We start from the raw sequence: 129,941 nt of genomic DNA, 5'->3' as shown, positions 1-129,941 counted from the left end.
TGAGTGTATCGATGCATGGTATGTGCATTGATGCATGAAATGCATTCGATGTTCAATTTATTACATGGTGCATCGATGCATGGATTGGCGCATCGGTGCATCACTTTGAAAAATTTATTTTAGGCTTGATTTTGGTTCAAAATACTTTGTGAAAATTGTTTTAAAAATATATTAAGTATAAAACACAATTTTACACATTTAGTAAGGTTTGAAATTGATCTTGAAAGACTTGGAGTAATAATTTGATATTCGAGTAATTAAATCGAATATACTTAGAAAATCATTTGTAAAATCTTAAAATTCATTTAAACTTAATTTGTTATATCGAAACATCAAAATGTTTTCAATAGTTTTTATTTAAATTATAGTTTATTGCCTATATTTTTTTTGGAATTTATGTTTTAGCTATACTTTTGCCTCACTAGGTTTTACTTAACGCGTGATGATTTTCATGTGTGGGTTCGAATATAACAGAGGACGTGATGTGAGGAGCTTGTCAGCATCTTGTGGAAATCAAATCTACCGACAATATCAGTAAGACATTCTAACTGTTAGGCTCGATGAAGCTCGATCGATCAACCGAAATATGCCAAGAGGGGGATGAATTGGCTTTTTGAAGTTTAGGGAGTAAGGAGTATAAAGAAAGGAAATTTTGCACAATGATTTATAGTAGGTCAACTCCCTGAATGAAGTTTACATCCACTACCTAAGCTTCTCACTTAGGATTTTCCAGCAAATCCACTAATTTGTTCTTTCTTTTTCAAGGATAAAGAGATAACCTTTACAAACTCCCTATCTTTTCAAAGGCTTAGCTAGAACCAAAACTCATTTACAAAGGAAAAGAATTGTAAACGAGAAAACCTCTAAAAATGAATGTGTTTACAAATTAAAGCTCACAAAAACACAAATATTTACAAGAGAAATAGAAATAAAGAATGAAAAACTTTTATCTTGTGTTTGATTGATTGGATATGTGTTGTTCAACCTTCTTCGAGTGTCTTGAACTTTTTTTTATATACTGGAATGAGTTACTAGCCGTTTTGGAAGGTTTGGAGCCCGTTGGAAGACTTTCTGCACACAAAGTTTCGAAACTCTAGGAAGGTTTCGAAACTCTTTGAAAGAGCCATTGGAAAAATATAACCTTTGGAGCCAATGTATCGAAACTTTAGTGAAAGTTTCGAAACTCTTGAAAAGTATCAAAACTTTTTGGACTACTGAATTGGAAAGTTTCGAAACTTTTGTAAAAGTTTCGAAACTTATGGTCAAAGCTTGTTTAAAAAGATAGTTTTGACATTTTGAGAAATACAAGACTTTGAAAAACATTCTAAAGTATTTAAAAGATATTTTTAATAAAATTTGAACTTAAAAGACTCATTTTAAAGTTTTTTATAAAGTTTAGAAACATTGAACACATATCTTTCAAATTTAGTTGGACTTTAAATTATTTTTGAAAACTTTGAATAAATTTAATTCAGTCCAACAAATATTTTGTTCTTATTTGTTATATCAAAATATAAGTTCTAGACTAACTTTGACTTATTAGTAGCATGCACATTATATTCGTTGGGTTACTTTATCAGATTTATATTAAAAATGGTATGAAATAGCAATTTAGAACCATTTTATATCAAAATATAAGTTCTAGACTAACTTTGACTTATTAGTAGCATGCACATTATATTCGTTGGGTTACTTTATCAGATTTATATTAAAAATGGTATGAAATAACAATTTAGAACCATTTTAATGTTTGGTTAATTTGAGTTATAATTGTATTTATAAATGGATATTTTGACTGGTTTTAAATAGTTTTTAAATTAAGTAGTATTTAGGCAGTGATATATATAATTATGAACAATTATGAATTGCCTGCTTACTGATTGAAATTGTACTTCTTTTCAGTGATTAAATTTATTTTACGATTTCATACAAATAAGATTAAAGTTCTTAAATTGAAAAAAAGAAAGTTTAAAAAAGAAACGAAATTTTAAGTCTTTATGCTCAATAAATGTTTGTCAAGTTGATGTGACATATGTGACTCGTATATCGAGACATATATGGGCCATTGGTGTTACAATCTCAGTGGTTAAATGAATTGTTATTATTTCTAGAGATCACAAATTCGAGCACCAGCGATTATAGCAGGTGATCGAACATTCATTGTCAAACGGTTACTCGATTATTCATTATATTTCAAGCTCGTCATTATTTGTTATAGAATCAATGACCGTCTAAGCTGAACGTTAACATGTTGATTGAGACATGATAAATATTTAAGCTGAACGTTAACATGTTGATTGAGATTATTATAGATCATGTTTTATCATATATCAGTCAATAGATTAACGTCCATCTCATATTGCCGTCAATTTTTGACAAAAATGATGAGTTTGGAACATATGAATAGTCATATGACCATTTTGTGACTTTCAATAGTCGATGGACTTAACAAAGTAACACCTTACAGTTAGAGGATCATTTTATAACTTTTAATAATTGAAAGACTCATCAAAGTAGCATCATATAGTGAAGGGGCAGTTGTTTACTTTACCCTTTTCTTAAAAAATAAAGATTCATTTAATTTTATGTGGAGGGAACTTAATGCTTCCTAAGCTTGGAAATATATATATATATATATACCATTAGAATCGTTAATAAATAATTAGGGTATGTTTATTTGCTGTAAAATGAATTACGAAATTGGTTTTCCCTGAAATCCCGTGTTTGTTCATGTAATTAGTTTTCCGGAAAATGTTTTCTAGCGTTTGGTTGGAGGAAAACTAGTTGGTCAACGTAATTCATTTTCCTGGTCAATATAATTTCCTTTGTGTTTTCTGGAAAATGACTTACGGTCTGATTTTCCGTAATTCATTTTCTGAACTTTTCACTTCAAAGAATAAATACACAAAATAATTTTATTTTATGAATTTAATATTAATAAAATATTTTAATATCATTTTCATCAAAATATTAATTATTAAAATATTTATTAATATTTATTAATATTTATAATAATATAATATTATATTTTTAATATTATAATAAAATAATCAATTATATTATAATAATATAATATAATATATTTTTATTTTAATAAATATATAATAAATTTTTTATATATTTAATAATGAATAATATTATTTATATATTTAATATTAATATAATAATCTAATAATATTTTAATAAAGATATTTAAAATATACTAATTAATATTTTTAAAATATAATATAACACTATTACTTTAATAAATAATTATTATAATTTATAATATTTTTATTTCACTAAAATATACCAATATTAATATTTTTATTAATAAAATTATAAAAATAATATTTAATAATAAATAAATTATTTTAATATTTTAAAATAATAATATTAAAGTTTTATAATAAATAATATTATTTATTGTATTTAATATTTGTAATAAATAATTTTTAAAAAACTCATCAACTAGTGAAAAAAATGTAATTCATTTTTCAGAATTCAAATTCCAGTAATTCATTTTCCAGTAATTCAAATTCCAATAATTCAAATTCCAGTAATTCATTTTCCAGAAAACCAATTACAACCAAACAAACAAACTCTTACTATATATATATATATATATATATATATATATATATATATATATATATATATATATATATGGGAAAATCATGGGTTTATTGTGGTTTATAATCAATAGTTGTTGCTTGTTGTCAAAGTATTTATTTATAAAAATAAAATTGATGTATTTTTTAATTTATTATATATGAAGAAGATATTTGAAAGAGATTAATAAATAGTTTGTTTAAAAGAAGTGGTGGAGTAAATAAATTAAATTGTGGTGTTTAAATTTTTAAAAATATATTGTCAATATTATTTTTTGTGGAAATAATTTTTTGTTACGATTGCGTGGAAAGATTTTAATAATTTGGAAATGCAAAGACAACCACAGAAAGCATGGTATTTTTTTGGGATAAAATATACAAATGGTCCCTCTATTAAGAATAATATTTTGTTGAGTTCTCCAACTGTTAAACGTTATGGAATGATCCATTGACTATAAGACATTATTTTCTTGAGTCTACCGACTATTAAAAGCTACAAAATGGTCACTCGACTATTCATATGTTTCAGGTTCGTCATTCTCTTTAAAAAAATTAATGGTGATTTGAGATGAACGTTAACTTGCAGAATGCGTTTTGATAAAATCTTGTTCCAAAATCTCTAACTACTATCATATCTCATTCAATTGTTAACGTCCAGCTCAGACTACTATCGATTTTTTTTAAAGAAAAAGGATAATTTTGGAACATATAAATAGTCGGTGACTATTTTATAACTTTAATAGTTAAGGGACTCAACAAAATAGCACATTGTAATCGAAAAATTATTTTGTAACTTTAATAGTCGATGGACACAACAAAACAACATCCTATAATTAGGGACTATTTATGTAGTTGATCCTATTTTATTTTTGAGAAATAGAAGCCTGAAAATTTGTCGAAGATATTTCTTCCCAAGATGGTGGTGGTGGGATCTCCATGACCATGATTGGTGCAGCTTCACTTAACGCTGTTAAGTCATTTGATTAAAATCCAATTGTTTGCTTCTGGCTTTGAAACTGGACAACTGATTTTTTTTTTTTTTTGTAAACAATGGCTGCAACTTTGTTTCAAAAGCCTTCACCTTTTCTTTTCAGAGGAACCCAGTTTCCAGTTTCCATCTCTAAGGAGACTCCAATACACTCCTGGTCTTGTATACATCTAAATTACCATGTTAGAAGCAAAGCAAGTAACCAAAAGAAGAGACTTTTACAAGTCAAAGCTACAGTAGGAGTTGAGATGAATGAATTGGATGGGAAGCATTTGGAGAAGAAGAAGCTGAGGATATTGGTTGCTGGGGGTGGTATTGGAGGATTGGTTTTTGCTTTGGCTGCAAAAAAGAAAGGTTTTGATGTAGTGGTGTTTGAGAAGGATTTGAGTGCTATAAGAGGTGAAGGGCAATATAGGGGTCCAATTCAGATACAAAGCAATGCTTTGGCCGCTTTAGAGGCTATTGATATGGAAGTTGCAGAGAAAGTTATGGAAGCAGGCTGCATCACTGGAGATAGAATTAATGGATTGGTTGATGGTGTTTCTGGTTCTTGGTTAGTTGCATACTCTTCTTTCCTTCAATATGTTTCACTCATTTTCTGCAAAATCTTGAATTGAATCTTATGTTTCCTTGAATATATGGTTTAAACAGGTACATCAAGTTCGATACATTCACCCCTGCAGCTGAAAGGGGGCTTCCAGTTACAAGAGTTATTAGTAGGATGACTTTGCAACAAATCCTGGCTCATGCAGTTGGGGAAGGCATGATTTTTAATGAGAGCAACGTTGTCGATTTCAAGGATGATGGAGACAAGGTAATTGTTGAAGATTATTTCCTTAACAGTTGTGCTAACTAAAGGAAAACCTTAGATGGTTCTTTTTCCTTTATGTCTCTTCAGGTCACCGTGGTACTCGAAAATGGAGAGCGCTATGATGGTGATCTTCTAGTTGGAGCTGATGGAATATGGTCCAAGGTACCATTTTATTTAGTTTATTGTATGAGCATGACATAGTCTTTTTGTGTGTTAAGACACTGGCAAATTGATTATCAAAGTTTTCCAGTAATCTGTTCCTTGAAATGTTGTAGTATTATAGTTTGTTAATGTACCTTTTCCAGGTGAGGAAGAACTTATTTGGACCAACAGACGCGGTATATTCTGGATACACTTGCTATACTGGTATTGCAGATTTTGTGCCTGCCGATATTGAATCTGTTGGGTATGTTCCTTTTCTTGTTTAAGCCTTGTGATATGTTAGAATGTATTTGGCCATTGGCGCTTCGGTACTTGTAGTTGCTAATGCCGAAACTTCTGTTGTGAAGGTACCGTGTATTTTTGGGACACAAGCAGTACTTTGTTTCCTCAGATGTTGGTGCTGGAAAGATGCAGTGGTATGCATTTCACAATGAACCAGCTGGTGGTGTGGATAGCCAGGGTAGATAACTTCAAATGCTTTTTTTTTTGGCTTACATTTCAAATGTATACATCTTTACGATGCTCGTATTTGAATGCGCCCAATGTAATATAGGATTCGAGTGTTAGTTTCAAAAGTTGGTATAGTATATTCTAATTTTATCTTCTTCTTTTCCCCCTTTTTTTGCAGGTAAAAAGGAGAGGCTACTTAACATATTCGGGGGTTGGTGTGATAATGTGATAGATTTATTACATGCTACCGATGAAGATGCGATTCTTCGACGGGACATATACGACCGCATACCCTCACTAACTTGGGGAAGGGGGCGTGTAACCTTGCTCGGGGATTCTATCCATGCAATGCAGCCAAATCTGGGTCAAGGGGGATGCATGGCCATCGAGGTATGGTTTTAAGCATTGCCATAGATGATAGATTAGATGATGTTCCAAGTTCTAGACCCGGATAAACTTGAATATGTAACGAGAAGGATGCAAGTTATGCACTTTTTTACTGGATCGTCTTTGCAGGACGGTTACCAATTAGCATTGGAACTTGATAATGCATGGAAGCAGAGTGTTAAGTCAGGAGCTCCTATTGATGTTGTTTCTTCTTTAAGGAGGTTGAATAACATTTAGCATATTCAAGATTCACACATCAAAATCTAGATTTTCATTGAAATATCCTATGCAGAATGCTTATTATGCAATCTAAAATTAGTTGTCAATGATCCGATACGTCTAATTAAGGAGCTTTACCTCCTTCCTATGATTAAGGAGCTTTACCCAAGCTCCATTAATCACGAAGGGGTTTTTTAACGAGGCCTTCAATTCTTATAAAAAAAAAAATCCGATGCGTCTAATTTTCATGCAGAAAGCTTGTTATGAACATCTCTTAAACCAAATTGCATTAGATGTCACTGATCCGATACGTCTAATTTTCTGCAATCTAAAATTAATTCTCCAATGTGAATCATTTATTTCGCAGCTACGAGAGAGCTAGAATACTGAGAGTTGCAATTATCCATGGAATGGCAAGAACGGCAGCAATCATGGCTTCAACATACAAGGCTTATCTAGGTGTAGGGCTGGGTCCCTTATCGGTAAGAATCCGTTTCGTGCAAGTGAAAACGATTTAAAAGTCAACAAACCAATGCATAATCAACATTCTTTACAGTTTTTAACAAAATATCGGATACCACATCCTGGAAGAGTTGGTGGCAGATTTTTTATCAACTTAGCAATGCCCTTAATGCTCAGTTGGGTTCTAGGTGGTAACAGGTTGGACCTCGAAAATGCATGTTTTGTTCTGCATCGATCTTTTCTTTCTTCCTTTAAATTTGACCCGACTAGTTTGCAGCTCGAAACTCGAAGGGAGGTCCTTAAGTTGCAGACTGTCGGACAAGGTATGCTGCATTCATCCTACTGATTCTGCATAAAAGGGCTATGGAAATCGATTGAAACATCTCTTTCAATAATTTCTTCAGGCAAGTGATCAATTGAAGACATGGTTTTGAAGACAATGATGCATTGGAACAAACTATTGATGGAGAGTGCGTATGATAAATCGTATATTCTGTGAATTTCATCATGCTATCTGACAATTCTTTTCAACACTACAAGCCTCTAATATCTCTTCTTGTTTGTTCTGCAGGTGGTTCCTGATTTCAGTTGGAAATGAAGTAGTTGCATCACAACCTATTTGTTTAAGTAGGGAAGAGAACATACCTTTCGTGGTAGGGTACGTATCGGTTCATACAATACGACATTGTCATTCATTTCACTTTTATAGTTGGAATTCCAGGTGAAAGCTAATTAGTTGCGGATTAAGCGGTCCCGTTGGTCAGTGCTATACTTTGTCCCATGGTAATTTATCTGTTTGTTGATTCTTAACGGTCATTGCAGGAGTGAAAAGAACGAGAATTTTCCAGGGAAGTCAGTGGTGATACATTCACCCCAGGTGATCTTCCACCGTTTTTCATGTCACCAATCTGTTCTAACACAGTTTCCTCACTTCCGCTACAATAATGTTGATTTCATTCACTTGTTTTTATTTCGGTAAATTACCCAGGTATCGAGAACTCATGCTCAAATCATCTATAAAGATGGTGCATTCTTCGTAATTGATTTGCAGAGTGAACATGGGACTTATATCGAGTAAGTCTTGAACAGCAATGAACGTCTTTATGTAGTGTAAAATTTCCTGGAATTTTCACTAAAACTAAACGACATGTGCAGCCATGAAGAGAGAAGATCGAGGGTACCTTCAAACGTTCCTACTCGACTCTGTCCCTCCGATGTTATCGAGTTTGGTTCTGATAAGAAGGTAATAAACAACATATATAGCTATGAACTAACCTACAACATGAACCAAGTCTAACATCATTAGCGAAATTGCAGGCGGCTTTCCGGGTAAAGGTGATGAGATCGCCTCCAAAGATAGAGGAGAACAAAGAGGATGAACTTGTTCAGGCAGTCTGAAAATTTTATGAAGCTGTCATTTCTATCAAGTTATAGCATTGTACAGCAGTAAGACGAATGCAGAATATATTATACAACAAAATGTGATTCATATATGATCCCTGCAAATTCATAGGGATCAGGATTCCATAGGAAATGACATCGTTTTCAAAGAATGCTGGCTTATAAAACATGAATATGTAAAAGAACCAAGTTTTAACCAGGCTTAAAGAAAAATAAGTGCATACACTATACCTTAAATTAACTTTTGATGTCTAAATAATATTTCTTTAAAAATAGGTGCTTAACGTTTTCTCCGTTATACTTTTAGGTGTTTACTGTTATATTTTTTATTTTTTAATAATAAAAATAATATTTTTTAGAAGAAAATTTTCAAAAAAAAATCAAACACTACACGTCATCCCTCTCCCTCCCATACCCCCACCTCCGACGACAAAGGGTCACCATTGGTTGAGTTTTGTTCGAAGCAGGGTGAGAAACTGAATGGTGGTTATCGTGCAACATAAGGTCAGCTGTAATTGTTGGAACTGTAGGAAAACAATGAAGGAAAAGTTAGAAATCTAAAGACCCTTCGTGGCGCTTTTCAAGATGATCGACGTAATTTCACAGTGGGTGGGGATTAAGTTTTGATCTTGGCGGCAAGACAGTTTTGATGGTGTCAATGGTGATGGTGTCAATGGTGATGGTCACGGGCCGACGGTGATCAATCAATGATAGAATAAATAAATTTTGGGTTTTTTTTAATTATAATATTAATTTTTTAAAGATATATTTTTAAAAATTTTATATGAGTGATATGTGTTAGATAACGGTCAAATTTAACGAATGTTACAGTTCAAACACCTAAAAATATAACGTTGGAAACGTTAGACACCTATTTTTAACGAAAATTCTTTAGATACAAAAAATTAATTTGAAGTATAATTTAAACACTTTTACCAATAGAGATACATTTTGGCAATTTATTTTTATAAACTAAAATAAGAATAGCATGAAACCTATAATAGAAGAAAGGGAAGATTAGAATGCATGTTGTGCTTTCTGATTTACTTTAATAATCACGGATGAGGAGAAGATAAATAAATTATTCATCTCGCTTTAATATTATATATATTCATAGCAAGTTATATTATTTACAACTATTTTACTTTTACCGAATAATTGAATAAAAAATAAATTATAGTATTGATTTTATAAATTTTAAATACAATTTTATTTCGAAATAATCTAAAGTGATTATAAGATATTATATATTAAATGTGTGAATGCAAAAGGTGAGAAAATGGAAGATGTGTGAGGATAATATTGGCTGTTTGAATAAATAAATTGATAGGATGGCCCTGGGAAAGCAAAGACCCCATTTTAAAGCAACATATATTTATGTATGATTTCCACGAGAGCTTTCCATAAAGAATGGACCAACAAAATATTTCCTTGGTGTCAGATGCCTTTTTTTAGTACTTTTAGTAGTAAAAGAACGTAGTTGCTTAAAACGGATTTCTAAACGTGTCGTTTACAAAGGAAATTAGAAAACTGAAGAGATTTACGAAAGAATGATTCAGGGTTTATCATATCGGGTTTTATTGGAGCACATTAGCTGCAGCATTTGTTTTGCTTAGATGATGAATATGTTTGTATCTCCCTAAATCTCTCCCGCATCTCTGGACTTCTGTACTATCCATGAGTAATATTAATTTATGGTCTCTTCTACACCACAGGTACTGGTCTCTTCTACTCCGAACCACCCCGGAAGAACAACTCCATAAGAAAGACCTTAGTTATCTAACATCTTTTGAGAAGTCGCCACTTCTTGACATGATCTCTGACAGTCCTACGTGATATACCAAAGTTAAATCTATTGTCAGTTGGACATACCACTAAACCTTTCAACCTACAAGTAGCTATAATGACCCTACACTTGGCACCAAACTAAAGGTCGATATAAAGCCTCTCGATGAAGATCGAGCTGAGGGATTGAACCCTTTATCTCTTCATGGTGACATAAGATTTTGATTCCGACCAATGATCACCTACTCACCGACTACGAATCTCCGTCCAAACCAAAAGGATGAACAACCTATAGCCATTGTGATCCTTTTGTTCCCATCAACAATTGATACGGTGAGCTTAGAATACCACATATCAAAAAGGAACTAGTCAAAATATAATCCTAAAGAAAAAAAATATCATGCCTCAATCTCATTTTAAAATCCTTTGTGACACACTTGGTTATTTTGGTCGGTACCTATATAATTGAGATACAAAACTTGCATTTCTCTATGAAGATCCCTCAAAGAACAAGATTGGAAGTGTGACACATTATTCTCTTCAAGCGCTAGAGATGGTAGTTGAAGATACCTATGCTCCCTTATTATAAATTTTTTCTAATATCGATAAAAAAAGTTGATATGACTCCATCATGGTGTGGACATTAAACTTGGGGTTGAGAGACTATATGCCTTGAAGAGTTTGCTGGTATATGGAGGCATCTCAACGTTTTTTACAGAAAATTACAAAGGCATATCGATGTTATTTTTATGTAATTGATGCATCTTGTCTGGTTGGTTAATAAAGAGATTAGAAAGATCTTTTCGACCAAGTTTTAGTAGAGATTGTGCGACGCTCCTAGCCAAAGAGAAGACATCTCGACACTATGACAGCATAATAGAGGCATCTCAACGCTATGACAACATAGTGAAGGATATACCACACCCAAAATTATAGCAATAGATACATTTTAGAAGAGTTCTAGAACTTAAACGGAGAACAAATGACTCTTTTTTTGTGTGTGTATTAAAATGTTTCAATATTTCATAGCATACTAACATGAAGTGTTGATAAATCGGGCAAAGTAAACGAAAGAACACAAGAATTTTAACGAGGTTCGACAATGTGCTTACCTCCTCGGTGCCTAGGCGGCGCTAGAAAATTTTATTCAATTCTCATAGATTTAGGTTACATCTCTATTTATAATAGAAAACCCTGGTACATAATTACAAAATTAACCCTATACCGTACCGCGGGGCACAACCCCCGCACCCCCAACCCACATAATCATAACCCCCTCTACGAGACTTTCTTTGTAAGGACAGTTGATGTTCGCTTCACTCACTCCGCTCCATCCCCTGTCCTCTTTGCCAGTATATTTATGAGCCATACCTTACAAATCTCCACCCTTGGCGAATATCCTGCCCCTTAGGAAACATTCAATGTGGGTTAGGTTACCTTAGTTCTTTAACAACTTGAAACATTCAACAAGTCCAAGCAATGCTTGAACTTGTCTGTCATAACTGGCTTGGTGAACATATCAGCGGCATTCTCATCAATGTGTACCTTCTGAAACAAAATCTCTTCAGATGCAACCAACTCTCTGATCTTGTGAAAACGTACATCAATGTGCTTAGTTCTAGCACGATATACCTGATTCTTAGCTAAGTGAATAGCACTTTGATTGTCGCAAAGCAGCTGAACTCCACCTTGCTGAATACCCAACTCCTTCACTAAACCAATGAGCCATAAAGCTTCTTTTGCAGCTTCAGCCGCTGCCATGTACTCAGCTTCAGTTGTAGATAGTGCCACTACAGATTGAACAGTAGACTTCCAACAAATAGGTCCTCCACCAAGAGTAAAAACATACCCTGTCGTAGATCTTCTATTATCCAAGTCACCTGCATAGTCTGAATCCACATATCCTACAACCAAATGATTATCTCGTTGACTACCAAAAACAATTCCATGTCCCACAGTACCTTTTAAGTATCGAAAGATCCACTTGACTGCTTCCCAATGTTGCTTACCAGGTTTAGACATGTACTTACAAACTTGACTAACAGTATGAGCTAAATCAGGACGAGTACATACCATTGCATACATCAAGCAGCCAATAGCATTAGAATACGGAACCTTTTCTATATCTTCAGCTTCCTTATCTGTCTTAGGGCACTGTTCTGATGAGAACTTAAAGTGGTTCGCCAATGGAGTGCTAACTGGTTTTGCGCTGCTCATCGCAAACCTTTCTAGCATTTTTTCAACATAACCCCGTTGAGATAGCCACAGTCTCCTTGAGTCTCTGTCCCTGCAAATTTCCATTCCAAGAATTTTCTTTGCAGCACCTAAATCTTTCATATCAAATTCCTGACTCAATAAAGTTTTCAAACCGATAACATCATCCATGTTCTTCGCAGCAATCAACATATCATCAACATACAGTAATAGAAAAAAATAAAAGAACCATCGTCAAGGCTCTTAACATAGACACAACAATCATACTCACATCGGTTGTAGCCAATCTTGATCATATAGGAGTCAAACTGTTTATACCACTGTCTCGGAGACTGTTTCAACCCGTACAAAGATTTCTTCAATCTGCAAACTAAATGCTCGTTTCCAGGTTAAGTGAAACCTTCAGGTTGTCGCATGTAGATCTGCTCCTCTAAATCACCATGCAAAAAAGCAGTTTTAACATCCATCTGCTCTAAATGCAAATCCCAACTGGCCACCAATGCAAGTACTGCTCGGATTGAAGTGTGCCTGACCACATGAGAAATTTTTTTTATCATAATCAACTCCTTTTTGCTGTGAAAAACCCTTTGCTACCAAACGAGCCTTGAACTTGAACTTCTCCCCCTCTTTTTCTGTTACTGCTGGTTTCTTCTTATACACCCATTTGCAACCAATCGGCTTTTTACCCTCAAGAAGGCGAACCAACTCCCATGTACGATTGTGATTCAAAGACTCCATCTCCTCAACCATGGTTGCCATCCACTTGTCGTTTTCCTGATTAGTAACAGCATCATGAAAATTAACCGGATCATCACTGCTAACAATAAGTGCAAAAGAGACCAAGTCTTCAAAACCCAATCTACTCGGAGGCTTTATATTCGTCCGTCTCACCCTATCTCTGGCGAGACTATAATCCTGCAAATCGTCCGTAGTGGAACCACCAGAAGTCGGTTGAGAAGTTTCTGGTTTCTCAACTGGAAACTGCTCGAAATCCACCAATGTCGTGTCTTTCTTCTGTTGCAACATGGATTGTTCATCAAAAACAACATCTCTACTGATCACAATTTTCTTCGCAACTGGATCCCAGAACTTGAATCCTTTAACACCTTTTTTGTAACCCAGAAAAATGCACTCCTTCGATTTTGCATCAAGTTTGGATCTCTCATCAGCAGGTACATGCACATAAGCAGGACAACCAAAAATCCGTAAGTTATCAAAACTAACATCATGACCAGTCCATACCTCTTCTGCAACTTTCCCAGCCAATGATGCCCTTGGCGATCTGTTGATAAGATAACACGCCATGTTAACAGCCTCGGCCCAGAAGTGTTTGGGAAGCCCCGCATTCAACCGCAAACATCTGGCTCTTTCATTCAACGACCTGTTCATCCATTCTGCAACACCATTCTGTTGTGGTGTCTTGCGCACTGTAAAATGTCTCTTAATCTCGTGCTCCTTACAGAAGTGTAAGAACTGTGAATCTGTGTACTCCGTACCATTGTCAGACCGCAAACACTTGATTTTTCGTCCTGTTTGGTTTTCTACCTCAGCTTTCCACAGCTTGAACTTCTAAAAAACTTCAGATTTCTATTTCAAAAAATACACCCAAACTTTCCGTGAAAAATCATCAGTAAAAGTAACATAATACCTAGATCCACCCAAAGACGATATCGTGGAAGACCCCCATACATCAGAATGCACATAATCAAGAATCCCTTGAGTTGTGTGCCTCGCAGTCTTGAAATGGACTTTAGTCTGTTTACCAAGAACACAATACTTGCAAAAATCGAGCTTACAGCTTTTGACACCATGCAACAGATTTCTTTTGTGTAATTCTGTCATACCACGTTCACTAAGATGAGCAAGACGCAGATGCCACAGTTTTGTAGTATCATCACAGGACTCAACAGAATGAACTCCACTTGCAACGGTACTCCCTAACAATCTATAAATATTTCCTGCAATCATCTTTCCTTTCATCACAGTCAAAGCACCTTTAACAATCCGAATGGTTTCCCTATCCTCATCAGCCTTAGGGATAAAACCATTCTTGTGTAAAGTGCCCAAAGAAATCAAATTCTTCTTCAAATCTGGGATATGTCGAACACCACTCAACGTCCGAACAGAGCCATCATACATCTTAATTCTGACATCACCAATACCAACAATATTGCAACATCGATCATCACCCAAATAAATAGAATCAGAATTAACCGACCTGTATGTCGAAAACCATTCCCTATTTGGCGTGATGTGATAAGAACATCCAGAATCAAGAATCCACGCATCCGTCAATTGAGTCGTTGAAATAGAAAGCATATCACCCTCACTGCAATCAGAATTATCATCCTCGACCACGTTCACAGACTTGGATGAAACATCACGCTTCTCATTAGTCTGCTCTTTCAACTTCGGACAGTCTCGCTTCATATATCCCGCCTCCTTGCACTTGTAACAGTGAATTATCTTATTATCCCTAGATTTGGATCTGAAATTCCGCTTGCCAGACCCTGCCTTCTCTGGCTTCTGTCCACGGTCTCGATTACCCTTAACATATAAGCTATCGGCTTGAGAGTTTTCCCCTGCATTCTGCTTCTTCTGGTTGTGAGCCAACAAGGCTGCAGTAATCTCCTCAATGTTGATAGTATCTTTCCCATATGTTGAACCTCTCTTGATTCTCTATGTTGTTACGGTGACATCATATTAATGATGTTCTACGGTAGCAAAATATGTCGTTTCTTGGTTGGAAAATTTGGCAGGTTCATCCATCATCTACCCGATGATGACAGTGTTACTTTGGAATAAACAAAGAGACAATGCTTGACAGTGACATGTCAATGCATTTTGGACACTCATGAGAAGAGTGATCCATGTTGGGAAGGTTCTCTTAATCCAACCTTATTGTCGACTTTGCTATTGCAACCATAGTCAGTCTGTTTGGGAGGGCCGAGATTACACGTGCAAGTTATGCAGTTTGATCTACAGCTACTTAACCAAGAAAATTAAGTACATTTGGGGAGATTTTTAGGAGAGGGTGAGAGGTGTTTATGGGTAATTAATTTTGCTCCTAAAGGCGCATCTCCACTATTTTTTTCCTGGCAGGAGCTTCTCCACATTCACCACACCAATTATTGATGGTAACATTTAGGTTGTTGTGATCATAGACAATTCACCCTTTCTTATTTGAGCAGAAAGTCATTATTGGTGGCTCGTAATAATATAGCAGACGAATCTAATCGTATGGTATTAGAGGAATATATGTTGTAAGCATTTGTTACAGGTGGAGTGTAGAGTGTTGCGTATTGAAGACGTTTGGTTGTTAGTCGGCTAGCAGGTTGTTATAGAGATATTGACAAGTTGTTAGGATTAACTGCTTGTATGCAAGCATTATAAAAAGTATACTCACATTGTATTATTGAGATGAACAATTGAATAATAAAAAATTATCTCTTTTTTAGTATTCAATCATTGTATCTATCGTTGGTGGTCTTGGGGTCTCTTCTTAGGCTTTCGTTGCTTAAAGCTATTTGTTTCTGCGTTGTAGCTTTTCATGGAGTTTCCTACTAATAGTTCCAAAATCTTATCTCATAAGAAAATCAATGTCATGCTTGATGAGATGAACTTTCTTCTTTGAAAGCAGCAGATGTTACTTACTATTCGCAGTCATCGGTTAGAACGCCTTCTCACCGGTGTGGTTGTGACGCCACCTGCAACTGTTGTCAATGATGATGGTGTTGTTCAGATTAATGAAGCCTATGAGGATTTTGTTGCGTAAGATAGTGCCCTTGCTTCTTGGTTTCTTTCAACGATTATTGTTCATCTTTTTTCTCAGTTCGTCGGTGCTGAAACTGCGTCTGTCGTACGAAGTGTTGTCTTACAATCCTTTTCTACTCGGTCCACGACTGTTGTGATAAGAATTCACTACAAATTACAATCATTGAATAAAGGTGGTGACAGCATGATGGTTTACCTCACTCGTGTTATAGAAGTGTGCGATGTTTTTGCATCATGTGGCAATCATGTTCCTCATGTTGAGCGTATTGCCAGTATTTTAAAAGGTCTTCCTCGTGAATATCAGCCGTTCATTGTTGTTATCACTACCATGAAGGAGATTGTGTTTCTCGATGACATCTATACAATGTTGCTTGATGCTGAGACTCAACTTGTTTTTTTATGAACAAAGTGAGGTACCGTCAATGAGTGCTCATATGGTTCAAGGTGAGGTTCGTGGTACCTCATCTTCCAACAATCGCTCCACTTTGCGATCTACCATTTCTCCTACTCATGGATCTCGCAATGGTGGCAGAGGTCGTGGCAGTTCGCATATTCAGTGTCAGATGTGTGGAAAAATAAGACACCTTGTCGATCGATGCTGGCACAGATATGATGAGGATTTTTGTTGTGTTACTTCTGGAAATCACTCTCAGTATAGCAATGAATCTTCTGGATCTGGCTATGAGTGTTGTGGTAAACGACATTCAGGCTCATCTGGATAATCTCAAGCACATGCTTCAACTACTTCTGACAGTGTTGATCGTTAGGTGGTAGACTCCGGTACCACTCGTCATGTTACTTCTGGAGCATCAAATGTTTTGGATAAGTCAGAGTTTTATGGTCCAGGTAAATTGGTTGTTGGAAATGGTATGCCTCTTGATGTTAATATGGTTGGTACATCCTTTGTTTATTCTTCTTCTCGTGTATTTTTATTGAATGATTTTCTACATGTACCATAAATAACCAAGAACTTGCTTTCGGTTTTTAAGCTTGCTAGGGATAATGATGTGTTCCTTGAATTTTATGCCAATCATTGTTGTGTTCAAGATGAGAAGACTGGAGTGTTTTACTTCATGGTGAAGAGAGTGGAGGTCTCTATTCGTTTGCGATGGATAATAATTCATATGTTGAAGTTCATGTTGCATCCGTGGAGGGTTCTTTAGATGAGTTGTAGCACATACGTCTTAGTCATCTTATTGCTCATACTTTAGCTAGTTTGTCTAGTGCACTTGGTGTTAAGTTTCAATTTAATGTAAATAAAGAATGTACTGCTTGTTACATGGGCAAGAGCCATAAGTTTCATTTTCTTGAATCAAATACAACTTTTTCTTCTCCATTTGAACTTATTTACACTGATTTATGGGAACCTCCACCTGTGGCTTCCAATATCTTTCGGTATTATGTGTCCTTTGTAGATGCATTTACAAGACATACATGGATTTATCTCCTAAAAAGTAAGGATGAAGTTGTTATAGCATTTGATTTATTTCGAAGGCTTATAGTTAATCAATTTGGCCAATCCATTAAAGTTGTTCAGAGTGATTGGAGAGGAGAATTTCGTAGTTTGTCTCTTGTTTTGGAAAATCTAGGTATTATTAACCGGTTGAGTTGTCCACATACATCGGAACAAAATGGTGTTGTTGAACGAAAACACCGTTATATTGTGGAATTAGCTCTTGTGTTATTAGTTTAAGCAGCCATGCCCATTAAGTATTTGTCCTATGTTGTTGTGTCTACTGTTTACTTAATCAACCAACTTCCCACTAAGGTTCTTCAAGGGTTGTCTCCTTTTCAGAAGCTTATGGGAAAAAAATAGGACTCTACCATGATGCGCGTCTTTGGGTGCCAATGTTGTCAACACTTGAGACCTTTTCAAAGTCATAAGTTAGCATTTCGGTCTCGACCCTATGTGTATCTCGATGTTAGTCCACAACACAAGGGTTTTCAGTTCTTGGGTCCAGATGGTCGTGTTTACATCTCATGACATGTTGTTTTTAATGAATGTATGTTTCCTTTTTTAGGCACAGCAGATGTTGATACTTGTAATTCTAGGGTGGTTGCGTCTTTGGTGTCACAGCCCTTGCCTCTTGTTGCTAATCCAACACAATTCTTTTTTTAGTCACATTCTGTACCACTTAATGATTCTATTTCTCATGGTATTGATAATGTTGTTGCGGTGTCTTTTCCCTCAGATTCTCCGCATATTGTTGCGTCTTGTGCACCAGATGTCGAGACTGTACCTCATTTTGTTACCCCAGATAGTGGTCTTGATGATTTAGCTGGTGACTCTATTCTCCCGGATGATATGGATACAACAAGTGATATAATTGTGGTTATTCTTGATGTTGTAATTGGGCCTCCTCAATGGGTTCATCCCATGATGACACGAAGTCGGTGTTGGGTATTTAAACCAAAAGTGTACTCAGGTGCTCTAGAAAATGAGGTTCCCATTTCGATTCAGGAAGCTTTTCAGTCGGTTTACTAGAAAAAGGTTGTTTAAGACGAGTATGATGCCTTGATAAAAAAAATAACAAATGGTCTCTGGTTCAACTCCCTGAGGAACGCACGCCGATAAGGTGTAAATGACTTTTTAAAATAAAGCGCAATCTAGATAGAACAATGTAATATTACAAAGCACAGTTAGTTGCCAAGGGTTTTTCTCAAATCCCTGGTTTTGACTTTTTAAAATAAAGCGCAATCATGTTATACGTTTTTTAACTTTTAACACTATCATTGCGATTGTTGTCTTCAATGGCTGGGTCCTCATGCATGTTGACAAAAATAATGCCTTTCTCCATGGGGACTTAATCGAGGATGTCTATATTCATTTCTTGTTGAATTATTTAAATCCATGAGTAGAATCTTTCGGTTCTGAAAGCCTATAAACTTGTGTCTCCCCAACACACGTCGTTAAAGATGGAGGCGGAAGTGGGTTTGGATTGGGATCAGCCTCCACAACTGGTTTGCTTATGCAAAAGCAACACTGAATTCTATGTTTGCCTTCACTTTTCACTTTGAAGATTCGGGGAAAATACAACAAGCAACTACAACTAATAAGCAGCCCAGCACAGAAGAACCAATGATGACCACCGACTTTTTTATCTCTAGCTACTTTTGTTGCCGAGACTCAGACGAAGCTCCTCTTCTCTCAATGGAGTTAAAAGCTTCACCGGTGATGAACCATTGTTACTCCAAGGCCCCTATGGACGTCTGATTACTGACCAAATTTTAACCCTGATAAATGTTGGACCGATTGTATTGGAAGAGAGTGAAGGGGAAAAGAGGGAAGACGAGAAAAATAGAAGGAAGATGAGAGGGAAATCATTTTTTGTTTTGATTTGGGAAGATGATAAGATTATAGGGAAGATGTAATACCCCAAATTTTGTCTAGTGACTAAAATTTAAGTTTTGAAAGTTTAGTGGCTAAAGTATAAACTTTAAAAAGTTTAGGGACTAAAATTATAATTTTTAAAAGTTATATATTATAGCCCGTAAATGAACATTTTTTCTTAAAACGAATATTTTTGTGGGAATCAAATTTTTGGTACGGGGTTTGTGTTAAAAGCTATAAAGCGATAAAGTTCGATATTGAAATCGGATAATCGGATCGAATCGGAATTTTACAAAAATTTGAAGGGTGATTTTTTAGATTTGACCGAACAATGGGATTTTAGTGATTAAAATGCAATTTTCAAAAATTGCATTGCCAAAGTGAAAATTCAAAGCCAAGTTTATTCATATTTGACCAAGGAATAATTAAATGTAAGATAATACAATGACATTTGGTAATTTTCAAGATTCATTAATGGTATTTTTGTAATTTCTTATTAATTGAATTTTAAATTAAATTAATTAGATAAATGACATGTGTTTTATTTTTTAAATACTATAATAATCAAGATGAAGGCCTAATTTTTCAGCTTGTTCTTCACCTTGGCCGAAACTCCCTTGCAAAAATAGGTAAGAGTTTTATTTTTATTTTTCAAGTTACATGATTAGTTTTTGGATTAAGGGAGATTAATCTTCATAAAATTCTCTATCAAATGATATAAATATTTCATGGTGAAGATGATTGTGTGATGAGATTTAATGATTAGGTTTAAGGAGGGTTTAGTGATCTTGAAGAATTGATGAAGGATTTTTATGTTTTTGATGTTAGTGATTATTTTTAAAGCATGTATGATGGTTAAAATTAATTGTACATGCGTATATAAGGTTTGGTCATATCAGGGTTTATGGAGAATCATGGGATTTTGATTTAATTTGATGCTGTGATGATTGGAAATGCATGAATTTCATCATAGGAGGTTGAATTCATGCTTGAAATTGAACTAAAAGTCCCCTAGGTGACATGAAGCATTCGGCCATAGGGAAGAAATTGGGGGGAAAATGTTGAAAATTTTCCTATGGATTAGAAATGATATTAGAACTATTATATGTGATTTGGAGCTTTGAAAGTGAAAAAGGGCTAGTTTACAAGTTCTTGGAATTATGGGATATTACTGTAAGAATGTAATATTTGAAGGGTTCAATGTCGATTTTTGATATTTGTAATGTTGGAAATTAAGTTGGAAAGTTGTTCGGGACCAAATTGCAAATTAGGTAAAAATTAGAAGTGGAATTCGAAAGGTCCCAAAACCTTGGGGACTTGTTTGCATGTTATTAAATGTAGAGGTATTGTTTGGGGTAAATTATTGAATGCCGGAAAAAAATTTAGTATGCTGAATTTTGAATTAAATATTGAGTTGGGGTTGAATTACAAATTTATAAAGTTGGGTGGTTGAAAATCAAAAGTTTAGGAAAGTTTGGGTTGAAATTATATTGTTTTGAATGTTGAAGTATTGATTTGGGTATTTTATTAAAGTGGTGGAATTTTAGTAATTAATGTGCAATGATTATAATGGTGAAGGACTGTTATGAATTAAATGAAAGGTTGAGGTGAATTCTAAAAAAAATCATAATTTGTGGCTTATTTGTGTGAATTAGCAAAAGATGAAGGGTTAAGTATGAAAATAAATATTCATGGATTTGGATGAGTATTTTTTGAAGTTGGAAATTATATGGAAATATGATCTAATTTGATATCGATTTAATCTTGATTTTTACTTTAAAGATTTTCAAATGTTAAAATCAGCTTATGTTAGTACGATACCAATACGTAATTTGAACATTTTGTGATATTATTTGTTATTGACAGACTACGATAAACCTAGCAATCCGAACGATAAAAAAGTACAACACAAAGCTCGTGATTAGGATTATTGTATACAAGTTCTATGGTGAGGCAAATGTGAGTGCAGTTTATTTATTTAATTATTTTGATCGAGGACGACTTGCGATAAGTCAACCTCACCTTGTATATTTTAAAGATATGAATTATGTTTTGATTATGGAATTATATTCGTAATATTTTAATAAGTTTTATAAATGATTTTGGGTATGAATCGCTCATGTCATGTTTTACGAATGTGATTTAAATATATTTCTGATTCTAATATAATTTTTATTAAATGATTACGAAATGAACTAAAAACCCACTGTATGTTATATTGAGAGTCAAAGGTACAATTGACATGCCATGAGGTGGAGCGATTATATTTCGATTTTGATATACTGTGGTGTATCGGAGTGTACACTAGTATATATATTTCGATGTGATTGCACTTTGTGTGCATATAGTGATTTCCGATGTGATAACACTATGTGTGCTTATCTGTTCCGGTTCTGATGATAGCACTGAGATATGTATTGCGTACACTTGTCTGATTCACATACCTTATATTTCTTAAATATACTTTGGGCTATAAAAATGAAATATGAAAGTTCTGAAAAATATATGACTATAAAGGAATGTTTATTGATTATTATGTCTGATATGATTTTGTAAAAATCATAAGATGATTTTTTTAAGTTTCTAATAAAGAAACAACTTGAGATATCTGGTTTGAACATTCTGAAAGTTCTGTATGTTTTAACTTAAATGATTTTGTATATTTCGATATTTTATTTATTTATTCACACCTTTAGTGTTACTGTCTCACTAAGTTATTCTTAGCGTATGATGATTTTCATGAGTAGGGTTTAATTGAGATACAATCATTTTGTGAGGAGCCTCCCCAACATCATGTGCAGATTATCTATAATACCAGTATTAATAAGACATCATTGATGTTTCTTTTGACTAGTAGTGACATGTATAATTATGTTATTAGTCTGCTTTATCAGTTATGACTAAATGTTCTGTAATAGTAAATTAGAACTGTTTAATTTGACTAGTTCAATTTATAGGTATTTGATATGCATAAAATATATACATTTATAATAGAGAAAATAACCTCAGTGACCAAAAATGTCTTATAATATACGATTTTAACCAACTTTTTTTTGGATTTACCAAAATGACCAACTAAATCGCAATGCGATCGATAATTCGCAACGCGATCTCCGGTATCGCAAATCAGTTTCCAGATTCGCAACGCGATTCTGACTATCGCATTGCGATTTTCCAAATTCGTGTTGCGATTTTCCTAATCTTCAATGCGAATACGTAAATCGCAATGCGAATACGTAAATCGCAACGCGAATCTGACTATCGCAATGAGATTCTGACTATCGCAATACTGAATTTCAAATTCGCAACTCGATTTCTGAATTCGCAACAGGTTTTAGTTTCGCAACACAAATGTTTTGGGTATATAACTACGCAGCAGCAGCAACTCATAACCTAAATCCCTAAATCGGAACTCATTCCATCTTCATCTATCACTCTCTCCGGTGACATCCGTTCCTATATCCAACGACATCCTTCTCCATCCGGTAACAGGTTTTAGTTTCGCAGCTCGTTTGTTTAGTAAATTAATTTACAATAATGAAATCATCTAATGTTGATCATGTTTGGATAGATTTGTGTTTTGGAGGGTCATGAGAGAATGTTCATGATGTTTTACAATATATGCCTTTACTCATGAATCTTCAACTAAAACTGTCATTAAAAAAGTTAACTTATGAAACTCTAATGTTACGTGTTGCAAATAAATTGAATTTAGAGCCCCTAAGTAGATTTAGGCTATCTTATCAGAGAAATGGTAAAGTTTATTTGTTAACCGACAGTGAAGATGTTGAACGATTCATTGCTTACATTAGTGTTTCAAGTGATGATGTTACATTGTATGTTGTTGAACCTAGAAGTAGTGAAGTTGGGTTAGTAGCGGGTAGTAATCAACTAAGTTTTTCAACCCCAGTTTATGGTGCTCAAAATTTAATGGTTCCACCACAATTTCATCACCAAGCAAATATTGTTTCACCACATTTTCAATACCAAACACAATCTCAAAACCCACAACCTTTCCCTAATCCAAATCCCAATCAACTTTCAGCATCAAATTCCGGTTTTCGTATTGACCAGTTAGACGATGATGAGCCAACAGAAAAAATTGTGAGTACTAGTCAGTATTCGAAATTTGATCTTGGTCAATACCCGGACTTTGATCTTGGTCAATACTCGGATTTTGATAATTTTTCAGAAGAAGAAACAGACCCTGCGTGATGATTTTGATATTGGTCAATACCCGGATTTTGATGATGAAACAACCGTTGCCGAGGAAGATGTTGTTGATGATAATGAGGAGGAAGTTACGACTGTAAATGAACATGTTGAACATCCATTATGTAATTCATATAACCCTGAAGAAGAAAAAGAAGAAGAAGAAATCCCCAAAGAAAAGTCCCCAAAGAAAATGCCACGGGAGTATAACTGGAATATGCCAGAATTACTTCAGATACCGGAAGAAGAGTTGGTAAAGATAACAGTTGATTGTTACACAAAAATTATTCGTATCAAGAAAGATGATTGTTTTGATACAAAGGAAGACTTGAAGATAGCTTTGTATACAAAATGTGTGGAAGATGGCTATCAACTAAAAGTTAACAAATCAAGCAAAGATCGTTTCGAAACAAGGTGTATAATTGACAAAAATTGTACGTGGCGTATGATTGCAAAGAGGATAAAAGATTGCGAAATGTTTCAAGTTAGGACTTTTATTGATAAGCATACATGTTCAAGAACCCAAGTTTTTCCTCACCATAGACAGGCAAACAAAAAGGTGTTGGGTCGTTTTCTGGCTGAGTTAATGTTTTGAATGGCAGGGTATATCGGGGACATGAAATTATGACTGACATGAATGCTCGGTTCAAGATTAGTATCTCATATTCTCAAGCTTGGAGAGCCAAATGTTATGCCTTGGAATTGTTGAGGGGGTCGCCAGAAGCATCGTTTGCCCAACTGCCGGCTTATTGTCACAATTTAAAGTTGAAAAATCCTGGGTCAGTAACTCATATCAAAACAGATAGAGATGGACGCTTTGAGTTGCTGTTTATCGCCATTGGTGCTATGGTTAGTAAATCAATATAATTTTGTTTACTCATTTTTGTTAGTTACATGCATTTCACATTTAAATGATTATAGTTCTTGTGTATATGATTTTGTATATTCGTTCATTTATTACTTGCATGTGCCCAGTTATTATAGTTGACGGAGCACATTTAAAAGGTCGATACCTTGGAGTAAACTTATTAGCAGTAGCCATGGATGCTAACAATGGGATACTGCCAATAGCTTACGGGATTGGCAAATCTGAAACCTCTGATTCATGGACATGGTTTATGGGGCATCTTAGGGATTGCATAAGTCCTATTAGCAATCTGACAATCATATCCGATAGGGCAAACTCAATTGACAATGCTGTTAGAAGGTGTTTCCTAGATGCTTTTCATGGACTTTGTGGTGTTCATTTGTATAGAAATCTAAAATCAAGGTATGCTGGTATAAAAAATCACAAATGGACATACTGGAAGGCTGTAAAAGCTTATCGGGAAGTGGATTTTAATAAGCATATAAACTGTTTAAGACGTGTTTTGCCTCAGTATGCTCAAACACTAGAAGATGTCGGGTTTGAAAGATGGTCAAGAGTACATCAACTTGGAGCAAGATATAGTTTCATGACGTCTAATAGTGCAGAATCAATCAACGCTCTAAGTCGTCATTCCCGGAAATTACCCATTACTATGTTAATGGAGTTTTTTCGAGCCCCTATTCAACAGTGGTACTATAAGAAAAGAAACATGCAGGTATTATTTCTTTAAATTCGTAACTTATCATATATTTTACTAAGTATTATTTATTTAAATTTACAGGAACATTGGAACATCATGTTACACCATGGACTGAAAAAAAGATAACGAAACATGTTGTGAAGTCAACGTCATGGAGAGTTGAACCATGTTCAAACATTTTGTTTGAAGTACTGGATAATAACTTAAATGGGCTTGTCGATCTAAATGCAAAGACGTGTAGTTGTATGAAATGGAAAACATCTGGTTATCCGTGTTGCCATGTTATAAAAGTTGCTCTTCATCTAAACCAAGATGATTCAAGCGCATACGCTATGGATTGCTACACTACGGAAGAATATCGACAGACTTATGTCGAGATTATCTACCCTATTCCACATCCTTCTGAGTGGGACATACCAGATGACTTACAAACAGTTTTGCCACCAGCCATGGACAGAAGGCTACCTGGCCGACCAAAAAGTCACGATCGTATACCGTCTAAGGGTGAAGAGAACAAGAGATCGACATGTAGTCGGTGGAAGGAAAGTGGTCATACAAGGTTGACATGTGGATCACCAGTGTCATCACAATCATCTTTTCCTCTACCAAAATATGGATCCTCATCAAAATCCCAATCACAACCGGCTTCACCTTTTGGGACTGTTAACTTAGGTGATTTTTAAATGCAAACGTTATATTATGTGTATATTATGTGTGAACTTTTAACATTTTCAGTTAGGCATGTATTAGTAACTTGAGTTTGAACATTGCTATGATATGTTCAGTTGTTATCACTTATTAGACATTCATTTGACTATCGTAACACGGAAATCGCAACGCGAATATGACTATCGCAACACGGAAATGACTATCGTAACGCGGAATTGACTATCGCAACGCGGAAATGACTATCGCAACGAGAGAATCGCAATGCGAAATAAAAATCGCAACGAGAGAATCGCAATGCGAAAATGAAAATCGCAACGCGAATTTAGTTTCGCGTTGCGATTTTCATTTTCGCATTGCGATTCTCTCGTTGCGATTTTCATTTCGCATTGTGATTCTCTCGTTGTGATAGTCATTTCCGCGTTGCGATTGTCTGTTTTGCATTCAACATAATGCAGATTGAAATCAACAAATCAACTATTACATTTCAATCAATTAAACAAGCACAAATAATAATTATGTACACATCAATTAAACAAATCAACATTTACAAATCATCTTTTACAAATCAATTAAACAATCAAAAAATAATAATAAGAATTATTTCCTCATCAATTATTGAATCAACTTTTGCACCCATACATCCATTTCACGCAACTCACTTCAGGATTAACCTGCAGAAACCAAACATTGAATCAACAACACTTTCTACACATCTAAAACCTACAGACAGCAAATTATTGAATTCTAGCTACTTAACCAAACATTTTCAAACCAAAAAGAGTATATATGTTTAACAACACTTGCATTTGACTTACAAATTGTTTATGGACACTTTCATAATGCGGATGCAGGTAGGCAGCGTCTCGCATATATCGTTCTAGCCATAAAATACCGAAACCACAAGCCTACTGCACCTTTATCTCTATCGGTGGGAGGTAGAAACTGTGTACTTCCTGTCGTCAAACGCTCCAAGCACATGCATACGAGAGGACCACAATCCCCTCTGGCTTCCTTCGTTTGTTGTGGCGCACTCTCGTCTCTGATAACTGTAACATTGAACTTCTTTGGCTTCTTGTTTCCAGAATTAGTCCAATAATTAATTGCATCCAAGAATTTAGCCAAATGAGAGCTCCTTTGTAACACCCTTAACTCATATCCGACCCGAATACAAGTCTGAGGTGTCACATTGACTTTTCAAAACCTTGACTCTTATAGAAAATCCCGAGAATTTTTAAAACTTTCATTAAAACGAAATACTTTAATTTACATAAGACCATAAAATACAAAATCGATCAGAGTATTCGTAATTAACACTTATTACATGCCAACTTTCTATACATAACCAAGTACATACTTTGTCAATTACTTCTGAACTGATCTCTTAGTAGTATTGTTGTACGTGCTACTTCTATTTCCATTTTTCCTGATTCTTGGTACCTACGTGTAAATCACTTACACGCTAAGTCATAGACTTAGTGAGGCAATAAATGAATATGCAACAATAAACTTATGAATGTTCATACTTACAATTGGATCATGACATTTCAATATGCAAGTACCTATCGCACGATAACATATAATGCACATACGAAACTTACATTCTTGTATCACTTTCACTGTAAATCGGTATTTCAATTGCATAGCCCATGTATCTTATTGAGATTAGAGGTATGTGAGTGCATTGAGGTTGTGCACTAATGCTGTCACCACAGCTCGTATCTATTCCCTCATGGGGCACCGAACCTTAGTTCAATATTCGTCCCGTAGGACTCTTACATCCCGAAGGACTACGTCCCGAAGGACTATTATACCCTCGACTCTTGGCATGCAAATTACACCTATAATTCTCATATCATATACTATGGGCATTATTCTTATATTTCATATATTCATGTACTCATGTCATTTCTCTTGTGATTATGTACTCATGTCATTTCTCTTGTGATTATGTACTCATGTCATTTCTCTTGTGATCATGTAGCTCATGTCATTTCTCTTGTGATCATGTAGCTCATGTCACTTCATATCATGTTCTCATATCACAGGTCATATCACATATCATATCACATATCATATCACATGAACATATATATATCTTATGCATGTATCACAATAATTATCATGTATGCATGTTCACAACTACTGTATTATAAAAATCAACATAGGGATTAGACTTCTCACAAGTCTTATTCCATTATAATATACATATAGTATGCACTTACCTTAGCTTAGCTTTGATTCTATTCTAATCCTTTGATCGTTCCGGAATAAGCTTACTTTTAGTATCTACATAATCGCACATGGATCTATATCAGTATTATAACTAATATACTCTAATGATTCACTCATTAGACTAAGAGAAAAGTCAATTTCATCTTTTAATGAAGGTATGCATCGATGCACTAATGATGCATCGGTGCATAAAAGGTATTCGATGTAGTATTATTGTTGGGATGCATCGATGCACTCCTTATGCATCGATGCACTGATTGCATTCGATGTTTCACTATTAATGGGATGCATCGATGCACGAATTGCATTCGATGTCTTTATTTTAAAAGAGTGCATCGATGCACTACCAATGCATCGGTGCACATTCAAACAATTTCTGGGTTTTAACCTTGATACATCGATGCACTATGAATGTGCATCAGTGCACTCTGCCCAAAACCTCTTTTTGAACCCGAAAATCCATTCATTTTGGATTAAATCCTTCATGTTTAGTCCCCTTTTTCATTCTTAACTCTAGTACACATCCTTAAACCAATTTATACTCATTTATTTCATCTTAAACCTTCAAATCATAACCTTCATATGTAATTCAAGAATTACATTAATAAATCAACATGTTTGAATTCTGTTTTTAACACTTCGTATATCTTAACTAGATTGATGACAAGTCAAATATAACTTTCAATTCTAGTTATGAACTCTATTCCAAGATTTCATTTAAGAACTTCAAATCTTAAATCTCTCCTAACTCAATCATCTTTTGATTATTAAGATAACTTAAGTTTTCCTTAAGCTTAGTTATCATCTAATAATCAAAACCTAATATTAAATTTAACAAGAAACTCAATAATAAGAAATCTTACCTTTGCTTTGGTTCACACATACAAGGAAGAAAGAAGAAGAAGATAACTCTGGAAGGCTTTGGTGTTCTCTTCTTTTCATCCCACTTGTACTCATATATATCCTTATCCCTTCTTTAATTAATTTTCCTTGCAAATGACTCTTTTACCCTTCCATTCCTTCTTCCTTTCAATTCAATCCTACACAATCATTTACATATAAACCTTTATACTATTCATTCATTCTATTTTAATCACCAAAATCTGAAACTTTCCAATTTAGTCACTAACCCGGTATTGAGGATGTTACATCCATCCCTTAATAATATCTCTCAAATCAGACAATGATATGTAATTTATCATGCTGTCATATACTATTGTCTTTAGGGATGGAAGCTGAAGCTCGACGAGAAGCCAATGAGTACGTTTCAAAACAGGGATAAACACCTGCATCGAAATGTAATAATTCAAATTACGCACTTATTTATGAACACCTTTAAAATATTTAAACAAATAAATACTAACCTTATCGACCTCCCACCATGCAGGATAAAGTTTAGCTTGTCCATTAGCCAACACATATGATTCCTGTCGTTGATTCTTCAAGTGAACTACGTGAAAAGATGTCGGCATAATTGTATATCGCATTTTTTTATATTTTTATTCAATTTCCTTACAATTAGAAGACGTGTCACCCATGCATCAATATGCTGTTTTACAAAAAAAGACATATATTAGTGAATTACATAAATTTTAAAAAAAATTAATCAAACTGAAATATAAGAAGAAATATAAGACTTACCCCCCATCGAAATAGCCATTGTCTTCAACCCCTAATAATACACCCCACCAAGACCGTTCAATCAACAAATGCATATCATCGTTGAGTTTATATATGTCAGCGTAACACCCTTGGCTCTGCTCATGTATATAAAAATCAACTGCGGTCTTAGCCCAAAGGGTATTATCCAAAATTGTTTTCGGTAGTTGTTTCCTCTCCACTTCATCTGCCGGAATGGTACTGGCCGGTAACTTATACGAAAGCCAACAGTCATCCATCATGTCCGGCACGTGAGGGGGCTTCTCAATAATTCGATATATTACGCCGTGTGAATCGGGCTCTAGAATGTTGGGAGGGACCTCTTCAACGATGACAGTGGCCTCTTGAAAGGTGGGAGGGGACTCTTGAGGGATGATAGGGGCCTCTTGAATGATAGGGGAGGCCTCTTGAACGATGATAGATGAGTCGGGTTTTTTCTTACGGATTCTTCGCACTATTGGGGTGAACGGAGACGTAATGGCACGTGCACGCCGTCTGATGCGTGAACTCCGTCTTGCAAGAAAAAACTGACGTAGAGCATCCACCTTAGCGGGCCGCTAAAAATAAATTAATACATAAATCAATAAATAAACAGACATAATATTAAACAGTGAAAACAAAGACAAATATATTTCAAACTTGCACGGTATTCACCCAAGTCATTATTATATCATTGTTCACAAAATGCATTAGATAACATTCCAGAAGTAAGCACTTATATAAACATTTAAAAGGACAACATATAGGTTTAGTGCAGGTTCAATGAAAACATAAAGAGTAGTAGATTATTCTTGAAACTTAAATTTTCAACACTGTGAAGTTAGTATTTGTCTTTTGGTTGAAGTAATGCAATTCATTCAAGTTTCAATTTGCAGAAGAATAATAGAATCTGAAACTTAAAATCGCAACGCGAAAATGACTATCGCAACGCGAAAATGACTATCGCAATGCGAAAATGACTATCGCAATGCGAAAATGACTATCGCAATGCGAATTTGACTATCGCATCGAGAGAATCGCAATGCGATTTTCATTTCGCATTGCGATTCTTTCGTTGCGATAGTCAAATTCGCATTGCGATAGTCATTTTCGCATTGCGATAGTCATTTTCACGTTGTAATTTTGTTGTTACGATTTTCATTTCGCATTGCGATTCTCTCGTTGCGATAGTCATTTTCACATTGCGATAGTAAACTATTCTTCTTTTGCAAATTGAAACTTGAATGGATTGCATTACTTCAACCAAAAGACAACAAAAAACAAATACTAACTTCACAGGGTTAAAGAATAAACAGTTAAACAGTATTGGCAGTAACCGAATGAATTTACTAAGCAATCTAAGTGAAATTACGAGTAAATTTATCATCAAGTTAAATATGAAAAATATTAAACTTATCTCGTTGCGTAGAGTATGAACCTCGTTCTACAACGATGCTACAATCTCACGTAGAGCTGCTACCTCACCACGTAAAGTAGACACCTCAACACGCCATGCACCATTGTCATCGCGTAAAGTACCGACCTCCTCACGCAAGGCATTGACCTCATTACGTAACTCCCCTAACTCATCCCGTGGAGGTGGAGAACAGGGAGATAAACATCATGGCATCTTTGTCGGTCGCCTATAATGAGGTGATGGTGGAGAAGAGGCTCGATGATATGACAGAATAGGTGATGACTCTCGTTCTGGAGGTGTATATTCGGGTCGATCAGGTGATGGCTCTGGGTGAGGTGATGGCTCTCAAAGTGGTGGTTGCTCATCATCTGTGCCATAAAAAAACGCTTACTAGCTTGCCACCAATCAGTGGCAAGCTCAACTTCCGTGGGTGTCAGCCTCTGTAATGGAGTGTTGGCCTCCTAACAATATAAAAGCTCAAACAAAGTTAAACGTGTACTAGTAATAACTTGTTTATAAACATATGGTAGTATTTGTGTTAACTTACATTATTTATTGTAGTATACGGTAGTAAATCTTCCCATTACTGTAAGGACCGTTTCCTCTTCCAGGAAATATCCCTAGGAATATCATTAGAAGTTTTTAATGCATATGTCTGCATGGCGGGAAAGGCCTCAAATATCCAAATCTACAAACAATATAATAATAAACATTAATAATTATTAAATAATAATTAATTATAATTTTAGAAACATTATATAAAAATTCTTACCTAAAAGGCCCAAATAAAGCCTGACAAAGTGTATTTGGAACCATCGCCACGCAAACTTTTCCGATCATCAAAGGCAGACGACAACTTATTCCATGTAGCTCTTCATAGATACGAACCCCACGGAAACAGGTTCCATGCATTTAGGTCCTCTACCAATTTAATTAGATCATTAGGAATAGTTTGTCGGGCCTCTCTGCCTAAAAATCCGGCTTGCAAAAGTATTAGAAGGCATACTCGGACAACATCGACGTCATCCATCCGAGTAAAATCATCTTTCTTATTCAATAATCTCGTCAAGTCTTCCATGTGTAAATTCGACTTCTCCGTTGACAGCTCAAGAAAAACCCGGGAAAACCATGATAGGCGGGTAATATGTCTAGTGTACCGATCTACATCATCGTGTCCGAAGCGTAGACCGGTGATTAAGCAAAACTCCTCCCGCCCAAAACACGTATACGCCGGTGGAAAATCAAACCATATCTCTTCATCACGACGTTGTATAGTCTCTGGTAGATCGCTAGTCATGGTTTGAAGAAACAGATGGGTCAACATAGCATCTCCACCCGGATGTTGTACTTTCAACCATGGCCCGAAGCAAGTATCCTCAAATATTTTTCTTTGTGCAGGTGAAAGCTTCGCCGCAATTGTTTTTGCCAGGCTTACTTTATTTCTTAAGGTCAATTGAGCCAAATAAAAGTTCTGCAAAAACAATAAACATACCAATTTAGATATACCAAAAACTACATTGTGAAGATATAACAAGAACAATAAACATAAAGAGTAGTAGTTTATTCTTCAAACTTAAACTTGCAACACTGTAAATTTAGTATTTGTTTTTGTTTTTTGGTTGAAGTAATGCAATTCATTCAAGTTTCAATTTGCAGAAGAAGAATAGTTTCTGAAACTTTAAATCGCAACACGAAAATAAAAATCGCAACACGAAAATGACTATCGCAACGCGAATTTGACTATCACAACGCAAGAATCGCAACGCTAAATGAAAATCGCAACGACAGAATCGCATTGCGATAGTCATTCTCGGTTTCAGATAGTAAAATTGAAAGAAACTTGAATGGATTGCATTACTTCAACCAAAAGACAAAACAAAAACAACTACTAACTTCACAAGGTTAAAGACTAAACAGTTTAGCAGTATTGGCAGCAATTGAATGAATATAATAAGCAATCTAAGTGAAATGGTTAATCTATTATTGAAAACACCAGTAAACTTATCATCAATTTCAATATGAAAAACCTAATAATAATGCAAAATTTTCAAAATAAAAATAATTAAAAAAACTAACCATCGGTGGTTGATTTAGTTGATTTTCCATTTTTGACCGTGAATGATTTCGCCGGAGATGGAGACTGATATCGTCGGAGATGGGGACTGATTTCGTCGGAGATGGGGACGGATGTCGCCTTAGAGAGTGAGAGATGGAGATGAGACTGAGTTGTGATTTAGGGTTTTAGGTTATGAGTTGCGATTACGGGATATACTGTGGACGGTTCAGTGTTCCGATATATTAATATATTCGTGTTTGGAGTTTGAAAAAAAAATGCGCGTTGGATACGAATGGCGCTATGTAAATCGCATTGCGATAGTCAGATTCGCGTTGCGATTTACGTATTTACATTGCGATTTACGTATTCGCATTACGATTTACGTATTCGCATTGTGATTTACGTATTCGCATTGCGATTTACGTATTCGCATTGCGATTTACGTATTCGCATTGCGAATTAGGAAAATCGCAATGCGATAGTCAGAATCGCGTTGCGAATCTGAAAACTGATTTGCAATACCGGAGATCGCGTTGCGAATTATTGATCGCATTGCGATTTAGTTGGTCATTTTGGCAAATCCAAAAAAAATTGATTAAAATCGTATATTATAAGGTATTTTTGGTCACTAAAATTATTTTCTCTTTATAATATTGTGATTTTAAAAGGTACGAAAGCCCAAAGTAAATATAAATAGTTTTAAAGTTTCAAATAGACATGTTTTTACGTTTTTAATAGAAACAAAATTTTAAACAATTCTGAATAATGAATATTTGTCAGGTTAAGGTGATATTTATGGCTCGTATTCTTAGATGTTTACGGATTGTGAGTGTTACAGAAAAAAATAAAGAAAAAATAAAAATATTTTCTTAATATTATACTCATGCCAAGTGGCATTTAACAGTTATAATTAACGGTTTGTCCCGTTCAAATCCAAACTAAATTACGGAATAAAATGTTATGTATCAAACTGAAAAAAAAAAGCATACGTTGACCAATTTTTTTACATTTAAGCCTATTAAAATTGTATCAAGTATTTTTACATCGTACATTTCGACAAAATGCTTGATTTATTGTGATTGCCTATAAAACAAAGGCAGTCCACCGGTTTCTCAATCATCCCCGCTCGACCCTGAACCTCCGAACTCTTTGCTCTGATTCTTCATTCAATGGCGGCCATGTTTTCGTCTTCAGAAATGTCCAAAACAGCATCTTCATTATTATCCGCCTATGCCTCCTTTGCAGGCTCCATAATGCTGGTCCGATCCATGGCCAATGAACTCATTCCCCACCCACTCCGATCCTACCTTCTCAAAACATGCCGCTACTTCTTCTCCCCTCTCTCCTCCGCCCTCACCCTCGCTATCGACGAGCGATGTGGGATGGCCAAGAACCAAGTTTTCGAAGGAGCCAAACTGTATCTCAGCACCAGGATCAGCCCCAAGACGGAGCGGCTCAAAGTCAGCAAAACCAGGAAACAAAACCATATCACCATCGCCATCGACAAGGGGGAAACAGTGGTCGATCGTTTCGAAGATGTTCGACTGACGTGGAGGTTCGCTTGCGCAGAAGGCGAGAAGCCTCCCCATGGGGAGAAAAGATACTTCGAGCTCATCTTCAACAAGAAACACAAAGACAAAGTTTTGAACTTTTACTTGCCTTACGTTTTGCTCAAAGCCGAGGAGATCAAAAACAAAGACAAGGCGATAAAGCTTTATAGCCGTCAATGTCCATTCAGTGAAGATGAGAATGAAAGAAGGGGATCTTGGGGTTCAATAATCCTCGAACATCCAGCTACTTTTGATACACTGGCTATGGACCCAGATCTGAAAAAGATAATCATTGATGATTTGGAGATGTTTTTGAAGAGGAAAGGGTATTATAAGAAATTGGGTAAGGCTTGGAAAAGAGGCTACTTGCTGTATGGTCCGCCTGGAACTGGGAAATCCAGTTTGGTTGCCGCCATGGCTAATTATCTCAGGTTTGATATATATGATTTGGGGCTCACCAGTGTACACTCTGATGCTGAGCTGAGGAGGACACTGCTGTCCACCAGTAATCAGTCTATACTCTTGATTGAAGACATTGATTGCAGCTCTGAGGTTCTTAAACGACAAACCAGAACCAAAACCAAACAGCATGATGCTAAATCTGGAGTAAGATCTTCTTTTTCGCTGCACTTTAGGCAATTTTAGTTGGAATTTCCTTCTAAAACAACATTAACTAAAGGGTAAACTACATGTTTAGTATCCAACTATCACTTATGTTTCTTTTTGGTTACCAAACTATTTTATTTTAAAATCACATCTAATGTTTAGTTTTGATTTTATATCCTACCATAAAAAATTTAACAGTGATATTGATGTGTCATCACAAAGTAATGTCATATCATCCTTGAAAACAAAATTAAAAAGATTGGTAAACTACACAATTAGTACCTAAATTATTATTTTTATTCTATTTTGGTACCTAAACTTTAAATATTTTTCAAATCATACCTAACATTTTGTTTAGATTTAATTTTGATATCCCTCATTAAAAACTTAACGATGATGTTGACGTATCACCATAAGGTAATATCATGTCATCATTGAAAAAAAATAAAAGAAATGTCATGTTAGCATTTTTGTTAATTTTTTAACGAATGGGTATCAAATTAAAACTTGAACTAAACGTTAGATATATTTTGAAAAAAAATAAAGTTTGTGTACCAAAACGGAATAAAAGTAATAGTTTATGTACTAAACGTATAGTTTACTCTAAAAATGTCAAGTCAACACTTCTATTAATATTTTAACCGTCGGTGACCAAAATAAAACGAAAAATATAATTTTATGTATGATTTTTGGAAAAAAAGAGTTTAGTGAACAAAACGGAATAACAGTGATAGTTGAGGTGCTAACCGTAGAGTTTACCCTAAATTAAAAGAGATTGTTTTTGTGGACTAAACTGATGTCTCCTTGATGCTACATACAGCAGTTGACACTATCTGGTATACTAAACTGCATCGATGGACTGTGGTCAAGCTGTGGGGATGAGAGAATCATCGTGTTTACGACCAATTACAAAGACCGAATAGACCCAGCACTGTTGCGGCCGGGTCGGATGGACTTGCACATCAACATGTCCTATTGCACCACTGCTGGATTCAGGGTTTTGGCTTCCAATTATCTGGGAATCGGCACCAAAAACAACCCTTTCTTTGGAGAAATTGATGACTTGCTCAAAACCACAGAGGCCACACCAGCAGAGGTAGCTGAGGAATTGATGAGGACTAATGATGCTGATGCTGCTCTTCAAGGCCTTGTTCACTTCCTCAAACGCAAGAGAGATGAATCCAAGAATGGAGAAACTGATTCTTCCTCCATCACAAGATTGAATGAAATAGTATCGAGAGTTAAGAGATTGAAAACGGATGGTGATCAAAACAAAACTTTGATGCTGAGCAGAAAAAGAATGGTGAATGGAAGAATCGGGTTGAGAAGAATGTAAACGCTTCCTTTTTCTCTATTGTCAAATAACTGATAGAATTAAAATAGCAAAAATGAGCTCAATACGAATCACTGAATTAGAAAAGATTTTGGGTTAAAGGGAGTGTTGTTCTCGTTAAAGATTCTGAGTTCGAGTAGTTACGTGTTTGTAGTATGTGTGCGCGTTGTCAATGATTAAGAACGATTTTATTGAATAATTGTAACATTAAAATTGTTTTCACGTGAGAATGATTTGTTCTTTTCTCAATCCGGTCTTTCTCCCTTCTGTATTCTTGGTACATGTGATTATCATCGTCACATGGTGATCATTGAGTGAGTTTCCCCTGTGGTACGAGGGTGGTGGAGTCATAGAGGTATCTTTTCTCCATATGTATTATTCCATGGCTAATAGATTTCAAATTAAGGCCTTCTGATATCTTCTCTTTAAAAGGCTCTTGTAATGACTTCTTCATTATTGGTCTTGCTAAGGTAAGTAAACTCGATGATCATTTTTCTGATGTGCCACTGATGAACAAATCGAGACATCTCTTTATGGGATTTTCCCTAGAGTCATCCCTACAAAATCTTCTTAACAGTGGGGGAGTCATAGAGGTATCTCACATTTGTATGAACAGAGACATCTTCCTATGAGCAGGGATAATAAATCATCTTTATGTTTTAGCTAGCAGAGGGATATATAACAATTCATTCTGTTTGATTTGAGCGAAAAGTCCTAACTAATTCATCCTATCTAATTTGGAGGGAGAGCCACAAAAACCATTACTCTCATGCTCCATGAGCATAGACCATCACATAGAAGTCTTATCACGTTGTACGGGCATAGGTATCTAGCACCAATTTAGTGATGAGGGATCTTGGGACATCTCAAGCTGTCCAGACAAAGATATTCAAGTGAAGGGATCTATGATACTATGATCGGGAGTTTTTTTTTTTTCCTAGAGGGATTATGCAATGCACCATATTTGGTTTGGGTGGAGCTACAAGAATAATGATTCGATTATATTCATTACCGGAGGAATATTTGACGTCGTCATCAGTGGTTCATCTTAACTCTAGCAGTTTACCTTATTTGATTTGGGTGGAGAGTTAAAAAGTTAACATTGTTCTCGGGGCATTGGTTTAAGCATCATGGTTGATTCTCAGGTCGGGAAAAATGATCCATGTTCAGCGCATCAACAGTTGATGTAGAACATATAGATTAATGGTTTATAGTAATTCTCTGGATGATAGACGAAGGAAGTTGGTCAAATTATATAATTTATCCCTTCTGATTTAGACAGAGGAGGGTCAATGGCTGATTTTTCTTTTTCGAGTAGAGAGCTTCTCAAGAGACAAGTGAGTGTCTGTCTTATGCTATTTAACTGTTTTTGTGTCTTCAAAAGTGAGGGTAGAGAAACAAAGCTGAGTTTATACCGAGCAGAAAAAGAAGATTTACTCGTCATAGCTGTTAAGCTCATTAATTTCTCTTCTACTCAAAGAATTAAGCAATCATCAAACAAGTTAAAGAGACAAATGCAAAGCATTAGCCTAACAGGTATAATTAACAAGAAGAAAAAGCGATAATCCATAAACGATATAGTGCTGAAATTCATAAACAATTCAGTGCTAAACAAAGAGTGTAAAACCAAAACTCGATAGAGGCAAAACCAGGTATGGGTTTGTACGTTTGTTATGTTTTGATGGAAAGGCCTTGCATTTCATATTCAAATCCAATTCATTGGTCAAAGAAAGATGATGGAAAGCAAATGCCAATGCCAAATAAAGAAACCAAGCTGTCCCATTTCTTATTTTCTTACAAACATGAACATGAAAAACATTAGAAAAAAATTGTTTTTTTTATTGGCATGCCTTGTCATGCCCCTCCCATTATCCGTCTCCCCACCATTTTCAAAGGGAGCTAAAAATACCCATAGAAAGAAAAAAATTAGTTTTCTCTTATATTATCCTCCCACCCGTTTTGCAGAGGTATATTCTTTCTCTAGTTTTAGTTTTAGTGTTCCTCATTTTAAATCTTTGAATGCTTTGGGTGGCCATACCAAGATATTGTACCATTTGCAGGCATTTTGAGGAACTATAGATATATACCAGTGCTTGAATTCGCCTGCCCTTTACTGTTTTCTCACCCGTCAGGAACCCAAAGCCCCTGATCATGTCTGACATTCCACCTCAAAATCATGGTAGGGCATGCATCATGGTACAATGTTGATGTTTTGATTTTGTGTTTAGATGTTTCATTTGCATGAATTCTTGGAGCATGGTTGTAATGGGATATTCTTGTTTACATACATGATGGAATCTAAAATTTAGTCTTAATATATGGGGAACATCTGATGATTTTCAGTTTTTACACTATATTTAATGTTAGTAATGATTTGTTCTAAAGAAACCGATGTCTCAGAGGAAGGGAAAAGAGGGTCATTCAAGAAAACAGCCTCTAATAGGTTCAGGAATTCAAGGAAAAGGAGGAGCAGTAAAGTACTATCTGTTGAAATTGATGATGATTGGGATCCGGAGGAGTTACAGTCTGTTGAAGCCTTTCGTAAGGCACTTATAGCGGAGGACCTGCTGCCTGAAAGACACGATGATTATCACAGGATGCTCAGGTAAGTTTCATCCATGGTGTTGTAGTATATGCATTTTTCAATATGCCTACTTGGCCAAATTTATTGAAATGAACAACTTGCTAAGGCAAGCAGCAAACCACAAAGGAGGTATATTGTCTGATAATGCAGGTTTTTGAAGGTCAGAAGATTTGACCTTGAGAAAACGAAGCAAATGTGGTCCGATATGCTTAATTGGAGGAAAGAATTTGGTACCGACACGATTTTAGAGGTATTGTGATTCTGCAATTTGTTTATGTATCCTCAAAATGACTCTCTGCCTGAGTTCCATTCTGTTTTCTGCTATTTGTTTAAGGACTTTGATTTCAATGAGAGAGAGGACGTCTTGAAATATTATCCCCAAGGGTACCATGGAGCTGATATGGATGGACGACCGGTGTATATAGAGAGAACAGGACTAGTAGATGCAACCAATCTCCTGCAAATCACCACCATGGATCGTTATCTCAAATACCATGTGAGGGAGTTTGAGAAGACCTTCCAATTTAAATTTCCAGCATGCACTATTGCTTCCAAGATGCACATTGACCAAAGCACAACCATCTTGGACGTTAATGGAGTGGTAAGGAGAACAATAGCACTATGTCTATGATACAAGAATTTGATCAAAGTTTCTCATAAATCACTTATGAGAATGTCCTCTGGTTTAATGGCACAGGGTCTTAAAAGCTTCACAAAATCTGCTAGGGACCTCATCACTCTTCTTCAGAAGGTTGATGGCGACAATTATCCTGAGGTACCAATTTTCTTCATAGCTAAGTTTTTGTTTTGGTTGTGACTTTTAACATTAGATTATGGGTTTGACGTTTGCTAAATTTTGCACTTCTTGCAGACGTTGAACCGGATGTTCATCATCAATGCTGGTTCTGGATTTAGAATGTTGTGGAACATTCACTTCCTCTCACTGAATTTGCTAGTATGATCAATAGAATCTAATAGGTATAATCTTTTGTGTACCAGGTTCTTGGTAACAAGTTTCAGAGCAAGTTGCTCAAAATAATTGATGCTAAGTAAGTCCAATCCTAGCTTAGAATGTAGAACAAAAGTGTTATCCACTGTTCTGAACAATTTCCTGATATTTATTTTCCTTTCGTTGATCCCTATCAGCCAGTTGCCGGACTTTTTGGGAGGTACTTGCACTTGTGCCGATCAGGGAGGCTGCATGCTTTCTGATAAGGGCCCGTGGAAGGACCCAGAGATTTTGAAGGTTGACCACAACCATATTTTTTATTCTCAGTTGCAGTCATAGTGATTCTATTGTATAGTTTGTTTGCCATAGTCTAACTGATACTTTGACTTGCAGATGATTCAAAATGGTCAACATAAATCAGGGAAGAAATCACAGGCTCAAACCAGTGAAGAGAAAACAACTGTAGAGGAAGAGCCTGCAGTCCCAAAGGTTTAACTTTCTCATAAGCTAGCACCTGCCACTTGCTCTTTTCCAACTATATGTCTATCTGTCCCTGAATTATTAAGAGCTTGCGTGTTTATAGTCTATTCTGAGTAGCTGAGGCTGTTCCAGTCCCCGATGCAGGAGAGAAACAACCTCCAGAGCTACCAGCTCCTGTTAATGACAATGTAAGTTTAGCAGCCTTGTTACAGGCTTTAAGTTAGCATCTAGTTGTACCGACATAGATCGAGAAGTTGATCCAACTCGTAAAATATGTAGAACCCTTAGAGGATGCATTGTGCAATACCAACAAAGTACTTGAGTTTGTAGATTATCTTGAGCATCGAATTTATTTGCTTCCACCTTTTCTTACTTCTCATGAATAGATCTCACTGGTCCAAACGATCAAAACTGAGGAAGTTATCCCGGTGGTTGATAAACCTGTTGATTTGCCTTTGCAGAATGAAAATACTACTATCGTACCTAGAGGTACATCCCTACTTTTGGACTGTTACATCTAAAAGTCACACACACACACAAAAACATAATGTAGCTTCATGAGGATGTTTTCTCTGAATGTTTCTCAATGTAGTTCAGTATCAGGGACAACATACTTCATGTAAGCACATACTTGGATCAGATACTTACGGTACTGATGTTTCTGAACTAAATTATAATAGGTAATGAGATGGCTATTGTTCCGAGGATAAATTCTAGGCAAGAAGCTTGCAGGGTTCCTGATGGACTTAGCTCTCATATTTTCACCGGCGTTATGACGTTTGTTATGGGCATCGGTGCTATGATAAAAGTGACGCGCAACATGCCCAGGAAACCCACCTATGGCAACAGCTACTAGAGTCAAGTTAACAGTGTAGACACAGTGGCTAGGACCCAGCAGCCTTCACCCGAGTTAGCCCAACAAGCAGCCCTCTCCGCTGAAGAACTGATGTCAGTCATGAAACGTATGCAGGAGTTGGAAGAGAGATTAAGTGTTATTAACATGAATCCTTCAGCAATGCCCCCTGATAAGGAGGAACTGTTGAACACTGCACTAACCCGAGCCGATGCCTTGGAGCAAGAACTTATGGCAACCAAGAAGGTAAGGCATTGCAAAATCTTCTATGGAACATGTAGAAGGAAGATGCAGCATTGTACTTAAAGTGATCACCAATGCCCATGTTTTTCCTTTCCAGGCTCTAGAAGACTCATTTGCTCAACAACAGGAGCACGCAGCGTACCTCGACAAAAAGAAGAAAAAGAAGAAGAGACCTTGGTAAGCTATTAAAACTATAGTATTCCCTATTAGTCCATTTTTTTGTTTTTCTTCTTTGTTTTGCTTATGAACAGTATGATTGCCATGAAGTAGAAATTGATATGCTGGTATCCCAGTTCTGGTAATCAATGATAAGCTGGATGCTGGCAAGATTGCTCGGGAACGCGGTGGCCGGGGACTCGTTTCTATAAGGCCGCCCTCAAACGCACTCTAGTCTTCATTCATTCCACACACAACATGAATGTGTAAAGTTTTGACCACATTCACATGGAAATGCACATTTCAAGAATGTAATTTTCATTTCTTTTGTATTTCCCTTGTTTAAATACAGGGCATACAAAGGGAAGAAATTAAAGTCCCCTGGATGAATGCAGGTGATATGTAATGAGTGGTAAACTTCACTTCTTTTCTCCTTGGTTCTTAGCCTCTGTTATAATTGTATTGTAATCATAATCAGCCATTTCTTCTGCAACTTCAAAGGTGAAAGCCTTTTGAGCCTGAAACTACCATCCACTTTTTCATGCTTACAATTTACTTTTTTTTGGTAATTGATTTAGGCTTTAATCCTGGTTACCTCAAAGCCATTGTAAAACTTAGCAATGAAGCAAGGATTATGGCCACCTTAACTTTGTCAACCACTTTGATGTCATATCATATAGAGAAAATAACCTACAAAAAATGCTTTATAATATACGATTTTAACCAACTTTTTTTGGATTTGCCAAAATGACCAACTAAATCGTAATGCGATCGATAATTCGCAACGCGATCTCCGGTATCGCAAATCAGTTTCCAGATTCGCAACGCGATTCTGACTATCGCATTGCGATTTTCCAAATTCGCGTTGCGATTTTCTGACTATCGCATTGCGAAATGCGAATATATAAATCGCAATGCGAGTATGACTATCGCAACGCGATTCTGACTATCGCAACTCGATTCTGACTGTCGTAACGCGATGCTGACTATCGCAATGCGATGCTGACTATCGCAAAGTGATTTTCAAAGCGCCATTATTATCGCAACGCGTATTTTTTTTCAAATTCCAAACACGAATATTAATATATCGGAACACTAAACCGTCCACAGTATATCCCGTAATCGCAACTCATAACCTAAAACCCTAAATCACAACTTAATCCCATCTCTCACTCTCTAAGGCGACATCCATCCCCATCTTCGAAGAAATCAGTCCCCATCTCCGGCGAAATCCGTCTATCTCCATCTCTCAGAGCCACCCTCACAATCATTCACAGTCAGAAATGGAAAATCAACCAAATCAACCACCAAGGGTTAGTTTTTTTAATTATTTTTATTTTGAAATTTTTGCATTATTATTAGGTTTTTCATATTGAAATTGATGATAAGTTTACTGGTAATTTCAATAATAGATTAACTATTTCATTTAGATTGCTTATTAAATTCATTCGATTGCTTCCAATACTGCTAAACTGTTTAGTCTTTAAACCCTGTGAATTTAGTATTTGTCTTTGTTTTGTCTTTTGGTTGAAGTAATGCAATCCATTCAAGTTTCAATTTTAGTATTTGAAACCGAGAATCGCAACGCGAAATGAAAATCGCAATGACAGAATCACAATGCGATTTTAGTTTCGTATTGCGATAGTCATTTTCATGTTGCGATTTTCATTTTCGTGTTGCGATTTTAAGTTTCAGAAACTATTCTTCTTCTTCAAATTGAAACTTGAATGAATTGCATTACTTCAACAAAAAAAACAAAGACAAATACTAAATTCACAGTGTTGCAAATTTAAGTTTGAAGAATAAACTACTACTCTTTATGTTTATTGTTCTTGGTATATCTTCACAGTGTAGTTTTTGGTATATCTAACTTGGTATGTTTATTTTTTTTGTAGAACTTTTATTCGGCTCAATTGAACTTAAGAAATAAATTAAGCCTGGCCAAAACAATTGCATCGAAGCTTTCACCTGCACAAAGAAAAATATTTGAGGATACTTGTTTCGAGCCATGGCTGAAAGTACAACATCCGGGTGGAGATGCTATGTTGACCCATCTGTTTCTTCAAACCATGACTAGCGATCTACCAGAGACTATACAACGTCGTAATGAAGAGATATGGTTTGATTTTCCACCGACGTATAAATGTTTTGGGCGGGAGGAGTTTTGCTTAATCAATGGTCTATGCTTCGGACACGATGATGTAGATCGGTACACTAGACATATTACCCGCCTATCATGGTTATCACGGGTTTTCCTGAGCTGTCAATGGAGAAACCGAATTTACACGTGGAAGACTTGACGAGATTATTGAATAAGAAAGATGGTTTTACTCGGATGGATGACGTCGATGTTGTCTATGCCTTCTAATACTTTTGCATGCCGGCTTTTTAGGCAGAGAGGCCAGACAACCTATTCCTAATGATCTAATTAAATTGGTAGAGGACCTAAATGCATGGAACCTGTTTCTGTGGGGTTCGTATCTATGGAAAGCTACATGGAATAAGTTGTCGTCTGCCTTTGATGATCGAAAAAGTTTACGTGGCGATGGTTCCAAATACACTTTGTCAGGCTTTATTTGGGCCTATAAGGTAAGAATTTTTATATAATGTTTCTAAAATTATAATTAATTATTATTTAACAATTACTAATGTTTGTTATTATATTGTTTGTAGATTTGGATATTTGAGGCCTTTCCCGCCATGCAGACATATGCATTAAAAACTTCTAATGATATTCCTACGGCTATTTCCTGGAATAGGAAACAGACCTTGCAGCAATGGGAAGATTTACTACCTTATACGACATTAAATAATGTAAGTTAACACAAATACTACCATATGTTTATAAACAAGTTATTACTAGCACACATTTAACTTTGTTTGAGCTTTTATATTGTTAGGAGTCCAACACTCCATTACAGAGGCTGACACCCACGGAAGCTGAGCTTGCCACTGATTGGTGGCAAGCTAGTAAGCGTTTTTTTGATGGCACGGATGATGAGCAGCCTCCACTTCGAGAGCCATCACCTCACCCAGAGCCATCACCTGATCGACCCGACTATACACCTCCACAATGAGAGCCATCACCTATTCTGTCACATCATCGAGCCTCTTCTCCACCATCACCTCATGATAGGCGACCGACAAAGATGCCACGACGTTTATCTCCCTGTTCTCCACCTTCACGGGATGAGTTAGGGGAGTTACGTGATGAGGTCAATGCCTTGTGTGAGGAGGTCGGTACTTTACGCGATGACAATGGTGCATGGCGTGTTGAGGTGTCTACTTTACGTGGTGAGGTAGACGCTCTACGTGAGATGGTAGCATCGTTGCAGAATGAGGTTCATACTCTACGCAATGAGGTAAGTTTAATATTTTTCATATTTAACTTGATGATAAATTTACTCGTAATTTCACTTAGATTAACCATTTCACTTAGATTGTTTAGTAAATTCATTCGGTTGCTGCCAATACTGCTAAATTGTTTATTCTTTAACCCTGTGAAGATAGTATTTGTTTTTGGTTTTCTTTTGGTTGAAGTAATGCAATCCATTCAAGTTTCAATTTACAGAAGAAGAATAGTTTACTTTCATAACGCGAAAATGACTATCGCAACGCGAAAATGACTATCGCAACGCGAATTTGACTATCGCAACGAAAGAATCGCAATGCGAAATGAAAATCCCATTGCGATTCTCTCGTTGCGATAGTCATTTTCGCGTTGCGATAGTCATTTTGGCGTTGCGATAGTCATTCGAGTTGCGATTTTAAGTTTTAGATTCTATTCTTCTTCTGCAAATTGAAACTTGAATGAATTGCATTACTTCAACCAAAAGACAAAGACAAATACTAACTTCACAGTGATGAAAATTTAAGTTTCAAGAATAAACTACTACTCTTTATGTTGTCATTGAACCTGCACTAAACCTATATATTGTCCTTTTAAATGTTTATATAAGTGATTACTTCTGGAATGTTATCTGATGCATTTTGTAAACAATGATAGAATAATGACTTGGGTGAATACCGTGCAAGTTTGAAATATATTTGTCTTTGTTTTCACTGTTTAATATCATGTATGTTTATTTATTGATTTATGTATTAATTTATTTTTAGCGGCCCGCTAAGGTGGATGCTCTACGTCGGGTTTTTCTTGCAAGACGGAGTTCACGCATCAGACGGCGTGCACGTGCCATTAAGTCTCCGTTCACCCCAATAGTGCGAAGAATCCGTAAGAAAAAGCCCGACTCACCTGTCATCGTTCAAGAGGCCTTCCATATCGTTCAAGAGGCTCGTATCATCCCTCAAGAGTCCCCTCCCACCGTTCAAGAGAACACTGTCATCGTTGAAGAGGCCAATGTCATCGTTGAAGAGGTCCCTCCCAACATTCTAGAGCCCGATTCACACGGCATAATATATCGAATTATTGAGAAACCCCCTCACGTGCCGGACATGATGGATGACTGTTGGCTTTCGTATAAGTTACCGGCCAGTACCATTCAGGCAGATGAAGTGGAGAGGAAACAACTACCGGAAACAATTCTGGATAATACCCTTTGGGCTAAGACCGCAGTTGATTTTTATCTACATGAGCGGAGCCAAGGGTGTTACGCTGACATATACAAGCTCAACGATGATATGCATTTGTTGATTGAACGGTCTTGGTGGGGTGTGTTATTAGGGGTTGAAGACAATGGCTATTTCGATGGGGGGGTAAGTCTTATATTTCTTCTTATATTTCATTTTGATTAATTTTTTTTTTAAATTTATGTAATTCACTAATATATGTCTTTTTTTGTAAAACAAAATATTGATGCATGGGTGTCACGTCTTCTAATAGTAAGGGCTTTGAAGAAAAATAAAAATAAAAAAATACGCGATATACAATTATGCCGACGTCTTTTCACGTAGTTCACTTGAAGAATCAACGACAGGAATCATATGTGTTGGCTAATGGACAAGCTAAAATTTATCCTGCATGGTGGGAGGTCGATAAGTTTAGTATTTATTTTTTTTAAATATTTTAAAGGTGTTCATAAATAAGTGCGCAATTTGAATTATTACTTATGATTATAGGTGTTTATCCCTGTTTTGGAACGTACTCATTGGCTTCTTGTCGAGCTTCAGCTACCATCCCTGAATATAATAGTATATGACAGCATGATAAATTACATATCATTGTCTGATTTGAGAGATATTATTAAGGGATGGAGCTCTCATTTGGCTAAATTCTTGGATGCGATTAATTATTGGACTTATTCTGGAAACAGGAAGCCAAAGAAGTTCAATGTTACAGTTATCAGAGACGAGACCGCGCCACAACAAATGTCGGAAGCCAGAGGGGATTGTGGTCCTCTCGTATGCATGTGCTTGGAGCGTTTGACGACAGAAAGTACACAGTTTCTACCTGCATCCGCGTTATGAAAGCGTTCATAAACAATTTGTAAGTCAAATGCAAGTGTTGTTAAGTACCTAGAATTCAATAATAATTTGCTGTTTGTTGGTTTTATATGTGTAGAAAGTGTTATTTGAGCAAATGTTTGGTTTCTGTAGGTTAATCCTGAAGTGAGCTGTGTGAAATTGATGTATAGGTGCATAAACAACTGTATGGGGTACACTTTTTTGATTGTTTAATTGATTCTTAAAAGTCTGATTTGTTTAATTGATGAGGAAAATAAGAATTATTACCATTTTTTGCTTGTTTAATTGATTTATAAAAACTTATTTGTAAAAGTTGATTTGTTTAATATTTATGTGTAAATAATTCTTATTTGTGCTTGTTTAATTGATTGAAATGTAAAAGTGATTTGTTGATTTCAATCTGCATCATATTGAAGGCAAAAGACCTGTTGGAGGTACACTTTCGCAACGCTAAACTCAAAATCGCAATACAAAAGACAAAATCGCAACGCGAAAGTCAATTCGCGTTGCGATAGTCTAATACGCTTTGCGATTTTCTCATTGCGATAGTCAAATACCCGTTGCGATAATCAAATTCGCGTTGCGATTTTCTCGTTGCGATAGTCAAATAGCCGTTGCGATAGTCAAATTCGCGTTGCGATAGACAAATTCACGTTCCGATTTTTGCATTGCGATAGTCATATTCGTGTTGAGATAGTCAAATTCGCGTTGCGATTGTTGAGTTGCGATAATCAAATTCGCATTGTGATATTCAAATGAATGTGTAATAAGTGATAATAACTGAACATATCATAGCAATGTTCAAACTAAAGTTACTAATACATGCCTAACTGAAAATGTTAAAAGTTTACACATAAAATACACATAATAATCAAATTCGCGTTGCGATATTCAAATGAATGTGTAATAACTTATAACAACTGAACAGATCATAGCAATGTTCAAACTCAAGTTACTAATACATGCCTAACTGAAAATGTTAAAAGTTTACACATAATACAACGTTTGCATTTAAAAATCACCTAAGTTAATAGTCCCAAAAGGTAAAGCCGGTTGTGATTAGGATTTTGATTTCGATTTTGATTGCCTTTTTCTTGACACCATATGAGCTTTGGATTTTGATGAGGATCCATATTTTGGCAGAGGAAAAGATGATTATGATGGCACTGGTGATCCACATGTCAACCTTGTATGACCATTTTCCTTGCACCGACTACATGTCGATCTCTTCTTCTCTTCACCCTTAGATGGTATACGATCGTGACTTTTTGGTCGGCCAGGTAGCCTTCTGTCCATGGCTGGTGGCAAAACTGTTTGTAAGTCATCTGGTATGTCCCACTCAGAAGGATGTGGAATAGGGTAGATAATCTCGGCATAAGTCTGTCGATATACTTCTGTAGTGTAGCAATCTATAGCGTATGCGCTTGAATCATCTTGGTTTAGATGAAGAGAAACTTTTATAACATGCCCACACGGATAACCAGATGTTTGCCATTTCATACAACTACACGTCTTTGCATTTAGATCGACAAGCCAATTTAAGTTATTATCCAGTACTTCAAACAAAGTGTTTGAACATGGTTCAACTCTCCATGACGTTGACTTCACAACACGTTTCATTATCTTTTTTTCAGTCCATGGTGTAACACGATGTTCCAATGTTCCTGTAAATTTAAATAAATAATACTTAGTAAAATATATGATAAGTTACGAATTTAAAGAAATAATACATGCATGGTTTCTTTTCTTGTAGTACCACTGTTGAATAGAGGCTCGAAAAAACTCCATTAACATAGTAATGGGTAATTTTCGGGAATGACGACTTAGAGCGTTGATTGATTCTGCACTATTAGACGTCATGAAACCATATCTTGCTCCAAGTTGATGTACTCTTAACCATCTTTCAAACCCGACATCTTCTAGTGTTTGAGCACACTGAGGAAAAACATGTCTTAAACAATTTATATGCTTATTAAAATCCACTTCCCGATAAGCTTTTACAACCTTCCAGTATGTCCATTTGTGATTTTTTATACCAGCAGACCTTGATTTTACAACCTCGATTTTTTTATATAAATGAACACCACAAAGTCCATGAAAAACATCTGGGAAACAACTTCTAACAGCGTTGTCAATTGAGTTTGCCCTATCAGATATGAATGTCAGATTGCTAATAGGACCTATGCAATCCTTAAGATGCCCCATAAACCATGTCCATGAATCAGAGGTTTCAGATTTGCCAACCCCGTAAGCTATTGGCAGTATCCCATTGTTAGCATCCATAGCTACTGCTAATAAGTTTACTCCAAGGTATCGACCTTTTAAATGTGCTCCGTCAACTATAATAACTGGGCGCATGCAAGTAATAAACGAAGGAATCTACAAAATCATATACACAAGAAATATAATCATTTAAATGTGAAATGCATGTAACTAACAAAAATGAGTCAACAAAATTATATTGATTTACTAACCACAGCACCAATGGCGATGAACAACAACTCAAAGCGTCTATCTCTATCTGTTTTGATATGAGTTACCGACCCAGGATTTTTCAGCTTTAAATTGTGACAATAAGCCGGCAGTTGGGCAAACGATGCTTCTGGCGACCCCCTCAACAATTCCAAGGCATAACATTTGGCTCTCCAAGCTTGAGAATATGAGATACTAATCTTGAACCGAGCATTCATGTCAGTCATAATTTCATGTCCCCGATATACCCTGCCATTCAAAAACATTAACTCAGCCAGAAAACGACCCAACACCTTTTTGTTTACCTGTCTATGGTGAGGAAAAACTTGGGTTCTTGAACATGTATGTTTATCAATAAAAGTCCTAACTTGAAACATTTTGCAATCTTTTATCCTCTTTGCAATCATACGCCACAGTTTTTGTCAATCATACACCTTGTTTCGAAACGATCTTTGCTTGATTTGTTAACTTTTAGTTGATAGCCATCTTCCACACATTTCGTATACAAAGCTATCTTAAAGTCTTCCTTTTTATCAAAACAAACATCTTTCTTGATACGAATAATTTTTGTGTAATAATCAACTGCTATTTTTACCAAATCTTCTTCCGGTATCTGAAGTAATTCTGGCATATTCTAGTTATACTCCCGTGGCATTTTCTTCGGGGACTTTTCTTCGGGGATTTCTTCTTCTTCTTTTTCTTCTTCAGGGTTATATGAATTACAGAATGGATGTTCAACATGTTCATTCACAGTCGTAGCTTCATCCTCATTATCATCAACAACATCTTCCTCGGCAGCGGCTGTTTCATCATCAAAATTCGGGTATTGATCAATATCAAAATCATTACACGCAGAGTCTGTTTCTTCTTCTGAAACATCATCAAAATCCGAGTATTGACCAAGATCAAAGTCCGGGTATTGACCAAGATCAAATTTCGAATACCGACTAGTACTCACAATTTTTTCTGTTGGCTCATCATCGTCTAACTGGTTAATACGAAAACCGAAATTTGGTGCTGAAAGTTGATTGGGATTTGGATTAGGGAAAGGTTGTGGGTTTTGAGATTGTGTTCGGTATTAGAAATGTGGTGAAACAAAATTTTCTTGGTGATGAAATTGTGGTGGAACCATTAAAATTTTGAGCACCATAAACTGGGGTTGAAAAACTTAGTTGATTACTACCCGCTACTGACCCAACTTCACTACTTCTAGGTTCAACAACATATAATGTAACATCATCTTGCGAAACACTAATGTAAGCAATGAATCGTTCAACATCTTTGTAACACCCCAACCCGTATCCGACCCGGATACGAATCCGAGGTGTCACATTGACTTTTAAAAACATGTACTTGTATAAAATAGTGAGTAATTTAAAACTTTTATAACATATAAATAACTAAATTACATAAAAGACATTTTCATTATTACAAAACCAATCAGAGCATGTATCTTTCACTTATTATTTACATATAACTATTCGAAATATTTATAAAACGATTCATAGCTTAAACAATAGATTCTTCTGAAAACATTCCAACTAGAACTTTATATACTAAAACACCTATTATTCATATCTTTTCTGATCTGACCTTTAGTAAGAAGAACTGACCTGTCTTGCTCCACATTGCTCTTTACTCTTCTCGAAACCTACGTGTAAATCACTTACACGCTAAGTCAAAGACTTAGTGAGGTATAAAAACATATAAGGTAAACGGTAACTAATAATCATACCTAAACAATTACTACTATCATTTCATACCACTCATACTTTTTCATGTAACAAATATATGCATACATATATGTCGTTATCATTCATATCTCTTATCTCATGTTCCTATGATCTCTTATGTCCATATCATATAACATATACCATAACCAATTGCACATATACATATCATGTCGTGTACACTATATATATATACTATCATAAAACACGTACACCCAAGAAATTATATTATCATCTTCATTTCTTTCTTATTTTATCACTATCATTGATTCCTTTCATCATATGGTCTTATAAGTTACCATTTGTACAATCAATATCACCCATGAAATTCCACAAGGAAACAAACATATTATCATATCATTTTATTAATATTATTTATTTAATCGCCCATGATACTCATGTGAGAACTAAAGATATGCGAGTACATAGAGGTTATGCACTAATGCTGTCACCACAACTCATATAATTGCACCGAAGTGCCACATATAATTACACTGGAGTGCCGCGTAGAATTACACCGTAGTGCCATATAATAATTACACCGGAGTGCCGCGTAGAATTGCACCGTAGTGCCATATAATAATGTCCATAAGGACCACATATCATTCCTTAAGAATCATATATACATATACTAGGGATCAAGTATGTGTCTCACCAGACTTCACACATGTTTCAAAGAATACATATATGTCCCGAAGGACCACATATCATTCCTTAAGAATCATATACATATGCCAAGGATCAAGTATGTGTCTCACCAGACTTCACACATGTTCCAAAGAATACATATATGTCCCGAAGGACCACATAGACCCTCGACTCTTGGTATGCCAACTATACCCCTAGCTCTCATGACACATAACATGGGCATTATCTTTTATATCCTTTTACATATTCATGTAACCATATCATATGTTCATATAAGCTCATGGTTTCCTTCACATATACATGTAATCAAGTAGTTCATATCCATTCTCATATGAGTTCATATACATATAAACATAGAATTCACTTTCACATATCACATATACTTTCTTTTTCATATAACTCATGTCTTGTGATCATGTAAACACGTATCACATAAAATAACATGTCAAACATATCACACAACTGATAATATTCTCATATATTCATGTAGTTCAGTATCACATATCATATGAATCATATAAATCATGTCACATATACTCATGCATACATAAAATTCACAAATCAAATAACATTTTAAGAGTTACTTATTACCATAGTAACTCCGTCACTGGCTCATTACAAGCCAATGCTTATTCGATAACATAAGTACAATGAAATTGCACTCACCTGGCCTCACTAGTCCATTCCAATCTCTTATCTTCCCTTTTTATCGATATTACTTGTCAATGATTCCGGAACTCGTTTAGGCTCTGAATCTACATAATTATACATTTTAAGACAATTATTAGATACCTACACCTTGTAATTTGATACTAGCAACTTAAACGAACTTATTAAACCAATATTTACAATTTTCCTTTAGGGGAATCGATTCCCTCCTGTGGGGTATCGGTTCCCCTTGACATTCTGGAATTATGTCGTTTGAGAGGGTATCGGTACCCCTTTGAATGGGTACCGATTCCCCCTAACCCAGAAATCATTTTTCAGCACGAAAATTACTTCATTTCCTCTCAAACACTCCATATATCATCCCCTTTTTCATTCTTAACTCTAGTACACATACTTAAACCAATCTATATTCATTTATTTCATCTTAAACCTCAAAATCCTATCTTCCATATGTAATTCAATAATTACATCAATTCTGTAATATGTTTCAAATCCAATTCTATTACTCCAAATCTCTTAACTTAACTATTGACAAGTCAAATTCAACTTAAAATTCAACTTATCAACTTTATTTCAAGATTTCATTCAAAAACTCAAAATCTTTAATCTCTCCTAATTCCACCATCCTTTGTTTTTAAGATGATTTAAGCTTTTCTTAAGCTTAGTTATCATCTAATAATCAAAACCCAACCTTAAATCAACAATTCATTTATAAACAAAGAAACTTACCTTTGGCTCTTGGCTTCCACGTGAAGAAGAAGAAGAAAGGAGAAGAGAACTCTGGAGAATTCTCTCCCTTTCCACGTGTATATAATTCCATTTTTAATTCCTTAAATGATCAAATGACTATTTTACCCTTTATTTCCTTTAATAATTACTAAATAACCTTCATCATATATATCCAATAATCATTGAACTATTTCATTCTTCTACTTTAGTCATCAAATTCTGAAACTTTACAAATTGGTCACTAACCCATAATTTGGGATGTTACAAATCTCCTTTCCTTTTAAAAAAAATTCGTCCTCGAATTTTCACTGCACATCCTGAGAAGGACATATCTTCTAACGTTCTCATGATGCTTTCTGAACTTAATCTTTTGTATCATCTTTAATAACTTGGTTCTTATCTTTCCAATTATTCGACTACCTTTTTACTTTATATCTCCTATCATGTCACTTATCAGATAGAAAATAACATTAATTATTATTACTCAAACTCATAAATCAATCAAATTCCTTGTAAATCTTCAATTGTCTTTCAAGAATCACCAAACTTTTATTTCATCCTTACTTGACTGACTCCAAAACTTCCTTAATACATATAAATCTTTATTCATTTCTCTGACTACATTCACTTGACCAAGAAACATAACCTTAAATCTTCATCATAACTGATTAAACATACACTTTGCATAACTAAACAATTTCTCATATTACCTGACATACCTTTCTTACTTCTGGTTAAACTTATAACATATATCTCAACATAATCTTTATCACATCTAATTCTTTAAACTTCATCCTTTTATTTTCTTCATAACTCAAAATCTTCTTATACACCAATCATATCTTTCTTTCATGTTCACATACTCTTTTCCTATCACTTAAACTCATCTCTGATTACCAATCTTTATTATATCTTTATAACTTTACTAATCACTTCACTTATATAGAACCTCATTCTTATCGTATCTTGCTTGTATTTTCTTCCATCAAAATTTTCTTTAAAACACATAAATATTTATCTCCTTGCGTATATCATATCTATATGATCAAAATACACAACCACATCCAGATTCGTATCTCATTTGATTAACTTACTTTATGTTTCCTTCAAATCTGATAATTCTAACATCCATGCCACTATAGCTAATTAATAACAACTTTTCAATCTAGGGCGTAAGCCCTGATCAAATTAATCATACACATCATTTCAATTAAAATCAACCAGTGTAATTCACTTATTGAACCCATACTCTCATTCATATACAGTATTATTATGCCTTGTCTCCTTTATTACCTTTCATTTCAATGATTAAAATACATAACTATATCTCAATCCACACTATACATAATTAGCTTACCCTGAAATCATCTTCAAATCCTTTAACTTTAATACACTACTATCTTATAACTCTGTTAGTCAACATCGATTCTTCTAATCTAAAACATAAACCTTCATCGAACCATTCATATACATTCTTTGCAGTCAGAATTATTTCAACAATAGTTTACTCAACTAATCAAATAAACATTCAATCTCATACACCATGTCACTTTCATTATTCAAGCTTAACATTCTATCTTCCTTTATTTATAAAACTGATCATTGATGTACCCATACTTAAACTCTTCTTATCAATCCTTAGTTTTACTCAAACATTCGAATCCTCACTTCCTTCACTCTATCACTTTACTATAATCACAGTATACAACTGTATCCAGATTCACTTCATATTTGGTTATCATAACCTACCATATCTTGAAATCTTGTAATTTCAATACATTCCGTCCCATAATCTTGTTAGCCCATGCTAACTCTTTCCATCTTAAATACAAAAACAGTATCTACCTCACTTGATACATTTAAAATACTTCTTATCCTTCACATTATTTAATTTCTAGCAAAACACTTAATCCATTCCTTGATCTTTATCCATTTATCCTTTTATAATCCGCATTGTCTTATACATAACTAAACCATATCATGTTCTTCATACTCACATGCTCTTTTATATCACATATATTTATCCTTAACTATCACTCCTTATCACATTTTCATTACTTTGATAGTCAACTTTACTCGCACAAAACCTTATTCTTTACCATTCTTATACTTATGTTTTCTCCACTTGTTTAAAAAAAATCACCAGATTTCAATACTCATATAATCCATTTAAAATACTTTTTCTGCTTCGATTTACATAACTTCTAAAAGAGCTTTTAACCCAATTCACAAGGGTTGTCTTTAACCCTAACTTATCCTCAATTAACTCTTTGTTTAATCTTTCAAGATCAAACCTACAGTTGGAGTCTGTTGAACTCTCATCTGATTTGATTCTCTGACGGAGAATACAACTAATTCATGTCTGGTTTAAAGTTGAACCAGAATCTCTACCTTTCTTTGATGGCACTAAAATTCTATGAAGCACTAATTCTCTTAATCATCTGATATTTTATTTCTCCAAACTTTTCGTTCTGAGCTTTTTCTCTTTAAATCTTTAACACAATTAACCATTTCTTGAAACGATAACAAATTCAAAACCAGTAACACTCTTTTAATTTAAGGCACAAGTCCTAACAACAAATCACATGTATCATTTTCAGTAGGAATTACTCAGCAGCAATTCTGTTTAGCTTAATAAACTTATAATCATACTTATACAAGGTGTAATTCCCTTGTTTCAAGCTCGTGTATTCCAGTTTCATCTGTCTTATAAACTGGTCAGCAATGCACTTATTCTTGAACTCTTATACAATTCTAATCACATCATTTAATCTTTTAACGTTCTTATGGTGACAATTGTCCACCATACTCTAACTTACCAAAGTAGTAACAAAACTACTCAATTCAACATCTCCACTTTGAAGAAATGAAAACCTTCTATCATATCATTCAACCAAAGGTCTATAACAATAGAACCTTCCTCAAATCCACCCTTGAACTTGGGTGCTCGCAACTTTATCAACTAATTTGATGCATTCATTCTATGAGTTAAAGAAGTATAAATTAAAAACACATCATAACATTCTTCAACATGAAGAATAATTTTCCAAATTTTATACATGCATTTCCTGAGGTGTTCGCTCTTCTCACTGCCTAGCCAGGGCAGGTGAATGCTATTACCTTCACGTTTATTACCTTTCACTTCTTTCGAAGCTCTTATTATCATACTTCTATTATCACATAATAATCTATTTTTTTTAGCAAGACAGCATACTCCTTACACTATCATATCAGAATTTTTCACTTTGAGTTGGCATGTACACTTTTTAAAACACTTCTGACTTCGATTTAAGCCTAGAATCGGCTAAACCGTAGCTCTGATACCATTAAATGTAACACCCCAACCCGTATCCGACCCAGATACGAATCTGAGGTGTCACATTGACTTTTAAAAACATGTACTTGTATAAAATAGTGAGTAATTTAAAACTTTTATAACATATAAATAACTAATTTACATAAAAGACATTTTCATTATTACAAAACCAATCAGAGCATGTATCTTTCACTTATTATTTACATATAACTATTCGAAATATTTATAAAACGGTTCATAGCTTAAACAATAGATTCTTTTGAAAACATGCCAACTAGAACTTTATATACTAAAACACCTATTATTCACATCTTTTCTGATCTGACCTTTAGTAAGAAGAACTGACCTGTCTTGCTCCACATTGCTCTTTACTCTTCTCGAAACCTACGTGTAAATCACTTACACGCTAAGTCAAAGACTTAGTGAGGCATAAAAATATATAAGGTAAACGGTAACTAATAATCATACCTAAACAATTACTACTATCATTTCATACCACTCATACTTTTTCATGTAACAAATATATGCATACATATATGTCGTTATCATTCATATCTCTTATCTCATGTTCCTATGATCTCTTATGTCCATATCATATAACATATACCATAACCAATTGCACATATACATATCATGTCGTGTACACTATATATATATACTATCATAAAACACGTATACCCAAGAAATTATATTATCATCTTCATTTCTTTCTTATTTTATCACTATCATTGATTCCTTTCATCATATGGTCTTATAAGTTACCATTTGTACAATCAATATCACCCATGAAATTCCAGAAGGAAACAAACATATTATCATATCATTTTATTAATATTATTTATTTAATTGCCCATGATACTCATGTGAGAACTAAAGATATGCGAGTACATAGAGGTTGTGCACTAATGCTGTCACCACAGCTCATATAATTGCACCGAAGTGCCACATATAATTGCACCGGAGTACCGCGTAGAATTGCACCGTAGTGCCATATAATAATTGCACCGGAGTGCCGCGTAGAATTGTACCGTAGTGCCATATAATAATGTCCATAAGGACCACATATCATTCCTTAAGAATCATATACATATACTAGGGATCAAGTATGTGTCTCACCAGACTTCACACATGTTCCAAAGAATACATATATGTCCCGAAGAACCATATATCATTCCTTAAGAATCATATACATATGCCAAGGATCAAGTATGTGTCTCACCATACTTCACACATGTTCCAAAGAATACATATATGTCCCGAAGGACCACATAGACCCTCGACTATTGGCATGCCAACTATACCCCTAGCTCTCATGACACATAACATGGGCATTATCTTTTATATCCTTTTACATATTCATGTAACCATATCATATATTCATATAAGCTCATGGTTTCCTTCACATATACATGTAATCAAGTAGTTCATATCCATTCTCATATGAGTTCATATTCATATAAACATAGGATTCACTTTCACATATCACATATACTTTCTCTTTCATATAACTCATGTCTTGTGATCATGTAAACACGTATCACATAAAATAACATGTCAAACATATCACACAACTGATATAATATTCTCATATATTCATGTAGTTCAATATCAAATATCATATGAATCATATAAATCATGTCACATATACTCATGCATACATAAAATTCACAAATCAAATAACATTTTAAGAGTTACTTATTACCATAGTAACTCCGTCACTGGCTCATTACAAGCCAATGCTTATTCGATAACATAAGTACAATGAAATTGTACTCACCTGGCCTCACTAGTCCATTCCAATATCATATCTTCCTTTTTTATCGATACTACTTGTCAATGATTCCGGAACTCGTTTAGGCTCTGAATCTACATAATTATACATTTTAAGACAATTATTAGATACCTACACCTTGTAATTTGATACTAGAAACTTAAACGAACTTATTAAACCAATATTTACAATTTTCCTTTAGGGGGAATCGGTTCCCTCCTGTGGGGGTATCGATTCCCCCTTGACATTCTGGAATTCTATCGTTTGAGAGGGTATCGGTACCCCTTTGAATGGGTATCGATTCCCCCTAACCCAGAAATCATTTTTCAGCACGAAAATTACTTCATTTCCTCTCAAACACTCCATATATCATCCCCTTTTTCATTCTTAACTCTAGTACACATACTTAAACCAATCTATATTCATTTATTTCATCTTAAACCTCAAAATCCTATCTTCCATATGTAATTCAATAAATACATCAATTCTGCAATATGTTTCAAATCCAATTCTATTACTCCAAATCTCTTAATTTAACTATTGACAAGTCAAATTCAACTTAAAATTCAACTTATCAACTTTATTTCAAGATTTCATTCAAAAACTCAAAATCTTTAATCTCTCCTAATTCCACCATCCTTTGTTTTTAAGATGATTTAAACTTTCCTTAAGCTTAGTTATCATCTAATAATCAAAACCCAACCTTAAAATCAACAATTCATTTATAAACAAAGAAACTTACCTTTGGCTCTTGGCTTCCACGTAAAGAAGAAGAAGAAAGGAGAAGAGAACTCTGGAGAATTCTCTCCCTTTCCACGTGTATATAATTCCATTTTTAATTCCTTAAATGATCAAATGACCATTTTACCCTTTATTTCCTTTAATAATTACTAAATAACCTTCATCATATATATCCAATAATCATTGAACTATTTCATTCTTCTACTTTAGTCATCAAATTCTGAAACTTTACAAATTGGTCACTAACCCATAATTTGGGATGTTACAATCTTCATTGTCGGTTAACAAATAAACTTTACATTTTCTCTGATAAGATAGCCTAAATCCACTTAAGGGCTCTAAATTCAATTTATTTGCAACACGTAACATTAGAGTTTCATAAGTTAACTTTTTTAATGACAGTTTTAGTTGAAAATTCATGGATAAAGGTATATATTGTAAAACACCATGAACATTCTCCCATGACCCTCCAAAACACAAATCTATCCAAACATGATCAACATTAGATGATTTCATTATTGTAAATTAATTTACTAAACAAACGAGCTGCGAAACTAAAACCTGATGCCGGATGGGGAAGGATGTCGTTGGATATAGGAACGGATGTTGCCGAAGAGAGTGATAGATGGAGATGGAATGAGTTGCGATTTAGGGATTTAGGTTATGAGTTGCTTCTGCTGTGTAGTTATATACCCAAAACATTTGTGTTGAGAAACTAAAACCTGTTGCGAATTTGAAATTCAGTGTTGCGACAGTCAGAATCGCGTTGCGATAGTCATAATCGCATTGCGATTTACATATTCGCATTGCGATTTACATACTCGCATTGCGATTTACATATTCGCATTGCGATAGTCGGAAAATCGCAACGCGAATTTGGAAAATCGCAACGCGAATTTGGAAAATCGCAATGCGATAGTCAGAATCGCGTTGCGAATCTGGAAACTGATTTGCGATACCGGAGATCGCGTTGCGAATTATCGATCGCATTGCGATTTAGTTGGTCATTTTGGCAAATCCAAAAAAGTTGGTTAAAATCGTATATTATAAGGCATTTTTGGTCACTGAGGTTATTTTCTCTATAATATATTATAATGTTTGCATAGTGTATGTCACATAAATATTTTATATTCAAAGCACTTAACTTTTTCTATTTGAAAAAACAAATATATATAGTCGGTTGACCAAATTGCATATCTTTGTTTCCTTATAATTCTTTAGGTTATGGGTGGTGACGAATCTAGAAATATTTTTAGTGGTAGATACATATATGTTAACATAACAAAATTTCTTTAAATAGGATAGCACAAATAGAATTTTAGGGTGGATACTATTGATAAAATAGGTAGCTAATAGAAGAAAATTTGGATTTCATGAGAGACATGTGTCCACCTCTCAGTCTTTAATGAATCTGCCAATGATCATGGATTACAGACTTACTAGGAGCACTTTCTTTCCTTTTTCTTAAAGCTCCCCCTTCCTCTAGGTATGATTAGGATTAAATTTAAAATTTATTAAGAAAAAAAACTCTTTACTAAAAGAACTTCATCAAGTGAACCCATCAAATAGCCTTAATGATAAAAAAATATATATTGTTCTTCTTAGAGATCTTAAATTCGAACAAATATATCTGTAAAATATGTATATGTTATTACTAAACTAGAAAAATTAAATAAATATTTTTTATAATCATCTCAAACTATTAAAAAATTTCTCGTTAAAAACCAAACGTTTTCAACAAGCATTTTCATGTTGATCAACGTCCCATTTCTATAATACCAATCCGTAATGTTCTATTATTGTCCGCCGACAGAATCAAAAAGAAATTAGGTTGGTCCAAAACCAGCCAACCATGCTCGACCTTGTTAAAACAAACATATTGGCTTCAGATTCTATGTTTGGCATTAACTACGATTGATAATTTTTTTTATAAATTTCATACAAATATAAGATATTATTTATTAAAAAACGATCAATCATTTAATAATAAATACTCATATTTATATACACGTGATATTTAAACTAAAATTTTATAAACATAATAAATCTATCAACTATTAAAATCATTTGGTTGATGTGATTACGATGGTAAATTTTGTTTCATTTAAACAAAGGGTAATTGGGGAACAATGAATCATAAGAAACTACGCACCTTCAACTCGCCCGAAAGCAAAATCAACGAATTTTTTGAATTTATAAATACTAAAGTGGTCATTGGGAAAGGCTAGTTTAGGGAATCTCTAAATATAAAATTTGTTAAGTGAACCTTTAACCATCACCTGCTCCTGCTTAAGAAAAGCCACATGCTTTATATTAATTAGACATAATGCAATAGAATAATTTTAACGTTTGATAATAGTGTTAAATTTATTTGTATTATTTTTTTGAAATGTTTATGCACTAAACGTTTATTTTTGAGTCAAAAATAATCTATTATAGATGAAAATCGTCAGTCAACTGACGATCAACGTTGGGGGCTGACGAAGTGTGCACGCGTAAAGTGAAAAGTTGAAGTGAACGTTCAGGTTATCGAGATCGTTGATGTGGCATTGTCATGTCATTTTTTAAAAATTATTATTTATATTTTTATGTTATTAATTCGCACCATTAGATTCTTTTTTTGGGAACAATGAAAATAATTAAATACATGAAAGTGAACTCAAACCTAGGTGGAAAGGGTATTTATAGGAGGAGAGGGATGGGTAGCTAGACATTATTAAAGGGGGTTAGATGATAATTTAATGGAAGGTGTGAATCATGATTTGTGTCTTTCGTCATGTTTCAAATTCCTTACGAAGGTGCGGATTATAATGTGCGCTTTTTTTAATGTGGGACTAGTTCAGATAGAACTTAGGAAGGTAAATTTCATGATTCACTTCTTTTGTTTATGTCTGCAAGGTGCGTATCTTAACATATTTTATTATCATTTTGTTAAAAATGATGCTATGTAAATAATATTTAAAAAAATGATGTCTAATTGGTAATTATTGATGGTTTGGTTTGGTTTATTTTATTTTTTTTGTTTAAAAACGCCCGAGGAATCCCACCATCAACCTCTTTCCTTTATCATCTTCTTTTCCCTCCAACTTTCCCAAGTAGCTCTCTATCTCTAGATATTCTTCATATATACAGAAAGATCCCAGATTTTCTTAGCCAAATCGATCTTTTGATGCATATTAAGATCTTGAAGCTCGAGACTCATGTCTCCGATACTCAGTGAAATCCTCCTTTCGGGTTTTATGATAAACTCTACTCTCAGGCGCCGGACCCATTTTGTTCAATCTTTCTCCGTTGTTTTCCTTTACTGGTTCTACATATTTTCACAAATAATCAGTTACTTCCTTAACCATTTTTCATAAATAATCATTTTTTACCTTTTTGTTTTGTTATAATTGTTATTGATATGACTGCGTCAAGAACTGGATCATCAACCTCCCTGAGAAGCCCAGGCTCCGACGAGGATTTTCAGCAGATTTTAAACGAAAGGAAGCGCAAAAGAATGGTGCCCAACAGGGAAGCCGCTCACCCGTCTCGGATGCGTAAACAAAAGCACCTAGATGATCTGATGGGCCAAGTTTCTCAGCTCACAACTGAAAACCACCAGATCCTTACGAGCATCAACATAGCCGGTGAACTTTACTTGAACATCGAGGCTGAGAACTCTGTTCTTAGAGCTCAAATGGCTGAGCTCAGTGGTAGGCTTCAATCTCTCAATGAAATCGTCGGTTTCATAAACTCAGGCGACGGGGTTTTCGGATATGATCACCATCATCATCAGGTTGATGATGACACCTTCATGAATGTTAATCAATGGAATTGTTTCTCTGTCAATCATCAGCCCATTATTGCAGCTGCTGATATGATCATGTACTGATTTAATTCTGTGTTGTTAGTCCTTGTTTTATGGTTGTTGTCGTTGTTTTTTTTTTCTCGTTTGTTTTAAAAGATGTTATTGTACTCTAACTAATCTTTAATAAAAGGATCCATGGATGAAGATTTGTGATAACCAAGGGCGAAACCATAGCTAGGTTATACGATATTCTTATTAGTTTATACAATTATTCTATCATTAAATAAAAAATAAAAAATCCTAATGCTATAACGTTTTGATTAAATAATCACTTTTGTTCTTTTTTTTAAAGTATTTTGACTATTAATTTTATTTTAAGGTAAAAAATCCTCCATGAATAAAAATCGTTAGTCAACGTATCCTTAACGCTCCAAAATAAGAATTTTTTTTTGCTTTTGTCCTAAAATGAGGCGTTTAGAGCCAAAACACTCTAAAAAAAATTTTGATCAAAGTAATTATTTAATCAAATATTAGAAGAATTTTATCCTAAATAAAACGTTAGAAAGTAAAATATTTCAAAATTAAAATAATTACTTAATTAAGCGTTAGGAGTATTTTTGTATATTATACCAAATTAAAATAATAAAACATGACATACAACTAATATAATATAGAGTAAAATTTAAAAAAAATGTTCAAATGTCTCTGTCTATCTCTTTAACTCATCTTTGATCCATAGGTTTGGTTTCATTAACCTGTCATCCATGTATTTAAGTTATAATTTTTTAATACATTAATTTTTTTGATCTTTTAAAAAATAACAAATTGATGACGTGTACTGTTCTGTCTATCGTGCATTGATAGACACTTTTTATAATTTAATGATTTTTTATGATCATGATTTCTCAATTAAAAATGAGTTCCCTCTCTTCACGAAAGGCAGCAAATTCCATTTTCCTCTCTTCGTGAAACCAGTTCAAGTGGGTAAAGATTTCACAGACAATCCCATTTCATCACCAATCAAAACACATCAAAAAAGCCAAAAGGGGGGGGGGGGGGGCTATAACGTCCAAAGCTTGAAGTTATAGCTGAATTGAACTTTCAACTAGAGATTGGTCTAAGACCAACATAGTTTTGATTCTCAAAACCTTTAACTGAAGGAACTGTACAAGAAGTATTTACAATGGTGGAAGCCATAACATTAAATCCTCACGACCTCTGATGTCAAAAAGAATAAATTTTAACAAAATAAAAATACAAATCAGGTAAAAACAAAACACGATAAATTGATAATTAATAAACTAAGAACGCAAAGAAGATGAAAAAATTGAACATTGAATTACCCTTTTTATCTATTTCTTAAAAGTTAATAGTTTCATGAGCAAGACAGGCATTATTGTGGTTTTATCCTTGCTGAAGATTAACTTGCTTATATATTTGTGGTAATTAACCACACAAGACAAACATACAGGAGAAGACAGTAAACAGAGGCTAGTTATTTTCTGGGGAAAATCATGGTGAGAAGCTGGCTATTCTGCAGGAAATTTGCGAAGAAACGATAGAATTTATTCCGAGAGTTGGTGGTGTTTTTCTTGCTGTAGAAAATGATGACCATCTAGAATAACAACTTCCAGTTTGGGAACAAGGCTCCTCAACTCACTTCCCTGTACGTATTGTCTTGTGCCATTGATTTCGAAACCGACATCATTCTCACCCACCATAAATTTCACAGGAACACTGATTTTTTATCCTTGCCAGGGTGCAGTGAGCTCCCAGTTCCTGTTTTACCAATTTGAACATTAGCTCTGCCATGAAGAACCAACAAACACACACACACCAAGTCATCCCTTTCCGACAAATGGTCGTAAGCATAATATCACTCCATAGCACGGTAGTAATGAAAAGCTCCGACGAAGCCGGATTCCCGAAACTTGTCTGCAAAAACCTGCAGTTCATCTTCGGTCATCCATGGTGGTAACCGCGATGGTATCTCCAGATAATCGATAATCTCCATTCCAGGAGGAGCTATCAGATTATCAGTCTTGAGTAATCAGCCAGAACTTCTTCATAAAGACCTAATGAACATCCTTGTTTTTTACTGTATTATACAGAATTTACCTGGAATTGGGAAATGTAAAATCCATTTCCAAATGTTGTAATCAAGAATTCAGTAAGTTTGGCATCCGGGTTTCTTCCATAGTATGGAAGATATGTTAATCAATCCTTTGATTCTCTTAGGCCTAAACAGGGATAAGTGCCACCCGATAACAGCTCCCCAGTCATGTCCCACAACAGAAGCCTTGCCGTAAGTAACAACTCAAAACTGTTAACATACTCTATTTGCTTTTAACACAATACAAATTGGCAACAGACAAGTACGGGTGTAAACGTATAGGTGGTCAACGAACTGTTCTTATAACGATTGTTTATAAAGTTAAATAAGTATGAACAAAATTTTTGTTCAAAAATAAACAAAAACTTTATTTGTTCAAGTTCTGTTCATTTATACCCTATACAAATAAGCATGTTCAAGGGAAGTGGGAATACCTGTTGTTCCCCAAAATGGTAAAGCAGGCCAATGATGTCCCCAACAAGGTACATATTAGTGTAGGAGCTTGGGCTAGGTGGGGAACCCGAATCTCCATAGCCTCTCAGACCAGGAGCAACTACATGGTAGCCATGGTTAGCCAAGAAAGTGATCTGGTGGCGCCATGAATACCATATTTCAGGGAACCCATGAAGCAATAGAACCAGCGGGCCTATCCCTTGCTCTGCTATCTGCAGCCATATCCCATTTGTTTTGATTCTTTTGTGACTCACCTCATTCATGGTCACTCGCCTTTCGTTCAGTCTCTAGGATAAGACACAACGGCTTGGTGAGAAAGGTGGGTGAGCTTCAACTTTGACTGGGAAAAGTTAAAAATCACAAGCTTTTGAATTAGACCAAAGAGCAACAATTAGTTTATAGTATTCCTGAAATTAAATAAAGAAAAGGACCAACGGGAAGTTCATGTTTGTTTGTTGCTTGCAGGGCAAGAACGTCGAGCAGTCAACCCTAATGCCATCATCCAACGTAGCCATTGCTTTCTTGATACATTGCATCAAGTCCCGGCTCTCGAAAATACCCAAATATATATATATATATATATAAATTCATTTGAAAAGATAAATAGTAAAAAACAATAGACATAATATTAAAATTAGTCCCCCACGTGTACTAAAATGGCCATTTTGGCCTCTTTTTTTTTTAATTTTTTGGATATCAGCGTTTCATTTTGGGACAAAAAGACTATATATGGATAAAAATCGTTAGTTAACAAATGATCAATACTTCAAAATAGGAGTTTTTACCATATAATGAAACATTGAGGGTCAAAACACTCTATAAATAAAGAATAATGACCAAAGTAACTATTTTATCAGTCGCTATTTTTACCCTAAAATAAAATTTTGGAATCAAAATGCTCTAAAAATAATATAGACCAAAATTACCATTCTAATAAAATTTTAGGGCTAATTTTAATATTATAACAAAGCATTATTCAACAAGATATAGGAACAACAAAGACGGTCATTAGATTATTAAAGCAAAAATCTCACCAGTTAATGGTAGGATGGTAGACAAGTACAGTTTCGTTAATTTCGTATCGCACCTGTTCCAATTGGGAGAGGGATAAATATAAGTTTAGTGGGTAGTGGACGAGTGTGGATGAAAAAAGTCATATCCGCCATGGATAATGGGTAGGTGATAGGTTTAAGACCTTACTTGCTCCGCATCCGTCTACCCCTCATCTTCTCGACCACTAATTACCCATCATATAAATTTTAGATCATTATGAATTTAAGTATAATTTTAAAGATTATTCCATAAATCTTAAGATTTTATAGGACATGACTTGTAATTTAACTAAATGTTAGGTTATAAACTCAATTAATCTTTGGTTTATTTTATTATGCTTCTTAATATATATATATATATATATATTTTTATATTTTGTTGCTTATGTAATATGTGCGGTTGCTGCTAGGCGGGTATTGGCGAGTACAGACATGTAGGAGATGGATGGTAGATATCTAGTTGGTTAGTGGGTATGATGATGGATTTGAGAATGTACATGTATAGGCAGATATGAATTTAACAATTTTATTCGTTGTGAGTAGTAAGTAGATGATGAATATGAAAATATTAAATATGTATGGAGATTAGAAAAGAGGTATTCACACCTACCTACCCGTGATTGAAGGTTGGATACATACAATTACTTTTTAAAGTGTGAATTTTAATGGCTATATTTTCCGTTTTCCCTCTTTTCTTCTTCGACCATTATTATAGATTCGATAATCTTCTCAAAAATTATAGATTTATGTTTAGAATGGATTTTTGTTATTATTTTTGTTGAAACTCAATATATGATTAGGGATGGCAAACGGGCGGGTCGGGTGCGAATATCCCCTCCTCCATCCCCATACCCACCTATTATTTTTCAATCCACCACCCGCCCACCACCCATGATGGGTACAAATTTTCAAATCCACACCCGCCTACGCGGGTACATTTTCAAATCCATCCCCACACCCACTACCCACTAGCGACATACCCATCTAGACCCGCCTGACAACAAACTAATGAGATGTTGGAGTTGGTTCCCAGACAGTTCGTGATGGGGTAGCAGCGCATTCTTCAATTTGTCAGAGGAGTGGCTCTACGAATGTTATGGAGACAGATTGTAGGGAGCATGTAGTCGCAGAGCTGGATTGTTGTGTTGCTTTCGATGTTAATGCTCATAGTGCGCCTAATATGGGTTTTGAGGGGCTAAAGAACATGGAAACTGCTGCTTTTGATGTTAATGCTTATAGTACGGCTAATTTGTGTTTGGATGGACAACATGGGCTAAAGAACATGGAAAGTGACGTGGTTAGTGGGATTATGGGTTTAATCAAAGAGCCGAATATTTCCCTAATTAAATACCAGATTAAAGACTAAATATCCTTAATATTTAGTTAAATTATATGTTATATATTATATAATATTAAAATTTATAAATTAGTCTATAAAATTACACCTAAATTCATAATGGTCCAAAATTTAATAGATATTTAGCTGGGCGGGCGGATGTGGGGCAGGCGGATGCGGGGCGGGTAATGTCTCAAACCCATTACCCACCCACCACCCACGACGGGTACCACTTTATAAATCTACACTCGCCCACTACCCGTTAAAATTATACCCATCCCCGCTCCAATTAAAGCGGATGCGGTGCGAAATCCACGAAACTGTACCAGTTTACCATCCCTATATATATGATGAATAATCATCGTTATTCACTAATACTAAAATTAAAATTATTCTAATTTATATACGTGTAAAGTATATAAATGATATCTAACTATAGGTCGTTATTTTATTGAGTCTCTCAACTATTAAAAGTTACAAAATAATCATCTAACAAAGATTTTTTTTATATCTTAACATTGCAAATGATAAAGAAAATTTGATTTCCATTCATTAAAAAATAAAAGATTAATAAAAAGAATAAATTTTAACTCTTTACAATAAATTATATTTAAGTAAATTTTAAATTCTAAAATAATATACATATTTTATCGGGTAACTAAAATTTACACTTTAAAACACATTTATTGTCGAATAGTTATCTTATTATAAGTCTAGGAGGATAATATCAACTTTTTCCCACCGGATTCTATACGTTATCATATGCTTCTCATGTTCGATGATTGATGGCTTCTCTCAACCTAGGGAATTGGTTGAATTGGATTGGAAATTTGCCGTAATTTGAAGTTTTTCCGGGGCTTCAATGAAGAAGGGAAGGTGAGAAGATTTAAGCTGGATTGAGGAAGAAGAAAAGTTTATGTAGAATTTATGTTTCTCTTGAAAGGTTGAAAAGTGTCAAATCAATTCTCTTCACGTAACTAAAAATGTTACCGGTCGAATGATCGTTATATTAATTTAATGATTATATTTAAAACTTTTGAAATTTTAGTAATAAAAATATTATTTACCGATCATCGTTATAACTTATTTAACTCAAGGTGCAGCCCTTAACAATAGGCGGTTACCCCATGATCACTGTTGGGTGCGTGTAATTTATGGACATACAAGACAAAAATGACAAATAACGATAACACCATTAACGATGAGCACTATTAATTTAATTTATAAAAAAATTATGTTATTATAAATTAATTAAAATTTTAAAAATATAAACTCCGAAAAAAAAATTATCCAGACCCGAAATGCCGCAAAGCTCAGGAGTCACCACAACGCCGGTACTTCCCTCCAATGAAACCCTAGAGTCTCGGAGTTTCTGGAAGGCCGGGAATTATGTCTTTGGCCCCTCTTCCAAACCTGCTCTGCTTCAAGGTTCTCCTTTCTTTTCTCTTTTCGCTAAATTTTTATGCATCGAATGATTTTTCGTTTATTTATCGGATTGAACTTTTCTTTTTCTTTTTCTTCTTCTTTTGATTCCAAGGCTCATTGGAGCACGCTCGTGTACATCCCAAGTTTCTTCATTCAAATGCGACGTCGCATAAGTGGGCTTTTGGAGGTAACTGGAATTCCCACTAGCTGAGTCCTGGAATTTACCTCTTTGTTTATGTTTGTATTAGTAGGATTATAGCCTTTCCCTTCTAAATTTGCAGCAATTGCCGAGATAATGGACAATGCTGTTGATGAAGTAAGCATTAATCTGAATCATTTGCGTATTGATCCTTAATCACAGTTTTGAATCAGTTTTTAACTGACATTTCTACCTGCATGTATAGATCCAACATGGTGCAACTTTTATTAAGGTTGATAAAATTGATGTAATGAAGGATAATTCTCCTGGTCCAGCTTTACTTTTTTTAGGTATGATAATATTACTTCGGCCTGCTTATTTCAATCCTAGAATGACGGTGTTTTATGATGTAAAATCTTTAACTTCTTGCTTGTATTGCAGATGATGGTGGAGGAATGGATCCTGCCTTGATACGGAAATGTATGAGCTTGGGTTATTCTTCTAAGAAATCAAATACAACGATTGGACAATGTAATTCTTATTACTTAACTTGTTTTATCTGTTCATCCCTTGACTCAGTTATTCCGTTTCCCTTTTTTCTATGCTCATTACTTTGGTTACTTTTCTGAAATGATGCTTAATAGAAAGACCTGCATTTTTTCTGCTATATTACTCCTAATATTCATGATATTTATGTTGATTTTGGCATGTGTATGTTTGTGCAGATGGCAATGGATTCAAGACAAGCACCATGCGACTAGGTGCTGATGTTATTGTTTTCAGTCGATCAAATAGGGGAAGGTATTTCATTCTTCGCAGTGATACACATTGGTTTTCATTCTTCTATAAATATGATTTATTCACATTCTCTTAAGGAGATCTGACTTTCATTTTATTTGCCATGTACTAGAAGTTGTCAAGCTCTAATTGGTGCTTCTTAAATGCATGGAATTTGAAGATGTTATTTCTTTCTGTCGAAACGATTTTTCCCTCAAAGGTTAAAAGGTGAGATTTTAAAAAACCACATTAATTTTTAATTTACCTTTTTTAATTGATTTTTAATTTAAAAAACAAATGCGATTTAAAAAACCTCTCGTTTCGAAAAATTTGAAATTTTCTTTTCGTTAAAACATATTGTTCAAAGAGTCGCCACCAATCTTTGATTAGGGTGTGATTGGGCACCCAAAGATGTTTGTTATTTTAAATAAAAATTAATTTTAATTAAAACAACAAATTAAGGTCTGCGTTACCAAAATCCGAATTCGGGAGTCGGTTACGTGTAGGGAAGGATTAGCACCCCCACGACGCCCTAAATTGGTACCTAGTCGATTAATTAATGTCCTTGCATTGAACTTTACAAATTCGAACTTAATTTGATTTTTGATCCCATAAAACAAAAATGTAAATTTAAAAACATTCAAAAGCACTCAAATAAATTAAATTAAAATTACCGAGCCGTTTTAGAAAGATAAAGAATGTTCGATTATTTACAAATATCGAGACCAGATCTTAAAAGTAATAACAACCTTTTCTCGATAAATTTAAATAAACGAACATTTCATTTTCTTTCGTTCCCAAATTTTAGGTGACAAATCAATTTTTTGTTTCACTTTCGGGATACACTTTTAATTTAAAATCATTAAAAGCGGACCTCAAATCAATTATGACTGCCCACTTAAAACAATTTTAAATTAAAAGTATATTACCCTTAATCCAATTATGTAATATTGTCGAGTTATGCTCATGAGGGTATCATACATTATGCAAAGATGATGTCATGCAAAGATCAATTAAATAAAAGGATATATTACATCTAAATCCATGCTTATGAACCATGTAATTACATATGCACACATATCACCATCATTCAAACCTAGGATAAACATACACCCTAAACGAATCCTAACTAATCATACATACATACACATAAGAAACTTAAACATGGACTAAAATGAAACATGTAAAAATTTTAAAGTCTAATATCTAAACAACGGAAATCAAACACATCAACATTTAGGATGAAAATTAAATGAATATAAAATAAATAGACAGAATTAGAAACATGTAAACTTCGACCTAGGGACTGAAACAAAACATGGAAAAGTTAAAAGTGAAATGTCTAAACAATAAATATTTAAATACATTCATATTAAAGACTAATATTAAATTCGGATAAAACACAGAGACAAAATTAGAAACACGAACACAATGATTTAAGGATTAAAATGCATGAAACTGAAAGTTCAAATGACCCAAGTGTTGAATAACCCACACGAATCGGCCATTCCCAAAGTGCTGCCGTTTTGAAGATCTAATATATGCGTAATATTTTGAGCAACTTAAACCCTAGTCTCATTTATGTTAAACCAGTCCCCAGCGCCGTTCTTCACTCTCAGACTCCTCTATCCCTTTCTCTCAACCTTATTCATCCCTAACCCTAGACAACACAAAGCTGTCGTGGCCTCCATCCTCTAACGACTCTAAACTCCTTAGTTTTGAGTCTCTCACAACAAAAAACAGGACCTAAGGGTTACACTACCCCTTTAACTGTCACGGCCGAACCACACAACCACCGTGGTTCGCCCTCAAAAGCTCCAATGAGGAAAGAAAACAACGCACAAGGTACGACACTTGACCCTGAACCAAACCTAAACTCAGCTTTCTTCTATCTTCACTATTTTTCTCTTTTTTTTTGTCTGAGAAACAAGACCAACGTCTACAAACCACCGCTAGAAATGATGATCTTTACTCAAAGCCTACCTCGTCTCCTCTCAAGGGCAAGGTAAACTACTTGGTTTTCTTTCTCTAGTGATTTACTTACTCGTATTCATACCATAAACACATATAAAGCACTGAAAAATGAAACGGAAGAAAAAAAATATATATACCTTAATGAGTGCTATGATTTTCTTTCAAACCAAAGGAAAAATGAAATCTGGAAAATTTCTTTGTATTGATCTTAAAAGATTCTCTTACACTTGTTGCTTTCAGTTTTCTCTCTAATCCGAATACGAGAAATCTCCCTCTGTTTTTTTGTTCTTTCTCTGTCACTTCCTCTCCTCTGTGTAATTTTTTTTGATGTCCCCCCTCACTTTTGTTCTCTTTCGTTTACAACCCAAAACGGAAAAAAAAAAGTTTCCAAATGATGACCAAATGCTTTTTGAAACTGGTCCTTTCTTTTGGCTAAAAAACGGCAGTAATATGAAGAAGGAATTCCTTCATTTTTTCTCTGATTCTCTGATTACCCCTTGTTGTCTCTCTTTGTATTCTTTTACAATGTGGAATTGTTGATGATCAATAGGGTTTTCGGCTGGTAGTCCCTAATTGCTGCTTTCTTAGCTTCTGGTGTCAAAAATATCCTCTGACTCTCTCTCGGTTCAATCCTCTTTTTTCCGTTGTGTCCTCTCTGCTTTAGTTGATAAATTCCAGCGGTTAATTACCCCTAAAAAAACTGACTCTTTATAGTTTTTAATTGCCCAAGTTTCATGCTCCTCCACTACCAATAATTGATCCATCCTTTGTTAACTCCCTTCTCACATTTATTAACTTCCTATAACCATTTTACTTTCCAAGTTTCAAGTGGACTAGAGTTCACTCTGCTGAGGACCATTGGACTTGAATTGGGCCTCAACCTAGTTGGGCTTTCTTTAAGTCTGTCATCACTTCGAGTCTTCTCTGACTTAGCCCCGGACAAATCGAGTATCTACAACTGCCCCTCTTTGCTCATGGTCGTGTAACGAGAATAGAGCAAAGACCAAAAGATGATCGAATTTGTCCGGTCATGAGAACTTCAAAAGATTAATCCGCTTCTCTATTACTTCAGGATAAACAAGACTTGAAATATCTTCGAATGACGGGTCTGCTCCCTATCCCTTCAGGGAGTATAAGACTCGACCAATCTTCAGCAAATGTGTCTGCTCCCTATTCATTCATGGATTATAGAACTCGAACAATCTTCATAAAACGGGTCCGCTCTCTATTCCTTCAGAGAGTATAGAACTCGAACAATCTTAATAAAACGGGTCCGCTCTCTATTTCTTCAGAGAGTATAGAACTCGAACAATCTTCATAAAACGGGTCCGCTCCCTATTCCATCAGAGAGTATAAAACTCGAACAATCTTCATAAAACGGGTCCGCTCTCTATTCCTTCAGAGAGTATAGAACTCGAACAATCTTTATAAAACGGGTCCGCTCCCTATTCCATCAGAGAGTATATAACTCGAACAATCTTCATAAAAACGGGTCCGCTCTCTATTCCTTCAGAGAGTATAGAACTCGAATAATCTTAATAAAACGGGTCCGCTCTCTATTCCTTCAGAGAGTATAGAACTCGAACAATCTTCATAAAAACGGGTCCGCTCTATATTCCTTCAGAGAGTATAGAACTCGAACAATCTTAATAAAACGGGTCCGCTCTCTATTCCTTCAGAGAGTATAGAACTCGAACAATCTTCATAAAACGGGTATGCTCCCTATTCCATCAGAGAGTATAAAACTCGAACAATCTTCATAAAAACGGGTCCGCTCTCTATTCATTCAGAGAGTATAGAACTCGAACAATCTTAATAAAACGGGTCCGCTCTCTATTCCTTCAGAGAGTATATAACTCGAACAATCTTCATAAAACGGGTTCGCTCCTTATTCATTCAGGGAGTATAGAACTCGAACAATCTTCATCAAACGTATTTGCTTCACTATTCTTTCATGAAGGCTTATAGATGATTTGCTTCACTACTCTTTCGTGAAGGCTTAAGTTTGACTTGTTTCGAAGGCCAAACCTAAAAATCAAACATTACCAAACATTAATGTATGTTTTGGCTCAGTTTTCGTATAAACATCATTCTTTTCAAAATCTCCAAACCAGTTATGTTCATCTCTATGCTTCAATATCTTCAGCTATCCCTGGAAAACCTGTAACTGCTTAAGTCATCATGCAATTATGAATGTTATGATCCTAATCATGCCTAAAATGTATGCAATTATGCGATTCAGTGTGTTTTCTTCTTCGAAGGAACTCTATCTCCTTTTGATCTCAATAGAACTCGGTTTCATCTTGGGTACAGAACATTTGACCAATTCACCCCAGTTAACAATCTCAATTCCGTATCTCTCGGCTTAACAGAACCTTGACTCTTTCATTTCTTGAAACCCGCCAGTATCCATGACCAACTTCTTGACCAATGACAATCTCTTTGGGTCTTCTTATCATGGCTGAGATTTCTTATGAATTCCAAGATTTTAGTTTCCCGTAGCCACACAAGCTTACATGTTTAAACCATTGTCAACTTCAGAATACCTGCATTTTCCAAAACCTTTTGCACAATAATACAAAATGATCTCATGTACTTCAAGTTAAGTTATATGTTTTAACCTTTCAAAATAAGATGCTTGCAAAAGGAAAATTAACAAGAAAATACATCTCTTTATTTATATAATGCAAAGAATTTTTAGGTAATTTCATGGCAAACTTTTAACTGGAAAGAGTAAAAGAACAAAAGAGTAGGCGTCTTCTAATATCAATAATGCAAATGCTTTTGAACTGGCACGCCGTTAGAATGTCTCGAGTATAGCTTCTGTCCAAAAGATCTCCAAAATTGTGATGCTTAAGAGTATGAAGCTACTTCTAAACTCCCAAATCTCTATCATTGGATGCCCTAAACTAGTATTGAATCTCATGTGCATTCAATTTCTCTTGGTTATTTCAATCGAGACTCATTAATCTTTAGTCTCATCCCTGATCACCAACTGTCATTGTTACTATCCATATCAGGAGCTCTTTCCACTTCCAAAATTGATTCAGAACCTTCACCATGCACGAATTCTGAATTCCAAACTCAACTCAAGTCGCCCTTTGTGGGTTTTCAACTTGAGACCTTCCAAGACGTCCTTTTCGAGTTTTCATCTTGAACCCTCCTTTTATTTCTCTTTTTTTTTCATTTTTCTCTTTCATTTTTTCTTCCATTTTCCATTTTTTCTTCTTTTTTTCTTTTCGTTTTTTCCATCATTTTTCTTTTTTCTCATTTTTCTTTTATTCTTTTTCTTCTTCTCATTTTTATTATTATTTTTTTCATTTTTTTCATTTTTTTCATTTTTTCATTTTATCTTTTATTTCTTCTTCAAGCGAAATATCTCTTAACAGCGTCGAAATTCACTGGATATGGTAATTCTGATCCGACCATTTCAGTTAGGACTAGAGCTCCCCCAGAAAAAGCCTTCTTGACAACATAAGGTCCTTCCCAATTGGGCATCCATTTTCCTCTGAAATCCTTCTGAATAGGCAAAATCCTTTTAAGCACCAAATCTCCCTCATGGAATTCTCGAAGGCGAACTTTCTTACCATGTGCTCGTATCATACGTTTTTGGTACATTTGACCATGACAAATAGCTTTCAATCTCTTTTCTTCAATCAGATTCAATTGGTCATATCTAGCCTGTACCCATTCTGCCTCATTGAGCTTTACCTCTGACAAAATCCGAAGTGAAGGAATTTCCACCTCAATAGGTAAGACAGCTTCCATCCCATAAACCAAAGAAAATGGAGTTGCCCCAGTTGAAGTCCGTACTGAAGTTCGATAAGCAAACAGAGCAAAGGGCAACTTCTCATGCCAATCCTTATAGGTCTCAGTCATCTTCTCTATGAGCCTTTTGATGTTTTTATGAGCAGCCTCTACTGCCCCATTCATCTTTGGGCGATAAGTGGTGGAATTATGATGCTTTATTTTGAACTGTTTACAGACCGAGTCCATCATCTTATTGTTTAAATTCAACGCATTATATAATCCTCTCGGGTAAACCATATCTACAAATGATCTCTTTCTTTAAGAATTTGTATATTGTTGATTGGGTAACATTTGCATAAGAAGCCGCTTCTACCCACTTGGTGAAATAATCTATGGCTACCAGAATGAAGCGATGACCATTTAAAGCTTTGGGCGAAATTTGTCCAATAACATTCATGCCCCACATTGAGAATGGCCACGGAGCTGTCATTACGTGCAACGGATGAGGAGGAGTATGTATCCTATCTCCATAAATCTGGCACTTGTGACATTTTTGGGCATAATTGATACAGTCTGTTTCCATAGTTGACCAATAATACCCAAATCTCATAATCTGCCAAGCCATAGCATGCCCATTAGCATGGGTACCAAATATTCCCTCATGCACTTCTTCAAGAACCAATTTGGCTTCTTTCGCGTCCACACATCTTAACAAGACCTGATCCAGACTTTTCTTGTATAGAGTCTCACCATCAAGCACATACCCTGATGCCATTCTTCTAATGGTTCTCTTATCATTCTCAGTGGCCTGTTCTGGATAACTCTGATACCTTATATATTGTAAGATATCATAATACCAGGGGTTTCCATCTTTTTCCTCTTCAATATTAAAACAATGGGCTGGATACTCATAAGCCTTCATTTCAATGGGCATCATATTTGAATGCTCGTTCATCTTAAACGCTGCTGCCAGTGTGGCTAAGGCATCTGCCATTTGATTCTCTTCTCTGGGGAGGTAATTGAAAGTTAATTCTTCAAATTCTTCAACAAGTTCCATAACCAACTTACGGTATTCTACAAGCTTAGGATCTTTTGTCTCCCATTCTCCCCTGAGTTGGTAAATTACCAAAGCTAAATCCACATACACTTAGAGCATTTTTATTTTGCGATCAACTGCAGCTCTAAGACCCAGAACACAAGCTTCATACTCGGCCATATTGTTTGTACAATCAAAATTAAGCCGACTGGTGAAAGGATAATGCTCTCCCTCTGGTGAGACCAAAATTGCCCCGATTCCATGTCCCAAGGCATTTGAAGCACCATCGAAGTTCAACTTCCAATATCTGCTAGTGGATGCGACTGTTTCTTCTACCGAAATAGACATTAAATCCTCATCTGGAAAATCAAAGCTCAACGACTCATATTCTTTCGAAGCCCTGCTTGCAATGAATTCCGCTATAGCATTTCCTTTAATTGCCGTCTGGTTTACATACTGAATGTCAAACTCAGACAATAAGATCTGCCAACGAGCTAATCTTCCAGATAATGCAGGCACACCCATTAAATATTTCAAGGGATCAAGCTTCGATATAAGCCAAGTAGTATGATACAACATATATTGTCTAAGCCTTCGGGTAGCCCATACTAAAGCGCAACACAACTTTTCAATGGATGAGTATCTTGTCTCACATTCAGTGAACTTCTTGCTAAGATAATAAATAGCCCTTTCTTTTTTCTCAGTTTGGTCACGTTGCCCCAGCACACACCCCATTGAATTTTCATAAACCGACAAATAAAGAATCAAGGGTTTGCCTGAGATGGGTGGCGCCAAGATTGGAGTGCTCGACAAATATCTTTTCACTGTTTCAAAAGCTCTTTGACAATCCTCACTCCATTCCCCTGAGTTATTCTTGCGAAGAAGGCGGAATATGGGATCACACTTTTCCGTCAGTTGTGAAATAAACCGAGCTATATAATTCAATCTCCCCAAAAATCCTCTGACTTCTTTTTGTGTTCGTGGGGCTGACAAGTATTGAATAGCCTTTACTTTATCTGGGTCTATTTCAATTCCTTTTTGACTTACTACGAATCCCAATAACTTTCCAGATGTCACCCCCAAAAGTACATTTATTTGGGTTGAGTTTTAACTGGCATCTTCTTAGTCTGTTAAAGAGTTTTCTCAAATTCCCAATATGTTTTTCCTCTGTCTTGGCTTTGACAATCATATCATCGACATAAACTTCTATTTCTTTATGCATCATGTCGTGAAATAACGTCACCATGGCCCTTTGATATGTTGCCCCTGCGTTCTTCAGTCCAAAGACATTACTTTATAACAAAACGTTCCCCACATAGTAATAAATGTCGTTTTTTCCATATCTTCAGGGTTCATCTTAATTTGATTATAGCCTGAGAAACCATCCATAAAAGAAAACAAAGAATTTCCAGCCGTATTATCCACTAGCGTGTCTATATGTGGCAAAGGAAAATTATCTTATGGACTAGCTCGGTTGAGATCCATGTAGTTGACACACATTCGAACTTTCCCATCCTTTTTCGGTACTAGACAATATTCGCCACCCATTCAGGATATTTGACCACTTTAAGAAACCCGGCATCGAATTGTTTTTTCACTTCCTCTTTAATTTTGAGCAGCATCTCAGGTCTCATTCTTCTCAGTTTTTGTTGTACCGGTTTATATTCAGGCTTTATTGGCAGTTTGTGAACAACCAACTCTGTATCTAAACCCGGCATATCTTTGTATGACCAAGCAAACACATCCTTGTATTCTTGAAGCAATTCTATCAAATCATGTCGACCTCCAACTGACAGAGTGGTACCAATCTTTACTTCTCTCTTATCCTCATCTGTCCCCAAATTCAAAATCTCAGTAAGCTCTTTATGAGGCAGAATCTGCTTATCTTCATTCTCCACCATTTTCAGCAATTCAGAAGGTAGTTCACATCCCTCATCATCATCACAATCCTCGATTTCTCCTTGACATATAGACTTCTCGAAATCAATCTCCGGGTCAGAGTCATTAGCATTCATATTATCGATATCTGAGCTCCTGAAAAAATAATAAAAGAGAAGATATATATACATATATACATATGGGAGGATCTTTTCTCATATAAATAAATAGAAATAAATAAATACATATATACAACAAAGAATGAATGAATGAATGAAATGCATGAGAGAATGTTTGCCATTTGGAACTAACCGAATGCATCTTTTATTGAAAGCAAGAAAAAACAAACAGCTTAACCCTTTACATAAAATCACCTATTGCCCCAGGGTATGAACAACATGGAGAAAGTTCCAGTGCATTACTCTGTAAAAGATTTGTAAACTACAGGCAGTTCTTCCGCGGTCCAATTGTTCAACACGAAGCCCGGCGGTGCAGGATAAATGCCCATAACTCTCATTTCCTCAAATTCATCATCAGTTATAACGTTAATGCCTAAATCTCCCAAGGCATCCACAACCATCACCTCAGTGTTCCTTTAATTCCCTTGAAACATATGTCCCCCAGATATGAAAATGCTGCTCAACGGCGGGAAGATCATGGGTTCCCAGCTAAGGTCTTCACCAGCCAATCTGGCCTTTCTCATTTCCTGGCCCTTCTTAATTCCCCACAGCTTATCCCTCGGAGTTGGCTGATACCCCAAACCAAATCGATCTCTTTTAGTAACAGGGCATATTGGATTCACTGGTCCTTGTAACTGACTTCCTAACCCTTTCCCAACTTTTGCTCCTCTTCCAAGGGTCAGCTTGAGTCCCATTTTGGTACAATTTGACAGTCTAGGCTTTGGTATCTTCTTGCCTTCAGCCACGAATGTGGCATTGGCAAACTCCAACGATCTGAAAGAACACTCGACCGCTTGCTCATCCACTTCAATGTACAGAGCAGTAGTAGAAACAGAAGCAATAATGTCCTCTTCAGCATGAATACATATCAACCTTCCATCAATCACAAATTTCAGTCTCTGGTGCAATGTGGACGGAACTGCACCGGCCTGATGAATCCAAGGCCTTCCCAACAAACAATTGTACGTAGGCATAATGTCCATTACGAGAAATTCCACTTCATAAGCTGCTGGACCAATATTCAGAGGAACATCAATCTTGCCCAACACTTCTCTTTTAGTCCCATCGAAAGCTCGAACCACACTTTGGCAGATTCTCATAAGCGTACTATCTATTGGAAGCTTCTTCAAAGTCACTAAGGGCATCACATTCAAAGCCGAACCATTATCAACCAAAACCCGGGACAACACATGCCCTTTACATTTAACTGTAATGTGCAAAGCCTTCTGACTACCAATCATCCCAGAAGGGATCTCATCCTCAGAAAAAGATAAAAAATTATCAGCTTGTATATTGGAAACTAACTGGTCCAACTTTTCAATGGGCAACTCTTTCGGAACAAAAGTCTGGTTCAAAACCTTTAACAGAGCATTCCTATGGGCCTATGAACTCAAAAGTAATGATAAAACAGAAATACGGGCAGGCAACTTGTGTAACTGTTCCACAACACTGTATTCACTATGCTTCAGAAACTTCAAAAATTCTACCGCTTCACTCTCGGTTACTGGTTCATTGATAACATGCTTATCTTCTTCTATCTGCACATCAACCTTTTTCCCCTTATCAACTGCAACCTTCTTCTCAGACTCTTTAGGTGGATTAAGAGAATAACACCTATCGCTTCTAGTAAAGCGTCCCACCTCATCTACTTCCTCATTCTCTTTTGTTACATCTCCCATCTGGCAATCATATCTCCAAGGCACTTGTTTATTATCCCGATATGGGAATGGAGATGGAGGTGTAATAACCACTTTCGGGGCTACCTTCTCTGCAACTCGATTCTTGGGAGTAATAATTAGGGGACAACTGGCATTGTATACCCCTTTAGACGATCCTTCTGAAGCGCAAACTTCGGCTTCCTCTTCTTCAGCAATCTCTCTAAAGAACTCAATTTCTTTACTGTCCATCATGTCTTGTACCAAAGATAGGAAGTCAGGACATTGCTGAATATTGTGTCCTTCACTGTTATGATACTGACATACCTCTCCACTGTTAAACTGTTCAACCACCAAACTGGGCCTCAACCATCCTACCTTAACCATCTGGCACCACACCCAACTCATGGGTGATACCACCTCACTAACATTCCTTACAATTCTTTTTCCTCTCTCTTCAGTAATCGCGTTAACTCCTGCCCCTGCATGGCTTGGCAACGGATTCTGAGCTATATTCGGCTGCTCACTGTCACCAAAGTTGATGACATTCCCCGTTCTCAAACCTTGGACAACCTTCTTAAAAGCAGTACAATTCTCAATGGAATGTCCGGGGTTCCCTGCATGGTACTCACACTGAGCACTAGCATCATACCATTTGGGAAAAGGAGGTTGCATTGGTGTCACGTGATACGACAAAACCACATGCCGATCATACAAAATCTGAAACAATTCCTTATAAGTCATCGGAATTGGATCAAATTGAGGCCTCTCTCTCCTCTGGTCTCTTGCTCCTTGTCTATTGTCATTTTGTGTTGATGACCCTGCTCCTTGAGGACGGGAAACAGTGATGTTATTAGAATCGTACTGCCTCACATTACTGACTTCGTTTTCCTTTTTCCTCGTTGGTGGCCTCTTACTAGACTCTCCTCCCTCGAGCTTCCCACTCTTAACAGCCATTTCAATCATTTCTCCCGCCGTAACCACATCAGTAAAAATTCGATAAGGATTACCGATAAGATGCGAGAAAAAAGGAGCCCTTAAGGTGTTGACAAAAAGCATATTTGTTTCCTCCTCTTCCAATGGCGGGTGGACTTGCACCGCTACATCTCTCCATCTTTGAGCATATTGTCTAAAACTCTCGTTAGACTTCTTTTCCATTCCTTGCAACATCATCCTATTGAGCCTAACATCTTTTACATGTTTGTATTGCTCAAGAAAGGACTTAGCCAAGTCTTTCCACGATTTAATATTAGCTCTACTCAGCTGGTTATACCATCGGATTGCCGAGCCAGTTAAGCTTTCCTCAAAACAGTGTATCAACAATTGATTGTCCTCTATGTATCCGATCATCTTCCTACAAAACATTGTGATATGCGCAGAGGGACACCTGGTACCATCAAACTTCTCAAAGTCAGGAACCTTGAACTTTGGAGGCAAGACCAGATCAAGAACTGGACTTAACTCCTTTGCTTCAAATCCATAGACACTGGTATCTTCCTTCATGGCTCTGACCTCTCTTTCTAACTGCTTCTATTTCTCTTCCAACGGATTGTTTTGGTCCTTCTTGGCTTCTTCATCAAGGTCCGGAACTTGATGATATTGATGTTCTTCCTGATATGAACTAGATCCAGGCTGTACGTTAACAGAAGCACCGACTGGATTAATGTGCACCTTCCCGACATGAACAGAGGTCACTTGAACGTTCTGAGATTGTTCTGGGGTTAACCCTGGATGATGAAGTGGGTCCTCAGTTACACCTTCTAGCATAGGGCTTTTCCCATGTTCTGGATTTCTTCCTTTCAACATACTCGCAAACTTGGCAAACATCTCCTTTTGGGCATTCATCATATCTTCTTGCATTTTCTTGATACTATCTTGTAACTCCAACTGAGCATTCTCAATTTGGGCAAGTTTGTCCTCCATAACTTTCTTCCTGGTTCTGTAGATATGCTTGGGATTTTCCAGTATTACTCTGTCACAGAGTTATTTTGTTAACATTATTGTTTATTAAAGAATATGATTTATATGATTATGAATGAATAAAATGCGATGCAAAAATTTAAATGTATTAAAAATGCATATGCAAAATGCATGGTGTTGATCCTGGAACGACTCCTTAGAACAACTCTTTATATTAGAACGACGTTCAATTACAAAGTTGAAACATTTCACAAATAAATCTGCACCATCTCTCCTATTTGCTGTACATGTGCTAGCAACTCCACGATCTTCTAGTTTTCTTCAGCCTCGGGATCCAGTTCTTCAGTCACATCAGCAGCTTCCTCGGATAAAATGACCAAATATTGAGCTATTCTCCGCGCGTGTCCTAGGTAACAAGCAATAAGATCTTCTCTTTGCTTAATTCTCGCCTGAGCTCGCTCCCATCGAAAACGCCATTGTATATCCCCCTCATAAGGAACTATCGATAACTCACTTGCTTGCCTCTGAGAATATTGAACCATGGCTTCAAGCTCACTCACTTGTTTTTTCAAACTCTCAACTTCCCCACGGCTTGAGCTACATTCCCTGTTTCGGTATTGTCGTAATGTAGTCTCTAAACTTAAAATCCTCTCCTTCAACTTCTCGTTATGGGCTTGACTCTCTTGTAACTGTTGCTCTAAAGAATCCTTTTTTTTCGATAAAATCTTCACTTGGTGCCTGCTTTGCTTGAGCTCTTCTTGACTCTCTCCGGCTACTCTTTTGAGGCTCACCACCTCTTGCCTCAATTCGACAGACTTACTCGAGCTAGAACCTACCTGAGCTTTTACCATTCGTTGATAAGTTGACCGAAGATCGTCAAAATCTAGCCGAAGTTGCTTCTCTATTTTTTCAATTCGATCTGCTCTACTCTTCTGAATGTCAATCTCCAATCCCTTTTGATACACTTCATCTTCCAACTTTAGCAAAGTCATTCTCCATTGTCTCCGTTCTGCTTCGAAATCGCACTTAGCTAACTCTAATGGAGATGGCACCACTCTCAACTGTTCCTCCACCGGCTGAATATTTTCAGGATTCACTATCGGGATGTTGTCATTTACTCGACCGCTTCTCCACTGTTCGTACTCTTGAGATAACTCGAGATCATAAGTGAACAGATTCACACGACGAGTTTGCTTCCAAGCCTCAGCAACCCCTTTAACTTTACCCTTATACTGATCTCCTTTGAATGCAAAATCCGATCCTACCAAGTCCCACGTGGCTGGAATGAACTGCCTCGATCCATACTGTCTGGAAACTAGTAGCGGTGCATACCCAACAGAACCCCATATACCTAGCAAAGGAACTCAATCTCGCTCTCCACATCGGTAAAGTATATCCGAAGAGGTATTCCACGAAGCTCGCCACAAAATATCTCCATCTCTGATATCCTTGAAGATAAACATCCATTTTTCTTCGGTGAAGCCCCCAGGCCATTCTTTAGAAAGAAAATCTTTCAAAGGCAAAAACCCCTCTAGAAACACTCGTCCTGGTGCTCTTTCAACATGTTTGAAATGACTCAGAATCCACACTAGCAGCAAAGGCGCACATCCTATAAAGCGTCCTTCTCCCTCGTGCCTACAAGAACTCAAAGACCAGAACATCTCAGCTAAAATGGCTGGAATAGGATCCACGTGCTTGTCTAATCTTTCAAACAGGTCAACGACTGATACGTCTACATATCCTAGCACCTTTGGAAAAATAACAAGCCCATAAATCCCTAACGCAAACAAATCAAGCTTCTTTCTCTTATCAGGGTGATGATCAATTACTTCTTTCAAAGCAGCCCAAGAGATACACTCACTGTCTCCCTTCTTCTTAATGTTTCTGATTACCCAATTTCACTCATTCCGGTCATCAATAATAATTTCTTCTTAAACGAAGGAGTGACTGGCAGCTTCGTATATATTCTATCTATCTGGGACCTCGGACAACGGACCAAAGCTTGATACTCCTCTATCGTTGGTGTTAGATCCACTCTACCAAATGTGAAACAGCTATAAGCCGGGTTCCAGAACTATGTCAATGCTCTAAACAGATTTCGGTCAATAGGAACATCCAGAAGATAAGGAATATCGTCGTACAAATGATAAAACTTCTCCTTATCAGCTACTGTCCATCTTCCCCATATCTCCTTTAGCTCACTTAGATCATTCTGACGCACGTTAATGTGAATATAACCAAATAACTCCGACACGTATCCAGGCATCACGCTGTCCCCATTGGTCAATTGGGACTATTTCGACCACCTCAGAACATCGACATTGTCTTCAACCTCTTTCTGAATCGTTCGTTCCATATTACTGGCCTTCTATATGGACATCGATCCCAAATCAACACCATGTAATGAATAGTGCAATGCAAAACAGAAAAGAAATAAAGCAAAGACAACAAAAGATCAGTTAGTAAACATAAAGCCATTAAATCGGGATAATAATTTGTTCAAGAATCCTACCCACATGCTGGCTACCCAATCATGCTTTATCATATCTTACCCAACATGATATCTACCCCCATGCTTTGTTATTCACAAAAATAAATCCTAACCGCATGATATCTAATTTGCATGCTTATTCAAAAAATAAACCTAACCGCGTGATATCTAGTTTGCATGCTTATTCAAAAAATAAACCTAACCGCATGATATCTAGTTCGCATGCATTTTCTCGAAAAACGAAAATAAATAACTCAAAAAAAAGCTTTTCCTTGTGTACTCTCCTCACGGGATTCTTAAGGTTCGGGTTTGGTTCAACCTAAGTTCAGGCTCTACGTTCACTATATGCCGGGTTAGGTTCTAAAGTAATAGGTTCTCGAATTGTCCTTGCCGGTGCCCCTTGGGCTGCCGATCCCTCAATCCTGGCCCATCACAGGCTTTAGGGGATCGAGTTCAATTTCGAGGGAACACACCTCCTTATGTCCATGCGGAGGTGATTACCATCACGAGGACCATAAGGCGTGAGCTCCAGGAGCGATCCACTATCCCATGCGGAGGTGAAAACCACACGAGGGCATATTCTCTCACTCCTACTTAATTAGGACGGAGTGGGATTTTAGCTCATGTCATGAAAATGCAATGTGCAGTGTGTGAGGAAAAGCGAAAAAATACAATAAAAACACTCAAAATTTCCTAAATTCACACAATTAATCTGAAATCATTAGCAAACAAATTAGTACAACTATTTAATTGTTAATCGAATTAAATTACAAAAAAAAAATCAAAATACAAACAAAACTTATTAAAACCCAAACAAGGGATCAAAAACCAAATTAAAGAGAATTTATAATTTTCAATTGCAAAGACACTTAATTAATCGACTATCGGCCTGACTCTCTAAAAAAAATTCCCCAGCAGAGTCGCCAAGCTGTCTAAACGATTTTTCCCTCAGGTGAAAAGGTGAGATTTTGAAAAACCACATTAATTTTTAATTTACCTTTTTCAATTGATTTTTAATTTAAAAAACAAATGCGATTTAAAAAACCTCTCGTTTCGAAAAATTTGAAATTTTCTTTTCGTTAAAACATATTGTTCAAAGAGTCGCCACCAATCTTTGATTAGGGTGTGATTGGGCACCCAAAGATGTTTGTTATTTTAAATAAAAATTAATTTTAATTAAAACAACAAATTAAGGTCTGCGTTACCAAAATCCGAATTCGGGAGTCAGTTACGTGTAGGGAAGGATTAGCACCCCCACGACGCCCTAAATTGGTACCTAGTCGATTAATTAATGTCCTTGCATTGAACTTTACAAATTCGAACTTAATTTGATTTTTGATCCCATAAAACAAAAATGTAAATTTAAAAACATTCAAAAGCACTCAAATAAATTAAATTAAAATTACCGAGCCGTTTTAGAAAGATAAAGAATGTTCGATTATTTACAAATATCGAGACCATATCTTAAAAGTTATAACAACCTTTTCTCGATAAATTTAAATAAACGAACATTTCCTTTTCTTTCGTTCCCAAATTTTAGGTGACAAATCAATTTTTTGTTTCACTTTCGGGATACACTTTTAATTTAAAATCATTAAAAGCGGACCTCAAATCAGTTATGACTACCCACTTAAAACAATTTTAAATTAAAAGTATATTACCCTTAATCCAATTATGTAATATTGTCGAGTTATGCTCATGAGGGTATCATACATTATGCAAAGATGATGTCATGCAAAGATCAATTAAATAAAAGGATATATTACATCTAAATCCATGCTTATAAACCATGTAATTACATATGCACACATATCACCATCATTCAAACCTAGGATAAATATACACCCTAAACGAATCCTAACTAATCATACATACATACACATAAGAAACTTAAACATGGACTAAAATGAAACATGTAAAAACTTTAAAGTCTAATATATAAACAATGGAAATCAAACACATCAACATTTAGGACGAAAATTAAATGAATATAAAATAAATAGACAGAATTAGAAACATGTAAACTTCGACCTAGGGACTGAAACGAAACATGAAAAAGTTAAAAGTGAAATGTCTAAACAATAAATATTTAAATACATTCATATTAAAGACTAATATTAAATTCGGATAAAACACAGAGACAAAATTAGAAACACGAACACAATGATTTAAGGATTAAAATGCATGAAACTGAAAGTTCAAATGACCCAAGTGTTGAATAACCCACACGAATCGGCCATTCCCAAAGTGCTGCCGTTTTGAAGATCTAATATATGCGTAATATTCTGAGCAACTTAAACCCTAGTCTCATTTATGTTAAACCAGTCCCCAGCGCCGTTCTTCACTCTCATACTCCTCTATCCATTTTTCTCAACCTTATTCATCCCTAACCCTAGACAACACAAAGCTGTCGTGGCCTCCATCCTCTAACGACTCTAAACTCCTTAGTTTTGAGTCTCTCACAACAAAAAACAGGACCTAAGGGTTACACTACCCCCTTAACTGTCACGGCCGAACCACACAACCACCGTGGTTCGCCCTCAAAAGCTCCGATGAGGAAAGAAAACAACGTACAAGGTACGACACTTGACCCTGAACCGAACCTAAACTCAGCTTTCTTCTATCTTCACTATTTTTCTCTTTTTTTTTTTGTCTGAGAAACAAGACCAACGTCTACAAACCACCGCTAGAAATGCTGACCTTTACTCAAAGCCTACCTCGTCTCCTCTCAAGGGCAAGGTAAACTACTTGGTTTTCTTTCTCTAGTAATTTTCTTACTCGTATTCATACCATAAACACATATAAAGCACTGAAAAATGAAACGGAAGAAAAAATATATATATATACCTTAATGAGTGCTATGATTTTCTTTCGAACCAAAGGAAAAAGGAAATCTGGAAAGTTTCTTTGTATTGATCTTAAAAGATTCTCTTACACTTGTTGCTTTCAGTTTTCTCTCTAATCCGAATACGAGAAATCTCCCTCTGTTTTTTTGTTCTTTCTCTGTCACTTCCTCTCCTCTGTATAATTTTTTTTTGATGTCCCCCCATCTCTTTTGTTCTCTTTCGTTTACAACCCAAAACGGAAAAAAAATGTTTCCAAATGATGACCAAATGCTTTTTGAAACTGGTCCTTTCTTTTGGCTAAAAAACGGCAGTAATATGAAGAAGGAATTCCTTCGTTTTTTCTCTGATTCTCTGATTACCCCTTGTTGTCTCTCTTTGTATTCTTTTACAATGTGGAATTGTTGATGATCAATAGGATTTTCGGCTGGTAGTCCCTAATTGCTACTTTCTTAGCTTCTGGTGTCAAAAATATCCTCTGACTCTCTCTCGATTCAATCCTCTTTTTTCCATTGTGTCCTCTCTGCTTTAGTTGATAAATTCCAGCGATTAATTACCCCTAAAAAAACGGACTCTTTACAGTTTTTAATTGCCCAAGTTTCATACTCCTCCACTACCAATAATTGATCCATCCTTTGTTAACTCCCTTCTCACATTTATTAACTTCCTATAACCATTTTACTTTCCAAGTTTCAAGTGGACTAGAGTTCACTCTGCTGAGGACCATTGGACTTGAATTGGGCCTCAACCTAGTTGGGCTTTCTTTAAGTCTGTCATCACTTCGAGTCTTCTCCGACTTAGCCCCGGACAAATCGAGTATCTACACTCTCCTTTTATTTTTGTCTTAGAGACTTTAGGCTTTTAGTTTGTGGATCATATGTTTGCCCCTCTGTTTCTCGACATATCTGTTTTACTGTTCAGAATGGTACTTCCTTAGGTAATCAGGTTACTGAGTTCTGAATAAACCTTACAAGGTTATAAACAGGGGGAAAAGGCAAAAGGTGCTATTTCTCTTTTGAATTTATTTGGTCTAAGCTGCTCTACCCCCTCCAATTTAAATGCTTCTTCTGCTTCTTGTTCTTTCTTGAATACCAGTAAATGTTCTTTGACCTATTTTGTTTCTCCATATATGTCCTTAGCAAAGCAACACAGAGCGTGGGACTTCTATCTTACAACTTTCTACGCAGAACTGGACAGGATGATGTCATTGTTCCTATGGTAATTCACTGTGTCCTTAGTATTTTGGGATTATTTTCTATCGTCCTTTTGAGGAGTTACGTTTGAGGATTGGGTTAACAACTAACGTCCAAAACTTGAATGCATTGTTGTTTCACTTCTGTTTGCAGATTGATTTTGACATTTCTGGTCATTGGGCGGAGCCAATAATTTACAGCTCACACGATGATTGGTCTTCTAACTTGAAAACTATCTTAGAATGGTCCCCTTTTTCATCAAAGGAAGATCTGCTGCTACAGGTTGGCAACTATGTTTTCGTAGGCCTGTTCAGGGTTTACACGATCTAAACTACATGCTGTGTTCAGATTTCAAAATTGTTTGGCATTAAGTTCGTATTATTACATAGGAAGGAATTATAATTACAAAGGTCATGCTGGCACTGATACAATTACTTCCTTTGGCAAGTTTTTTGAACGCCTTCCAATCTGCAAATAAAGTTATCATAAAGTACTAGAAGAGCAGCTAAGTTGCAATAGTCTAGCAGTTTGCATACATTTTTTTCTAACTAGAGTTTTTCTCTCTTTTTTCCCAGTTTGATGATATAGGACCACATGGAACAAAAATAATAATATACAACTTATGGCTGAATGATGAAGGCATATATGAACTGGCTTTTGATGATGATGATGAGGTATGTGCATGGTGCTGTAAGCAGTGAAATCTGTCTGAGATTTTTCTTGTGGTCTAATTTTAGTAAAATATACTTTGAGAAGCAAAATGTTCCAGAATTTGTGTGTTTCTGCTCAAACCTAGGTATTGTATCTTCCATGTCTTATGATTGGAAACTTTTGATCATCCTGTCCTTACAGTTTTTATGAGGTTGATGTGTACATTTGTTTATATTTGACTGACATAAGAAGTTTAACCTCAAGGCTTTTAATATTTTTCTATGTTATTTTTCAAAAGGATATTCAATTGAGAGATGAAAATCTTCACGAAGTTACTGGAATACTCAGAAAGACGGTTGAACTTCAGAACCATATTTCTTACCGCTTCTGTTATTCACTGACGGTAACTGCTAAATTGAAATTCTTTGGTTTAGCTTAATTTCTTGTTACTACATGCTTAAACTTTAACTTTTTTCCATGCCTAGGCATATGGTTCAATGCTATACCTCAGAAAATTTAATAACTTCCAAATCATATTAAGAGGGAAACCTGTGCAGCAGTTCAATATTGCTGACGAGTTACAGTATCCAAATGTTGTAACATACAAACCCCAAGCAGCTACTGGATCGAAAGAGGTAAGAATACTAAGATAGCTTCTGTTGTGTGTGAAATGGATTCCTTTTCCTGCTTCTTTGTTCCCCCTTAAATGCCATAATTGTTTAGACAATTTTGTTGTAGTCTCCCTATTATTTTGTTTCACTTCTATTCTTTGCTATCATTATATTGAAGGTTTTGGCCTTCAAATTTAATTTTATTAGAGGTAATTTTTAATTGGGAACCTTATGAAAATTTTCTTCTGGTACACTGTTCAGTGGAAACTACAATTGGATTTATAAAGGAGCCCCCTATAAGAATTTCAGGATTTAACATATACCATAAAAATCGCCTTATCAGGGTATGTTTTGATATTGCTCATTTGATCCGTTCTTTTTTTGGATAATTATATACCTCACTCTCTTCTCTCTCTTTTCTTTTTTCATTTGATCTTTTTATTTGTTTTTTTTTTGATGATCTTACATTGGAGTTCAGTACATTTAAGCCTTTATGAATAGAAGGTTTTAAATGTGAGTGTTTATGAAATTTAAGGTTCTAAACTTTGTGTAAGCACTGAATTTTATGGTGAGTGCTGACACTAGTGTGCATCAAATTTCGGTGAGTTCAAGTTTGCTTGAAAGTTTGAGAACTTAATGCCAATTGTATAAAATGGTGTTCTGCTTGTTCATAAAAAATGGACATACTTGATTATGATACTGATCTGGCAAGTTTGTTCACATTGATGCAGCCCTTTTGGAAAGTGACAAGTGATGGCACTATAATAGGGAACGGTGTTGTTGGTAGTATGCTTTTTCTCTAGATTTCTTGTTAGGTATTCTCTCAGTTTATGTAATTTATGATTGCATTGCTTATATTGCAGGTGTTCTTGAAGGTAACTTTATAGAACCAGCACATGATAAGCAGGATTTCGAGAGGTCATCACTGTTTGTCCGGTTGGAAAATAGGCTAAAACAGATGGTTCATGATTACTGGTTGGTTCCTTATCATGAATTGTAGTTTTCAGTAATAACATCTCCCTTAGTTGATTTATGAGCAGCCTTCAAGTACTTACATATCTAGAATTCAGTGTCTCATAGTTCCCTGGATTTTTTTTCTTTCTGGGCTAAACATGTAGAGTTCATCTTAGTTTAACCTGATGCTATGTGATTGATGAATGGTGTTGTCTTTGATGCCAAATCAACTGTGTTAGAGTTGACTAAACGATCGAGCTCGAACATAAGAAGAAGCAGGAAACATTGCCGTGAAAGGGATGTAAAAGATTATAGTTATAATGCTTGTAGACAGCTATATAATACGTTTGTCCCGGTTTTCTTTCCTGAGCAAGCTCATACCTATAAAATTGTTGCTGAAACTCGATAACAAAAGTGTATCAAGTTTTTTCGATCACTTTATTTAAGGATGACGCTTCTTGGTTCAATTGGACTGAGGTTTATTATTACTTTATCACACTTCCGAATTGAATGAAATTCTTTTTGTAGGACAGGAAAACCCATTGTCACTTGATTGGCTATCAGCCTCCAGGTTTTGCTGCAAAGATTAAGAAGCAATTGTCATCTTCTCAACATAACAGTAGTTCTAATTTGCAAGCAGAAAGTGATGACCCATCTATTGTCCATATTCTGGACGATGACGAGCTCGGTTTAACAGGTGAACAACCAGGGGGTGTTGTTCCTAATGATGACATGTCTGAGGATGGTCTGGCATCCATATCAGTTGACCAGTTATGTGAAGAGAACATACAAATCTTGATTAGGTAAAGTTTCATCTTAAATGTATCTGGCTGGTTGTGTGTGTATACCGTTTACCAATCATGGCGCATCTTGCATGTCTCTCATTCCAATGAGACTTGGTTCATATTTTAAGTTTAGCTCGAATTTCCTGAACTGCTCGTAGAGTTTATGGCATAGGGTTTCATAGAACTTAAGTCTATAAATGTTTGCTTGAGGCTGATGCTATCCTATGGTGCAGGTGCGAGGAAAAAGCACGGATGGAAGCTGAATTGAAACAGATGGTACGTATTACTTTGTGAATAATCGGTTTGGGGTTTCGTAGTTATAGAGTAATAACCTTTTCAGTATTGAATACATAGGTTGAGGAACTAGAGAAGGGGTTGGAGGATATGAGAAAGAAGTGTGCCCACCTTTCTTCACTCCTAGAGGCCAAACGTAAACAGAAGGTTGCATGAAAAAAAAAAAACTACCCTAAACATTTCATGTAATTAACCTAAAGCTCAAGTTTTTCTACTGATGGATCATTTCTGCACTTAAACTTTATCCTTTGATCCAATTAAAGTTTGTATCCCGAGGACATACAACTCTTCATGAGGTAAAGTTTCATCTTAAGTGTATCTGGCTGGTTGTGTGTGTATCCCTAAACATTGTATAATAGGCGAAACGACATAATTTATTATAGTTATGTATACTTTTTATATCAAGATTAAATTTGGCAATATCATTTGTTCAGTCTTGAATTTTGTTGGGACTATATTTTTAATTTTGTCGATTTTTTCTGGAAAAATTGCAATAATAAAATTATAGGGTGTTATAACCATTTTTTTCAAATAATTAAATTTAAAAAAATATTTATGACTAAGGGTATACATATAAAATTGTAATAAAAATTAATGTGATTTGGAAACTTTTAGTCATACATATTATATATAAATAAAGTTTGTGAAGATTCAACTATGGAGTCTCGCTGCATTGTCGTTAGAGGCTGTGGGTTTGAGGATTACGAATGGTTTAATCTAGAGTTGAACTTGAGTCGGGGTTTTATGATATTAGTATATATATTTTCAAATTTGTGTCACGACATTGGAAGTTGAATTAGGGTTTTGTGGTCATGAAAGGGGATTGTGATCATGAAAGGGGATCGGGTAAGCTAGGGATTGAGGATTTGTTTGGGAACGAACATAGCGGAAAATACAATTTTATGGATTAAGGCGCAGATTAGTTTAAACGGTACCAGATTGATTAATAGGTGATTTAGGTTAGTATATTCAATTGGATGGGTTGATCATGTGGATAGAGTCCAGTATACTACAGCAAACATTCCGTTGAAGACCCAATTTGAAGGAATTGTTTGCAACTCTCAAGATTAACTGATTAGTTGTACTGATATATAAAAGGCTAGCTTGTAACAATGAATCTTATCTTGAAAATATTAAAGAAATAAACTCATGAATTTACTACCGAAATCCTCTTTTCCTTGAAGTTACAGTTGGTATTAGAGCTGAATATTGATCCAAAAATCAAAGAAAATATATCGTGTTTAACTATATTTTGATATAACAATTAAGGTAAAATGTTTTTGGATTTGAATTGAATTTATTCAAAGTTTTCAAAAATAATTCAAAGTCCATTTTACTTGGAATTGAGCACGAAATACTGTATGAACAGTACTGATACTGTATGAACAGTAGTATCGATATTGTATGAACAATACCGATACTTAAAATTTCAGAATGCAAAATAGGTACCGATACTCAAGAAGGTATCGATGTACAATAGTATCGATGTTGTATGAACAGTACCGATACTGTCAAGCCCAACGGTCATCAACGTCTAGTTTATTTAAATATTACAAATGTAGCACCGATACTCATTAAAGAAGTATCGATACTCCCTGTTCTGGACAATTTTATTTTGCAGAAAATGAATCCTCAACGGCTAGAAGTTGCCACAAACTCATTCCAACATATAAATACAAGTTCAATACACTTGAAGAAAGTAAAAAACACATATCCTAACAATCAAACACAAGAGAAGAATTTTTCATTCTTATTTTTCTATTTTCTTGTAAATATTGTATTATTGTGAGGTTTAATTTGTAAACACCTACCTTAGAGATGATTTCTTGTTTACATTTCTTTTATTTAGTGAAAAAGGGATTTATTCTAGTTTAGCTATTGAAAAATAAGAGAGTGTAAAAGTTATCTCTTGATCCTGTAAAAAGAATAAACAAATTAGTGAATTTATTAGAAAATCCTTAGTGAGGAGATATAATAATAAAGGTAGACTTGGTTGAGAAGTCGAACCACTATAAATCGCTGTGTATTTTGGCTATCTTTCTAATCTCCTTACTCTCTAAACACAAAAACCAATTCAACCCCTCTTGATAAACCCTTTCGGTTTTCGTTTCGAACTTCCGCAAATCCCAACATATCGAAAGAGTAGCAAAAACAACGAATATGTAGTCATGTAAGAAAAAACATCATGTATTAAAGAAGAACTTCTCACAAGATGGATAAAATAGAAAACTATCATGGACAAGATTGGTAGCGTTGGAATCTCGCACGGAAGAACCCTATGGATGTGGTGCAAAAGAATAGTCACATGGCAGGAATTTGTTGTTTGTTGTTGATCTATGTTAGAGATTTTATGACATAAATATACATATATGATAGATGAATTTAATAAATTATTTTAAAATATTATAGTGACAACATATCAGACACAATTTGAGGAATTAAAACCATTCGGATGACTATTATTGACTTTAATAAACGGACAACATATTCAACTTTGCATCTATAATGATTTCTAAATTAAATATTTCGAACTCCAAAGTTCCAAATTTTAAAATAGGATAAACATCTAGGTACCAATTTTTTTGCGTTATGAGGTGCTAAATATTTCCCACACGTAACAGACTCCCGAACATATTTTTTTATTTTTGCAGACCTCAAACTTGATATTTTAATAAAATAAAACATTTTATTAAAATTATCTAATTTTTATGATGTTTTAATCTCACTTTAAAATATCTATTCTAAGTCGTACTAATTTTTCCTCACCCGAGGGGGAAATGGTTGCGACACAACCCTTTTCCAGTCTTCTTCCTCGTGCCATTTTTCACCTCTGAACTGAAAGGACAGCTGATTGAATTAGCGAAATATTGCATATGTTTCTTTTGTACAGGCCAAGACTGGGGTAAACGAATCGGCCTTAACTTCGAAAGAGTGAAATAAGATTCAACTTTCACTCTATTATCTACTTTTTGGTGATGAAACTTCTTCTTTGGAGATGTTACCTTTCTGCTCTAATTGTGAATTGGTAAATTAGTGAGGTATTGTGGACTGCAAACACCATGGATTTTCAATATCAATAAGCTTTAGCGGATGAATGGACCGATCCTTGAATATGTCTGGTTTATGCATGGTATAAAAAAATAGGATGAAATTAAATTTTAAAGATTCAAATGGACTAAAATAATTGCAGGCTTTAAGTAATTAGGATTGATTAAGTTGGACCTAAAATTGTTGTAGGTTTGTATGATTTGGGGCTTTTGTTTTGATGGACTCCGAAAATTCAGTCCATGTTTTCGTTTTCCTCAACACATCGACTCAAAATCGTTTTCTCAGTTCAAATCTGCTGTGTTTCTCCATTGATCCTTGAACTCAAAGCCATCATGAGCAAAAGAGATTTATCTATTCTTATGCTCTCCTCTTTCGCCATCTTCTTCTCTCTCCAGGTTCTTTTATTACTCATCATTTAATTCAGCTCTCGAATTATATGATCCATAGAAATTCCTTGGTTCTTCAATTCCATGCTAATTTTATTCCGTCTTGTCTCTCTTTTTTTGTAAAGCACGAGGGAGATTTCTCGTTTAGAGAAGCGTGGTTGCATTTATCCGATCAAATGCGAAGCTGAGCGTCTCCCTCCACCTCTCGTTGCCGATCTAAACGGAGACGGAAAGAAAGAAATCCTCGTCGCTAGTCACGATGCCAAAATTCAGGTTATTCATTTTTCTCTAAATAAGCTAAGGATAAATTACATATTCAGTCACCCCAACTATCAAGTTAGTTCTGTTTTGGTCTCTAAACTATTATTTTTTTCAAATTAATATCTAATTTGTTTTGGTCATCGACAGTTAAAAATAAACAAAATTATTGTCGTGATAAGAAATTTTATCTTCTTTTTACTGATGACATCGGTATCACCGTTAATTTTATGAATCCAAAAACAAATTTAAGTACTCCTTCAATCCCATAATTTTATCTCTTATATTTGACGAAAGGGAAATAACAAAATTATCCTAAAAGGTGATTGATAGTTTTGACAGATTTGTTTTAATTTGTGTAAAAGAGTGAGACATATAAGATCAAAAAGAAATATAAGAGTTGTTTGTTGTTTTTTCTAATAGTATATTTTGAGTAAGACAATTTTAAAAAACAAAAGAGACACATTGAGTGAGATTAGAGTGTATGATATTTAAAAAAAATATTATAAACTACGAAAATAACCACTTGACTATAGGGTTTATGTCAATATAACCATCATACTTTCAATTTTGACAAAATGATCACATAATTATTTAAGTGGTTTCAATGTAGCCGTTTGACGTTACAAAACAAAAGGTGTAGCTAATGTGACTATTATTGACTTACACCATGTCAAAGGTCCAAAGTTGAATGTATGGAAGTCATATCCACATCAACCCAACAGTTAATGGTCATTTGAGTAGTTTATCCTTAAAAATAGTAGTTGATGACCAAAATAAAATCAAAGTGATAGTTAAGTGACTAAATATGTAATTTACTCATAAATGAATTTAAAAGAGGAAATACGGAAGTTCACTTGTAAGTTTAAATTTTATGTTTGAAACTTACAAGCTATTGGAGCCAGCACGACATGTCGATGAAGGATTCAGTGAAGCACGTTTGCTGGCAGAGGTGTCTCTATTACCTGATTAGGTCAGGGTTGCCTCTGGTAGACGTCCGGTGGCAATGGCCACCGGTGTTATAGAATGAACTCATAGAATTAAACCCCATAAGCGGGTTTTGGTTGTTGTTACTTCGGATTGGTCTGTCATGTGTTTCAACCATAATCTCAAAAAGCTATGGTAGAATAATTTGCGGGTCTGTAACACTATGATAGCATTGTGTTCAAATCGTGTTGTTTGTGATAGCATTGTGTTTTGGTGGTGTTGGACAGGACGATTTTCCGCATAATGCACACCATAGAGAAATAGCGATATCTGTAAGCAATTACACCTTGAGGCATGGTGATTCTGGTTTAGTCATCGTTGGTGGGAGGATGGAAATGCAGCCGCATGTATGTTTTCTAAGTTCCATTATTACCGTAGCTTTCATCCCTTCTTTACCTATCTGCTGTGAAATCTAGTTCTACTTGTTAGTGTTCCGGTGTTTCAAACTTGACATTTTCCGTTAAAAAATTAGCGGCGGTCTGAGTTGGACATTAACTTGTTATCATATCCTAGTCAGCATGTTAATGTCCAGCTCAGACGATCATCAATTTTTTAACGGAAAAAGACAAGTTTAGAATATATGCATAGTCGAGTGATTATTTTGTAACTTTCAATAGTCGGGGACTCAACAAAAAGCACCTTATGATCGAAAGACTATTTTGTAACTTTTAATAGTCGAAGGACTCAACAAAACAACAATCTATAGTCAAATGACCATTTGTATACTTTACCCTTAATTTTATCTAAACCTGCATATATATATGAGAGTAAAGACTATTTTTTTTCATTATTCTTCTTTGATTAATTAACGAGTATAACAAGCATTTTTAGATGTACATAGATCCTTTTGAGCAAATCAGGATGGCTGAACGAAATGCTGAACATCATAGAAGAAGTGCAAATGAAAAGGAGGTGGGAATCATTTTCCTTGATGTTACACTATTGATGTATTAATTTCCACGCTGGTCCTAAACCGTCACCGCATATGTAGTTAGTTAAGGACCTGAAAGCTGCTATTTTGACATAAATCATCCGATCTGTCAAAGATCAAAATAGTTATATTTCAATATCTCCATGTGAGCTACATGATTTCTGCGCTCCTCTATGCACCAAATCAGCTGCATTAAGAATGAGTTGATGTCACTTCTTCTGGTTTCAGATTCCAATAATGAAGCCTTGTATCCTTTATACAGGGTTCTGAAAACTTGGGAACTGTGAATTTACGCCAGTTTGCTGTTTATGCATTCGATGGACGAAAAGGTTTACTTAGATGGTCTAGAAAGAATGAGGTACTTTCTTTTCTTGGAAAACTTGCTTTTAGGTTCCATCATTATTGTTCTTATCCTTTACAATTTGGCAATATGCTTCACTATACGTACCTATGCATTTTTAATTGTTGTCACCTGGTTTAGAAGTGTTTTGCTTTTATCAACTATCATCTCCTTCACTAAATGCTAATATGATCTTCTTTTCTTTTAGAAATTGAAGTTAACCTGATCATTTTGTTTGTTCAGAATTTAGAAGAAAATTCTTCAGATCTATCACAGCTAGTTCCGCAACATAACTACAAGCTTGATGTTCAAGCACTCAACAGTCGTCAACCTGGTGAGGTATGCGCTAAAGCCATTTGGATAATCATGTTTCTATGAAAGTGGTTATGTAGGAATTATAGAAATGAGCTGTCAAGAGATTCTGTAATTATTTTCTGTTTTTCAAATCCCTTATTTCAAGGGATTACATCTCCTAGGATTAGTATCTTTCCTAACTTAGAGTTTCCTAGTTTAGAGGCATAATTTGTATATAAATATGTAATATGTTTATATTGAAAGTATGCAAGAATAAAATAACAGACTTGACTGTTTCCTACAGTCTGTTTTTTACTATTCAGTATGTTTTCTTTCTATAGTCTGATTTCTACATGGTATCAGGTTAGAGCGATCAATCCGATTTCCGCTTCTCTTTAAATCAATTCCTGTTCAACTCTATTTTTTTTCATGGCTAATCGGGATCCCTCAGCATCCGAAATCACTTCCCAAACCAGCCCATCTCAATCTGTTTTTTCAGATTTTCAGTGCAGCAGAGGCAAAATCGCCTCTGGTGTGAACATTGTAAGAAACCAGGCCATATGATAGACCAATGTTGGAAGCTGCACGGAAAACCAGCCGACTGGCAGCTCACATGGTCCAGGTTCAAAAGGAGGCCAATATTTCCTCTCAAGATGATTCCTCAAGCAGTTTTAGCTAGAAACAAATAGAGGAGCAGCAACAGATTTTGAGCAGTATGATAGCCAAGCCTACCAATGTGACTTATACTGCTATTGATGGAAATAATCCATATGCTTTCTCGGTACAATAGATAATAGACTCGGGTGCATCAGATCATATGACAGAAAATACTGATCTCTTGGAGGAATATAATGAAAACAGCTTACCAGCTTCTATCAAAATAGAATATGGCTCTCTCACTACAGTCAAAGGGAGTGGTTTTGTTACATTAAACAAAAATCTAATACTTCATAATGTCCTCTATGTTCCTAGACTTGCATGCAATCTGCTGTCAGTCAGCAAATTAATTAAAGATTCTGGTTGTAATGTTGTGTTTGGTACTGGTGGTTGCATTTTTCAGGCACAAGACTCGAAGAGGGTGATTGGCAGTGCTAGGCTGGGCAAAGGATTGTACACCCTTGGAGGTAAAACATCTCATAATCATGCCTTATCCAGTGCTCTTAAGAAACCAATTTTATCTTCTGATCTCAATCAATACCGATAAAATTATGTTATGGCACTCTAGATTAGGTCATCCTAATTTTTACTCTCTTTCCAAAATGTTACCGAACTTATTTATAAATAAAGATCCATCATTGTTTTCCTGTGAAATTTGTCAAATAATCAAACACACCAGAAAACCATATATTGCAGCCAAATGCGAACCAACAACACCTTTTTCCATCATCTATAGTGACATTTGGGGCCCTTCTCCTGTCAAAAGTATTTCTGGGTATAAGTGGTTTGTGTCTTTTATAGATGATTACTCTAGGATAACATGTGTATTCTTAATGAGAGAAAAGTATGAGGTTGAGTCTCTTTTTAAAAGTTTTTATCAAAAAGTTGAAACTCAATTTGACACAAAAATAAAAATTCTGAGGAGTGACAATGGGAGTGAGTATTTGAATAAAACTCTTGGGTATTTCTTTAAGGAAAAAGGCATTGTTCACCTTACGTCTTGTGTCAACACACCTCAATAAAACGGGGTAGCAGAAAGGAAAAATAGACATCTTCTAGAGATTACTAGGTCTCTTCTGTTTGCTGCTAATGCTCCTAAGTATCTTTGGGGGGAAGCTCTTCTTACAGCCACATACCTCATCAATAGAATGCCAAGTAAGACTTTAGATTTCAAAATTCCTACTAAGGTTCTGTTTCAACTTTTTCCCCATTTTAAACATTTAAACTCAAGTCTTTCTCCTCGGGTGTTTGGGTGTACAACCTTTGTTAATATCCACAACAGAGGGAAATTAGATCCTAGGTCCATAAAGTGTGTGTTCTTGGGCTATTCTTCGAGTCAGAAGGGTTACAAGTGTTACTCACCTTCCACAAAAAAAACATATGTCTCATTTGATGTTACATTTTTTGAAAACCAACCTTATTTTTCGGGAATAGAAATTCAGGGGGAGAGTTACAAGGAATTTCAGTATGTTCAAACCAATATTTCTTTACAACCTATCCTTTCTTTACCTATTACTGTCTCTTCAAAGCCGGCTAGCACAGTTCCAGTTCCTAGTGAGGGTGATGGGAATAACCTAAATAACTCTGATGAATAACCTTTCTTCTTACCTCAGAACTCTAGTCCGTGCAAAACCCCTTCCACCACTATAAAAAATGCACCTAACAATGACCCTGAAACCATAACTCCCCATCCGAAACAACTCAGTGTTTACTCAAGAAGAAGGAAAAGATGTTGCTGAAGAAATTAGTTAGCCTAGCATTAGCCAAGAACCAGATTCGAGTCCTGTTGCCTCTGAAAGCCAAGAACCAGATTCGGATCCTGTTGCATCTGAAATAGAAGGTAATGATGGTTACCAAGAGGCTACTACTGTTGATCTGGATGACTTTCCTATTGCTATTAGGAAGAGGGTAAGAAAATGCACTGCTCATCCTATAAATAAGTATGTTGCATATGAGAAATTACAGTCTAATTTCATGGCCTTCACTATCAACATTAACAGTGTGAAAATCCCAAGAAATATGACAGAAGCATTTCAATCTCCTGAGTGGAAAAAGGCTGTGGAAGAGGAGATAAAAGCGTTGCAAAAGAATAAGACATGGAGTTTGACATATTTGCCAGAAGGGAAGGGAGCTGTTGAATGTAGGTGGATATTCATAGTCAAATATCATTCGCATGAGAGTGTGGAAAGATACAAGGCAAGGCTGGTTGCTAAAGGTTTTTCTCAGTCCTATGGCATCGACTACCAGGAGACTTTTGCACCGGTTGCAAAATTGAATATCATCAGAATATTGTTATCAGTAGCTGTTAACATGGGCTGGAAATTGCATCAGCTGGACATAAAGAATGCTTTTCTGAATGGGAACCTTGAAGAAGAAGTATACATGGAGGTCCCCCCCGGATTAGAAGGAAAAGTCACTAAGAAAAATGTGTGCAAGCTCAATAAATTCTTATATGGCTTAAAACAGTCTCCCAGGGCTTGGTTTGATCGATTTGCTAAGACTATGGCACAGAATGGTTTCAAACAAAGCCAAGCGGATCACACATTATTCAGAAAAATTACACCGAGTGGTAAGATAACCCTCCTAATTGTCTATATAGATGATATGATTATAACTGGCAGTGATATAGAAGAAATATAAAAGCTAAAGATGAATCTTGCAAAGGAGTTTGAAACCAAGGATTTAGGGAGTATGAGGTATTTCCTGGGTATGGAAGTTGCAAGGTCCGAAGAAGGGCTGGTCATAAACCAGCGTAAGTATGTTTTGGATCTTCTTGCAGAAACAGGGATGCTCGACTGCAAACCAGTTGAAACTCCAATAGAGCCAGGCTTGAAATTTTGCAAGGACCAGACTGGAAATCCAGTAAACAATGAAACCTACCAAAGGTTAGTTGGGAAGTTGATTTACCTTTCATTGACCAGGCCTGATATTGCAAGACAGAACAATGAAGGTTTATACGGATGCAAGCTGAGGAGGTGAATTAACTTATAGAAGGTCAGTTAGTGGCTATTGTGCCTACGTTTGGGGTAATTTGGTGACTTGGAGAAGTAAGAAATAAGTTGTTGTCTCTCGAAGTAGTGCTGAGTCAGAGTTTAGAGCAATAGCTCTCAGAATATGTGAAGGAATGTGGATTAAAAGACTGCTCACAGAACTGGACTTAGATGACAATAAGAATTTTGAGATTTTTAGTGACAGTCAATCATCTATGAGTATAGCAAAAAACCCAGTGCAGCATGATAGAACGAAACACATTGAGATAGACATACATTTTATTTACGAGAAGGTCAACAATGGAGTTGCACAACTGCAGTACATTCCGACGAAGAAACAACTTGCAGATATCTTCACCAAAGCCCTTCCACGAGTAACTTTTGATAAGATGTCATTCAAACTGGGTATATACAACATATATACACCAGTTTGAGGGGGAGTGTAGGAATTATAGAAATGAGCTGTCAAGAGATTCTTTAATTATTTTCTGTTTTTCAAATCCCTTGTTTCAAGGGATTACATCTCCTAGGATTTGTATATTTCCTAACTTAGAGTTTCCTAGTTTAGAGGCATAATTTGTATATAAATATGTAATATGTTTCTATTGAAAGTATGCAAGAATAAAATAACAGACTTGACTGTTTCCTACAGTCTGTTTTCTACTATTCAGTCTGCTTTCTTTCTATAGTCTGATTTCTACAGGTTATAATCTTTTAACGCATTGGAAGAAAAATGTTCTGGGAGCTGAAATCTTATTTAATAATGTCTAATCATGGTCCAACCAAAAGTCTTAGGCAGCTGAATTTCACCAACTTGGTGTCTGGTTTCCTTCATCCATTATTCCATGATCCAAATGTAAATCTCGCTTCACCTTTCGTAATTGCTCACAGATTTCAACATTTTGCTTATTGCTTACTGATCTAACTTACAGCTATTTGTATAATCGTGTTGGTACATTTGTTTCCTTTTAAATTCTTCTACTTCTCTATATTGTTCATGACATCCTTTTCCTTTGAATAAAAAAAATGTTTTTTTCCCAATCTAGTTGAATCTTTCCCACATATAAAATTTCTTAGACATGTTTTGAACTTTAGTTTTAGTGCAGGCAATTCAGAGAATCAATCCTTGGAGTTTCTCCGCATCATTGGGTAAGAACATAGTAATATATACTAATTATGACTCTTTGCTCTCTTCTTTGTACTCTCAAGAATGTTGGGGATTCATGTTAAGTCTATCTTTTGAACTAGGATAGGAGAGAAGATACATTCTTAATGTTGTCACATTTCAAGCGGCATAAAAGGAAATCACTGAAAAAAGTACCCGGAAAGGCAACAATTTATCCTTTTCACAAGCCTGAGGAACACCATCCTCCAGGGAAGGATGACACCAAAAAAATTTCAAATTTGATTGGAAAAGCTGTAAGGTATGCTGGTTCAGCAAAATCAAAGAAGGTATGTTTGCCAATGGATTATGCATGCTTCTGTAGAATCCTTCCTCTTGAAGTTTAGAAAAGACTGTAGCCAAAGATTTTTTGGGTATTTGATAGGTTTCTTCTTAGCTATTATGCTGTGCAACAAGTTCAATGGGGATGGCACCTCATTTTTCTAATCTCTGTTTTCTTGTGTTGCTTTGACCCCTTTTTGATGGCTGTAATGCATCAAAACGTTATCTTTTGTTGCTGTACTTGGATATTCTTGTGCACTAGTACACCCAACTAATGACAAAATTTACTGAAAGATTTTGTTTACATTGTACTGAAAACGTTTTTACGTAAGATTTGTGTTTCAAGTACATTTTTATATAATTAGTAAGAAAGATCGAGTCCACAAATGGAATCTTTTCCTTTTATGATTTTTATGCAGCAATTGACTTTCATCCCGACCATAACAAATAATACTCGGCTCTGGTGGGTTCCTAATGTTGTTGTAGCCCATCAAAAGGAAGGGATAGAAGCTGTTCATTTGGCATCTGGTCGAACTATATGCAAGGTGAGCCTAAACCCCAATCTGTGCTTTTAGACTATGTTGCACGGGGACGGCAGAGGAAGGACGTTTCAAGTACCCGAAACGTCCTTGGCACGGAGACGGTACGGGGACGTGCCACGGTGGTAGGGTACGGCCGAACGATACGGAGAACGTTTTGGTGCTCGCTGGGGACGTTTCGGGGACGGCATGTGACTAGCACATGCGTCCCCTGGATGCCATTTTGCCGTCGTTGACCTGTGTTGTTTCTGCGGAGAATCTTACCCTTGGTTCTCTGAGAAGCGTCCGATGACGTCTTAATCTGGGTATTTTACCTCCTCCTTCACTTGATGATTTTCGCAGGGAAACGTCCGAGGAGCTACTAGAGGAGGAGTTGGTAAAAGAGAGAAGTTTGATGGTGGAAGATGATCTCCTCTGTCTACCCATCCTTTTCTTCCTGTTAACACCAAAGCTTGGAATAGAAGCGACAAGGTCACGGGTCAACCCGATGGTCGATGGGTGTTGTTCCTTTCCCAAATGACAAAGGCCTCGTTTTTCTCATGAACAGTAGGAGTCGTAGCTGCTGCCATCATTAGCTCAATTGGCTGAAAAACCAAAAATAAAGCCTTTAGATTTGTGCGCGTGCGCGCGTGAGAGAGAGAGAGAGAGAGAGAGAGAGAGAGAGAGAGAGAGAGAGAGAGAGAGAGAGAGAGAGAGAGAGAGAGAGAGAGAGAGAGAGAGAGAGAGAGAAGCGCGTGCGTGTGTGAGAGAGAGAGAGAGAGAGAGAGAGAAACATTCCGAAACCACATATGGGGTAAACTTTGATGATGGGTTAAATCTGGGTCTCAGACTTTGAGTTTGATATCAATCCCTCTAACTAAAAAATAAAGTTTTGTTTAGGGTTCTGAGGACAAATGTGCAATGTGGATTCCTGGTTGGTGTAAAATCTCTGATACAAAAGAAAAACACCCCAAAGTTATTTTATATGTCGTACCCTTGTCGCCCCCGTACCCTGTAATTTTAGAAATTACCGTTTTATGTCCCCGTTCCCGTATCCGTATCAGTGCAACATAACTTTTAGATATAAGAAACCTCGGAATATGCTAAAGTTGATGAACTTATATACCATTTGTTTAACTAAATATATTTCACTAGCTGTTCACATGAATGCTAATTCTCAACCAGGAAAAAAGTACGCCTTCTCTTGATCTTACCTTCAACTTTTGTTTCATTTTTTCCCTTCCCATATGACCTATGCATAGTAATTGAATACAAGGGCTCCATATTTCTTAACGAATTTGATGTGTAATGTATATTGATTTCATCAGCTTCATCTTCAAGAAGGTGGACTTCTTGCTGATATTAATGGAGATGGAGTCCTGGATCACGTACAGGTCTGGACTTGAACCAAATTGTTTTCTTCCATGCGTAAATGCATATGTAAGAATATAAACTGTTTCTTCTCAGGCTGTTGGAGCCAAGAATGGTGAGCGAACTGTTATTAGTAGATCAATGGAAGTGCTGCGACCATGTTGGGCTGTAGCGACCTCCGGCGTACCTGTTAGAGAACAACTGTTTAATGCTTCAATATGTCATCATTCCCCTTTCAATTTATTCCAACATGGAGAGTTCTATAGAAGTATCGGTCAAAGTGCAAATGCTTCGTCGTTTGAAGTGGTGACACCGATCTTCATACCCAGGAGTGATGGACATAAGCATCGGCATCGGAAGGGGAGTCATGGCGATGTTATTTTCTGAACAAGTCGAGGTGAGGTATGCTTAGAATGTGTACAATGATCACTTTGCACCATGTGGATTTGTTTGGTCATGCATGTGATGTTTCTACTCCTACTTTTCAGTTAGCCGCATACTCTCCCGGGTTGCAAGGGCATGGTGCCGTTTGAGAATGGCAACTTTTGACGGATGCGGCATGGTCGAACCTTCCTTCGCCTTCAGGCATGATGGAAGGCAGTACGGGCGTTCCATCGCTGAATGCATGACAATCAGCAAATGATCCTTGCAGCAGGAGAACATTCAGCCGTATTCATTTCTCCTGCAGGAAGTGTATTAGCATCAGTAGATCTTCCTGCTACACCTACACATGCTCTGATGTAGACGATTTTTCGAACGAAGGGCTAAGCGACCTCATCGTTGTGACGTCTAACGGAGTATATGGCTTCGTGCAGAGGAGACAACCAGGTGCCCTGTTCTTCAGCACACTGGTTGGTTGCCTTTTACTTGTGATGGGAGTAATCTTCGTCACTCAGTACTTGAATTCAATCAAAGGTAAACCTCGTAGTTCCCCTTAAGCTCCTTGGTGAAGAAATGCAAAATAAAACCACTTTTATGTTGGAAAATCACTTCATTTTTTAAAGTGTAAATATTTTAACAAAAATGTTGCAATCTTTCAATTTAAAGGCTCGCCTAATTAATAAATTGTATTAAACTTTCATTTCAATACATTAATAAAAAGAAAATATCAAAATATATATATATTTAAGTAATCGAATTTGGATTTTATTAGTGTAAGAAGTCTCTATGTTGAGGTCGATCAGCCTTTGTCTTTGATGGCCATTGCCAACTTATTTATGAATACAGTAAAATCTCGATAATATTTTTTATTTCGATTTGGGCTAGGAGGATAAAATCATAACCTCACTACATTTTTTTTGAATAATTTTTTTTTGATTTGTGAGTAATTCCATCACATATTCATTTTTACGTGAATAATTTAAAATCTCCTCACCATTTTTATAATACGTTAAAATTTTCATTTAAGGGTCATATTTTCCTTGAATCAAATTTTACAAAATCGGCATGAGTATTTCAAACAACAATGGTAAAAATATAATATATTTTAAATACTTAATTTAACAAAAGAAATTATATTTGAATGACAAGTCCAAACAATTGGTTAAATCGAGAAGGGAAAGAAAACCTAATGGATATGGTGATACGTGGGGAAGAAATGACCCTCAGATGGGAAAGAGAATGGCAGAATCCCTTACGCCTTGGCCAACGAAGTTGTTAGTGAAATGAAATAGAAAAGAAGGAAAGTGGAACTATACAGTTAGTTTTCAGTTCTCTGTTTGTTCATTAAGAAAAATTAAAGATGGTGAAAGGGCAGGCTAATAAGCTCAAGAAAGAGCATAAAAGAAGCTGGCAAGAGATCAGAGAAAGAGCAGAAAAAGAGAGAGAAAAAGGCATGGCGGCGTTGGCAGAAAAAAGAGCTGTAAATTCTTTGTATTATGTCTTAAATGCCTTGCCGACACCAAGAAATACATATCGAGTCAAAAGCAAAACGAAATTCTTAACAAAGTTGACGACTTTAATTTGGTGTTTGGTTAGATGAAATCTTTTAAAATTGAGGGTAATTGAAATTTAATTATTATTTTTTTTATGTTTGATTCAAGTTTTTTTTAAGATAATTGGAATATCTCATTGCTTTAATTTTTCATCAAACGAGGGAAAGTGAATTCCATCCAAGAATGGATAGAATTCAATTTTCTTATTGGAGAGAATTGAAATTTGATCATACTACTCTCATTAATCTTTTGGTAATTTATTTATATATTGAATAAAATTATTTTTTTATTATTTCAGGTCGGATCGGATTTCTAATTCATATATTTGGGCCGGGTCGGATAGGGTGAAACTTTATTTTGGTCGGGTCGGGTCGATTTTTTTAAGTGTGATATTCGGGTCGAGTTCGAATTTAGGGTGAAAAATACTCGACCCGGAAATATATATAATTTTACTTTATATATTTAGAAATAATTACAATAATACATCTCTCTATATATATTTTTTAATTAAGTCACTATTTTTATTGAATAAAAATAATTTTTTATTATTTCGGGTCAGGTCGGATCGGATTTCTAATTCATATATTCGGGTCGGGTCGGGTCGGGTTTTTTAAGTGTGCTATTCGGGTCGAGTCGGGTCGGATTTTTTTAAGTGTGATATTCAGGTCAGATTGGGTTCGGATTTAGGGTAAAAAACGGATCGACCCAAAAAAGTATATAATTTTACATTATATATTTAAAAATAATTACAATAATACCCCTCTATATATTATTTTTTTCAATTAAGTCAATATTTTTATTGAATAAAAATAATTTTTTTATTATTTTGAGTTGGGTCGGATTTTTAATTCATATATTGAATAAAAATAATTTTTGGTATATTTTTTAGTAACTAATTAGCATACTCCGATTGTAATGTATCGAAATATTGTTTTATCTTTTGATAATTTATTAAATTATTTTAATTGCGATGATTTTAACTTATGATGTTTATTAGCATGATTTTTATAATTTATTAAAATAAATAATCAATCAATAAAAAAAATTTAATATTTTTTAATTTTTTATAATATATTACTATATATAAATTATAAAACAAATAAAAAATAATAATTCCTTATTTTAATTATTTAAAAAATATTTTACCGAAACAAACGTCACCAAAGTGTAAAAATCAGCTTTTTCTTGCCATAACCATTAGGTGGCGCACCGACACTAGCAAAAGACAACAACCACCAAACTCAGCTTCAGTACTGTTTTTTTTTTTGCTTTTGTTTTTCCGAGAGGGTTAAGATTAAGTTATTAGATGGCATCGTATGCATAAAACACATGCAAAAGGAGAAAGAAACTGACAAGAAGAACCGAAACGTGTACCCATTTTGGAAAAAAATAAATAAATTGGGTACGTTTCTGATATGTATTTTATGTTGCAATTCAGGTTTGAAAGAGGTTTAGAGAAGGAACAATGGCTGGGGATTTCTCACTAGAAGGAAAAGGAATCAACAGCAGCCAAGAACATCAACAGAACCGACCACCAACAGAAATCCAACCGGAGAGCTGGTTTTGGTACAAAAACGAGGATGTTTCCTACAAGGGTTTTGAATTATGGCAACACCAAACGCTTCTACAACGCCACCAAGGCATCAACAACAACGAACCCCAAAGCCAAAGACTGCAAGATCTATATGTTTCGGCAGCTGGGTTAGGTGTTGGAGGCAGCAACATTAGTTGCCAAGATTGTGGTAATCAAGCTAAAAAGGATTGCCTTCACATGAGGTGTAGAACTTGTTGTAGAAGTCGAGGATTTGATTGCCAAACCCATGTTAAAAGCACTTGGGTTCCTGCTTCCAAGCGCCGTGAAAAACAAAATTTTCAGCAACAACTTCAGCTTCCTCGAGAGAATCCCAAAAGATTCGGAAAAAAGACCGAGGAAGGTTAAAAAAATTTGCATGCAATGAAATCTACCTCCTTATTTAGCCCCTTCATAACCTTTCTTTTCATCAATTCCTTTTATACATACTGTTTTTCAGTAACTGTGACGAATGTTTTGACAGGGAAGAAACCTTTTCTTCTTCTCTGTGTTTATATTTCTTTTCATGGAAATGAACGAAATGAATAAAACCCATTTTGTTTTGTTTTCTTTTAGGGTTTGAAGTGGGGAATTTTCCGGCAGAAGTGAACTCTGAAGCGGTTTTCCGGTGCGTGAGAGTGAGTAGCATTGAAGATGGTGACGATCAGTATGCTTATAGGGCAGCAGTGAACATCGCAGGGCATGTTTTCAAGGGAATTCTTTACGATCAAGGCCCCGAAAGCGGCTACGACTTGGAGGCGGCAGTTGGTGCGAGTTATTCCGGTGATGGAGTTCAACTTCTACCGCTTGATCTTATTACCGCTGGTCCCACCGCCGTGGCTACCGTTGCATCCGTCGGGTGTAGCCTAACAGCTGCTGCTGCTTCATCAAGTGCTACATATTTAGACCCTTCCTCTCTATATTTAACTCCGCTCAACACTTCGATGGCTGGTACGCAGTTTTTCCCAAACCCAAGATCTTAAAAACCACACCCAAAGTCATTTTCTTTCTTCTACGTCTCTTCTTCATTGTCTACTTTCTTGATACTTGATAGTAACAGCACTACAGCATTTGACACCCACCATTGATAAAGTAGGTAGTTCTTAAAAAGTTTTAAGAAAAAAGATAAAAGGGGGAGATGTTCATCAAATATAAATTCTTCTACTACTGCAACTGTCGATACTTGCTGGTATAAAGCTTCCTTCTTGAATGAAATCTAAAGCTGTTTTTGTATAGCATGTGGCGTGTCAAGTGAGTGTTTGTTAGTTGAAGAAATATTTAATATTTTAGTGAGATTATGGGATTTTGTTTTTAAATTTTGGTTGAATAACTTGGAGACAAAAATCGATTCCTAGCTGGATTTTTCAACTTGGGGAAGCTGCTTTTCCCTGTAGCTGTTTGCCAGCTTATATGTGGGACGAATCTTGGTTCCTTCTTTGGTTGGACAACCTACAAAGGCCACATCATTTTTACTAATCACGGCATGCATGAATGAGAGAAAGCTTAGCTCTTCCGTTCAACTACAAAAGGTGAAACATAAAATTCCACCCAGACCCTTCTCTCTCTCTCTCTCTCTCTCTCTCTCTCTATATATATATATATATATGTTCATTACAATCATCATTATTAGAATGGACTATCTATGCATTTTATCATCTGCCCCATCTTTTAAATGCCTCCTGTAATTTTGTTGGTAAAGAACAAAAGATCATACAATATGGTTGAATACAATAAAGTTTTTATTCATTTGTGTCATTACTATGAAGAAGTTTGATTGCTTCTGTTAATGGAGCAAAGATGGTGGCAATTTTTCTCAAAAATCATCTTTTCGTTATATATTTACCTGTCAGATATATTTTTAGATCTATTTTTTGATCTAACATTCTTTGTAGAAAGATGCGACTCATATATCGCGTCTTACGTTGATGTGGTATCATGTCGGGTAAAGTGCGGCCATGCACCGTTTAATATGTAATTAATTTTTGTTAAGTTGATTTTTATGTAAAAACGTCAAGTTTATTTTTTTATGAGTGCAAAAAGATTTTTGTATTAAAATTTTTTAAATATTATTTTTAAATTATTTTATATCTTGATAAATTTTGATTTTTTATATGAAAAATTTATTAAATTTTAAAATTAATTGTTTAAAAATAAAAAAAATATTAAAATTTTTTTTAATTATAAATGAAGGATCAAATGAATTATTAGTAATTTATTATTATTTTTTAATAAAATTTAATAATGTTTATTCATTTTTAATAAAATTAGAATTTAATATTTATTTAATATTATTAAAATTAATATTAGAAAGAATATTTTAAATATATATGTGATATTTTTTAGTTTTATCTTTTTTTTTATTGAATTTTATTCATTTTTAATTATTATTATTGTATTTTTATTGATTTTTAAATATATGAGTTATAATTTAAATTAATCATTATGCTGTTATTATTTAAATTAATTAAAAAAATTATGGTAAAATATTTTTAAAAGAAAAATATAAATACATACATAAAAATATAAAGATTTTCATTATTTTACTTTTTGTGTTACTCTTCAATAAAAAAAATTGTAAAATAATTTTTCATGTATGTATTTATATTTTTTTAGTAATATTTTACTATAATTTATCTTAATTAATTTGAATAATAGTAAAATAAATGATTAATTTAAATTATAACTCATATATTTAAAATATAATAAAAATGAATTAAAAGTAAATAAAAATTAATAAAACAAGGTAAAGTTAAAAATTATCATCTATATATTTAAAATATTATTTTTAATATTAATTTTGAAAAATATAAAATAAATATTAAATTTTAATTTAATTAAATAATAATAAATATTATTAGATGTTGTTAAAAATAATAATTAATGACTAATAATTTATTTGTTCTTTTAATTGTAATTAAAATTTTATTTTATTACTTTTTATATTTTTAAATAAATAATTTTAAAAGTCAATAAATTTTTCATGCAAAAATTAAAATTTATCAGATTATAAAATAATTTGTAAAATAATATTTAAAGATTTTAATGTAATTTTTTTTGTAATCACAAAAAATAAATAAAATACTTACGTTTTAACATAAAAATCATATTAACAGAAATTAATTATTTATTAGATATTATTTTAAAAATAATTACGAAACGAGCCACTATTCTTTAGGTGTGACGGAAGGCGCGAGTCACAGGTCACGTCAATGTAATTTAAATATATTTGAAAGTGTTTGATAAGTAAATATATAATTAAAATGTAATTTTTGAAAAAAATCGCCAAAAATGATTTTGTTGCCTCATATTATTTATTTATTTTTATTTGATGAAAAGTCGCAGTAAATGATCAGTCTCCATTTGATATGCTGTTAGTAATGGAGTTAAAGGGGTATGCCACTTAATTTTTCAAGTATCGAGATAGAAGATAATTTGTCCAAAAGATCATGAAGATCCCTTTTTGTCTGTTGTAAGATTTTTATATATTGATTCTTTATTTTTTTAGGGATATCAGATCTAAGATTATAATGTATTTATAGTCCGATAAAGTAGTTTAATGTAGCAGCTTATTAAGAGATCCATGTCTAATTCAGATGTGTAACAGTTTCTAAAGAAAAGTTTAAAAAATTGCAAGTGTATACTAAGGGTTTTTTTAGTTAAGTGTACAAATAATAGTCTTTTAATTATAGGATAATAGTTTATTGAGTATTTTTTTTCATTAATGACCTTTTCTTCTTCGTCTCTACTAAGTTCCCTTCTTCTCACCTCCCGATGAGAGACTATCAAAAAGAAGAATATTTATTTATTTATAGGGTATAGGTTTAGGGTTTCGTTTTCGTCTCACACGCTTTTAAGACATGTTTATGCAGCATGTTTCAATCAGTTCAGTCACATAAAGACAGCTGTTGTGTACTTTGGTCGTCTTTCACGGCTAATTACTCATGGTCTGTCAAAAAATGCACCCTCTAACCACTTCATTTACATTCTCTTGATTTGGATTAAAAATAGTAACTATAGTTTTACCTTTTAATTTTCATAGTGTGTTCCAATACGTTGATGTATGAATCACTTTTTTTGGGTACGAAATCTACATTTTATATAGACATGACTGTTTAAAATACTTATAATTGACAACACATCATTTTCACTGTCAAATAAATTTATCTTTAATCTTATTGAAATAAATATAATAATATATAGAGAGAAAAGGTCGATTCACATGGATTAAGGAAGATGTTGAACGATTGTTTTTGATCTATTTAGGAGAAAAAATACAAGTAAAGTAAAAAAAAGGGTTTATTGAGAAATTGAATAAACAAATAATGATTCAAAGGAAGATAAAGAATTGAAGAAAGTAAAATTAAAAATCAATATGATGAAATTAGCCTCAAGCTTTCGAGTGTCTCAAATTCTAATCGATCATTGAATAAGATTTTTCCTCCAGTTAAATGTCGATTTGAGTCCATAAGGTTTAATCTTTGTAGCTCATTTTTCTATTTGGTGATTGACTTTCTCAAATTTATTTTAGGAATCGCAATCCTTAAACAGATTTCGACTATCGTTGTTAACTCAAAACAATTTAAAAGTGCTTGGAAAAAAAATCCGACTCGAATTATGCTTTCTCTATGAAAGTCGAACTCGATCCCAATTTCCCTTAGCTTACCATTCGCTAAGTTATTCGAATTGATTCTATCCCAACGGTAAACCATAACATTGTCCAAGCCAAAATCTATTTTTGAATTGAAAGTGTTTTTGATTTTAAGAAAGGCAATTCGTCAATCTATATTCGCTAAGTTATTCGAATTGATTCTATCCCAACGGTAAACCATAACATTATCCAAGCCAAAATCTATTTTTGAAGTGAAAGTGTTTTTGATTTTAAGAAAGACAATTTGTCAATCTAGTTTCTAGAAAATTGAAAAATTTAACTCGAATGGTATGAGGTGTTTTTTGATTCTCACAATTCAGAATTGAGTCGCTGCTTTAACCTTCGGCTATGGAAAACTTAGCTAAGCATGGTAGAAAACATACTTAACATTTTAGAAGAAAAGCAAAAATCTTGAAAAAGAAGTAACAAAAATTATAAAAGAAGAAAGAAAAAACAAAGAGAACTCAAGCAATCTCTGATGTCTTTAGGCTTACCCCAATGGGATATTTATATCCTCTTAAAACCCTAAAAAATTACATTTAAAATTAAAAAGATAATTCCTAAAAAATAAAATAAATCCTAATTTGAATTTAAAAAATGCGGCTAAGTCTCATTCTCCACGCAATCTGTTAACTGGATCTTCTAGAAGCTGCTGACTAAGCCTTCTAGAAGCTATTGACTGGGTGCCACGTTACCTGCCACATCAGTCATTGACTAGATGCCATGTTGGGTGTGTCATGTCTCAAGTCGTGCCCACTAATCCGGCCATAAATCCAGAAAAATAAAAAATTGCATGATTTTGTTGTTCTTAGCATAATTTTTGGAATTCAATGTCATGCATAAAAAATTAGCAACTATAATTATCTAATCAATGAGTAATTAATCATAAAATAATGTATAATTTAAACACTAATCAAATTCCCCTCACTTATTCAATGCTTGTCCTCAAGCATTTCTCAATTATCATGCTAAAATTCTCAGTTGCCAACTTCAATTCCATAGAATTTCCAAGATTTCTAAGCAAATTCAACCAAGCAAATGTCGAAATTCAAGATCAATCAAGCAAGACATAACCAATTAAGTGTAAATCAACCAAGGCATTTCAAGAATCCGTCAATTTCAAAGAATTCAAGATTTAGTTCCTCACATGGGTTCACTCATTTCGCTCAAGTGTTTCGGGTGAAAGAATCGCTCAAGCTTAAACTAATCTACACATCACCATAGGCTTGTAACTAAATCTAATCTCCACTATTTAATATGAAAATGATGCAATAATCAAGAGGACCTTTAAAACGGGTTGTAACAGGGCTAAGCATTGAGTAGGATAAAGGCCGAAAATAGGGTTTCAAAAGTTCAAGACAAAGTAGAGATTATTGCAAAATTTATTCAAAGGGAAGCAAAAAATGAAAGAAATGTGAAACAGGAAAAACATATTCACTCTTTTTTTGTTTTTTCGCTTGAACCAAACTGCACTGTTTTGAATTTTTCTGCACTGTTTGAACCAAAATGCACTGGGGTTTTTTTCCTGTTGTTCGAACGGGGTAATTTTTGGACTGTTTTGTTCGATTTTGCACTATTTCTTTTAATAAATTTTTATGGTTTTCTGTCTCTCTCTCTCTCTTTGAAACAATCTCACCACTTCTTGAAGAAGAGGTAACAAAAAGAGGGAAAAATAAAATAGGTTGAGTTTAAAAATGTGGTGAATCAAAGAAAATGATATAAAGTTCAAAGTGGTTCACTAGGGGAAAATAAAAGAGTAGCTATTTTGTTTGGGAAGAGAGATGGGTATAATCCTAATGCCTATATCACATCAAAACCTCATAATCAAAAGTCTAGTCTCAACAAACATGAGTTACAAGTTCTAGAATGCAATCAATTAGTTCGACACACTCAATTTAAACAAAGGATATGCTCATTAAGCTCAAAACTCACATGAAAGGTTTATTTACTAAGTTATGCATCCAACTCAATCGACAGATTCATGAAATTAACAAGAAAAATTTTCATCAATTAGTCATGTCATGTTATCTTGCATCCTAAATTCAACAAGAAAAAGATTGAATTCACATAGAAACATAAGGAAATTAAATCAAACAAGAGGCAACCAAGATTATAAACAATTCTAACCAAGAAATAACTCAATTTCAATCACAAAGAATAAGCAAGAGTTAAATTGATTTCTAATTCCACCCCTCACTTAAAATCATATTATCCCAATATGAACAAAAAAATAAAATGCAAAAAAGAGAAGGTAAAATACTCCCCAATTAATGTCTGCCACTTATAAAGTAAATGAAGGCGATGGGGCGGTTCGAAAGAGTAGCCGTTAAAGGATGTACTCACGTTAAAAATTTCCTGCAAAGCCCAAGTGTAGAACATCAGTAATGGGTAGTAAAATTAAGCTTGTTTTTACCTCAAAATTTATGATTCGACAATGGGTAATGATGCCCGTGGTTGACGAAAGGTAATCGTCAGTTTCTTGAATTCTTGTTCGAACCATGCTCTTGATTTACAAAATTGAAGGGCTGCTAAAAGAGGAGTGGTAGCATGAGATCGATCGACGTAAACGAGAATGAGCGGCTGCGAAGGTGAAATGATAAAGTTCGACTGTTGGTTTGGTTCTTGGGGTCGTGCGACTATTTTTTGGCGATTTTCCCCAAAAATCACCCTACACCTATATATTTTCCTGTCAGGCACCGCTCAGGCTATATTTCATGATCTAACACCTTTTGCAGTAAAGCGCGCCCCTGTACCACGCTTTATGCCGCGTGGGGTAAGGCGGCCCTGCAACGCATCTTGTTAAACATGTAAAAAATTTGGATGTTAATTTTGTAAATATTTTTAAAGTGGTGCCTAATATGTAATTAATTTCTGTTAGAGTGATATTTGTGTAAAAACGCCAACTTTATCTATTTATTTTTTTGTGATATTATTTTTAACAACAGTTAATAATGTTTATTGACTTTTAAAATTAATTGTTTAAAAATATTAAAATAAGCTTTTAATTACAATTGAGAGATCAAATGAATTATTATTCACTTTTTTTAAAAATAAAGAAAAATACAATAAAAATGAATTAAAAATGAATAAAATTCAATAAAAATATAATGTAAAGCTAAAAATATCACCACTTTATTTAAAATATTCTTTCTAATATTAATTTTAAAAAATATTAAAAAAATATTAAAATTTAATTTTATTAAAAATGAATAAATATTATTAATTGTTGTTAAAAAATAATAATTAATGAAGAGACAAAACAATTTTTGTGAAAATTGAGCAGAAAAGATCAACTCTTTGATCGGATGTTTATTTGTGGTACAATTGAGTTGATATTTAGACAACTTTATTGACTTTTAAAATTAATTGTTTAAAAATATTAAAATAAAATTTTAATTACAATTGAGAGATCAAATTAATTATTATTCACTTTTTTAAAAAAATAAAGAAAAATACAATAAAATTTAATAAAAATATAATGTAAAGCTAAAAAATATCACCTCTTCATTTAAAATATTCTTTCTAATATTAATTTTAAAAAATATAAAATAAATATTAAATTTTAATTTTATTAAAAATATTATTAATTGTTGTTAAAAATAATAATTAATGACGAGACAAAACAATTTTTGTGAAGATTCGTGGTACAATTGAGTTGATATTTAGACAGCGGTTAAACAATTTTAAGTTATTGACTTTGTACGATCGAATTTTCATTCGATTCTTGTAGCTTTCCACACTTACGACTTTTTAACAATCATAAACTTGACTAAAATAAACTTTTAATTACAATTGAGGGATCAAATGAATTATTATTCATTAATTATTATTTTTTAACAACAGTTAATAATGTTTATTCATTTTTAATAAAAATAAAAATTTAATATTTTTTTAATATTTTTTTTAAAATTAATATTAGAAAGAATATTTTAAATAAAGAGGTGATATTTTTTAGCTTTACATTATATTTTTATTGAATTTTATTCATTTTTAATTCATTTTTATTGCATTTTTATTTATTTTTTAAAAAAGTGAATAATAATTAATTTGATTTCTCAATTGTAATTAAAAGTTTATTTTAATATTTTTAAACAATTAATTTTAAAAGTCAATAAACATTATTAAATGTTGTTAAAAATAATATCATAAAAAATAAATAGATAAAATTGGCGTTTTTACACATATATCACTCTAACAGAAATTGATTACATATTAGGCACCAGTTTAAAAATATTTACAAAATTAGAACCCGGATTTTTTACACGTTTAACAAGGCGCACTGTAGGGGGGCGCGTCTTACTCCACGTGGCGTCAGATCAGCCTAAAGCGCGTTGTAGGAGGCGCGCTTTACTGCAAAGGGTGTTAGATCGGGAAATATAGCCTTAACGGTGCCTGACAGGGAAATATATAGGTGTAGGGTGATTTTTGGGGAAAATCGCCCTATTTTTTTTGGAAGCAAATAAATATTATATGAATGAGATGAGATGCAGACGTTTTTCCCGAAAAATCACCGGTGACCGGTATATTTACCGATCTAACACCGGTTAGACTATATTTCCCGATCTAACATCATTTGTAGTAAAGCGCGCCCCCTGCACCGAGCTATATGCTGATTTGGCGCCACGTGGGGTAAGGCACGCCCGTGAACCGCGCTATATGCTGACATGGAATACACGTGGGTATATCGCGGCCCCTGGAGCGCGCCTTACGCCACGTAGGGTATAGCGCGGGTCAGGGGCCGCGCCTTACCTTTAATTCTCTGACATAATTACATATAGCGCGGGGCAGGGCCGTGCCATACCTTTAACTGATATAATTATATAAGGCGCGATGCAGGTACCGTGCCTTGTATAATTATAGCAACTTTTCTCGGCTATAAATACCCTTCTCCCCCGGTTAAGTTCCTCACATCTCTCCTCTCAACTTATAAATTAATACAACAATTCCGTCAACGAGTCAATAATTCTGACAATTGTCTCATATTTAATTCAGAAGTTCGTGTGATTTTTAGTTATAAGGTAATTTTGTGATAATTTTTTTATTATACTTATTGTTTATTATGATTATTTGAAAAAATATTATATTAATTGTTGTCAATTAATTTATGTGTTTGTAAAATTAGAAAGCGGGAATATACGTCGAAATAGTTTTACGGTAAAGGTAATAATATAAAATTATATTATTTAAATTATTTACGTTTGTGTTAAAAAAATTATTCTGTTATATTTTTGTTCATATATTATTTATTTAATCAGCATTGTTTCAGTTGTTTTTTTTGTAGATATAATATTGCCGCACTTTTAAGCTCAAAGAATCGCGCGACTTTCAACTATTGTTTATTATGATAGTGAAATTCGAGAAGATGAAACCGGTATTGTTTTCGTATCAAATGAGCGTGTTAAAATATCATTGAAGAGAAACATAACTCTTGAGGAGCTGATAACGAAGATTTCGAGGAAGATTCATGTTCGAAGTAGAAGAAGAATATCGTCGTTGCAATACGGATTGAAACATCCCAAACTATGGGTTAGTGACTAAATTGTAAAATTTCAGAATTTGTTAATTAAAGTAGAATAGTTGAATAGTTCAATGATTTATTTGGGAATATTTCTAGAAAGTTTTTAGTAATTATTCAAGGAATTAAAGGGCAACATGGTCAATTGACATTAAAGATATTTTTTTATCCCTTTAATAGGAGATAAAAATGTGGAAGATGAAAATATTTTATCTTCTTCTTTCATCTTCTTCATCCCGTATCTCCCAAGCTCAAAGGTAAGTTTCTGATTTCTTGGTTATTTGTTGTTTTAAAAGTTGGGTTATGATCACTAGATGATAATTAAGCTTAAGGAAAGCTTAATTTTCTCTAAAGCAACAAGATGAAAGGTATAGGAGAGATTAAAGATTTTGAGTTTTTGAATGAAATATTGAAATAGAGTTAATAAGTTGAATTTGACTTGTCATCTATGAGAATAAGAAGATAGAAGTATTGGAATTAAGTTTGGATAACATGAAAAATTTGGTATGATTATTGATTTCTATATGGAGAATATAATTTTGAGGTTTAAGATGAAATAAATGGATATAAATTAGTTTAAGTGTGTATATTTGAGTTAAGAATATAAAAGGGGATGAAATATGAAGAATTGAAGTGAAAATATAGAATTTTCGTGCAATGAACAGTGAATTCTGGGCTTGAGCAAAATTTCCAGAACGTGCAGGGGGAACAGATTCCCCCTTGGGGGTATCGATTCCCCCCTAAATGAAAAAAATGGAATTTAATTCATTAAACCGGTTTAAGTTATTAACATCAAGTTTAAAGTTTAGGCTTCTGATAGTTGTTTTGAAATGATATATTTATGTAGATATTGATTCTAAACAAGTTCCGGAATAATCAAAGGATTAGGATCGAATTAAAGAAAGGCTAAGGTGAGTGCAATTTAATTTGTACTTATATTATCGAACAAACATTGCTTGCGATGAGCCATTAATGAAGTTATTATGGTAAGAAGTGACTCCTAAAATATTATTTGATTGGTGATCGATGTGATTATTAAGTGTGTATGAGTAGATGAAAATGAGTATATGCCATTATATGTGTTATGATCTATGTGAATATGCAATATGTGATACATGTTATATGATATGAAATAGATGTTTACACAAACATGTGGTATGTGTCAGAAGAAAAGAAATATGTGATCATAAGAGCAATAATAATAAGTTATGAGATTACATGTTTATATGATACAAGTGAGTTGAACTGCTATAAATGATAATGCCCATGTTATGTGATATGAGAGCTAGTGGTATAGTTGGCATGTCAAGAGTCGAGGGTTACATATGTCCTACGAGACATATGATAGGTCCTTCGGGACACAGATTACATCCTTCGGGATGATAGGTCATTCGGGACACATATGACATCCTTTGGGATGATAGGTCCTTTGGGACACAATTTATACGAGCTGTGGTGACAGTATATATGTGCACAACCTCAAAGTACTCACATACCTTAAGTTATCAGTACTGTACATGGGCTAATGCATAGATAATAAATGGGATAATACATTGACTAATACATGGGTTAATACATGGTCTTATAAAAGATATCAGTACGGTACATGAGATTATAAAAGATAGGAATATTGTATATGGGCCTACAAAGGATATCAAAAGTATACATGGAATAATATATGGATTATTAAAAGAGATAACATAAATACATTGTATGTGATGCATATGCTTGGTTATATGAAATACATTACATGATTTATATGTGATACTGCGTGTATTGCTTAGTTAAATGTATTATATGATATGTTACAAATGTTAAGTACAAGATGACATGTTTTAAATGGGTTCATGATAATGATATTGATGTTGAGAATGATAGAGATCATTATAATGATGTCATATGTACATGTATGCATTTTGTTATGTGAAATGTTCTATGGTTTCTATTCTATGCTTTATATGTCTCACTAAGTCAATGACTTAACGTGTGATTGTTTCACACGTATGATCAAAGAAGTCGGAAGAGCAATGATAGTCATCTGAGACAGCATAGCTTTATTTGAGATCAAATCAGAAGATATTTTATAGTAGGTTCTCTTTCTTATAATAAATAGTGTTGGCATGTAACTAAAGTTTTAAATCTTTTATGCGCTAATAAGTTTTATAAAATGTTTGAGATAATTTATGTAAATAATTCAGTTATATGTAGAAAAAGTTTAAAATTATTCACTATTTTGTACAAGTAAATGTTTTAAAACGTCAATGTGACACCTCAGACTAGTATCCGGGTCGGGTACGGGTTGGGGGTGCTACATTTAATGGTATCAGAGCTATGGTTTAGCCAATTCTAGGCATAAACCGAAGTCAAAAGTGGTTTAAAAAATACATGCCAACACAAAGTGAAAAATTTTGTGATCCGATAGTGTAAGGAGTGTGATATCTTACTAATAGAGAATATTTTTCATGATGTTAAATGATATGAAGATAATGTTAGAAGATATTCATTTCTCCAAAGTGGAGAAGTTAGATTGAGTAGTTTTGTTATTACATGGACAAGTTAGAGTATGGTGGGAAAAGGTCACAATGAGAATGTTAAAAGATTCAGTGACGTGGTTATTGTTTGTATAAGAGTTCAAGAATAAGTACATTAATGATCAGTTTATAAGACAAATGAAGTTAGAATATATGAGCTTGAAGCAAGGGAATTACACGTGCATGTGTATGAAAGTAAGCTTAATAAGTTAAGCATATTTGTGGCCGAATTATTAACGAATAAAATGATTATAAGTTTGATTGAGAAAATATATCAAGTTCATAAAACTTGATAGAGTTACCTTTTGAAGGTAAATTTAAGAAGATGGATTGTATATCATTCCATGCTGCAATGAATTATTGTGTAGATTAAGATGGAATCTCAAGAACTTGAAAAGTGTCAAGTTCGTAATGATAAGAAAAAGAGTAAATTTGTTTACTAGTGTGATTTTAGCATTAACTACTATGAAGTTATTGCTACAAATTGTCAATTCTTATTTTTGAACAAAGTGGATATTTAGAGTTTCATTCGATATGGATAATGTTTCAACTGTTCGAGAATAATTTCTATGGACCTGGAAAAGTTATACAGATTACAATAGGAATGAAATAAGGAATTCTAAAGTAGATATATTCAATTCAACTTGATAAAAAGTATTATTATTGCGGAAGACCCATGAGTCATGATACAAGTGTTAGTCGAACAAATAGTAAATGTTCGATAAAGATTCAGGAGCTTATATTACCAATAAATCTTATGGGATTATCATTAACGAGTTATAAATCATTGTGATCATAAGTTGGTTGTCTCTGCATTAAGGTTGGGTTAATGGTAGCAAGAAGCGATTAATTTAGAAAGATGCAGAGAAATTAAAAATTTTAATGATTGATGAAAAAGTGAAATAATCAGTAATGTGATATCGACAATGGTTTAGATTAAGATGATTTAAAAAGGATGCATAGTTTTTCAAGCTAAGGTGATAGATACTCAAGTATATGAAATAAGATCATATGATATTTCCATAATTCGAGAATTTCTATATGTATTTTTAGATTTATTATTTGGGTTATCTCCATATTGAGAGGTGAAAAAATCAATATTTATGGTTATCAAGGCATTGATTCTCTATCTTTGGGTTCGTATGAAATGGTTGAGATTAATTTGAGAGAATAAAAAACCCATTGCAAGGGCTACTAGATCGAGGAGTCTTTAGACTGAGTATTTCAATTTTACTTGGATTAATTTGAGGTGGTTTGAATTGATGACATTCTGGTATAGTTGAGGACAAAAATAGAGCATGATGATTATCTTCGTATTGTGCTTGAGATACTTAAGGGTAAAAAGTTATATGCTAAACTGTCAAAGTGTGAGTTTTAGCTGACAGAAGTTGTTTTTCTTGGCCATGTTGTCTATGCAGAAGGGATAAGAAGAAGAAAAGAAGAAAAATGAAGGGAAAAAACAAAAAAAATGAAAAAAATGAGAATGAAAAAAAATGAAATGAGAGGCCTAAAAAAATATTTCAATTTGTGAAAAAAAATGAGACTAAAGACCTTGAAGTTAAGTATGATGGTGTCTATTTTATCGAGGAAGAATTTGTATTCCTCATAATGATGAGTTGAAGAAAGATATTTTTTCTGAGCCACATTATAGTCTACTGACTATACATCCAGGTGGGAACAAGATGTATATGGATCTCAAGAGTCGATATTGGTGGCCGGGAATGAAAAGAGACATTACGGAATTTGTGTCCAAATGTTTGACGTGTTAACAAGTTAAAGCCGAACATCAAGTTCCTTCAGGATTATTGCAACCAATCTCTATTCCTCAATGGAAATGGGAGAATGTGACGATGGACCTTGTAACGGGGTTACCTCTAACTCCGAATAAAAGAGATTCGATTTGGGTGATAGTTGATCGATTGACCAAGTCAGCACATTTCATTCCTGTTCGAGCTGATTTTTCTATGGAAAAGTATGTTGAGCTGTATATTAGAGAGATTGTTCCATTGCATGGTGTTCCTATTTTGATAGTTTCTGACAGAGATCCTCGATTTACATCGAGATTTTGGAAATCTTTACATGGAGCGCTAGGAACTCAATTAAATTTCAGCACAACCTTTTATCCTCAGACAGATGGAAAGTCTGAGAGAACTATTCAAATTTTGGAAGATATGCTGAGAGCATGTGTAATTGAGTTCAAAGGATTTTGGGAGAAATATTTGCCACTTGTTGAATTCTCTTACAAAAATAGCTATCAGTCCAGTATTAGGATGGCTCCATATGAGGCTTTATACGGAAGAAAATGTCGTACTCCACTGAACTGGTATGAACTCAAAGATCGGAGTGTTGTTGGTCCAGATTTGATTCAAGATGTAGAAGAGAAAGTTCGGGAGATTCAACATAATCTCAAAGTGGCATTTGATAGACAGAAATCGTATGCTGATCTAAAAAGAAAAGAAATTGAATTTCAAGTTGGAGATAAAGTATTCCTGAAAGTTTCTCATTGGAAGAAAGTGCTACGTTTTAGTCGGAAAGGAAAACTTAGTCCCCGGTTTATTGGACCTTATGAGGTTGTTAAAAGAGTGGGACCAGTGGCATACCAATTAGCTTTACCACCTGAAATGGAGAAGATCCATGATGTTTTCCACATTTCCATGCTACGAAGATATAAATCTGATCCTTCTCATATTGTTGCACCAGAAGAGATAGAAGTTCAGCCTGACCTGACTTATGAGGAAGAACCGATCCAAATATTAGTTCACGAGGTGAAACAACTAAGGAATAAGACTATTCCATTGGTCAAAGTATTGTGGAGGAATCATAAAGTAGAGGAAGCAACATGGGAACATGAAGAGGACATGAGGAGTCAGTACCCCCATCTCTTTGTGCAGTGAAAATTCGAGGACGAATTTTCTTAAGGGGGAGATTTGTAATATCCCAAACTATGGGTTAGTGACTAAATTGTAAAATTTCAGAATTTTGTAATTAAAGTAGAATAGTTGAATAGTTCAATGATTTATTTGGGAATATTTTCGGAAAGTTTTTAGTAATTATTCAAGGAATTAAAGGGCAAAATGGTCAATTGACATTAAAGATATTTTTTAACCCTTTAATAGGAGATAAAAACGTGGAAGATGAAAACATTTTATCATATTCTTCTTTCATCTTCTGCCTCCCGTATCTCCCAAGCTCAAAGGTAAGTTTCTGATTTCTTGGTTATTTGTTGTTTTAAAAGTTGGGTTATGATCACTAGATGATAATTAAGCTTAAGGAAAGCTTAATTTGTTCTAAAGCTACAAGATGAAAGGTATAGGAGAGATTAAAGATTTTGAGTTTTTGAATGAAATCTTGAAATAGAGTTGATAAGTTGAATTTTAAGTTGAATTTGACTTGTCATATATGAGAATAAGAAGATAGAAGTGTTGGAATTAAGTTTGGATAACATGGAAAATTTGGTATGATTATTGATTTCTATGTGGATAATATAATTTTGAGGTTTAAGATGAAATAAATGGATATAAATTAGTTTAAGTGTGTATATTTGAGTTAAGAATATAAAAGGGAATGAAATATGAAGAATTGAAGTGAAAATATATAATTTTCGTGCAATAAACAGTGAATTCTGGGCTTGAACAAAATTTCCAGAACGTGCAGGGGGAACAGATTCCCCCCTGGGGGGGTATCGATTCCCCCCTAAATGAAAAAATGGAATTTAATTCATTAAACCGGTTTAAGTTATTAACATCAAGTTTAAAGTTTAGGTTTATGATAATTGTTTTGAAATGATATATTTATGTAGATATTGATCCTAAACAAGTTCCAGAATAATCAAAGGATTAGGATCGAATCAAAGCAAGGCTAAGGTGAGTGCAATTTAATTTGTACTTATATTATCGAACAAACATTGCTTGCGATGAGCCAGTAATGAAGTTATTATGGTAAGAAGTGACTCCTAAAATATTATTTGATTGGTGATCGATGTGATTATTATGTGTGTATGAGTACATGAAAATGAGTATATGTCATTATATGTGTTATGATCTATGTGAATATGCAATATGTGATACATGTTATATGATATGAAATAGATGTTTACACATACATGTGGTATGTGTCAGAAGAAAATAAATATGTGATCATAAGAGCAATAATAATAAGTTATGAGATTACATGTTTATATGATACAAGTGAGTTGAACTACTATAAATGATAATGCCCATGTTATGTGATATGAGAGCTAGTGGTATAGTTGGCATGTCAAGAGTCGAGGGTTACATATGTCCTACGAGACATATGATAGGTCCTTCGGGACACAGATTACATCCTTTGGGATGATAGGTCATTCGGGACATGGATGACATCCTTTGGGATGATAGGTCCTTTGGGACACAATTTATACGAGCTGTGGTGACAGTATATGTGTGCACAACCTCAAAGTACTCACATACCTTAAGTTCTCAGTACTGTACATGGGCTAATGCATAGATAATAAATGGGCTAATACATTGACTAATACATGGGTTAACACATGGTCTTATAAAAGATATCAGTACGGTACATGAGATTATAAAAGATAGGAATATTGTATATGGGCCTACAAAGGATATCAAAAGTATACATGGAATAATATATGGATTATTAAAAGAGATAACATAAATACACTGTATGTGATGCATATGCTTGGTTATATGAAATACATTACATGATTTATATGTGATACTGCGTGTATTGCTTAGTTAAATGTATTATATGATATGTTACAAATGTTAAGTACAAGATGACATGTTTTAAATGGGTTCATGATAATGATATTGATGTTGAGAATGATAGAGATCATTATAATGATGTCATATGTACATGTATGCATTTTGTTATGTGAAATGTTCTATGGTTTATATTCTATGCTTTATATGTCTCGCTAAGTCAACGACTTAGCGTGTGATTGTTTCACACGTAGGATCAAAAAAGTCGGAAGAGCAATGATGTCGGAAGAGAAATGATAGACATCTGAGACAACATAACTTTATTCGAGATTAGATCATAAGATATTTTATAGTAGGTTCTCATTCTTATAATAAATAGTGTTGGCATGAAACTAAAGTTTTAAATCTTTTATGCACTAATAAGTTTTATAAACTGTTTGAGATAATTTATGTAAATTATTCAGTTATATATAGAAAAAGTTTAAAATTATTCACTATTTTGTACAAGTAAATATTTTAAAACGTCAATGTGACACCTCGGACTCGTATCCGAGTCGGGTACGGGTTGGGGTGCCACATTTAATGGTATCAGAGCTATGGTTTAGCCGATTCTAGGCATAAACCGAAGTTAAAAGTGGTTTAAAAAATACATGCCAACACAAAGTGAAAAATTTTATGATCTGATAGTGTAAGGAGTGTGCTATCTTACTAATAGAGAATATTTTTCATGTTGTTAAATGATATGAAGATAATGTTAGAAGATATTCATTTCTCCAAAGTGGAGAAGTTATATTGAGTAGTTTTGTTATTACATGGACAAGTTAGAGTATGGTGGGAAAAGGTCACAATGAGAATGTTAAAAGATTCAGTGACGTGGTTATTGTTTGTATAAGAGTTCAAGAATTAGTACATAAATGATCAGTTTATAAGACAAATAAAGTTAGAATATATGAGCTTGAAGCACGGGAATTACACGTGCATGTGTATGAAAGTAAGCTTAATAAGTTAAGCATATTTGTGGCTGAATTATTAACGAATAAAATGATTATAAGTTTGATTGAGAAAAGATATCAAGTTCATAAAACTTGATAGAGTTACCTTTTGAAGGTAAATTTACGAAGATGGATTGTATATCATTCCATGCTGCAATGAATTATTGTGTAGATTAAGATGGAATCTCAAGAACTTGAAAAGTGTCAAGTTCGTAATGATAAGAAAAAGAGTAAATTTGTTTACTAGTGTGATTTTAGCATTAACTACTATGAAGTTATTGCTACAAATTGTCAATTCTTATTTTTGAACAAAGTGGATATTTAGAGTTTCATTTGATATGGATAATGTTTCAACTGTTCGAGAATAATTTTTATGGATCTGGAAAAGTTATACAGATTACCATATGAATGAAATAAGGAATTCTAAAGTAGATATATTCAATTCAACTTGATAAAAAGTATTATTATTGCGGAAGACCCATGAGTCATGATACAAGTGTTAGTCGAACAAATAGTAAATGTTCGATAAAGATTCAGGAGCTTATGTTACCAATAAATCTTATGGGATTATCATTAACGAGTTATAAATCATTTTGATCATAAGTTGGTTGTCTCTGCATTAAGGTTGGGTTAATGGTAGCAAGAAGCGATTAATTTAGAAAGATGCGGAGAAATTAAAAATTTTAATGATTGATGAAAAAGTGAAATAATCAGTAATGTGATATCGACAATGGTTGAGATTAAGATGATGTAAAAACGATGCATAGTTTTTCATGCTAAGGTGATAGATACTCAAGTATCTGAAATAAGATCATATGATATTTCCATAATTCGAGAATTTCTATTTCTATTTGTATTTTTATATTTATTATTTGGGTTATCTTCATATTGAGAGGTGAAAATTCAATATTTATGGTTATCAAGGCATTGATTCTCTATCTTTGGGTTCGTATGAAATGGTTGAGATTAATTTGAGAGAATAAAGAACCCATTGCAAGAGCTACTAGATCGAGGATTCTTTAGACTGAGTATTTCAATTTTACTTGGATTAATTTGAGGTGGTTTGAATTGATGACATTCTGGTATACTTGAGGACAAAAATAGAGCATGATGACTATCTTCGTATTGTGCTTGAGATACTTAAGGGTAAAAAGTTATATGCTAAACTGTCAAAGTGTGAGTTTTAGCTGACAGAAGTTGTTTTTCTTGGTCATGTTATCTCTGCAGAAGGGATAAGAAGAAGAAAAGAAGAAAAAAATGAAAAAAAGGAATAAAAGAAAGAAGAAAAATGAAGGGAAAAACAGAAAAAAAATGAAAAAAAAAATGAAATGAGAGATGCCGAAATAAATATTTCAATTTGTGAAAAAAATGAGACTAAAGACCTTGAAGTTAAGTCCGATGGTGTCTATTTTATCGAGGAAGACTTTGTATTCCTCATGATTATGAGTTGAAGAAAGATATTCTTTCTGAGCCACATTATAGTCTACTGACTATACATCCAGGTGGGAACAAGATGTATATGGATCTCAAGAGTCGATATTGGTGGTCGGGAATGAAAAGAGACATTACGGAATTTGTGTCCAAATGTTTGACGTGTCAACAAGTTAAAGCTGAACATCAACTTCCTTCAGGATTGTTGCAACCAATCTCTATTCCTCAGTGGAAATGGGAGAATGTGACGATGGACTTTGTGACAGGGTTACCTCTAACTCCGAATAAAAGAGATTCGATTTGGGTGATAGTTGATCGATTGACCAAGTCAGCACATTTCATTCCTGTTCGAGCTGATTTTTCTATGGAAAAGTATGTTGAGCTGTATATTAGAGAGATTGTTCGATTGCATGGTGTTCCTATTTCGATAGTTTCTAACAGAGATCCTCGATTTACATCGAGATTTTGGAAATCTTT

At 34.7% G+C, this 129,941-nt stretch overlaps 3 protein-coding genes, 1 long non-coding RNA gene and 5 pseudogenes across 4 annotated transcripts; 7 read left to right on the top strand and 2 right to left on the bottom strand.

Annotated features, from left to right (window-relative positions):
* Positions 1-4,595: 4,595 nt before the first annotated feature.
* Positions 4,596-8,603, top strand: LOC120166729 (annotated as a pseudogene).
* A 25,891-nt stretch (positions 8,604-34,494) lies between these two features.
* Positions 34,495-36,951, top strand: LOC120166779 (AAA-ATPase At2g18193-like). The gene is made up of 2 exons (XM_039175981.1): positions 34,495-35,522; positions 36,343-36,951. Exons 1-2 carry the CDS (start codon positions 34,536-34,538, stop codon positions 36,856-36,858), a joined length of 1,503 nt encoding a protein of 500 aa, XP_039031912.1. The 5' UTR covers positions 34,495-34,535; the 3' UTR covers positions 36,859-36,951.
* Positions 36,952-38,906: 1,955 nt separating this feature from the next.
* Positions 38,907-42,317, top strand: LOC120166688 (annotated as a pseudogene).
* Positions 42,318-63,005: 20,688 nt separating this feature from the next.
* Positions 63,006-63,521, top strand: LOC120166731 (bZIP transcription factor 11-like). The gene has a single exon (XM_039175949.1). It carries the CDS (start codon positions 63,021-63,023, stop codon positions 63,489-63,491), a length of 471 nt encoding a protein of 156 aa, XP_039031880.1. The 5' UTR covers positions 63,006-63,020; the 3' UTR covers positions 63,492-63,521.
* A 1,415-nt stretch (positions 63,522-64,936) lies between these two features.
* Positions 64,937-66,236, bottom strand: LOC120166730 (annotated as a pseudogene).
* Positions 66,237-69,650: 3,414 nt separating this feature from the next.
* LOC120166724 (protein MICRORCHIDIA 2-like) lies at positions 69,651-93,083 on the top strand. Its single transcript, XM_039175945.1, has 17 exons — positions 69,651-69,789; positions 69,899-69,973; positions 70,068-70,102; positions 70,191-70,275; positions 70,367-70,456; positions 70,651-70,726; positions 89,568-89,646; positions 89,775-89,903; positions 90,197-90,295; positions 90,571-90,675; positions 90,758-90,907; positions 91,138-91,227; positions 91,615-91,666; positions 91,747-91,858; positions 92,371-92,640; positions 92,856-92,898; positions 92,977-93,083. The coding sequence occupies exons 1-17, from the start codon at positions 69,663-69,665 to the stop codon at positions 93,070-93,072; spliced, it is 1,713 nt and encodes a 570-aa protein (XP_039031876.1). The 5' UTR covers positions 69,651-69,662; the 3' UTR covers positions 93,073-93,083.
* Positions 70,655-84,141, bottom strand: LOC120166725. Its single transcript, XR_005519953.1, has 3 exons — positions 84,130-84,141; positions 78,667-78,674; positions 70,655-70,792 (listed from the first exon to the last, which is right to left on the bottom strand). It is a non-coding gene; the product is annotated as an uncharacterized LOC120166725 (long non-coding RNA).
* A 4,436-nt stretch (positions 93,084-97,519) lies between the features above and the next one.
* On the top strand, positions 97,520-107,100 carry LOC120166687 (annotated as a pseudogene).
* A 2,429-nt stretch (positions 107,101-109,529) lies between these two features.
* Positions 109,530-110,775, top strand: LOC120166763 (annotated as a pseudogene).
* Positions 110,776-129,941: the final 19,166 nt, after the last annotated feature.

Source organism: Hibiscus syriacus, unplaced genomic scaffold, assembly GCF_006381635.1.
Source record: "Hibiscus syriacus cultivar Baekdansim isolate YM2019G1 unplaced genomic scaffold, ASM638163v2 tig00111644_pilon, whole genome shotgun sequence".
NCBI classification, from domain to species: domain Eukaryota; kingdom Viridiplantae; phylum Streptophyta; class Magnoliopsida; order Malvales; family Malvaceae; genus Hibiscus; species Hibiscus syriacus.
The sequence above is the reverse complement of the archived record's forward strand: the minus strand, read 5'-3'. Positions and strand labels throughout refer to the sequence as shown.

Coding starts and splice junctions, on each gene's coding strand:
- LOC120166779 (XM_039175981.1), top strand. CDS start 34,536: ATGGCGGCCATGTTTTCGTCTTCAGAAATGTCCAAAACAGCATCTTCA. Junction 35,523..36,342: donor AGCATGATGCTAAATCTGGA/GTAAGATCTTCT, acceptor TGCTACATACAG/CAGTTGACACTATCTGGTAT.
- LOC120166731 (XM_039175949.1), top strand. CDS start 63,021: ATGACTGCGTCAAGAACTGGATCATCAACCTCCCTGAGAAGCCCAGGC.
- LOC120166724 (XM_039175945.1), top strand. CDS start 69,663: ATGCCGCAAAGCTCAGGAGTCACCACAACGCCGGTACTTCCCTCCAAT. Junction 90,296..90,570: donor CTTTTGATGATGATGATGAG/GTATGTGCATGG, acceptor ATTTTTCAAAAG/GATATTCAATTGAGAGATGA. Junction 91,859..92,370: donor CAGATGGTTCATGATTACTG/GTTGGTTCCTTA, acceptor TTTGTAGGACAG/GAAAACCCATTGTCACTTGA.